The sequence below is a fragment of the Papio anubis genome, chromosome 9 (genome assembly GCF_008728515.1).
Source record: "Papio anubis isolate 15944 chromosome 9, Panubis1.0, whole genome shotgun sequence".
Classification (NCBI taxonomy): Eukaryota; Metazoa; Chordata; class Mammalia; order Primates; family Cercopithecidae; genus Papio; species Papio anubis.
Window position 1 is genome coordinate 30,339,517 of NC_044984.1, and position 125,049 is coordinate 30,464,565.

At 42.3% G+C, this 125,049-nt stretch overlaps 2 protein-coding genes and 1 pseudogene across 9 annotated transcripts; 1 reads left to right on the plus strand and 2 right to left on the minus strand.

Annotated features, from left to right (window-relative positions):
• The first annotated feature begins 25,542 nt into the window (after nt 1-25,542).
• On the plus strand, nt 25,543-40,237 carry ETFBKMT (electron transfer flavoprotein subunit beta lysine methyltransferase). Its single transcript, XM_009180480.3, has 4 exons — nt 25,543-25,733; nt 28,308-28,736; nt 33,384-33,514; nt 34,617-40,237. Exons 2-4 carry the CDS (start codon nt 28,423-28,425, stop codon nt 34,958-34,960), a joined length of 789 nt encoding a protein of 262 aa, XP_009178744.1. The 5' UTR covers nt 25,543-25,733; nt 28,308-28,422; the 3' UTR covers nt 34,961-40,237.
• Nucleotides 38,101-98,502, minus strand: AMN1 (antagonist of mitotic exit network 1 homolog). 8 transcript variants are annotated; one of them, XM_009180476.4, is made up of 8 exons: nt 97,036-97,287; nt 82,421-82,487; nt 77,228-77,360; nt 69,821-69,965; nt 65,430-65,647; nt 65,051-65,107; nt 56,051-56,162; nt 38,101-39,340 (listed from the first exon to the last, which is right to left on the minus strand). In XM_009180476.4, exons 3-8 carry the CDS (start codon nt 77,342-77,344, stop codon nt 39,267-39,269), a joined length of 723 nt encoding a protein of 240 aa, XP_009178740.1. In that variant the 5' UTR covers nt 77,345-77,360; nt 82,421-82,487; nt 97,036-97,287; the 3' UTR covers nt 38,101-39,266. The 8 variants fall into 8 exon arrangements, 7 of the variants coding, with proteins under 7 accessions (XP_009178740.1, XP_009178743.1, XP_031506273.1 ...); XM_009180479.4 differs by having other exon boundaries at nt 97,056-97,149; XM_031650413.1 differs by lacking the exon at nt 97,036-97,287 and adding an exon at nt 87,003-88,099.
• LOC103875702 lies at nt 82,494-84,741 on the minus strand (annotated as a pseudogene).
• Nucleotides 98,503-125,049: the final 26,547 nt, after the last annotated feature.

Genomic DNA, 125,049 nt, shown 5'->3' on the forward strand with positions numbered 1-125,049 from the left:
GGGGCTACAGGTATGTGCCACCACATCCAACCAACTATTTTTTTCTCTTTTTTTTTTTTTTTTTTTTTTTAGTAGAGTAGGTCTTGTGATGTTTGATGAACGGATGAGATAAGGTAAAGACAGACATTTTGGATGATCTCCTTTTACAGGCTTTCCCTATTCAGTGAGGCGGGGGCCATCCATGTCCCTAGTCTTAGTGCATTGGAGACTCCAAGTCAGACTTCCCGTCCTTCCGGTGTCCACACCAGTCATCCTCCCCCATATTCTTCCAGCCCTGTTTTATGCCCTTCTCTACCAGAAGAACCCAGCCCTGCCTGCACTACTCACAGTAGCACCTCATATCCACTGGGAAAGTCTAATCTTTGCCCTCTGCGGGAAGTGGCTGATGGGGACGGAAGGACTATTAGGGTGCATGTGCCTTTCTCTATGTCTGATTAGGCTTTATGCAAGGAAAAGTTTGGTCCATTTTCTGAAGATCCTAGTAAATTTCTTGATGAATTTGAGAAATTGGTTCAAACTTATGCTTTAACATGGCAGGATCTTCACGTTCTTTTGTCCACTTGCTGTACAATAGAAGAAAAACAACAAATTTCAGGAGTGGCTAGGATCCATGATCCACATAGACCATAGCCCAGATCATGATGTATATCGGGCTAAGAAAACAGCAGTACCCGAGCAGGATCCAGGAAGGAATTATCAGAGGGGATGTGAAGACTTAGCAAAGAAGGACTTATTACTTATTTGATAGAGGTGTGAGAAAATGTGTAAAAAAGTCTGTCAATTAGTTAGAGAGATCACACAAGGTAAAGACGAAAATCCAGCCCTATTTTAAGGATGCCTGGCAGAGGCTATAAGAAAGTATACTAGGCTGGGGGCGGTGGCTCATGCCTGTAAATCCCAGCACTTTGGGAGGTTGAGGTGGGTGGATCACTTGAGGTTGGGAGTTTGAGACCAGCCAGACCAACATGGAGAAACCTCGTCTCTACTGAAAATACAAAAAAGTAGCGGGGTGTGGTGGCGCATGCCTGTAATCCCAGCTACTTGTGAGACTGAGGCAGGAGAATCACTTGAATCCAGGAGGCGGAGGTTGTAGTGAGCCGATATCGTGCCATTGCACTCCAGCCTGGGCAACAAGAGCGAAACTCCACCTCAAAAAAAAAAAAAAAAAAAAGAAAGTATACTAATACTGGCTGGGTGCAGTGGCTCACACCGGTAATCCCAGCACTTTGGAAGGTTGAGGGGGGTGGATCACTTGAGGCCAGGAGTTTGAGACTAGCCTGAGCAACAGGGCAAAACTCTGTCTCTATAAAAAAAAGACAAAAATTAGCTGGGCGTGGTGGCGCATGCCTGTAGTCCTAGTTACTCAGGAGGCTGAGGTGGAAGGATCGCTTTTCCCCAAGTGCTTGAGGCTGCAGTGAGTCATGAACACGCCACGCACTCCAGCCTGGGTGACAGAGCAAGACCATGTCTCAAAAAAAAAAAAAAAAAAATTGCATGCTAATACTGAGCCAGGTTCAAGAGAGGGACACTCTATTGGGAGTTCATTTCATAACACAGGCTGCTCCTGATATTCGTAGGAAACTGCAGAAAGCTGCTTTGGAGCCTGAGATTCCTATGAGTCAGCTCTTCGATATGGCCTTTGCAATATTTAACAACAGAGACAAGGCAGAGGAAGCAGATAAGTTGAAATGCTCTTCCCAAAAAGCAGAGCTCTTGGCCGTCACACTGAGTGCACCACCTACTCAGGTTCACCTGCCTCATCAGTGGGCTTGGCAAAGGGTACCACCAGGCGAAGAACCCCCGGAGCACTTTCCGAACTACCGCACCCTGGACATAGATGAGTGTGCTAACTTGTCAGGAGCTGGGTCGTTGGAAGAGGAAGTGGCCCAGGTTCCATAGGGAGACTTTGGCCCCTAAACCCATCATGGTCCAGCAGACCTAGGTGTGACAGGGCCTGAGACCCCCTGCCTCAGCTCCAGTCGGACAATTAACCGTATTGCTGGAGGAATCTTAGGTGACTCTAGATAGGGTGGGTAAGATGATTGATTCTTATTGGATATGGGAACTGCTTACTCTGGTTTGACTCATTATAGCGGGCCCTTACCCCCGCAAGACTGCATTGTGAGAGGAGCTGATGGCTGACCCCAGACTTACCATTTTACCTATCCTTTGAGCTGTACAACTGGGACTCTAATCTTTATTCATGTCTTTTTACTAATGTCTGAATGCCCTACCTATAAGCACTGCTCTAGCCTTAGGGTCCCCTCATTTAAATTAATAAGTCATTCCTTTTTTTTTTTTTGGAAACTGATTCTCGCTCTGTTGCCCAGGCTGGAGTGCAGTGGCACAATCTCAGCTCACTGCAACCTCTGCCTCCCAGGTTCAAGAGATTCTCCTGCCTCAGCCTCCCAAGTAGCTGAGACTAGAGGCACTCGATACCACGCCTGGCTAATTTTGTATTTTTAGTAGAGACGGGGTTTCTCCACGTTGGTCAGGCTGGTCTTGAACTCCCAACCTCAGGTGATCTCCCTGCCTTGGCCTCCCAAAATGCTGGGATTACAGGCGTGAGCCACTGCATCCGGCCAGGTGGCTTATTTTTCTAAGCAATGGGGTCCTGTGGCCGTGGGATGGCCAGGATGTCTCACAGCCATTGCAGCTACTCCCTTCTCAGTAGATGAAACCACTAAACTCACACTGAGCCACCACCTGGAAGTGTTGACCCTGCATCACATTCAGGGGCTAAAGGACATCAGAGGATGACAGGAGTCTGCTTATTAAAATATGAAATGTTACTGTTGGACACTCCAAACATAACCCTTAAAATATGCCAGACTTTAAACCCTACAACTCCAATATTGCTTGAATATTGGAGTTGAAATAAAATAAAAATAAAAATAAATTTTTTTAAAAAGCCAAAACCAAAAAACCCCCTGCAACTTATTTGCCAGAATCCACAGACCCTTTAAATCCACTCCTGTGTATAAGTTATAGAACAAGCTTATTCTCGCAGACCAGATTTAAAAGATGAGCCTTTACACAACCCCAAGCAGAATGGTTTGCTGATGGGAGCAGCCTTATGCATCAAGGAAACAGAAAGGCTGGATATGCTACAATCAGTCAAAGTGAGATAATCGAGGCACGAGCCTTATTAACTTCTACTGTCTCAAAAGGCAGAACTAGTGACCCTCACCAGGACCCTGTAATTAGGGAAGGATTTAAAGCTGAAAATGTGCATTGACTCAAAATTTGCATTTTTAGTGCTCCATGCCCTGCTATCTGGAAGGAACAAGGGCTTCTGACTACCATGGGCTCTCCCATAAAGCATCATTTAGTCAAACCTAAGCCTGTTAGACACTTTTCTTCTACCAAGAGAAGTAGCTGTAATTCATTGCAGGGGGCATCAAAAGAGGGACTCTAATACAACAAAAGGAAATTCTTTTGCAGGTGCGGCAGCCAAGGCTGCTGCATTAAAGGAACCAGCAGAACCTATAGGCATGTTGGTGCCTACTGCCCCAGTAATAGCAGAACCAGAACATACTAAAGAAGAACAAGAATGGGCTGAAAGCCACGGTTTGGATCAAGATCCTTCCAGCCGGTGAGTTAATGATAATTATAGGTTGTTCATACCAGATGCAAATCAATGGAAAATAGTCAAACACTTGCACGATTCTACTCACTTGGGGAGAGACTCTTTGTGTCCATTGATGTCTTGCCTATTTATAGGTAAAAGTCTTAGTAAGACAATACAACAAGTGACTTGGGCTTATGAGATTTGTACCTGAAATAATCTGGGTAATCAATCCTTGCCCTCACCTCTGGTCAAAACTGTCCGATATAGAGGAACTTATCCTGGTGAAGACTGGCAACTAGATTTTTCTCAAATGCCTTCTTGTTGGGGATTCAAATATTTGTTAGTATTTGGTGATACTTTTACTGGTTGGGATTGAGGCTTTTCCAGGTGGGTCTGAAAAGGCCCTAGATGTCTCCAAATGCCTGTTAAAGAAATCGTCCCGGCCGGGTGTGGTGGCCCACGCCTGCAATCCTGGCACTTTGGGAGGCTGAGGGGGGCGGATCACTTGAGGTCAGGAGTTTGAGACCAACCTAGCTAATATGGTGAAATCCCGTCTCTACTAAAAATACAAAAATCAGCCAAGCTTCGTGGCACATGCCTGTAGTCCCAGCTACTTGGGAGGCTGAGGCAGGAGAATCGCTTGAACCTGGGAAGCAGAGGTTGCAGTGAGCTGAGACTGCACCATTGCACTCCAGCCTGGGTATTGCAGTGAGGCTCCATCTCAGAAAAAAAAAAAAGAAAAAAGAAAAAAAGAAAAAGAAAAGAAAAGAAAAGAAGTCATCCCTAGGTTCTGGTTGCCTGAGAGTCTCCAAAGTGATAACAGCCCCTCCTTTACTGCAAGCCATAACCCATTACACATCTTTAGCCCTGAGAATTCAATATTGTCTTCATTCTGCGTGGAGACCCCAATCCTCTGGCAAAGTAGAGAGAGCCAATCAAACTGTAAAAAGGACTTTAGCTAAACTATGTCAGGAAACGTCATAGTCACAGTCATGGCTTTCCCTGCTACCTGTAGCCTTATTGCTGGTTCGAGCCATCCCAAAGACAGATTTGACAGCTAAGTCCTTTCGAATTAATGTATGGTAGGCCCTTTCTTTCTTCTTGCCTTCTTTTCTTTTCTTTTCTTTTTTTTAGACAGAGTCTCACTCCGTCACCCAGGCTGGAGCGTAGTGGTGCAGTCTGGGCTCGCTGCAACCTCTGCCTCCCAGGTTCAAGTGATTCTCCTGCCTCAGCCTCCCGAGTACCTGGGACTACAGGCCTGTGCCACCAGGCCCAGCTAACTTTTGTATTTTTAGTAGAGACGGAGTTTCACTATGTTGGTCAGGCTGGTGTTGAACTTCCGACCTCAGGTCACCCACCTCAGCCTCCCAGAGTGCTAGGATTACAGGTGTGAGCCACTGTGCCAGGCAATAGGCCTTTCTTGACTGCAGATTTTCTAACAGAGGAAAACAGCCACCAATTGCAAAAATATATTAATTTTAGACAGGTACAAAAGGCACTTTGTGAATATGAATATGCAGTTGGGTATACTTATCCAGAATTAAACATGTGTCTCCTGGAACTACATGCCACAGGTATCTCACACAGGGACCGCTGTTCTGGAATACTCCTGTGAGCCAATAAAGGATCAACAGCTTCTTCTCAGGCCATGCGCGGTGGCTTACCCCTGTAATCCCAGCACTTTGGGAGGCTGAAGGGGGCGGATCACCTGAGGTTAGGAGTTAGAGACCAGCCTGGCCAACATAGTAAAATCCTGTCTCAACTAAAAATACAAAAATTAGCCAGGTGTGGTGGCAGACACCTATAATCCCAGCTACTCAGGAGGATGAGGCAGGAGAATGGCTTGAACCTGGGAGGCGGAGGTTGCAGTGAGCTGAGATTGCGCCAGGGCACTCCAGCCTGGGAAGCAGGAGCCAGACTCCATCTTAAAAACAAACAAACAAACAAAAACTTCTCTTTTACTACAGAGTTGAAACTAATTTGTTTGCAGATTGGGCACAAACTCTCTCCCCCTGCAAAACCAGACACATTGTTGGGTAAGCCATGAGTTACCTCTTTCATCAACCTCAGGCTTACTTTGGCGTATTCAATAGGCTGTTTTAAGCCTTTGGAGCCATTTCTATAAGTAGTCTGTAAGAAATAAGCACCTTAGGACAGGTGCAGTGGCTCAGGCCTGTAATCCCAGCACTTTTGAGGCTGAGGTGGGTGGATCATGAGGTCAGGCGTTTGAGACCAGCCTTACCAACATGGTGAAACCCCGTCTCCACTAAAAATACAAAAATTAGCCGAGCATGATGGCACGTTCCTGTAATTCCAGCTACTCGGGAGGCTGAGGCAGGAGAATCCCTTGAACCCAGGAGGTGGAATTTGCAGTGAGTCGAGATTGCGCACCACTGCAGTCTGGGGGACACAGCGAGACTCCGTCTCAAAAAAAAAAAATTTACGAATGAGTACCTTCCTTTTCCAATGTACCAAAGGGACACCAGTCATTATTCCTTTTCTTTCTACACTGAAACTAAGAAATGTCTTTGTCAGTTAATTCACAAACAAATGATTAACATCCCTACTTTTTTTTTTTTTTTTTGAGACGGAGCTTCGCTCTTGTTGCCCAAGTTGGAGTACAGTGGCATGATCTCAGTTCACCGCAACCTCCGCCTCCCCAGTTCAAGCGATTCTCCTGCCTCAGCCTCCCGAGTAGCTGGGATTACAGGCGTGTGCCACCACGCCTGGCTAATTTTGTATTTTTAGTAGAGACGGGATTTCTCCATCTTGGTCTGGCTGGTCTCAAACTCCCGACCTCAGGTAATGCGCCAGCCTTGGCCTCCCAATAACATCCCCACTTTAGGCTACACCATATATAATGAGTTCAGTTGGTTAACGGTTACCCAAATTCAAGTAGCAAGCAAAGTACCCTTTTGCCTTGAGAGGTATGAGAACAGCAGCCTCCAGGCTGACATACATAACATGGGTTGGCTGCCACCCAAACAATGCAATCAAACCCTCCCCTTAACTGATCAGATGTGGATAGGATAGCAAAATACATCTCTAAGATTGGGTGCCCATTCCTCCCCTTGGGGATGGTTATGGGCATGTGAGTCTCAAGGTTGACCGTATCCACCTTACAGTCAGACTGGACGATACACTTGGGGCTGTCTTTATCTCCCAGATGTCCTTACACATCTAGATTCCCTCCCCACCAATTGGGAAACAGTGATGGCTCATCATAGACAGAAAAAGTGGGCTTCTTAGTGATTTTATTCTATGGCTGCCTTCTCTCCTCAAGCAGTGGCTGTAGATGTTGAATTACAAGTAGAAGCCCTGGCAAAACACACAGCTGCAGCTTTTATTTATTTATTTTTGAGAGGGAGTCTCCCTCTGTCACCCAGGTTGAAAAGCAGTGGCGCCATCTCGGCTCACTGCAAACTCCACCTCCCAGGTTAGCCTTAGCCTCCCGAGTCACTGGGACAACAGGCGTGTGCCGCCACTCCTAGCCAATTTTTGGTTTTTTAGTAGAGACAGGTTTTCACCGTGTTGGCCAGGCTGGTCTCTAACTCCTGAACTCAAGCGATCCACCTGCCTCAATCTCCCAAAGTGCTGGGATTATAGGTGTGAGCCATCAGGCCCAGCCCACTGTAGCTTTTAATAATACTCATCAGGCTATCACCCTTCTGACAGAAGAGACTTACCAAAGAAGACAAATGGCTCTACAAAACTGTATGGCTTTAAACATTTTAACTGCAGCCCAAGGAGGAACTTCTGCCCTGATCAAAACTGAATGTTGTATTTATGTTCCCAAGTATTCCCATAATGTATCCCAGGCTATGAGCTCCTTGGAAACTCACATGACAGCACTGATTCTCTGTCTCAAGGCCCCATAATAGCCAGTTTTGTTAGCTATCCAGCACTTGGAAAGCGTTTCTTTTCAGCATGCTTGGTATTGTAATGTCAATATTGGTTATTGTAAGTTGCTGTGCTTTTTACTTCTGTTGTACTTGTGTGGGGTTGCAAGATAAAATAGCTCAGCAACTTCTTTACCCATCTATTTACTAATTTCATATTTTAACTTTATAGGAACTAATGGGACATTGGTCAAGCAAGGAACCAACTGCCTGGCTCCCTGAAGAGGCTCAGTGCATGCATTCATGAGAGGACCCTGTCCCGGCAATCGACGTCCACTATCAGCAGGAAGAAGTTACAGAAGAATGATCTTTGCCCTCCTCTCCTCTTAAAAGTAAAGGTTCTCTTAGCTGGGTGGCACACGCCTGTAAACTCAGATACTAGGGAGGCTGAGGCACGAGAATCACTTGAGCCTGGGAGGTGGAGGCTGCAGTGAGCTGAGATCGCACCACCGTACTCTAGCCTGGGTGGCAGAGCGAGACCCTGTCTCAAAAAAACAAAACAAAACAAAAAGATTAAGGGTTCCCTCATAAATAGTGGGGGTAATGTTAGGGAAGCAGGAGCCTAGGAGGGCCAGAGTGGCACCATTTTAAGTTCAGCTCTATCTTGAGAAATAGCAAAGCCCATTCTCTGTTGGTCACGACCCACACTCAAGGGCTGTTTACAGTGGAAGAAGCAGCCTAAAGATACCTACAAGGACACACTCCTATGACAGCTGAGAGTCCAGATGTCCAATACCCATAACAATCTCTGTTTTCAAGATAATAATAGTTATGCTTTGATATATCCACACACTAGAATGTCAAGGCCAGTTTTCTTTAAATCAGTAGAGTCATACATTCTGTCATGCTGTCTGCTCACCCACACATGGACACAGCTTAGCTTAGCCTTTATATAGACAAGATCTCTAGAGAAGAAAAACAAAAAACAAAGTCGAGGTGTTCCTGCTCTTGCTTTCTGAGGATGCCCTACTCTAACAGTGTAGTTTCTAATAATGTTGCTTCTTTCACTGCACTCTGTGACTCATTTTGAAGTCCCTCGTGCTTGAGATCCAAGAGCCCTCTCTTGGGGTCTGGATAGAGACCCCTTTTCCGGTAACACAATCATTGAAGGTATAGAGGTCCCGGGCTGCTGGGAATATTTTATATTTCCTTCTGAAGACTCTCCATCCTGCCCTTATTTCTTAAAGCTGAGTTAATACCACTGCAGATAATTTATTTCTCCCTCCTGTATACATATCTTCCTTTTGTCCTCTTTTGTCACTTTTAATACCGCGTGGAGGTGCAAAACCACTTCTAGTAATGGCTGGGGAAACAAGCCATGGAAGTCCCAGGGTGAAATAAGACTTTCTAAGAAACTACTTGAGTCTCAACCTCTAAAACCTTTCAAGTACCCAGATGTTTCTTTTCATCTTGTCACAAATTTGTATATTCCTCTTCATCCCGTTAAAATCTACCCTGTTTTTCTTAAATTACCAACTTTCAAGGTAAATAGAACGCTGCTGGTTCTCTTTTTATCAGTGTGCCATTTTATTTTCACAATAGAATGGTCTTAAATTCATCCTTAAACTGTGAAACATGCAAGTCTCAAGTGATAACATGGCTTAGATAACTTTCGTTTGAGAGCCTGGAAACTAAGTGTCATCCATTACAATGTTTCTGTGTAAGGATATATTCCAACTCCCGAAATAACCAAGAGATGAGGTCTCTTTGTGCCAAGTTTATAAAACTCTTGGTTGTTATGTCTCATGCAGAGACACGATATTTGTTGATAGTTTAAATAATGATTATTATCAATGTTAATAGAATGTTTTCTATGTTCCAGGCCTTGCTTTAAGAAGATTATAGGCATTGACTCATTTAATTCTCACCACAGCCTATGAAGTAGGTACTTCTTGTCCTCTCATTTTTCAATTTTATTTTGTTCTGTATTTTTAGTAGAGATGGGGTTTTGCCATGTTGCCCAGGCTGGTCTCGAACTCTTGAGCTCAAGCAATACACCCACCTTGGCCTCCCAAAGTGCTGGCATTACAGGTGTGAGCCACCATGCCCGGCCTTGTTCTCTCATCTTATAGACAAATTCACCAAAGCACAGAGAGGTTAAGGCACTTAATCAGGCTCACAGAGCTAGTAAGTGGTGGAACAGATTGACTTTAGAGCCACTATGCTCTGCCCTTTAACAGAATTCATTCTGTAATATAAGGCTTATTTGGAGTCTCATTAGGCATATTTTGAAACTACTCAGATTAATATTAAAACTCCATGAAGGTAGGAACCAAGTCTTATTCATTCCTGTTTCTCCCACAAATTTTTTTTTTTTTTGAGATGAAGTCTCACTCTGTTGCCCAGGCTGGAGTGGAGTGGCATGATAACGGCTCACTGCATCCTCATCTGCCCAAGCCCAGGTGAGCCTCACACCTCAGCCTCCTGAGTAGCTGGGATTACAGGTGCGCTCCACCACACCCGGCTAATTTTTGTATTTTTTTGTAGAGTTAGGGTTTCACTATGTTGCCCAGGCTAGCCTCAAACTCCTGGGCTCAAGCAATCCTCCCGCCTCAGCTTCCCAAAGTGCTGAGATTATAGGTGTGCACCACCACGCCAGGCCCAGAGCCATACATGTTGGTTTAACCAAAAGAGCTGAAGGATGGCTTGGAGCACTGGCATAAATGATGTCCCTTTAGTTGTCAGGGCTGACTGGGAGGGAAACCACCCTGCCACCAACAGTGGTGCTTGGCCTTGTCAAAGAGCACCTTGTACTTGAGGTGCCCTCTTTGTCCTGGTCCCATCCATTCACCAGCAGCCTTCACACATCTGTCCTAAAACCTTAGATTTTACCTATCTATTGCTGCACATACACCGGTGCCAGGGGACACTGTCCACCACACCTGGCTAATTTTTTGCATTTTTAGTAGAGATGGGGTTTCATCATGAAGGCCAGGCTGGTCTCAAACTCCTGACCTCCGGTGATCCACCTCCCTAGGCCTCCCAAAGTGTTGGGATTACAGGCGTGAGACACCACGCCCGGCCCCAAATGTTCCATCTTTTCTAGAAATACCCTCAGAGGAACACCCAGAGGACCGTTTGACTATCTGAGCGCATTGCAACCCAGTCAAGCTGACACACAGAATTAACTCTCACAGAGCCGATAAAGAAGAAGTGGATCAAGAAAGTGCTTCTTTTGCTGCAGGATGAGGTGGGAGCAGGGGTTGCATGACAGGCACACCACTCTGGCCTAATTTTCCGTCTTTCTAGTAGATATTGGGTTCAGCTTGTTTCCTCCCCAGCACTGCTACTCAAACTCCTGGGTTCAAGTGCATTATCTTGCCTTAGCAAGCCAAGGTGCTGGGTCTAAGCAGGGTGTTGAAGGAAAGCAATTTTCTTTCTTTCTTGTCTTTCTGTTCTTTCTTTCTTGGAGAGCAATTTTGGTAACTAGAGACTGCTGGGAAAGAGAATGTGGGCTATCAGAGAGTGCAGGGGACATAGAAGGAAGTCTTTAGAACTTGGATGGGAGTCCAAGTTCTGCCACTTCCAGGCCTTTGTGCATTTAGGCCAGTTACTTAAGCTGTTTGGCCTCAGTGTCCATATATTGCATTAACACTGGGAATAACAATGTTTACCTTACAAGATTGTTAAGGGAATTAAATGAGATCATGCAAATAAAGAGCCTGCCATAGAGTTGCACTCAATAAATACTATTTTACTTTCCCCCGAATTCCCTGCCTGTACTTTTGGCACCTGAAAAACTAATTAGGTAGAAATAGGCTGGAGAACAGCAGGGGAAAACAAGCTAAACTTTCTCGGACTACATTTTTACATGGATAAAAATTTTTACCACTGCAACTCTAAGCAGCACTCAGTATCTTTGAGTTATTAGTGACATTTTTCTCTGATGTTCTTTTAGCTCCTGGGGTCACTGGGCTAAGAGAGGTGGAGATAGGCTTTGCGCAATGCTGCCTTGTCCCCCTGCTCAGAGGCAGACGTGACTTAACAGGAAGAATCCTAGAGGCCTTCTGATGCTGTAGAGAAGATTCATGTTTGAAGAGAGTTAGCCTGGATGACATGAAAGTTGCTGTTGTTTTTTTCCAGAGAAAAGGAAAGAGACATAACATTCCCCCTTCCCGCCCAAGCATCAGTTTCCTCTTCTGAACAGGTTGCTGTGGAGATTAAAAACTTTGTACACAGCACACTGTACACAGGCGATATGAAGTTGTTAGAATCTCATTACCATTGACAATGGCTAATTATAGATGTGAACATCTAAATGTGTCTGAAGGGGACAGAGAAGTTTGGTGAGGATAACTTACAATCTTTTCATCTTTTGTTTTGTTTTGTTTTAGAGAGGGTCTCGCAATGTCGCCCAGGCTGGAGTGCAGTGGCACGATCTTGGCTCACTGCAGCCTCCACCTCCCGGGTTCAAATAATTCTCGAATCTCAACCTCCCAAGTAGCTGGGATTACAGGCATGTGACACCGCGCCCAGCTCATTTTTGTATTTTTGGTAGGGACAGGGTTTCACCATGTTGGCCAGGCTAGTCTCGAACTCCTGACATCACGTGGTCCGCCCACCCTGTCCTCCCAAAGTGCTGGGATTACAGGCGTGAGCCACCTTGCCCAGCCTTTTTTTGTTTTGTTTTGTTTTTTAGAGACAGCATCTTGCTCTGTTCTTTAAGCTAAAGTGCAGTGGCTTGAACATGGCTAACTGTACCCTCAACCTCCTGGGCTCAAGTGATCCTCCTGCCTCAGCCTCCTGAGTAGCTGGGATGACAGGTGTGCACCACCATCCTCAGCTAGTTCTTATCATTTTTGTGGAGACCAGGTTTCATTATGTTGCCCAGGCTGGAATTTTCGTATTTTTTGTCAGAAAGCCTCGCTATGTTGCCCAGGCTGGTTTCAAACTCCTGACCTCAAGCAGTCCTCCCACCTTGGCCTCCCAAAGGATCTTGTGCTGAGATTACAGGCATGTTCCTCCACGCCCGGCCCCTTCATCTTTTTATATTGTGTAATTATAATACAGAGTAGTTTGAGCTTGGTGATGCGAAAGCTTTCCTTTCGCCTTCCTGCCACTCCTTGTTTGTGTACTTTATTTTCAAAGGCCATTAACATGTTGACAGCCACTGAGCTGCTGTTTTTGTTTTGTTGTTCCCTTGACCACACTCCAACCATGACTCCCAATTAACATTCCTAATGGAATCCAAGTCTCTAGGCCTGACAGTCCAGGCCCTCCACCAGCCTGCCTCGCCCTATCCTCATTTTGCCTCCTGCAACCTGGCTCTGACGAGTGCTCTTCCCTAGTCAGACTGGGCAGTTTATTTTTTATGCATTGAACTTGCAAATCCCTGCCTTTGGCTCTGTGCTTGAAATAGCTTCCTCTTTCTCATTACCGAGTCTACGTCCTGTGTTTAAGTGTAGCTCTGGAACCAGACGACCTGAGTGTGTCATCCCAACTCTACTGCCAGCTATTTATGAGCCCTCAGGCAAGTTACTGAACCTTCCTGTGACTTCACTTTTTTACCTCTAAAACAGAGGTCATAATAGTATACCTACATTCTAGACTTACATTGATGCTTAAAGAGGTAATTTAGGGGCCGGGCGCGGTGGCTCATACCTGTAATCCCAGCACTTTGTGGGACTGAGGCGGGTGGATCACCTGAGGTCAGGAATTCGAGACCAGCCTGGTCAACATGGCAAAACCCCGTCTCTACTAAAAATACAAAAATTAGCCAGGTGTGGTGGCAGGTGCCTGTAATCCCAGCTACTCGGGAGCCTGGGACAGGAGAATCACTTGAACCTGGGAGGCAGAGGTTGCAGTCAGCCGAGATCGCGCCATTGCACTCCAGCCTTGGTGACAGAGCGAGACTCCATCTCAAAAGAAAAGAAAAGAAAAGAAAAAACAAGTGTTGACAAGAATGTGGAGAAATTGGAAGTTTCATAAATTGCTGGTGAGAATGTAAAATTGGGCAGTCACTTTGCAGAACAGTCTGGCAATTCCTAAATAATTTGAGCGTAGAGTTACTATGTGACCCAGCACTTCCATTCCTAGGTATATATCCAAGTGAATTGAAAGCATATGTCACCACATAAATGTGTACATTAGTGTTCATAGTGGCATTATTCATAATAGCCAAAAAGTGTAAACCACTTTAATGTTTATCAACTGGTGAATGGAGAAACACAATGTAGTACTGAATATTCACATAATGGAATGTTATTTAGCCACAAAAGGAATGTTGTACAATTGTCCCTCAGTATCCACAGGGGATTGGTTTCAGGACCCCTGAGGATACCAAAATTCATGGATGCTTAGGTTCCTTATATAAAATGATGTAGTATTTGCATATTACTTTAAATCATCTCTAGATTATCTATAATGTTGAATATGATGTAAATAGTGTTTTGTTTTGTTTTGTTTTGAGATGGAGTCTCACTCTTTTGCCCAGGCTGGAGTGTAGTGGCACGATCTCAGCTGACTGCAACCCCCGCCTCCCGGGTTCAAGTGATTTTCCTGTCTCAGCCTCCTGAGTAACTGGGATTACAGGCGTGCACCACCATGCCCAACTAATTTTTGTATTTTTCGTAGAGACAGGTTTCACCATGTTGGTCAGGCTGGTCCTGAACTCCTGACCTCGTGATCCACCTGTCTCAGTCTCCCAAAGTGCTGGGATTACAGGCGTGAGTCACCGTGCCCGGCCAATAGTTGTGGTTTTTTTGGAGACAGAGTCTCGCTTTGTCACCCAGGCTGGAATGCAATGGTGTGAAATTGGCTCACTGCAACCTCTGCCTCTCGGGTTCAAGCAATTATTCTGCCTTAGCCTCCCAAGTAGCGGGGATTACAGGTGCCCACCACCACGCCCTGCTAATTTTTTGTATTTTAGTAGAGACGGGGTTTCACTGTGTTGCCCAGGCTGGAGATAGTTGTTGTATTATATTGTTAAGGAAATAATGACAAGAAAAAAAGTCTATACATGCTGTTCAGTACAGACACAAAAGTTTTTTCCCAATTTTTTCAACGTGTGGTTTGGTTGAATCTATGGATGTGGAACCTACGGATACAGAGGCCTGACTGTACTTATTCATTCTACAACATGAATGAAGAAAACATTATACTCCATGAAAGAGTTAGCCACAAAGGACTACATATGGTATGATCCCACTCACAGGCACCCCTCCTTTCACTGTGCTTGGCTTTACTGTGCCTCACGGATACTGTGACTTTTACAAATTGAATGTTTTTGGTACCCCTGTGTCGGGCTAGTCTATTGGTGCCATTTTTTTTTTCAAACAGAGTGTGCTTACTTCGTGTTTCTGTGTCACATTTTGGTAATCCTCACAGTATTCAAATATTTTCATTATTATTAAAAGTAATGGTCAAAACCACAATTACTTTTGCACCAACCTAATATTACATATGTTCTGGTGATCTGTGATCAGAGATCTTTGGTGTTTCTATTGTAATTGTTTTGGGGCACCCATGAAAGACGGAGAACTTAATGGATAAATGTGTATGTTCTTTTTCTTTTCTTTACTTTTCTTTTTTTGGAGACAGAATCTCTCTCCGTAGCGAAGTACAATGGCACGATCTCGGCTTACTGCAACCTCCACCTCCCAAGTTCAAGCGATTCTGCTGCCTCAGCCCCCCGAGTAGCTGGGATTACAGGCACATACCACCACGCCCAGCTGATTTATGTATTTTTAGTATAGGTGGGGTTTTACCATGTTGGCCAGTTTGGTCTCGAACTCCTGGCCTCAAGTGATCCACCCGCCTCCCAAAGTGCTGGGATTACAGGCATGATCCATCACGCCGGTCCCCACCCCCCGACTTTTTTTTTTTTTTTTTTTTGAGACAGGGTCTCGCTTTATTGCCAGGCTGGAATGCAGTGGTGAAATCTCAGCTCACTGCAGCTTCAAACTCCTGGGCTCAAACAATCCTCCCACCTCAGCACCCCATGTAGCTGGGATTACAGGTGTGTGTCACCATGCTCAGCTAATTTTTGTATTTTTACTAGAGACGAGGACTCTCCATGTTGGCCAGGCTGGTCTTGAACTCCTGAGCTCAAGCAATCCGCCCACCCTGGCCTCCCAAAGTTCTGGGATTCCAGGCGTAAGCCACTGCACTCAGCCCTGCTGTCAGAGGCCTTTGAACCACAGCAACTCCATCTCGAACAGGGGCTGGTTAACCTGAGGCTGTAACCTGCTGGGCTACATTTCCAGTAAGTTAAGGTATTCTTAGTCACCGAATGAGATAGGAGGTCATTATAAAGACCTTGCTGATCAAACAGGTTGCAGTAAGGAAGCCAACCAAAACCCACCAAAACCAACATGGCAACGAGAGTGATCTCCAGTTGTCCTCACTGCTACACTCCCATCAGCGCCATGACAGTTTACAAATGCCATGGCAACATCAGGAAGTTCCCCTATATAGTCTCAAAGGAGAGGCATAAATAATCCACACCTTGTTTAGCATGTATCATCAATAAATAACCATAAGGCCTGGCGCGGTGGCTCAAACCTGTAATCCCAGCACTTTGGGAGGCCGAGACGGGCGGATCACGAGGTCAGGAGATCGAGACCATCCTGGCTAACACGGTGAAACTCCGTCTCTACTAAAAAATACAAAAAACTAGCCAGGCAAGGTGGCGGGCGCCTGTAGTCCCAGCTACTGGGGAGGCTGAGGCAGGAGAATGGCGTAGACCTGGGAGGTGGAGCTTGCAGTGAGCTGAGATCCGGCCACTGCATTCCAGCCTGGGCGACAGAGTGAGACTCCATCTCAAAAAAAAAAAATATATATAAAAATATTTGAGGAAAAAGAAAAAAAGGCCAGTTGCGGTGGCTCAAACCTGTAATCCCAGCACTTTGGAAGGCCAAGATAGGAGAACCACTTGAGCCCAGGAATTTAAGACCAGCCTGGGCAACACAGTAAGACGTCATCTCTACAAGTAACTAAAAGAAATATATATATATGGCCGGGCGCGGTGGCTCAAGCCTGTAATCCCAGCACTTTGGGAGGCCGAGATGGGCGGATCACGAGGTCAGGAGATCGAGACTAGCCTGGCTAACACGGTGAAACCCCGTCTCTACTAAAAAAATACAAAAAACTAGCCGGGCAAGGTGGCGGGCGCCTGTAGTCCCAGCTACTCTGGAGGCTGAGGCAGGAGAATGGCGGGAACCCGGGAGGCAGAGCTTGTAGTGAGCTGAGATCAGGCCACTGCACTCCAGCCTGGGTGACAGAGCGAGACTCCGTCTCAAAAAAAATTAAAAAAAAAAATAAATAAATAAATAAATAACCATAAAAAAATGGGCAACCAGCAGCCCTTGGGGCTGCTCTGTCTTTGGAGTAGCCATTACTTTCTTAAACCTGCTTTCATTTTACGGACTTGCCCTGATTTCTTTCTTGCATGAGATCCAAGAACACTCTCTTGGGATCTGAAATGATCCCTTTCCAGTAACACTACTAGAGGGTTTTGAATGCAAGATTGAAATGATCTGACCTTTTTTTTTTTTTTTTTTAAAGAATCACTCTGGCTTTTTTGTTGAGAATTGACTAAAGGAAGCAAGGGGGGATAAGAAGGTTAGTTCAAAGACCTTTGCAACGAAAGAGTTAAGGACACGCCACCCCCAAATATGCCAGTTTGGCATACTGATTATTTCAAGGTGAAGGTACTTGAGAGACTGTCATCGCAGGAAGAGCTAGCAGACTTTCACAGTGGGCAGGATCTATGCAAACCTGCAGCCGAGGAAGCTGAGAGGCGGAAGAAAGAGGCTGACACATACAGTTTCCTAGGAAGAAACGTTTACTAGGGACTTAGAACAGAAGCCATGTCTGTATCTCAGGAAGCGGTGAGACAAGATGGTGGATCCCTGCACCATTACCCCTCAAACCCGGGGCTCATATACCCCAGGAGAGGAGTGATTCAGGAGGGACGTGGAGAACAACTGAAGTAGGATAACATCAAGGCCGCTTGACCTAAGGGCAGGGTTTACAGTCAGTATGTGCTCTTACACGAAGAACAACAGATAAACTGGAAGTCTTAGAAGACTTCCTGGAACTGGGGTTAATCAGAAACCAACATGGATTAGCATCCAGGATGGAGTTGCTTTGCCCTCCCCACTGACATGTCCATTCCTACCTTGAGGAAGCCATAAAAATTCCTTTGAGAAAGATGCCTTCCTTTTTTTTTTTCCTTTTCTCTTTTTTGAGATGGAGCCTTGCTCTGTCCCCCAGGCTGGAGTGCAACGGCACAATCACGGCTCACTGCAACCTCCACCTCCCGGGTTGCAGTGAGGCAACCCGGGTTCAAGCAATTCTTTAGCCTCAGCCTCCGGAACAGCGGGGATTACAGGTGCGTGCCACCACGCCTGGCTAATTTTTGTATTTTTAGTAGAGATGGGGTTTTACCATGTTGGCCAGGCTGGTCTCGAACTCCTGATCTCAGGTGTGATCTGATCTGCCTCTGCCTTCTAAAGTGCTGAGATTACAGGCATGAGCCACCGTGCCCATTTCCTTTAGTAGAAAGAGAAAATAACCCTTATCTCCAGAGACTGGGAATTGATGCTACAATGGACCTATACAGATAAACTTACTAAACCAACATTTATCTTTCACCAGCTTTGCACTTCACCCATACAGGAGTTTAGAAAAAATCACTTAGGCAGATAGTAGGAGTGTGGGAGTCCTCAGTAAGGCTTTTCTTTTTCATGAAAAGCAGCCCCAAATAATTTTCTAACAAAGAGCATCCTGTGAAGCTGAGCTGCAGACATAGACAAGCAAGCTGGGAGCTTGCACCAGTGAACGCCAGGAGGAACTTCGGGCTACACATGTTCAAGTTGGAGGCTCCATCCTCCTTTCTCTTTGTCAGCCACGTGTACTGTAAGGAGCAGACAAGATGGTGCTGACCAACTGGAAAGTTCATTTACATAATAAGATTAGAGTGGGGTAACCAGCCTTCCCCTGCCCACTATGTAAACATCATACCTGATCAAACCAATCTGTGAGCCCTATGTAAATCAGGCACCGCCTCCTCAGACCTCACTATAAAATTTGGCGCATCCACCACCGGCTGGGCCTTTCCGCTGGGAGATCCATTTCTCTGTAGAGAAAGCTGTTTCTCTTTCCCTTCTCTTCTGCCTATTAAACCTCTGCTCCTAAACTCCTCGTGTGTGTCCGTGTCCTAAATTTTCCTGGTGCCTGACGACAAACCCCAGGTTTATACCCCAGACAATGTAGCTGCTTCATCACCATGTATCTCCTAATGATTTCCCCACAATTTACTGCCCCGAGTTCAAATCCCTTTGTCTTCATAAATTTATCATTTCTTTGTCTAAAAGGTATAAAAGCTTTTTGTTCTGGCCATTTTCTTCAGGTTGTCACCCCTTTCATCTTGTGAGATTCTTCATGTACAAGTAAAAATTAATAACACTTGTATGCTTTTCTGTTAATCTGGTTTATGTCCATTTAGTTCTTAGACTCAGAAGCTCCCAAGGGAGTACAGGAGAATTTATCCTGCCATCAACAATAACCCAGGCTAGAGTTGATGGTGATTTGTATTAGAGGAAAGCAATGCAGGTGGTGAAAAGTGGTCAGATTCTGCATAGACAGTATTTTGGATTTGCTGGTGGGTTAGTTGTGTAGTGTGCACGTGCGTGCGAGAGAGAAAAAGATTGAGAGAGAATGTCTTATAGATTATACCAAATATGTTTTAAGCTTTAAGCCTGAACTATTTATTATCAGTGATAAATATTTCCATCATATCTTACAACTAAAGAAATGTGCCAGGCTAGACATGGTGGCTCACACCTGTAATCCCAGCACTTTGGGAAGCTGAGGCCGGCAGATTGCTTGAGCTCAGGAGTTCGAAACCAGCCTGGGCAACACGGTGACATCCGGTCTCTACTAAAATACAAAAAAATCAGCTGGGCGTGGCGGCGTGCGCCTGTAGTCCCAGCTGCTCAGGAGGCTGAGGCAGGAGAATCGCTTGAACCCAGGAGGCAGAGGTTGCAGTGAGCCGAGATCGTGCCACTGCGCTCCAGCCTGGACTACAGAGCGAGACTCCTTATCAAAAAAAAAAAAAAAAAAAGGTACCAGTGTGTAGTAACATTGTGGCTGAGAATCTTTGCTCTTTATACATGACTCTGTTTAAGTTTCAGTTTTGTTTTTGCTCTTACCATTTTAGCTGAAACACACTTGGCTAAATTGTTAAGCTAAATTATCAGTAGATGGCACCACAGCCTTAGTTAGCTGAAGATTTCTGGGTTTTGCAGGGAGAAAGGATTCCCTTTTGTAGTCAACTGGTCTTATATAGTGTCAGTTGTCAGATATTTAGGTGTGACTCAGTGACCTGTGCTTAAAAGTTTGCCTGGTTACTAACTGAGGGAGCAACAAGTGCAAACTGCAGATAAGGAACTGAAAAAAGGAAACACACAAATTTACACAGACACGGTGCCATAGATTTGTTGCAAGGGCAGTTTGGTAGAGAGAAGGGCAGTTTGGTAGAGAGAAGCTGGAAGGAAGCTGAAGCTCCAGAAAACCCAAAACTACAAACTTCCTTCAAAAGTCTGGAGAGAGGCCGGGTGCGGTGGTTCATGCCTGTAATCCTAGCACTTTGAGAGGCCGAAGTGGGTGGATCACTTGAGGCCAGGAGTTTGAGACCAGCCTGGCCAACATGGTGAAACCCCGTCTCTACTAAAAATACAAAAAATTAGCTGGGTGTGGTGGCGGGCGCCTGTAATCCTAGCTATTTGGGAGGCTGAGGTGGGAGAATCACTTGAACCTGGGAGGCAGAAGTTGCAGTGAGCTGAGATAGTGCTACTACACTCCAGCCTGGGCGACAGAGTAAAATTCCGTCTCAAAAAAAAAAAAAAAAAAAAAAAAGAAGACAGATAATAGCAAGTGTTGGCTAGGATGTGGAGCAATTGGAAATCTCATGTAATGATGGTGGAAATGTAAAATAACGCAACTATTTTATTTTATTTTATGTTGTTTCTGAGACAGAGTCTCGCTCGGTCATCCAGGCTGGAGTGCAGTTGCACGATCTTGGCTCACTGCAACCTCTGCCTCCTGGGTTCAAGTGATTCTCCTGTCTCAGCCTCCTGAGTAACTGGGATTACAGGCACACACCACAATGTCCGACTAATTTTTGTATTTTTAGTAGAGACGGGGTTTCACCATGTTGGCCAGGCTGTTCTCGAACTCCTGACCTCCAGTGGTCCTCCCACCTTGGCCTTCCAATGTCCTGGGATTACAGGCATGAGCCACGGTGCCCAGCAGGCACAACCATTTTAGAAAAAGTTTGCAGTTAATCATACACCTACCATATGATCTAGCCATTGCACTCCTAGGTATTTATGCAAAGGAAAGAAAGCATAAGGCTATACAAAGACTTGTACACAAATGTTCAAAACAACTTTATTTGTAATAGTAAAAGAAAGAAAACTCAAATGTCCATCAACAGGTAAATGGATAAACACGGGAGCTTATCTATACATACAATGAAACACTACTTAGTAATATAAAGGAGTGAATTATTGATGCAGGAAACATGGATGAATAAAAATAATTACTAGTGAAAGAAATAAGACAAAAACAGAATAAACTCTATACAATTGCATGCATATGAAAATCTAGAAAAAACAAAGCAATCTATAGTGACAGAAAGCCAAGAATGGTTGTAAAGGACTGAAGAAGGGAGAAGGACTGGATGGGTGCCGTGGCTCACACCTGTAAACCCAGCACTTTGGGAGGCCGAGGCAGGCAGATCACTTGAGGTCAGGAGTTCGAGACCAGCCTGGCTAACGTGGTGAAATGCTGTCTCTACTAAAAATACAAAAATTAGCCAGGTGTGGTGGTGCGCGCCTGTAATCCCAGCTAGTCGGGAGGCTGAGGCATGAGAATTGCTTGAACCCGGGAGGAGAAGGTTACAGTGAGCCAGGATCATGCCACTGCACTCCAGCCTGGGCAACAGAGTGAGACTCTGTCTCATGAAAAAAACAAAGAAAAAACAGAACAAAAAGGTTTAAAAAAAAGTGGGGGAAGAATTGGAGGGAACAATTACACAGGAGCACTGAATATGTTCACTATCTTGATTTTGGTGATGGTTTCATGAGTATATACTGTAAAGGAACATAAAAAGTCTCAAAACCCCCAAACTTATTATGCCAAAGGGAAAGTTAAGCCTGCTTACTTCGCAGCCTTGTGTCAAAGTGCTATACATTAGCCAGATCCCTACAAAAGGAAAAGGTCTCGGGTATTTCCAGATGACTGCCTTCACAAATTGCTCATAAGAAAATTCTTTCCTGGCTCCTAAACTTTTCAAGGTGTATAATAAATCCTCCCATAAATAAGGACATGTCTACTGTCACTTTAAGTCTGCAACTTAAGTCTAACTCTTTGTCCAGGAACCTAAAGTCTGGTCAATTTCACACTGATCGTGTCAATTATAAGCCTTATCTTCCCAAGTGCAAAAACAAAGATGAGATCCATTATTCTTCTACCTATCCTGAGAAGTCTGAATAATGAATTCCTCCTTTACTCCCTATTTTTGAATGTTTGCCTTTATCTCATGTATAGCATAGATTTACTGGGCACTAATTAAAATCTCACAAGAATGTCGTCATTTGCCTCACTGCCTATCTCCCTTTTCCTGCGTGTCTTTTCTCTTAAAGAAATGTGTAAATACCGAATCTCCTGAAACCTTTCCCAAGGAGCATAGGCCACAGACTCATGTTTCTGTGACTCGGGGTTTTCCTGGGCACACTTTTAAGCTCTGTCTCAATAAACCTGGATTGATTGAGATTCTTGCCTCAGTCTCTCCTTTGGGTTGACAATACATATGTCAGGACATTGGATTGTACTCTGTAAACATGCAAAGTTGCCAGTGTGAAACTATGTCAAATATACCTCAAAAAAGCTGTTAAAAGTAAATTTGTAAAATGAGATACTGATATGTAATGTTGGTTATTTTACTCACGTATTTGCCTTTTCTTTCATTTAACAGAGTTTACTGAGTGTCTAACTGTGCTAGAGGCTAAAAGAAGAATGAGATGGTCTGCTTTCAAGTCTAGACAGTGACAGTTCTGCTTGATATTCTTGTTGAACATGCCCATAGGAAGCTAAGAAAATAGGAAGATTAGTGTGTTGGCTGACGTGTTGGGGAAGGCTTTTCAGAGGACCTTAACCTTGAGCTGAGTTCTGAAGGACGAGTAGGTGGTTTGGACAGTGAGGAGCAGTTGGGGGTGGGAGGCAGTGGCAGCTTTCTGTCTTCAACAAGGCCTAGGGATGAGAGAACAAGGTGCTGTGGGAGGAAAACCAACTGCAGCAGAGAGGGGAGAAGAGCGTATTGAAAAGAGGCAGGATAGGTTAAGTTAGGACTGATTAGCATGGGCCTGGAAAGCTGTAGTCAGGATTCCAGCTGTACCAATGAAGGTCTGGGGAGCTAGAGCGGGTTTTAGGCAAGGGAGAACACAGCCTGCTGATGAACAGCACAGGCCAGTCGAGTGGAGCAAGAGAAACCATCTTGCCCTGAGGTTGGCTAGCATTATGGTTAAACGTGTTTATTTAATTAGTCTCCAAGTCCTGCTAATAGCTTATCCTTAATTATTTTCAGATGTCCCAATTCTTTCCATCCCTTTGTAGTTACCTTAGTTCTGCCTCTGTTATTGTTTGATTGGATTACCGTAATATCCTCCAGTGGCGGTTTCCTTGTCTTCAGTCTTGCCCCTACTCTAAACTCTTTGCTACCTGCAGCACAAAACATTTTTCTAAACTTCAAGTCTGATCCTCTCAGCCTTAACTGAAAACCCAATCTGCTGCTCATCAATCTCTGTGTTTCTAATAATGATCATCACTGTAATAGCACATTTAGCAAGCATTTACTACATGCCAGGAACTGGGCTAAACACGGTGTGCTTTTATCTTATTAAATCTTCCTCAAACATTATTATTATCATCACTGTTTTACAGATGAAGAAACTGATTATCAAGGTTTAGTAATGTGTCCAAGATCATACAGCTAATAAGTGTAATTGAATAACTTGTTGAAAAACCAAAAACCCCGTAAAGACAAAGTTGGGTAGGGAATAGAGTTTTTTACTTGCACCTGCAAGAGGGACTAATTATTAGAGAACTGGCTTTGTAAACAAAAATGTAGGGCGGGTAGTTAAAGTAAAAAAATCATGAGGATAGACAACAGCTCAAATTGTTATCAGTTCACAAGTTTGCTTGGATGTATGTGGGTCAATTTTGTTAAAATCTAGATGGTCCTTTCTATTACGAAATTACAGCGCATCAACACCAAACAACAGAAAAGAAAATCCATATGTCCCTGTTTTTCATGCTTTATCTGGGACTACAGGAAGGGTAGGCCTTTTCTAGACTATGGAATCTAAGCTTCAGAAAAAAAAAAAATCATTTAAGCTGCAATATAAAGAATAGTTTTGGCCAGTCATGGTGGTTCACACCTGTAATCCCAGGACTTTGGGAGGCAGAGGTGGGCGGATCACTAGGTCAAAAGTTCGACACCAGCCTGACCAACATGGTGAAACCCCCTCTCTACTAAAAATACAAAAAATAGCTGGGCGTGGTGGTGCACGCCTATAATCCCAGCTAGTGGGGAAGCTGAGGCAGGAGAATGGCTTGAACCCGGGAGGCGGAGGTTGCAGTGAGCTGAGATCACACCACTGCACTCCAGCCTGGGCGACAGAGCAAGACTCCATCTCAAAAAAAAAAAAAAAAAAAAAAAAGTCTCAAGAAAGGCAGAATTAGAGAAAGACAAGTTATAGGAACCCAGGCAAGCCATTATAATGCCAAACTAAGGCAATGGCAGGAGGGACAGAAAGAACTGGACCAGTTTTCAAACCCTTATAGAACAGGAAAGGCATGTTGCAGTCCCTTCAGCCAAGTTGCAAGTTTTGAATGAGTTATCCAAACATTATTAAATGCATCTTCAGTGATGGCTACCAAACTTTTTACCAGGAACTCTTTTTTGTAGAAATGTTAGGTCAGCCTGTTCATTCTGGTTTCTTGGGCAGTGACTGGGATGTTCAAACTACTAATTGGGATAGAGCACAGAAGCTGGTTAAAAACAATATTTCTTATACAAATTGATCTTGAACATGGATCAAGGTTCACTGTTCGCAGGAGAATCGGAGAGTGTGTGGTAATGAAAAGTTATTACAGTTGAGAAAACGAGTTTACATTAGCAACTAATTAAGAAAAAAGCAGCTCATAAATGGATGAATGCAGGTCATAAACACATTATATCAGTTATTACATAGGAAATCTATGGCAGAATACTGTGAAATGCAAGGTGTGTAGCTTATCAACAAGAATATAGCAAGTACGCCATTCAACTAAGAAGGAAATGATAAGGCTGCATCTGGGGCTGTTGACTGGAAGCACAAAGTTTCCTTTCCTTGTAGTAGTTCCGAAAGATTCCAGTTTACATGGAAAGACAGAAAGCTGTTACACCCATGGCAGGAGCAGAGAACCCCAGCGACAAATTCTAATTTTGAACAGGCAGGTGCCAGTGTATTTCTCAAACTGCAAACTAAGATGCAGAAACACAATTTTCCTGTTTCTTAGTTTTGGACCATTTCCCACCCCCCAGCACGCCAGAGCAGGTTTTAATTGTTGTCAGGTGAGATGGTGAGTTAACTTTGAGTGTTGAGTTGAGGGTCCAGTGGGATGTGGGTCCAGTTGAAAGGTGGATATATGTAGATCCAGACTCGACTGATATAGGCTGCAAATAAATTGATAGTGAATTTATGAATTATTAGAAAAGAAAGGACATTCATTATGATTTAATCGCAGTTGAATGTAGGCAGCACAAAGGGCTTATACTGTGTCTTTTTTTTTTTTAATATACTGGGTCTATTTTGCTCACCACTCTATGTCCCGTGCCTGGAAGTGCGACTAGTACATAGTAGGTGTTGCACACATAGTTTCAGAATGAAATTTTAGAAATCAAAATTCTACAAACATTGCACACAGATTTATCGTTCTCTTATTTTCCGGGCGAGGTCAGGGCGCCCTTTGGTTTCGCGCTTCTGGCCCTTTAAGAAAGTGGAGGAGAAAGAAAGCCCTGCTGGGAAAAAGGGCGGGGCCGCGAGAGTCCGCCGTCCGTCCCGCCCACGTCCCGGCCGCAGCCAGCAGCTCGCGCTAGGCTCGGTTTTGGTAGCGGGACCCAGAAAATGTAAAGCATGCGCAGGAAGAGTCGCCAGGGTGCGTGACAGGCGAGCCCTGTGCTTTACTTCCGAGGGCGGTGTCAGCAAAGCTAGGTAAGGAGAGCGGGAGGACGGTGCCTGCCCCTTTAAGATCGACTCCACCCCGCCTCTGGAGGAAAATGACGCAGTCGTCTACAGTTTCTGGAACGTAACCCTTTTGATCCCGTCAGCTCTCCTTCTCATTAAGAGAAATACCAAGTGGCCCCCACAGTCACATACGTCATAACCCAGGCCTCATCGGTGCTGGGACGGGAGAGGGAAGCGCCGGTCTAAAGGACATGGGGTCCAAATCCCAAATAGTCTCTATTTGCTCTGCGTTATAGGTTGCATTGTGTGATTCAAGTGACAGCCTAGTACTGCTTAACAAAATTAGTCTAATGGTAGACCAGGCCCTGAGAGACCCCTGCGATCCTGGGACACTGATGTGGGGTAACTAACACCCACTGGAAGTCTACGCTGAGTTCACAGGCTATGTATGACCTGACATGCATTTTGGGCTGCCCTGTGTTTTGATATTTGAACCAGTTGCTGGTGTTTAAAAGCGGGAGCTGGCCGGGCGTGGTGGCTCGCGCCTGTAGTCTCAGCACTTTGGGAGGCCGAGGCAGAAGGATCGCTTGAGGTCAGGAGTTCCAGAGCAGTCTGGCCAACATGGCGAAACCTGGTCTCTACACACGCACACAAAAATACAAAAATTAGCCGGGCGTGGTGGCACGCGCCCGTAATCCCAGGACTCGGGAGGCTGAGATAGGAGAATCGCTTGAACCTGGGAGTCGGAGGTTGCAGTGAGTCGAGATCGCACCACTGCACTCCCGCCTGGGCGACAGAGACTCTGTCTCAAAAAAAAAAAAAAAAAAAAAGAAAAAAAAGAAAAAAGTGGAAGCTAGTGTGTCAATATCTAGATTTTTTCGATGATTTTGAGAAATCGGAGGGATCTGGCAGCATGTTCCTGCCTGGCCCTTTTGAACTGTTTGAAAACAGTCTCTAGCTTGCCGCAGCCCCTGTGTTATTTTACAGCCAGCCTGCATCACTCATTTATGATGTCCAGCGCCTTGTAGGGATTTGGATTTTTGATCCCTAATCTAAATACTTTAGTGGATTTAAGACCATTTAAAACATTTATGCAGAAGAGATCCGAGGTCTCCAAACAACTGGGTGCATAAGTTGTGTTTAAGTTGTTGTTCCTCATTCTCATTTATTCTTACCAGCCTGGGTGTGTGTGTGTGTATGTGTATATATATATATATATAAAACGTCTTAGTGATCAGTTGCACAGGTGTTTTTCTATTGGAGCAAATCTTTTCAGTTTAGGCTTGGTAAAATCGAACCATCAGATGCTTTTACAGAAAGAGATCTAGGAGTTGGTGTTCTTTTATTACAATTAAATCCATACAGTATTTTTAAAGGAAAAAAACCTGAGTCTTGATTGCATTGTCTTCTGATATGACAATCTTTAGTGAAATAGAGTAGTCAATATAATTTGTATTAATATATCTCTGCCCACAGACAATTATAAATTCATTAACCCCCCAGCTCTTGGCTAGACTTCACGAAGGCAAAAACTGTGTTTGCCCTGTTAACTACTTTATCCCACCACTAGAATAATAAGCTTCCTGAAGACACAAGACTTCTGTTATTTTGTTCAGTTACCAAGCGTGCCTACTTTGTTAAATTTCTGAAAGAAGTTGTACAGTTGGCCCACAATATAACAATATAGCAATGTAAAATTACAGCAATAAAAATAACGCAAAAATACAGTGTAACAACTATTTTTTTTTTTTTTTTTTGAGACGGAGTCTCGCGCTGTCGCCCAGGCTGGAGTGCAGTGGCGCGATCTCTATTTACATAGCATTTACGTTGTATTAAGTATTATGAGTCATCCAGAGATGATTTAAAGTATACCACAGCATATGCCTAGTATACCACAGCATATGCTTAGTTTATATGCAAATATGCCGTTTTATATAAGGGACTTGAGTATCGTCTGTGGTACCCTGGAAGCAGGGGATACTGGAACCAATCCCTTGAGGATACTGAGGGATGACTGTATGCCTGATTTCCTGTAAGAGGCATTTTCTTGAGGATTCTTTCAAAATCAAATGCTTGTATATTTGTTGTGTTAAATTACTAAAAGGATTCTCTTGTGAAAAAGTATCATTTAAAAAGATTGGATTTTCCCAATTGATGCACCAAAGCTTTCATCTGAAATGAACTTGCACATGTGAGTCATCAGATACAGAGCTTACACTGTAATATTTTCTTTCTTTTTTTTTTTTTCTTTGAGACGGAGTTTTGCTCTTGTTGCCCAGGCTGAAGTATAATGGTACGATCTCAGCTCAGTGCAACCTCTGCCTCACGGGTTCAAGCAATTCTCAAGTAGTGGAATTACAGGCACCCGCCATCATGCCTGGCTAATTTTTTTGTATTTTTAGTAGAGACAGGGTTTCACCATGATGACCAGGCTGGTCTTGAACTCCTGACCTCAGGTGATCCTCCCACTTCGGCCTCCCAAAGTGCTGGGATTACAGGTGTGAGCCACCGCCCACGGCCAATATTTTCTTATTATGTAATGGGATCTGGAAATGTTGTTCTTCCTTGGAATTCTCAGTATTACTTTTTTTTTTTCCCCAGAGACTCAGAGATTCCAGTTGAGATCAAGTTGGGAGACACACCCTTGTTCATTCTCCTTGAGAAGCAGCCATTATCAACAGAACATTGATAGAACCTGTGTTTGGGGAAAGGCCTGATGGCTTTGAGTCTAGGTTGGAAAGCACCCAGGAATCGCTGTGGTCTCCTCTTGCAGGCTATGCGAAGCAGTGGTCTTCTCTTGTTTCCCTGTGGCCGGTGTCCCTGGAGGGGAGCTGGAAGCTTTTTGGATCCTGAGATAAAGGCTTTCCTGGAGGAGAACACTGAAGTCACCAGCAGTGGTAGCCTCACCCCTGAAATCCAGTTGCGGCTTTTGACCCCCAGATGCAAATTCTGGTGGGAGAGAGCTGACCTGTGGCCCCACAGTGATCCTTACTGGGCAATCTACTGGCCAGGAGGCCAAGCCCTGTCTAGGTATTACCCTATTGAAACCTTTAAGGCGGTACAGATCTTTGCTCTTTCAGTCTCCTCCAACTCCAGCCTCTACAAAAAACCACAGCAGGTCTGGGCGTGGTGGCTCATGCCTGTAGTTTCAGTACTTTGGGAGGCTGAGACTGTATAGTAAGCTGTGATCCTGCCACTGCACTCCCGCCTGGCCTGTCTTTAAAAACAAAACAAAACAGAAACCAGCAAAACTCAAAAGTCTTCTTGTTTTCTTTTTTCTTCTTTTTTTTTTTTTGGTAGAGATAGGATCTTGCTATGTTGTCCAGGCTAGTCTTAAACTCCTGGCCTCCTCAACCTCCCCAAGTCCTGGTATTACAGACGTGGGCCTCTGAGCCTGACCTTAGGTTAGCCATATCTTTTGGTTGCCTTGTTGCATAATTTTCCCTTGTAACCCAAGCTTATCAAGCCATTTTCCCAAGTAGCTGTCTCCCCAAGAGAAATCCTAGAGTCAGCTGTCAGGACCCTGGATAGCGATAAGTGATCCAGAAATCTCATCTGTTAGGAGGTTCATGGTTCATAGCGCATGACCATTGCAGAGTTTTTAGATGGAAGCTAAATACCCAGTCCTTCAGCTCTCCTTTAATTCAGTGAATGTTGCTCCATAAATCTCACATTCTTTCCAGAGTTGCTTCTTTTCCCATAAAACAGGAGCTGTGAGTGAGTGGGGTGCTCAAAGATTCCCTCTTTTATTGGGTGCAGTGCCTGTAATCCCAGTGCTTTAGGAAGCCAGTGCAGGAGGACAGCTTGAAGTCAAGAGTTCGAGACCAGCTAGGCAACATAGTGATACCCCTGTCTCTACCAAAAAAAAAGTTTTTTTTAATTAGCCAGGTGTGGTGTCTTGTGCCTGTAATCTTAGCAACTCAGGAGGCTGAGGTGGGAGGATCACATGAACCCAGGATTTCTAGGTTACACTGAGCTGTGATTGCACCATTGCACTTCAGCCTGGGTAATAGAGTGAGACCCTGTATCTATTTTTAAAAGAGAGAATAAAAGTCTCAGTGGCTCATGCCTGTAATCCCAGCACTTTGGGAGGCCGAGGCTGGCGGATCACTTGAGGTCAGGAGTTCAAGAGCAGCCTGGCCAATGTGGCGATAGAGTGAGGAAAAAATCCCTTTTCTCTAGAGGCTTGTTGAAAATTTAGGACTTGAATCTGCGTTTTAATCCCCCCTCCCCATCTTCTAACTCTCCATATTGCAGAGGTCTTAGGGCATTTTCTCACATAGCCACACTATACTTCTTATTGAAACACAGCTGATGAAATAAAGGCAAGAGCTTTTTGCATTTTGATCTAGTCTTTGTTGTAGGATTGGTAAATGATTTCGTCTGTTTATGCCCTGTGGTTCTAAAGCTGTGAAACAAAAAAGGTGATAAGGACTTCTGTTTCACAGGAATGGTATAGCCTACGTAATTAGTGTTATATGTAGTTTTAAGTAAAGTGTGTAAATGAAAACATAGAGCTTTTGGTTGGAAATTCCAAGGACTGGAAAGCTTTCCAGCTGGTACAAAATAATGCCAACTTTCTGATTGTTGTATTGCTAGATTTTCAAGCTTTATTTAGTTACATCATAGTTTTAGAATGCTGACATCTTAAGTGATATCTATTAAAGTGACTATCAACTTGAAATAAAATCAACTTCTTTAAGAGACTGAGTTAGATGTCATAAATTGGTGACCCATAGGTGTGTTTTGTTTGACCTGTACTTATAAACTTCAAAAAAATTATTTGCTGATATTTAAAACTGGCGAGATTTCATGTAAAAATTGACTTTGCTTTGAAAAACAGGGATACCTGGTAAACAGGGATTCTGTGTGGCAACAGTGAGCTGAAGATGGGTAGCAGCTATTTATTTACTTATTTAGAGATGGAGTTTTGTTCTCGTCATCCAGGCTGGAGTGCAATGGCGTGATCTCAGCTCACTGCAACCTCCACTTGAACCACTCCGGGTTCAAGCAATTCTTCTGCCTCAATCTCCCGAGTAGCTGGGATTACAGGTGCCCTCCACCGCACCTGGCTACTTTTAGTATTTTTAGTAGAGATGGGGTTTCACCATGTTGGCCAGGCTGATCTCAAATTCCTGACCTCATCTTCCCAAAGTGCTGGGATTACAGGTGTGAGCTACTGCACCCAGCCTATTTATTTATTTAGAGATGGAGTCTCACTCTGTTGTCCAGGTTGGAGTGCAGTGGTGCAATCTCAGCCTACTACAACCTACACCTGCCAGGTTCAAGTGATCCTCCTGCCTTGGCCTCTCAAGTAACTGGGATTATAGGCACCCGCTGGATAATTTTGTATTTTTTTTTTTTTTGAGACGGAGTCTCGCTCTGTCACCTAGGCTGGAGTGCAGTGGTGTGATCTTGGCTCATTGCAACCTCCGCCTCCCGAGTTGAAGTGATTCTCCTGCCTCAGCCTCTCAAGTAGCTGGGACTACAGGCTTGTGCCACCATGTCGGGCTAATTTTTGTATTTTTAGTAGAGACAGGATTTCACCATGTTGATCAGGCTGGTTTTGAACTCCTGACCTCGTGATCCACCCTCAGCCTCCCAAAGTGTTGGGATTACAGGCGTGAGCCAACGTGCCTGACCTAATTTTGTATTTTTATTAGAGACACGGTTTCACCATGTTGGCCAGGCTGGTCTCGAACTCCTGACCTCAAGTGATCTGCCGGCCTTGGCCTCCCAAAGTGCTGGGATTACAGGCATGAGCCACTGTGCCTGGCGGTAGCAGCTATTTAGACAGGGCATGTATACCTCTACTTTGCCATAGTTTTACTGGTAGATGTTGTCAAGTCCCAGGTTTTTGGTGCCATGAACAAAGAATTGGACATGACACACATACAAGTAGTAAAGCAGCAAACAGTTTGTTAAGCACAATGCGATCAGCAGTGGATCAGGCTGACCCGTGAGTGGTATCAGCCCTGGTTTGTTACATTTCATGGCCTTTTATATTCTTTTTCCTCACTTGCTTAACCTTACTTTATTTTTCAGAAGTGAATTGCTCATCCTTGCCTTTCCCTCATTGTGCCTAAACTGCACTTTATTTCTCATAAGCTAATTGTGCATCCTTTCTTAACAGTATTTTATCTTTCCCGACAAAATTGCTTATCTTTTATTTCTTGTAACCAAATTGCTACTGCAAGCCCTTTCAACTTATTTTCCTTATCTTGCATGTTCCAACTCATTGCTTACTCCCTTATCTATTAGTGCTTACTTTCTTATTTCATATGTCCTGTTTCTGCTATCTTGTATGTTTTGCTTTTGGTATTGCTTCAGCTAGCCTATGTCCAATGGGTCCCCTTCACCCCGACTTCCTCTGCCATTCTTCTGCCTCAGTAGTACCCACTGTTCCTTATTACTCCAATCCTAAGATCAAGAGTCAGCTGAAATTTGTTATTTCAGTGTTTCCCCATCCATCTTCACTTGTTTGGTAACTGTTTAGCCCCAGTCCAAATTCCTTGGCTGAACTGGACTTTGGGTTTTACCAGAGAGGTCATTATACTACAATTCAAGCAGCAGGAAAGTCACTCTATTATTTAGTCTAGAGGAGACAGTGACTCTTGGATTGAGTTTACTTAATTTTAGTCTTTGTTTTAGCACTATTTTGTCAGTCTTAATTCCTGGTGCTTGGTAGTTTCTGGAACGTACTAAGTATTCAATACTTTGTCAGCCCAAATGAGAGACTGAGGCATGAGTCTCAACCAGCCGAGGTTTGTTAAGCCCAAGAAAAATACAAGTCACAGAAAAGTTTGTGGCCTGTGCTCTTCTAAGAGGTTTTTAGGAGGCACAGCCTGCCTGCCTGCCTGCCTGCCTGCCTGCCTGCCTGCCCGGCTCCCTCCTTCTTCCTTCCTCTTCCTTCCTTCCTTCCTTCCTTCCTTCCTTCCTCCCTCCCTCCCCCCTCCCCTCCCTCCTGGCCTCCTCCGCAGCCACGCAAAATGGCGGCGAAAACAAAAGATTAAAAGATTTGAAATGATCGGATCGACCCGAGATCGATTGTTGATCCGCAGTCAACCTAAGGACATGTCTTTTCTTTCTTTTCCTTTTTTTTGGATACCTCTTATTTGCCGAGACCAGCTGGGTTGGGGAGACCCTAACCCAGAGGCACTAGAGGAATTAAAGACACACACACAGAAATATAGAGGTGTGGAGTGGGAAATCAGGGGTCTCACAGCCTTCAGAGCTGAGAGCCCCGAACAGAGATTTACCCACGTATTTATTAACAGCAAGCCAGTCATTAGCATTGTTTCTGTAGATATTAGATTAACTAAAAGTATCCCTTATGGGAAATGAAGGGATGGTCTGAAATAAAGGGATGGGTTGGGCTATCTGCAGCAGGAGCATGTCCTTAAGGCACAGATCACTCATGCTATTGTTTGTGCTTTAAGAAAGCTTTTAAGCGGTTTTCTGCCCTGGGTGGGCCAGGTGTTCCTTGCCCTCATTCCAGTAAACCCACAACCTTCCAGCGTGGGCGTTATGACCATCATGAACATGTCACAGTGCTGCAGAGATTTTGTTTATGGCCAGTTTTGGGGCCAGTTTATGGCCAGATTTTGGGGGGCCTGTTCCCAACACTTATTTTTCCTCATCTCTCTGAGACATGTTTCTCCTTTCTTTTTAATTTAGGTATCTTTTGGATAATCCTGATGTTGTCAGAGGAAAATCTGTATTAGATCTTGGGAGTGGTTGTGGAGCCACAGCTATTGCTGCTAAGATGAGCGGGGCATCAAGGATCTTGGCCAATGACATAGACCCTAGTAAGGATTCATATTTTAAAATATTTAAGGCTCATCTTTTTTTTCTTCTCCAGAATAAATACGTACACACGCTCAGTGTGGTAGCTTATCGTCGCACGTATTTTGTGATCAGACATTGTGAATCTGTGTGCACTGGGACATTATCTGTAGGAATCCGCTGAGGTCGGAGTAGATGGTACATTTTTCCCAAGAGGATTTGTGTCTGCCAGACATCCTGGAGGGAGCACTTCTGTTAATTTATGGGTTAGGAATTTCCTGAAATAAGTAAATAGTGTTTATTTGACCCCAAACCCAAGTGAGTGTTGGCCTGTCTTTGAGGGTGATTTTTATTCCATTAGAACCCAGGCTGAGACAGGTAAGTTTTTATTTGATCTGATTTTCTTCTGGTCTACCCTTTCACTGAGAATATAGTCCTTGAAAACCTTTATTTTATAAAGGAGTCTCAGTTCTTTTGTTTTTTTTTGGATACAGAGCCTCACTCTGTTGGCCAGGCTGGAGTGCAGTGGCATGGTCTCGGCTCACTGCGACCTCCACCTCCTGGGTTCAAGTGATTCTCCTGCCTCAGCCTCCCGAGTAGCTGGGGTTACAGTCATGCACCACCATGTCCAGCTAATTTTTGTATTTTTATTAGAGACAGGGTTTCACCATGTTGGCCAGGCTGGTTTCAAACTCCTGACCTCAGGTGATCCGCTTGCCTTGGCCTCTCAAAGTGCTGGGATTACAGGCGTGAGCCACTGCACCCAGCCAAGTGGTCTCAGTTCTAATTTATTGCCATGCTCAATCAAGTCCAAGGCTTGTTTCCCTGTTCACAGTAAAAACCACAATATTTTGGTTAATGAAATCAGCAAATATTCCTAAAATTCCCAGCATTTCTAGGTGTTTTGAATTGTTTGTTTTGTTTTCAGGATATCGAGTCATATATTTGGAAATTGTGGCATAGCTTATATTGAGATAACCTTTATACTTCTTTAAACAACAACTTTCAACAAAAAAGAAGAAAAATATATTGTTAGCAGATCTTTTAAATTATTTAATCAACAGGGAATTATAACAGCCTAGCATATACCAATTCATTTTGTGCTTTTTTTTCTTTTTTTTTAAGTTGCAGGAATGGCTATTACACTAAATTGTGAATTGAACCGACTGAATCCTTTTCCTATTTTAATCCAAAACATTTTGAATTTGGAACAAGATAAGTGGGACCTTGTTGTTCTTGGCGATATGTTTTATGATGAAAACCTTGCAGATAGTCTTCATCAGTGGTTGAAGAAGTGCTTCTGGACCTATAGAACTCGAGTACTGATTGGTGACCCTGGGCGGCCCCAGTTCAGTGGACACAGCATTCAGCATCACCTGCACAAAGTGGTAGAATATTCACTTTTGGAGCCTACTAGGCAGGAAAACAGTGGACTGACAACAAGCACAGTGTGGGATTTTCAGCCTTGAGTTGTCGAAGTGCTTCCAAGTATGAATATAGTAATGTTTGGATCTGACTCTGAAAGTTTTCTCTATAGGAGATACTCTCCAGTTTAATGAATGTAATTCTTGTTAAACGGCAAATCTTGTTTTTAAAATATGAAGGTTTAGAGTTTTGCTTACTTTTGTCATGTAACTGGTTCTGTATTTCTATGCATGCCAATTATACACATCTCTATCTGCATTTTTTTCTATTTTAACCACTGAAAAAATATGATTATACAATGCCATACTCAATGGTGGCAGCATTTAAGTAATGCAGAGGAATGAAACATTGTAGCCGGATCTGTTTCTGTAGTTGAGAACAACTGTGATGTAACTTTTAATTAAACAAAACATAGAAGAATATATATATTTTTTCTTTTTTTAGAGACAGAGTCTTTGCTCCCAGGCTGGAATGCAGTGGCTATTCAGAGGCTTAATCATTGAGCACTGCAACCTTGAACTCTGGGCTTTTTTTTTTTTTTTTTTTTGAGATGGAGTCTCGCTCGTTGCCCAGGCTGGAGTGCAGTGGCACATATCTCAGCTCACTGTAGCCTCCGCCTCCCACATTCAAGTGATTGTCCTGTCTCAGCCTCTGGAGTAGCTGGGATTCTAGGTGTGCACTACCATGCCTGGCTCATTTTTGTATTTTTAGTAGAGACTGGGTTTTGCCATGTCGGCCAGGCCAGTCTCAAACTCCTGACCTCAGGTGATCCACCCGCCTTGGCCTCCCAAAGTGCTAGGATTACAGGTGTGAGCCACCACACCAGCCTGACAATGTTTTTTATTTCGATCACTTCCTTTTGATTTTTTCTTATAGCTTCTATCTCTGCTTATGTCACCCATCATTCTTGCATGTTGTATGCTTTTCGCATTAGAGCCCTTTGCATGTTAATCAGTTATTTTAAATTTATGATCTGATAATTCTAAAATGTCTACCATATCTGAGTCTGGTTCTGATGCTTGTCTTTCCAGACTGTTTTTTTGTCTTTTAGCATGCCTTGTAATTTTTTGTTGATAGCTAGACATGATGTATTGGATAAATAAGCAGGTAAACTAAGGTAGCATGAGGTTTTAAAATCTGGGTGGGGCTATTATTTGCTGTAGTGTAGCTATCACAGGCTAAATTTTCCTCTAGTGTCCTTGCTATTGTCTCCCCTGTTATCTTTGAGTTTCCCTAGAGATTCCTTCTTATATAGAGTCTGAAGCTTGCAGTTTTTTTCACCTGTAATTCCTGTTATTATACAGTAGCCTAATTGATGTGATAAAGTATGGGAGAAGGTATGTTCTATAGTTCTGTGATTAAGTCTCAGTCAGTTAAGTCAGCCTGTGCTCCTGCTGTGACCTTCACAAGTGCTTTCAGCTTTTCTTTTGTCCCTTTGGTGAGACAGGAAGGCTAGAGGAGGCTAGAGCTGGGTACTTCCTTTCCCCCAGGTCAGCTAGGCTCTAGTAAAATAGTTTCCCTTGAGAGCTGGCTTTTGTTAAGGAGAATTGAATGCTTGGGCATATTTCAAAATGGTTACTTCCCCCATCCTCGTACCAGAAGAAGGGATTTTTCTCTGATCCTCACCCTGAGAACCTGGTAGGTATCCTGGAGGTAAAACTATGACAGTGTGGTGTCTCCCCTAGGAGTGGGCCCCCTTGAGTTGCTTTGTTTTAATTTAACAAAGTTTAATTGAGCAAAGAACAATCTGTGAATTAGGCAGCTCCCAGAAGCAGTGTAGGTTCAGAGTGACGACAGGGTTACCACACCTGGTGAGATAACAGTTATGGACAGATTCCTGGAGCTTTTGATTTTTTTTTTTTTTTTTTTTTTTTGAGACAGAGTCTCACTCTTCACCCAGGCCGGAGTGCAATGGCACGATCTTGGCTCACTGCAACCTCTGCCTCCTGGGTTAAAGTGATTCTCCTGACTCAGTCTCCCAAGTAGCTGGGATTAGAGGCGTGCATCACCATGCTCAGCTGGGATTACAGGCATGCACCACTATGCCCAGCTAATTTTTGTATTTTTAGTAAAGACAGGGCTTCACCATGTTGGCCAGGCTGGTCTCAAACTCCTGTCCTGAGGTGATCCATCCGCCTCAGCCTCCCAAATTGCTGGAATTACCATTGTGAGCCACTGCACCAGGCTGGAGCTGTTGATTCTTAAGTCCATCCACATGGAGCCTCCAGCAACTCAGGAATTATAGCATAAATGTTCCTACTGGTACTGGCTCCAGCAAAAGGCTTCTGCTCCCTGTAAGCTGTGGTTCTTTGTATTTGCATTTCTAATATGAGGCATTTGCTCTTTAACCTTAAATAAATTAGGATCTAAGTGTTGTTGATTTTTCAGTTTATTCAGCTTTATTCTTATTGTGAGGATGGGAATGATGACTTCCAATCTCTTTATATTAGAACATATAAATCAGACTAGAGACTGGAAATTTTTGTTGTTGTTGTTGTTGAGGTTTTTGTTTTGTTTTGTTTTTAGACAGGGTCTTGCTCTCTCATCCAGGCTGGAGTTCCGCGATGTGACCATCTCACTGCTGCCTCGACTTTCCAGGCTCGGGTAATCCTCCCACTTCAGCCTCCTTAGTAGCTAGGACTGCAGGCATGCACCACCATGATGCCTGGCTAGATTTTTTATTTTGTATTTTTTGTAGACATGGAGTCTTGCTACATTGGCCAGGCTGGGTATTACTGGGTGTTTTTTTCTTTCCTCCTTTATTTCTTTCCATATTTACTTATTCAATGAATATTTGAGTGCTTATTATATACCAGGCACTGTTCTAGGCACTGGGGATATAGGGATACAGCAATGAAAAAAAAAGATAAATATTTTGTCCTTACAAAATTTATATTCTAGAGTAGGGAGACATAATGAACAAATGAAAAGTAAAACAGGCATCAGATGGTGATAGGTAGTAAGGAGAAAAAGAGGTAAAGGTGATAGGGAATACTGGGTACTAGATGGGGTACAGATATTTTAAACAGAGTGGTGAGAAATAATTAATACAACTAGCAACATAAAAAAGGAGGAAAATAAAACTGCAAACTGTTTTAGGAAGATAAATCCTTCAAAGACCCAAAGAAGCTCACAACTTAAAAGTCAAAACTGGTTTCTGCAAAAAGGGGAAAATACGATTGACTTGGTTAAATATTCAGTATTAAATTTTATTGAATTCGTCTTTAGAAAAATTTCATAGATAGAACAGGCCTTACCCTTTTTGCACATATATACATATGTGCCACCTTTGCAGTGGCAACATATATAGCCACACTATAAACATACCACATTTATAAAGCAATAGTAAGGACAAGAAATGGAGTTGAATAAGTACCCCCCAACATACACAAGAAAGTTAGCATACTTACCCCGTTTTTCACTACATCAGAGGCAAAATAAGAAATCTTTTAAGAAAATCTCAACAAGACAGGCTCATGGCAAAATGAATATGAGAAATTTGGGGGTTGGTTTAAGCATGGTATGTGTCAGGTAATTTTGTGATTACCAAAAAGTTTTCACGTGAAAACTAAGACCTTTGCTGTTTATTTCACAACGTGAAATCAGTAGAACCTGAGGATACAAATCTCTGTAGTGATATTCTGTATTTACTCATTTTTACACATTTTTGAATGCAATTTTGCTAAGGAAGGAAAGCTTACAGATGAATAAAATGTAACTGGGAAGAGTAGCCATAAAATTCAATGAACTAAGAGGCTGGGCAAGAGCCTCTGTAATACTAATACGCTGAATGGCTAATAAGTCACTTCATTTCAGTGAAACAAATACCTAAATTCTTTTAAGAATTAACAGGCTTGATGTTCAGGTCTGCTTTTGGCAAATGGGTATTTAAATACTCCAGGAAGGTAAGAGCCAGAAAATAGGAAGGTAACTATGCTTTTAGAAATATGTTTACTTAGATTCTCCCAAGGTTTATACTTACAGGTAAGCTTACAACAATAACTCAAATACCTACATAGGAGAAGGAAATCTCAAGGGAAAACAGTTAATTTTAAAGTTATTTTAAAAACAAAATCCAACACCATAGATCAGAGTTCATGCTAGGATTATCATTTCAAAAATAATGACTCATCCAACAGATATAGAATAATAGCACTATTAAGATGTTTAAGAGTAAAGCACAAACATGTATATACCAAGACTCAGCTAATTCTCTGAGAGTTATAACTTAAGACAATAAAATAATTAAAAGTAGTGTTAACATTAAATAGAATGCAAATCTCTATAGATGGTTTCCTGGGAAAGTAGTTTTGATAAGCTTTCCTAGCATTGATCATCTTCAAAAAAGCATCAATAAACAGTCCATGTCACTTGCTTTAGTTTGTTTGGGCCTACTAATTGCTCCAACACTTCTCGTGAATGATCTATAAAAGAAAACAATGACAATATATTAATTGACAATAATAAATGTTTAATGTTTCCTCATGTCTAACTGGAGATGATGTTAATACACAGTTATTTAAAGGATTAAAGGAGGTGATCTATAAAGCACAGTATACAACTAACTCGCTAATAATTAACGGTAGCCCTTACTATTATTAGGTGTAGTGCACCTATCACAGTATTACTTGTTTTAAAAAAAAAAAAAAAAGGCATTTGTTGTTTTCTGTGTAATTTCATCATAATTCCACCAACCAGAGTAATGGTGCAATTTCACCATTAACCTGTGTTAATGGTTAATAACTTTTTTCAGGATCTTAGCTGGAAATAGATGATTCACTAAAGTGGAGTGACTGAACAGCATTTAATTAAGGGAATATTTACCAAAAAAGTAGGATTAAAGAAAGCCAATAAACCACCTTGGGAAGCTGCAACACACCCAAAGGGTTAGAGGAGGTAGTAGTCACCAGAATGTGACAAGTTGACCTGTAGTTGAACATTTTTCCATGTCTGTATAATACTATTATAAAACATGATTTTAAATAGATAACCATTATATAAATACACTGTAATTTAACCAGTCTATATTATTGGACATTTAGATGTTTTCAGTTTTTCACAATGTACAGTCGTGATTTTGATATGGTTTCCATCCTAGTTTTAGGATGTCTTTAAAAAATCTGAATTAAAGCAAAAATACTGATAAAATTTTGTTAGTTTAAATATTACTCATAAGTTTAACAGACTTGTTTCCATAGATACAACTTATGTTTTATATACAACCTAACCCAGTCTTGGAAATCCTGTAATTTGGTGGTTCCTAGACAGATTTCACAGACCAGTAGGAAAAAAAAAAAAAAAAAAAAGATGGGCCCAACATATACAGTGACAAAATTTTATTTTAAGTTAAACAAAATTAAGCAAAAATACCAAGGTTTATTGCCAGTAAGAGAACCAGAGAGTGTATAGAAATGAAAAGTTATTATCATTGGGAAAACAAAGGTTTACAATTCCATTTTTTAAAAAAGTAGCTAGTAAGATAAATGCAGTTTTATTGATGGTCATAAAAATATTATTGGTTATTGTAGAGGAAATCTAAATCAAAGATAGGTTCAAATTATGTTGAAAGTAAAAGAATGGAAAGACATACCATATAAATGGCAACCATGACAAAGCTGGGTGGCTATAGAAGAGGGGGGAAACATTTTCCAACTCTTTCTGTGAGGCCAGTGTTACCCTGATACCAAAGCCAGACAAAGATGTCACATGAAAACTGCAGACAAGGATCTTTTATTAATATAGACTAAAAAATGCTCAACAAAACGCCACACCAAATCCAGCCACTAGAAGAAAGGATTACATACCATGACCAACTGAGATTTATCATAGGAATGCAAGGTTAGTTTAACATCTGAAAATCAATGAGTATACTATGTTAATGTCCTATTGCTGCTGTAACAAATTACCACAAACCTAGTGGCTTGAAGCAACAAATTTGTTATCGTACAGTTTTGAAGGTCAGAATTCCAAAATGGGTCTCACTGGGCTAAAATCAGGTGTGGGCAGGTCTGCATTACTTTTTAGAGGCAAGTTTTATCTTTTTTTTTTTGGAGGCTGTACAGGAGAATCTACTTCCTTTACTTTTCTAGCTTCTAGAAACTACCACATTCCTTGCATTCCTTCCTGCTTAAAGTGAACAACATTGGGCTGGGTGCGGTGGCTCATGCCTGCAATCCCAGCACTTTGGGAGGCTGAGGCAGGCATATCATGAGGTCAGGAGTTCGAGACCAGCCTAGCCAACATAGTGAAACCCCATCTCTACTAAAAATAAAAAAAATAGCTAAGCATTGTGGCATGCGCCTGTAGTCCCAGCTACTCGGGAGGCTGAGGTGGGAGAATCACTTGAACTAGGGAGGCGGAGGTTGCAGTGAGCCGAGACCACGCCATTGTACTCCAGCCTGGGTGACAGAGTGAGACTCTGTCTCAAAAAAAAAAAAAAAGTGGGCATGATTGGGCATAGTCCTTCTCAAGCTGCCATCTCTATGGTCCTTCTCTGTCCTTCTACTTTTAAGGACCCTTATGATTATATTGGGCCTACATAGATAATCCAGGATGATCTCCCTACTTAAAAATCAACTGATTAGCAACTTTAATTCCATTGGCAACCTTATGTAACATAACATACTCACATTTTGGGCATTAGAACATGGATATCATTGGGTGGGTGAGAGCATTATTCAGCTTACCACCTACACCATTCTAATAGAACAAAGAACTAAAACCACATGATCATCTCAACAGACAAACACCATTTGGCTGGGTGCAGTGGCTCACGCCTGGAATCCCAGCACTTCGGGAGGCTGATCACCTGAGCCCAGGAGTTCAAGACCAGGCTGGCTAAGATGGGAAAACCCCGTCTCTACTAAAAATACAAAAAATAAATGAGCCAGGCATGGTGGTGGGTGTCTGTAATCCCAGCTACTCAGGAGGCCGACGCAGGGGAATTGCTTGAATCCAGGAGGCAGAGGTTGCAGTGAGCTGAGATGCTGCCACTGCACTCCAGCTTGGACAACAGAGCAAGACTCAGTCTCAAAAAACAAAACAAAACAAAACACCAGTTGACAAAAACCAATGCTCATTCAACCAACTAGGAATAGAAGATGACTTCCTCAACCTGATAAAGGGCATCTATGAAAAACCCATAGCTGGCAGGGTGCAGTGGCTTATGCCTGTAATCCCAGCATTTTGGGAGGCCAAGGCGGGAGGATCACTTGAGCCCAGGAGTTCAAGACCAGCCTGGGAAATATAGTGAGACCCTGTCTCTGCAAAAGAAATTTAAAAATTAGCTGAGTGTGGTGGCACATGCCTGTAGTCCCAATTACTCAGGAGGCTGAGGTAGGAGGATCTGCTTGAGCCTGGGAGACAGAGGTTGCAGTGAGTGTGTTCATGTCACTGCACTGCAGCCTGAGCAACAGAGCAAGACCCTGTCTCAAAAACAAACAAGAAAAACCTATAGCTAATAGTGAAAAATTAAATGTTTTCTGCCTAGGATCAAGACAAGGATATCCACTCTTTTGTTTTTGAGACAGTCTCACTCTTGTTGCCCGGGCTGGAGTTCAATGATGTGATCTCGGTTCACTGCAACCTCTGGCTCCCAGGTTCAAGTGATTCTCCTGCCTCAGCCTTCCGAGTAGCTGGGATTACAGGTGCCCTCAACCACGCCCAGTTAATTTTTTTGTACTTTTAGTGGAGATGGGGTTTCACCATGCTGGCCAGGCTGGTCTCAACTCCTGACCTCAGCAGTTTGAGACCTGATCCACCTGCCTTGGCCTCCCAAAGTGCTGGGATTACAGGCGTGAGCCACCGTGCCCCGCCAGGATGTCCACTCTTGCCATTTCTATCCAACGATGTATCAGAGGTTCTAGTCATGGAAATTAGGCAAGAAAAAGAAAAGGCATTCAGGTTGGAAGAACTAAAACTATTTGTAGATGATGTTATATTGTGTATACAATATCCCAAGGAATTCACTAAAAAAATAGAATAAATGAGTTCAGCAAGGTACAAGAACAATATATAAAAATCAAATGTATTTCTATATACCAACAATGAATAATCCAAAAATGAACTAGAAAATAATTCCATTTATGTTGCCATCAAAAATTAATAGAGTACTTAGGAATAAATCGAATGAAAGTGAAAAACTTACACTCTGAAAACTATAGGCCATTATTGAAAGAAATTAAAGATCTAAATAAAAAAATCCAGACCAAAAGACTTAATATTATTAAGATAGCAATATTTCCCAAATTACCTACAGATTCAGTGAAATTCATATCAAAATACAAGCTGGCTTTTTATTGTTTGCAGAAATCAATAAGATGGGGCCTGGCAGGGTGGCTAACACCTGTAATCTCAGCACTTTGGGAGGCCAAGGCAGGCGGATTGCTTGAGCTCAGGAGTTTAAGACCAGCCTGGGCAACATGGTGAAACCCCGTCTCTACTAAAAATACAAAAATTAGCCAGAAGTGGTAGTGCACACCTGTTGTCCCAGCTACTTGGAGGACTAAGGTGGGAGAATCGCTTGAACCCTGGTGGTCAAGGCTGCAATGAGCTGACATGGCGTCACTGCACTCCAGCCTGGGTGACAGAGACCCTGTCTCAACAACAACAACAACAACAACAACAAAAGAAATTGATGATTCTAATGTTTGTATGAGAATTGGGGGGATCCAGAACAGTCAACAGAATTTTGAAAAAGAACAAAATTAGAGACTTAACACTTCCCAATTTCTTTTTTTTTGAGATGGAGTCTCACTCTGTCGCCAGGCTGGAGTGCAGTGGGCATGTTCTCGGCTCACTGCAACCTCCGCCTCCCAGGTTCAAGCGATTCTCCTGCCTCAGTCTCCCAAGTAGCTAGGACTACAAGTGCGTGCCACCATGCCCAGCTAATTTTTGTATTTTTAGAGACAGAGTTTCACCATGTTGGCCAGGTTTCGATCTCTTGACCCCATGATCTGCCTGCCTTGGCCTCCCAAAGTGCTGAGATTACAGGTGTGAGCCACCGCACCCAGCCAACACTTCCCAATTTCATTTTAGCTGCTGTATCTACAATAATTTTGGCATTTTTCCAAGTTGTGAATGTTAGTTATCAAACGTTATATATAAATATTTGTCTTCTGTCTACATTTGTCACTCTTCTGTGGGAATTCACTATTGCACATTATAGGAAGATGCTTTTCCCTCCAATAATAAGCATGGAACATTTTTATGTAATTTAAAATTTTTGATGCTAGATGGCAGTATTATATTAGTCTCCTTAGGCAGCTTCTTCCTATGAAGATAGAGTATTTAGGACTGTGGGTTTAAATAAGAATATTCAATGCCTTTATTATGCTGCAGGGAAAAACTATGGGGTCGCTGAGTATTTCATAATCCCTTGGCAGAACATTTTATAGAAACACATACTCTCTTGGCCGGGCGCGGTGGCTCACACCTGTAATCCTAGCACTTTGGGAGGCCGAGACGGGCGGATCACGAGGTCAGGAGATCAAGACCATCCTGGCTAACACGGTGAAACCTGTCTTTACTAAACATACGAAAAAAATTAGCCGGACGTAGTGGTGGGTGCCTGTAGTCCCAGCTACTCGGGAGGCTGAGGCAGGAGAATGGCGTGAACCTGGGAGGCGGAGCTTGCAGTGAGCCGAGATTGTACCACTGCACTCCAGCCTAGGTGACTGAGACTCCGTCTCAAAAAAAAGAAAAAAAAAAAAAAAGAAACACGTACTCTCCAGACTGAAAAAGAGCTAACGGGTCATTTATGCGAATCACACGACTGATGCTTGATGTCACCTTCCTATTTGTTTCCCTATCCTAGTAACAGTTAAGCCAGTTTACACTAGAGGCTCAGGAAGGAATTATAGATTGTGGTTCAGATGACTTAGGTTTTACTTCCAGTTCTATCAACTATTTCTAAGATGTGGGGCAAGCCACTTAAATCAATTGTATCTCTGTTCCCTTATCTTTAAAATGAAGGAGTTGTATAGATGACCTTGTTGGGGCTCAGAAAAGGATTCCCCAAAGTATGGCACTTTGGCATGCTGAGTACTTTGAACTAAAGGACATTGGAAGGCCTCAGAATCCGCCTCAGAACCAAGGTCTCTGACCTTCTCCTGCCCTCCTATCTCCTACCCTTCATTCTCCCCAAGTGAGTCACAGAAACCAGGATTCCTCTTCCCCAAGGTGGGTCACAGAAACTAGCACTCTTTTCCCCAAAGGAAGACATAAAACCTACAAATATTACTCTAAACTTCCCCAGCCTTTCTGCCCAGGAGCTGGCCATAAAGAAATTCTCTGACATACCCTTGTCGGATAGGAGATCCTAAGGCCCTCATTCCAGAGTGGACCCCGCCCTATACCCTGGAAAAAGGAATGTCACACAGAAAGGCCAAGAAGAATCTGAACAAACAGGCCTTGCTGGGTTTCTCCACTCTGTTACTGTTAGCTCATTCTCTTCTCCAGTCACATCTCTACATGGCTGGCCATGCTTCGTAAGCATAAAAATAAGCAGTTTTCCTTGGGTGTTTGGCTCTTCATTTCTGAAGTCTCCTATAATCTTTGACCAAATAAACCTGTTACACCTTTCTCTTATTAACCTCACTTTTCTTATAGGACTGTCAGCCTTGATCCTTGTGATGGGTGAGGAAAGGTATAGCGTTCTGCCTCCCAACCTCTAAGGAACTGTTGACTACCTCTGTAAAAATCTATGACAATATAGATGGAGAGCATTTTTTGAAAGATTCATGGTAGGAGCACTTGGAACACCAAGAAGAAGAAGAAACTATGGGAAATACAAACTTTTTTGTTGTTGTTGTTGAGACAGAGTCTTGCTCTGTCACCCAGCCTGGGGTGCAATGGTGCCATCTCAGCTCACTGCAACTTCCATCTCCCAGATTCAAGTGATTCTTCTGCCTCAGCCTCCCAAGTAGCTGGGACTACAGGCGCCCGCCACCATGCCCGGCCAATTTTTGTATTTTTAGGAGAGACGGGGTTTCACTATATTGGCCAGGCTGGTCTCAAACTCCTGACCTTGTGATCTGCCTGCCCCGGCCTTCCAAAGTGCTGGGATTACAGGCGTGAGCCACCGTGCCCGGCCGAGAAATACAAACTTTTAACAAAGTATTTTTTTCAAATGTTCAAGGAAAATGTAATTTAGACATTTTTATAGAACACACAGTGAAAAAAGTACGGCTGAACACATTTTTACAAATAATGATCAAAGTCCTAGTGTTTCATTACAGTGATCTGGCAAAAATAAACATGTCATGCAGGATTAGTAATGAATGAAATGAATGAGTAACAAGGAAACAGAATAATATAGAATTAAGAAAAATATGAAATAAAAAAATGAGTTATCCTTTAAGCAAGGAATCAGCTTTAATTAAAGGGAAACCCTGACGCAAACCACTTGGGTCTTAAAATACTGTTTTGGCTGGGCATGGCAGCTCACGCCTGTAATCCCAGCACTTTGGGAGCCAAGGTGGGTGGATCGCTTGAGCCCAAGAATTCGAGACCAGTCTGACCAACATGGTGAAACGCTGTCTCTATTTATAAATAAATAAATAATAAAAATTTTAAATACTGTTTTGGCTCTTTGTGGCTAATCTTGACATCTATATTATCCAGAATCTACGTAAAGAACTTGCTGGCTGGGTGTGGTGGCTCACACCTGTAATCCCAGCACTTTGGGAGGCCGAGGCAGGTGGATAACCTGAGGTCAGGAGTTCAAGACCAGCCTGGCCAACATGGTGCAACCGTATCTCTACTAAAAAAATACAAAAAAAATTAGCCAGGCGTGGTGGTGCACACCTTTAATCCCAGCTATTCGGGAGGCTGAGGTTGCAGTAATCTGAGATGGTGCCACTGCACTCTAGCCTGGGCGACAGAGTGAGACTCAGTCTCAAAAAAAAAGAACTGTCCTTTAAATCAGGTTGGAACAAATCCTAAGATTAAAATTCAAGTCAACTAAATGGAAAGTGGCAGATTTCCTGTTGGATTCTCCTGCCTCTCAGGGTAAAACATAAGGACTGTCTAACTCCTTTATTGCTCTTCTAAAATCCTCCATGTCTTTGAATACTGTGAAACATGCTTAGATAATTATGAGAAAAAGCAATGCATGTCTGTTGCAGGAGATTAGCAAAGGTATGTAAGTTGAACTTACTGATAATCATTGAAGACCTAATGGAATTAAAATGCTTTGGTAAGTTTTAGGATGGGTGCAGTGGCTCACACCTGTAATCTCAGTACTTTGGGAGGCCGAGGTGGGCAGATCACCTGAGGTCAGGAGTTCAAGACTAGGCTGGCCAAAATGATAAAAGCCTGTCTCTACTAAAAATACAAAAAATTGGCCAGGCATGGTGGCACCTGCTTGTGATCCCAACTCGAGAGACTGAGATAGGAGAATTGCTTGAACCCGGGAGGCGGAGGTTGCAGTGAGCCAAGATCACGCCACTGCACTCCAGCCTGGGCAACAAAGAGCGAAACTCCTCTCAAAAAAAAAAAAAAAAGAGATTTAGTATTAAAAATTATTTTCATGCTGTTATAACAACTATAAAACTATATTTTTCTTTTTTTTTTTTTGAGATGGAGTTTTGCTCTTTGTTGCCCAGGCTGGAGTGTAGTGGCACGATCTTGGCTCACTGCAACCTCCACCTCCCGGGTTCAAGTGATTCTTCTGTCTCAGCCTCCCGAGTAGCTGGGATTACAGGCGTCTGTCACCACGCCCAGCTAATTTCTGTATTTTTAGTAGAGATGGGGTTTCACCATGTTGGCCAGGCTGGTCTCAAACTCCTGAACTCAGGTGATCCACCTGCCTCGGCCCCCCCACAGTGCTGGGATTACAGGCATGAGCCACTGCACCCAGCCAAAACCATAATTTTCATATTTCTAATAGCAGCTTAGTTTTTATCTCTTCAGCAGAAACCAACTCAGAGTACTTATAACAGTTTCAAGTCCTAATTCATAATGTGAAGTTATGTTTTAGTCTGACCAAGGTTAAGAAATTTTATAAATACTTAGAAACATAGTTGAGAAAACAGGTTAATTCAGGAGATCTGATGGGAAATTACAGTGAGCAGTGCTAATTTGGGAGTCACGTTGCTTTGAGGGTAACAAGATAATTGCACATGCGTATGCAAGTATAGTAAGTACTTTCTATAGAATATAAATTTTATTGTCTTAAATACTCATATGCATATATAAGAGGAATCATGTTATATAAGGTACCATGAAAGAAGAAAGGGCTTCCATGTATCAAACAAAAAACCCCCACAAACACAACCAGCATTTATCTTCCTTGGAAAAAGAAGAAATTAAAAATCAAATATAAGGTGAACATGTTAGCCCACTTTACTTCCATTCAATGATGTTAGCAAAAATATTTCATTATAGAAGATTTAGGGGTACTGATGGTTAAGTGGGAAGACTAGAAATGATCTGGGTAGTTAAAATTTCTTCAACTTTTTTCTCTTTAAAGAAAGTTTATTAATAAAAGCCATATGAACTATTAAAAAAAATTTTTTTTTGATGTGATGACTCAAGGTTGAATACATTGTATGAAGTCTTGCATTATTATTTTTATTTTATTTTATTTTATTTGAGACGGAGTTTTGCTCTTGTTGCTCAGGCTGCAGTATAGTGGCGTGATCTTGGCTTACTGCAACCTCTGCTTCCCGCATTCAGGCAATTCTCCTGCCTTACCCTCCCGAGTAGCTGGAATTACAGGCATACACCATCACGCCTGGCTAATTTTTGTATTTTCGGTGGAGACAGTGTTTCACCATGTTGGTCAGGCTGGTATCATAGTCCTGACCTCAGGTGATCCACCTGCCTCGGCCTCGCAAAGTTCTGGGATTACAGGCATGAGCCACTGCACCCGGCCTCTTGCATTATTACTAATATTAGATCTCTCAATGTTATGATAATTGGCTATTATGCACAAGGCAAAGTCGAGATCCATAAGAGTTAAGTGATTATTCCATGTTCTGGAGAGATGGTGGGGATGGGATCAGTGCTCGTTTTACTATATCTTAAGATTTTGGTTCTAGTCTTAGCACTATTATTATTTTATTAGACAGCGAGTCTCAGTTAATGTTGCGCAGGCTGGTTTCAAACTCCTAGGGCCTCAAGTGAGCCTCCCACCTCAGCCTCCCGAGTAGCTGGGATTATAGGCGTGCACCACCATGCCCAGCTAATTAAATAAAAATTTTTATAGAAGCAGGGTTTGGCTATGTTGCCCAGGCTGGTGTCAAACTCCTGCATTCAAGTGATCCACCCACCCTGGCCTCCCAAAGTGCTGGGATTACAGGCATGAGCCACCGCACCCTGCCACAAATAACATTTCAATATCTCACTTTCCTATTCTGTGAAATCAGGGATCAGAAAAATAACAATAGGTTGGCTAGGTTAATCAAAAAAGTGTTCTGTGCTAGAAATTTGGAAATGCTTGGACAAAGTTAAACAGTTTCTTAGGTATAGTATTTCTCAGAGTCTTTGACAAATTAACACTCATAATAGTGGCATGCTGCACTTCACAAACTTTTTGGACATATAAACACTTTTTGTTTTATGTTATGGCATACCATGTAACTGTAGTGAATCTGAAGGATTTCAGGGCAGAACAAGGAAAAAGATGTGACCACAAGGTGGCAGTGGGACACAACAAGCTCTTTTTGGACAGCGCTTTGACAGGTTTGTATGCCAGGAAGTCCCTCACAGCATGAGAGCTTCCAAAGGCAACAACAGTGTAGGGTGGCCACTACCCAGAAGGAGCAGGGTAAGAGCATGCCTGGAGGACTAGAGAGGGTGTATGTGTCATGATGTTGTTTAGCAGCAAGACTGGGGGTTCTCTAGGTTAGAGAGCTCCAAAGGGCAGCAGTGGGTTGGGGTCTTTTATAGCCCAGGGATTTTATCTATGGATAGTAGATGTTGAGTGTAGTTTGCAGGGTATGTAAAGCAGGTGGGCTCTAGATGGCTAATAATTTGGTTATGTAGGCTATACTTAAACAACTGGATGTGTAAAAATTTGATTTGGTGCTGATGGGCTTTTGAGCTAACAGTTCTGGTTGCTGTGAAGAAGTAAACAACATGGGGCCCCAAAGGTCATTTTTAGATCATTTATGTAACAGTATCACCTAGTCCAGCATTTGCCAACTGTGATCTTCCAGATCAAAAATATTTTTATTCTATTCCAAATATTTTGAACTCCTGCCATTTCAATGTCTACTTCTACCACTTCTGGCAACCACACAAAAATATAAGAAGTGATTTGAAAGGGGTATGCTATTCTTTTTTTTTTTTTTTGAGACAAAGTCTCACCCTGTCACTCAGGCTGGAGTGCAGTGGCACAATCTTGGCTAACTGCAACCTCTGCCTCCCAGGCTCAAGTGATCCTCCTGCCTTAGCCACCAGAGTAGCTAGGATTACAGGCATGCGCCACCATGCCCAGCTAATTTCTGTATTTTTAGTAGAGACAGGGTTTCACCATATTGGCCAGGCTGGTCTCAAATTCCTAATCTCAAGTGATCTGCCTGCCTTGGCCTCCCAAAGTGTGGGACTACAGGCATGAGCTACCGCACCTAGCCAGAAAATGATATGCTATTCTTGTTGCAAATGCTGAAGGTGACTGATAATTTTTCTTTACCATAAAGCAGTGGTTCCCAAAGTGTAGTCTGCATATTCTATAGTCTGAGGCCCTTTCAGGGTTGTGAACTGAACTAGTTACTTTTTTCATGGAACACCATTTTCACTTTTTAAAAGAATGACTGATATGGTTTGCTGTGTCACCACCCAAATCTCATCTTGAATTGTAGCTCCCACAATTCCCATGTGTCGTGAGAGGGACCCAGTGGGAGGTAATTGAATCATGGGGGCAAGTCTTTCCTGTGCTGTTCTTATGATAATAAGTCTCATGAGATCTGATGGTTTTAAAAGGGGAAACCCCTTTCTCTTGGCTTTCATTCTCTCTTGTCTGCCGCCACGTAAGATGTGCCTTTCACCTTCAGCCATGATTGTGAGGCTTCCCCAGCCACATGGAACTGTGAGACCATTCAACCTCTTTTTCTTTATAAGTTACCCAGCTTGGGTATGTCTGTATCAGCAGTGAGAAAATGGACTGATACAATGACTACAGTGTAAGGTTATTCTTATTTGAGTACTTGACAGACTATTTCATGAAAATAGAAGAAATGAGGCTGTCATTTCTTCTTTTTTTTGTTTTTTTTGAGATGGAGTCTCGCTCCGTTGCCCAGGCTGGAGTGCAGTGGCTCAATCTCGGCTCACTCCTAGCTCCGCCTCCTGGGTTCACACCATTCTCCTGCCTCAGCCTCCTGAGTAGCTGGGACTACAGGCGCCCACCACCACACCCAGCTAACTTTTTTATATTTTCAGTAGAGATGGGGTTTCACTGTGTTAGCCAGGATGGTCTTGATCTTGATCTTGATCTCCTGACCTCATGATCCACCCTCCTCGGCTTCCCAAAGTGCTGGGATTACAGGCGTGAGCCACCACGCCCGGCCAAGGCTGTCATTTCAAAGAAAACAAATGACAGAAATTGTTGTCAGTGATAAAGCTTTGGCTTTCAAGTGAATTTTGGAAGCCTCATAGCTGCCACTGTGATCTTGAAAGCTATCCAGGACCTCTCTAATTGAAAGGTTCTAATGACATCAGTCATGATATTAACAATTGATTTTTGTTTTGGATAATAAAATGTGTCAATATTTAAAAGATCTGTATAACTCGGAGAACCAATATCTTCCAGACTGCCAGTGCATGATGTTACAAAATCATGCATTGGTAAAGATCAACTTAAAATTCAAAACAGATTAGTGGATCATAAACACAAATGTATGAAAAGTTCATTGATATGTTTTCAACTTCCACATTGCAACAACCCATAAAAAATTACCACTTGCTGAGTTTTGGGGTATCAAAGAAGAGTATCCACAATGATTTGAAAAGTGATGATCTGAATGAAAATATATCTCTTTTCTAGGTAACAGATTTATGATTTTAAAAAAATGAATGTCTATTAAAAATTTATCTGTTTTAACACAAATTTTAATTGAACAAATATACATAAACAAAAACTCTTTGGGATCCTCAATGATTTTTTTTTTTTGAAACAGAGTCTCCCTCTGTCACCCAGGCTGGAGTGCAGTGGCGCGATCTCAGCTCAATGCAAGCTCCGCCTCCCAAGTTCACACCATTCTCCTGCTTCAGCCTCCCAAGTAGCTGGGACTACAGATGCCCGCTACCATGCCCGGCTAATTTTTTTGTATTTTTAGTAGAGACGGGGTTTCACCAGTTAGCCAGGATGGTCTCGATCTCCTGACCTCGTGATCCGCCCGCCTCGGCCTCCCAAAGTGCTGGGATTACAGGCGTGAGCCACTGCACCCCGCCTGGGACCCTCAATAAGTTTTAAGAACGTAAATGGGTCCTGGGGTATATTTGAAAAATACTACCAGAAAGTATTATTTCAATTACTGAAACCTACAAATGGTAAAGTGTTTTCTCATCACCAACATAAAAATGTGAAGGTAAAACCAATAGAATTGCTCTGAAATATACAGGGAATACAAAATCTAAGATGCTTCTTTAGTGAGTTACATTTATATCATATATCTTTTAGATTTTTATAAATTTTGTTTTCTCCCTCTATATATATTTTTGAGATGGAGTCCCACTCTGTTGCCAGGCTGGAGTGCAGTAAGATGATCTTGGCTCACTGCAACCTCTGCCTTCCAGGTTCAAGCAATTCTCCTGCCTCAGCCTCCCAAGTAGCTGGGATTACATGCACCCAGCATCACACCCAGCTAATTTTTGTATTTTTAGTAGACACGGAGTTTCACCATGTTGGCCAGGCTGGTCTTGAACTCCTGACCTCAAGTGATCCGCCCACCTCAGCCTCCCAAATGTTGGGATTACAGGGGTGAGCCACTGTGCCTGGCCTATAATGGTATTTTAATTTGTATGTTGAACAAGGATTGCTCTTAAGGTACAACATTAACAGCAACTCTACTTTTGTCTCCCTTGGTCCCTCCAAAGCTGTCCATTGAAGGATCATTCTTCCCCTGCTCTTTAATGAAAATTTAGTTAATACCATGACTTCAAATTATTTCCACTATAGCATGCTCAACCAGCTGGGCACGGTGACTTACGCTTGTAATCCCAGCACTTTGGGAGACCAAGGTGGGCGAATCACCTGAGGTCAGGAGTTCAAGAACAGCCTGGCCAACATGGTGAAACATGATTTCTACTAAAAATACAAAAATTAGCCGGACGTGATGGTGGGCATCTGTAATCCCAGCTACTTGGGGGGCTGAGGCAGAAGAATCACTTGAACCTGGGAGGCAGAGGTTGCAGTGAGTTGAGATTGCACCACTGCACTCCAGCCTGGGAGACAGAGCAAGACTCAGTCTCAAAAAAAAAAAAGAAAGAAACAAAAAAAAGGATGCTCAATCACATTTGTTTTCTGTTTTTTGTTTTTGGAAACGGAGTTTCACTCTTGTTGCCCATGCTGGAGTGCAATGACTCGATCTCAGCTCATTGCAATCATTTAGTGTGATTAAGCTCATTGCACTCATTAATCATTTAGTGTGATTAAGCTTTCCTGGTGTCTGTCCGGAATCAAACCAACTCGGCATTTATCTTAAATCCATGCTGTTAACATATCTTTGGTTACTAGTGATCTCTATAATGACATAATTTATCTCAAAAGACTCCTTGGTTTGAAAATCTGATTAACCACTCCAGTATGTTTTCCAGACTTGAAAACTGGTATTTAGGCCGAGGATGGTGATTCACGCCTGTAATCCCAGCACTTTGGGAGACTGAGGCAGGTGGATCACCTGAGGTCAGGAGTTCAAGACCAGCCTGGCCAACATGGTGAAACCCTGTCTCTATTAAAAATACAAAAATTAGCTGGGCAGGGTGGTGCAAGCCTGTAATCCCAGCTACTTGGGAGGCTGAGGCAGGAGAAGCACTTGAACCCAGGAGGTGGAGGTTGCAGTGAGCCAAGATCGTGCCACTGCACTCCAGCCTGGGTGACAGAGTGAGATTCTGCCTCAAAAAAAGAAAAAAGAAAATTGGTATTTGTTGCTTCTCTCTACAGATGCTTCTCAATTTATGATGGGGTTACACCCTGATAAACTCATTATAAGTCGAAAATACACAAAGTTGAAAATGCGTTCAATATACCTAACTTACTGAACAATATACCTTAGCCTAGCCTACATGCTCAGAACACTTAAATTAGCCTACAGGTGGGCACAATTATCTGACACAAAGCCTATTTTTTAATAAAGTGTTGACTATCTCATGTAATCATATTATACTGAAAGTGAAAAAAATGGTTGCCTAGGTTCTTGAAGTATGGCTTCTACTGAATGCATATGGCTTTTGCACCATTGTAAAGTCAAAAAACTGTAAATTGATCATTTTAAGTCAGGGATCATCTGTGTGGTGACCGCCACCATGCCCAACCAATTAATTTTTAATAGCTTAAAAATAATCCACATCAAAAGATATAAAAGGGTATACAATGACATTTTTTTCCTACTCTTGTTCCTTTATGACTTTCTGTGGAGCTAACCCCAGTTAACAGTTTCTTGTTTTCTTTTTTCTTTCTTTCTTTTTTTGACACAGGGTCTCACTCTGTTACCCAGACTGGAGTGCAGTGGGGGTGATCATGACTTACTGCAGCCTCGACGTCCCAGGCTCAAGTGATCCACCCGCCTTAGCCTCCCACAGTGCTGGGATTACAGTTATAAGCCACCGCACCCAGCCACCAGTGTCCTTGCTGGCTCCAGTTTCGTAAGAAATGTCTTTGCATAAAGTAAGATCTAATCTTCACTACAGATGTCACTGATACCCAGATACAATCTATGGTTACAGCCTTGGTTAAGGCTGGAAACCTAAAAATAAAAGTAAGAAGTTGTCAAAGGGACTTCCTAAAAATAAAAGAGAAGTTGTCAAAGGAACTTCCAGGATAACTTAACCTACAGAATAATTGTTTAGACTGGTGGCTCACGCCTGTGATCCCAGCACTTTGGGAGGCTGAAGTGGGTGGATCATGAGGTCAGGAGCCTGGCCTGGCCAATATGGTGAAACCCCATCTCTACTAAAAATACAAAAATTACTTAGATGTGGTGACATGCGCCTGTAGTCCTAGCTACTTGAGAGGCTGAGGCAGAAGAATCACTTGAACCTGGAAGGCAGAGGCTGCAGTGAGCCAAGATCGCACCACTGCACTCCAGCCTGGGCAACAGAGCAAGACTGTCTCAAACTTCATGTTGGTCAGGCTAGTCTCAAACTCCCGGCCTCAGGTGATCCACCCGCCTTGGCCTCCCAAAGTACTGGGGTTATAGGCATGAGCCACCGTGCCCGGCTATTCTGATCCTAATGTCTGCAGTTTGATAACAGTTAACGAGTCATTTAGCGTATTTGATAGATGTAATATAAACTTGAAATTTTCTTATTGTTTACATAAAGCATCATGTTCAATATCATGAACACAATCACTGCTGCCATCATAATCCTCTTCATAGCTAACATTTATTGAGCACTGGCCACCACCTTCATTTATCGTTATCATGACTAACATTTATTGAGCTCTTACTATGTGCAAGGCCATCATATAAAGAATTGTCAGAGGCTGGGCACAGCAGCTCACGTCTATAATCCTAGCACTCTGGGAGGCCGAGACAGGTGGATTGCCTGAGCTCAGGAGTTCGAGACCAGTGTGGGCAACACGGGGAAATCCCGTCTCTGCTAAAAACACAAAAAAAATTAGCCTGGCGTGGTGGCGTGTGCCTGTAGTCCCAGCTACTTAGGAGGCTGAGGCAGGAGAGTTGCTTGAACCCAGGAGGTGGAGGTTGCAGTGAGCTGAGATTGCGCCACTGCACTCCAGCTTGGATGACAGAGCGAGACTCTGTCTCCCAAAAAATAAAAAATAAAAAACAAACAAAAAAAAGAATTGTCAGATAATCATGACATAGTATTTATGAGGTAGGTACTCTCATTATGCCTATTTTACAGATGAGGAAACTGAATAATGAAATGGGTTAAGTAATGTACTCAAGGTCACACAGTTAGTAAAAGATGAAGCCAGGATTTGAACCCAAGCAATCTAATGCACTAACCTGTTATCAAGGGGCATCCATGGAAGAGTAATATACGTATCTGAGGACAGTAAGTAAGGACAGCTTCTACAGCCCCATCAGTCAGATTTACACAATGTCCCATATGAATCTCCTATGCAAAAATAAAATAAAGTCAAATGAAGACAAAGATCTATAATAACAGTACGAACAATTTTGAGAAACATTCTGATACAAAAAGAACCAGGTATCTACTTGCAAGAAAAAGTATATAGAAAAGACCAATGTAAGTCTGAAGTAATTTGGATGGAGCAGCTTAAAAAGTTAAATGCCCAACCATTTTATAAAGTAATGTGTAATATCTATTAAAGCTGAAGATGAGTATGCCCCAGAACCCAGCAATTCCAATTGTTGATATATATTATAGAGAATCTCTTCTACGTGTGCACAAGGAAACAATTTATAAATACGCCTTTTGTAGTATTACTTGTAATAGTAAAAAAAGTGGAGAATGGGAAAATCAATGCTTTATGAATAGAATAAGGGAAAACAGCTAAAATGAAAAATATCTACTTGTATTAATAGACATAAATCTCAAACATGTTAGTTCAGACCCTCTGGCAAACAGTATGGTAGTATCTTATAAAAATACTGTATTTAAAAAAACATGTATTTGCTATATGACCCAGCAATTTCACTCATAGGCATTTACCCAAGAAAAATGAAAACATATGTCTCCACAGAGGTTTGTATGCAAATGTCTGTAGCAGTATTCCTAACAGTCCAAAACTGGCAACAACCCAAATGTCCATCAAATGATAAAATTATTTTTTAATTTTTTAAAAATTTCCATAGGTTTTTGGGGGAACAGGTGGTATTTGGTTACGTAAGTTCTTTAATGGTCATTTGTGAGATTTTGGTGCACCCATCAACCAAACAGTATACACAGAACCCGATTTTTAGTCTTTTACCCCTCACCTCCTTCCCACCCTTTCCCCGAGTCCCCAAAGTCCATTGTGTCATTCTTATGCCTTTGCATCCTCACAGTTTGTCTCCTACTTATGAGTGAGAACATATGATGTTTGCTTTTCCATTCCTGAGTTAATTCACTTAGAAGAATAGTCTCCAATCCCATCCAGGTTGCTGTGAATGCCATTAATTCATTCGTTTTTATGGCTGAGTAGTATTCCATTGTATACATTTACCACCGTTTCTGTATCCACTCATTGATTGATGGGCATTTGGGTTGGTTGCACATTTTTGCAATTGCAAATTGTACTGCTATAAACATGTGTGTGCAAGTATCTTTTTCGTATAATGACTTCCGTTTCTCTGGGTAGAGACCCAGTAGTGGGATTGCTGGATCAAATGGTACTTCTACTTTGAGTTATTTAAGGAATCTCCACACTGTTTTCGATAGTGGTTGTGCTAGTTTACATTCCCACCAGCAGTGTAGAAGTGTTCCCTGTTCACTGCATCCACACCAACATCTATTATTTTTTGATTTTTTTGATTATGGCCATTCTTACAGGAGGTGGTATCGCATTGTGGTTTTGATTTGCATTTCCCCAATCATTAGTGATGTTGAGCATTTTTTTATGTTTGTTGGCCATTTGTATATCTTCTTTTGAGAACTGTCTATTCATGTTCTTAGCCCACTGTTTGATGGGACTGTTTGCTTTTTTTCTTGCTAATTTGAGTTTGTTCCAGATTCTGGATATTAGTCCTTTGTCAGATGTATAGATTGTGAAGATTTTTCTCCCACTCTGTGGGTTATCTGTTTACTCTGCTGACTGTTCCTTTTGCTGTGCAAAAGCTCTTTTAAGTTTAATTAAATCCCAGCTATTTATCTTTCCATCACATGGTAAAATTATAAATAAATTATGGCATATCCATACTATGGAATACTACTTAGCAATAAGAAGGGGCTGAGCGCAGTGGTGCACACCTGTACTCCTAGCACTTTGGGAGGCCGAGGTGGGTGGATCACGAGGTCAGGAGATCGAGACCATCCTGGCTAACATGGTGAAACCCCTCATCTCTACTAAAAATACAAAAAAAATAGCTGGGCGTGGTGGCACGTGCCTGTATTCCCAGCTACTCGGGAGGCTGAGGCAGGAGAATCATTTGAACCTGGGAGATGGAGGTTGCAGTGAGCTGAGATTGTGCCACTGCACTCCAGCCTGGGCAACAGAGTGAGACTCCATCTCGGGAAAAAAAAAAAAAAAAAAGAAATGAAATATTAACATATGCAACAACATGGATCAATCTCGCAAACACTATGCTAAGTGAAGGAAGTAAAATAAAGAAATAAAACCCAAAATACTGTATTATATTCTGCAGAATTCCATTTACATCAAATTATATTTATATAAAGTTGAATTTATATACAACTATAGAAAAGCCAAAACAATGACAAAGTAAATCAGTGGTTGCCTAAGAGAGGGTCACAGAAGGGGATCAACTACAAAGGACTAGAGACAAAAAAACAAAATAAAACCACAGAGAAAACAGACAACTTTTTAGGGTGACGAAAATGTTTATGTATCAATTGTGGTGGTGGTTATATGGCTGTATAACAATTACCAAAATTTGTCCAACTATGCACATAAAATGAATGAATTTTCTTGTATGTAAATTATACCTCAATTACACCTGAAAAATTTCAGAAAATAATTTTGAATAACACAAATTGTAAAGGGACATATATTATGAAGCTATTATGTAAAATTTGAAAACATATAAAACAAGGCTATGTCATATTTATGGATTTATACATAATAGAAAAAGTATCCATTTCTGTCTGAGCAGGGTCCACAGGAAGGAAAAAAAGAAAAGGTATCCAAACATGGAAGGAGAGATACATAATCATATTTAGGATAGTGGTTACCTCTGAAGGCAGAAAGGGAGAATAATTTTTTTTTTTTTTTTTTTTTTGAGACGGAGTCTCGCTCTGTCACCCAGGCTGGAGTTCAGTGGCCGGATCTCTGCTCACTGCAAGCTCCGCCTCCCGGGTTTACGCCATTCTCCTGGCTCAGCCTCCCGAGTAGCTGGGACTACAGGCGCTCGCCACCTCGCCCGGCTAGTTTTTTGTACTTTTTAGTAGAGACGGGGTTTCACCGTGTTCGCCAGGATGGTCTCGATCTCCTGACCTCGTGATCCGCCCGTCTCAGCCTCCCAAAGTGCTAGGATTACAGGCTTGAGCCACCGCGCCCGGCCTGGGAGAATAATTGAGTGTGGCTTTAGATGTAACATTATTTTATTTTATTTTACTTTATGTTTTTTTGAGACAGAGTTTCATTCTTGTTGCCCAGGCTGGAGTGCAATGGAGCAGTCTCGGCTCATTGCAACCTCCATTCCAGGGTTCAAGTGATTCTTCTGCCTCAGCCTCCCGAGTAGCTGGGATTACAGGCGTGTGCGACCACGCCTGGCTAATTTTTGTATTTGTAGTAGAGACAGGATTTCACCATGTTGGTCAGGCTGGCCTCAAACTCTGACCTCAAGTGATCTACTGGCCTCGCCTCTCAAAGTGTTGGGATTACAGGCGTGAGCTACTGCACCCAGCTGTAACATTATTTTAGAAAAAGAACAAATCCAGCACTTTGGGAGGCCAAGGCGGGCAGATCACCTGAGATCAGGAGTTCAAGACCAGCGTGGCCAACACAGTGAAACCCCATCTCTACTAAAAATACAAAAATTGGCTGGGTGTGGTGGTGTGCACCTGTAGTCCCAGCTACTTGGGAAGCTGAGGCAGAAGACTCACTTGAACCTGGGAGGTGGAGGTTGCAGTGAGCCGAGATCACTGCATACCAGCCTGAGTGACAAAGTGTAACTCTGTCTCAAAAACAACAACAACAACAACAAAAACCAAATTAAATGAAGGCATTAAAAAAAAGAAAATTCTGGCAGATTAGGGTCTTACTGAAATTGCATACTCATAGCATAACTTTTATGGAAAACAATTTAGGACTGTTAAAAAAGTATTCATACCTATTAATCCATTTGTTCCATTTTGGGGAGTTCATTATAGCAACGGAAGGAAAAGTGATTGTCCCAATATATAATTATTTCTAATAGTTAAAAACCAGAAACAATCTGAATTACCAAGAATAAAAAACAAGTAAAGTATGTTACATCATATGGACAGTCTGTTCTCTGATATGCCGGGATCTAGAACAGTAAATGCTTAATATTTATTAATAAATGAAATTTTATACTGCAAATTAAATTTTAATTATAAGGATTTTTGTAGAAACTTATGAAATGACTGTAATATAAGGCCAAGAATGTGATAACATTTATTGAGGTACTACCACGTATCTGGAATTGTATTAAAAGCTGAGGATAAAATGAACAAGATGATGAACACAATGATCAACAGAGATTTCAGAAACGATCATGATATTTGCTAAATGTTGTAACATAAGTTTGTACTGAGTGCTTGTCGATCTTTTTTTTCTTTAATTTTATAATTTTTTAATTTTTTTGAGACAACGTCTCACTCTGTTCCCCAAGCTGGAGTGCAGTGGTGCAAACACAGTTCACTGTAGCCTCAACCTCCCAAGTTCAATTGATCTCCCCACCCCAGCTTCCCGAGTGGCTGGGAGTACGGGCATGCACCACCACCTCTGGCTAATTTTTTTTTTTTTAGATGGAGTTTCGCTTTTGTTGTCCAGACTGAGTGCAATGGCATGATCTCGGCTCACTGCAACCTCCACCTCCCAGGTTCAAGCCTTAGCCTCCTGAGTAGCATGCACTGCCACACCCAGCTAATTTTGTATTTTCAGTAGAGACAGGGTTTCTCCATGTTGGTCAGGCTCGTCTCCGAACTTCTGACCTCACGTGATCCACCTGCCTCGGCCTCCCAAAGAGCTGGGATTACAGGCGTGAGCCACCATGTCTGGCCAATTTTTGTATTTTTCCTTTTTTTTTTTTAGATGGAGTTTTGCTCTTGTTGCCCAGGCTGAAGTGCAACGGTGTGATCTCAGCTCACCACAACCTCTGCCTCCTGGGTTCAAGCGATTCTCCTGCCTCAGCCTCCTGAGTAGTTGGGATTACAGGCATGAGCCACCACACCTGGCTAATTTTGTATTTTTAGTAGAGACAGGGTTTCTTCATGTTAGTCAGGCTGGTCTCAAACTCCCAACCTCAGGTGATCCACCCGCCTTGGCCTCCCAAAGTGCTGGGAATACAGGCATGAGCCACCGTGCCCAGCCTGTATTTTTCATAAGGACAAGGTTTCACTATGTTGCCCAGGCTGTTCTTGAACTCCTGGGCTCAAGGGATCCACTTGCCTTGGCCTCCCAAAGTGCTGAAATTACAGAAGTGAGCTACCGCATTTGGCTTCTTGTCAATCTTTAGTAAAGGTCCTTAGACCTTTAATCAAATTGATTTCCAAATTATAAATAATTTAGCAACATTAATAATTTAATTTCCCAGAATAGAACAAATTAAAAGCAACAGATTAAAATGTGATGAAAGCTGGGCCTCTGCATTACCTATGAGAGTAGTCAGTTAAAAAAAAAAAAAAGTTAGGGCTGGGTGCAATGGCTCACACCTGTAATCCCAGCACTTTGGGAGGCCAAGGAGGGTGGATCACCTGAAATCAGGTGTTTGAGACCAGCCTGGCCAACATGGTGAAACCCTGGCTCTACTAAAAATACAAAAATTAGCCGGACGTGGTGGCAGCTGCCTGTAATCCTAGCTACTTGGGAGGCTGAGGCAGGAGAATTGCTTGAACCCGGAAGGCGGAGGTTGCAGTGAGCTGAGATTGCACCATTGCACTCTAGCCTGGGCCACAAAAGCGAAACTCTGTCTCAAAAAAAAAAAAAAAGAAAAAAAAATTTAAGCCAGACATGGTGGCTTATACCTGTAATTCCAGCACTTTGGGAAGCCAAGGCAGAATTGCTTGAGTCCAGGAGTTCGAGATCATCCTGGGCAACATGGCAAGACCCGGCTCTACAAAAAATAAAAAGGTAGCCAGGAGTGGTGGCACATACATGTAGCCCCAGCTATTGAGGAAGCTGAGGTGGGAGGACTGCTTGAGCCAGGGCAGTCAAGGCTGCCGTAAGCCATGATCGGGCCCGTGTACTCCACCCTGGGTGACAGAACAAGACCCTGTCTCAAAAAACAAAATTTAAGTTTGTCCTTCAGTTTGAGTCAGAGGATGCTATAAACCAAAGGTTAAAGTATATTCACTCAGGCCAAGCATGTGGCTCACACCTGTAGTGATCCAGCACTTTAGGAGGTTAGGACAGGGGGATCACTGAGGCCAGGAGTTTGAGACCAGCATGGGCAACATAACAAGATGCTGTCTCAACAAAACAAAACAATTTTTTAAAAAATATATTCACTCTACTTTGTTTAAGGAAGGCATTAAGTTCTAATAAATTTCTAATAAATTTCCATTAAAATGTTTTGGCACTTTGGAATAATCTTTAGAAAACAAAAAATAAAAAATGTAATGATATGGCACTACAGTCACCAACACTTACTGGTTATTGCATTTTGTTCTCATTCTGCTTAGGTTGGGGCTCTTAATTTTATAATGCTGAGGTAAATATGTTAGTATGTTTACTATCATGCATAACAACTAATTTCTTGGTGGTTTTATTTGAAGGTGATTAAGTTAACTGAGAACTTTATTTAAAATTATAGTAATTACAGGATAATGTTGTAAGCATTACATAACCTACTGAATATAATGCAGTTAGTATACAGCCTGGCATAATGGTAAGTGCTCGACAAATGTTTGCACTTAAAATACCAAAAATTACTGCTCCTGCATTTAGGATGCAACTTGGAATTCAAAACTTGGTATAATAATAATATGGTAATTTCTTTCTTTCTTTTTTTTTTCAAGATGGAGTTTCATTCCTGTTGCCCAGGCTGGAGTGCAATGGTGCAATCTCGGCTCACTGAAACCTCCCACCTCCCAGGTTCAAGCGATTCTCCTGCCTCAGCCTCCCAAGTAGCTGGGATTACAGGTACTTGCCATCATGCCCAGCTAATTTTTGTATTTTTAGTAGAGATGGGGTTTTTCCATGTTGGCCAGGCTGGTCTTGAACGCCTGACTTCAGGTGATCCACCTGTCTCGGCCTCCCAAAGTGCTGGGATTATAGGCATAAGTCACCATGCCCAGCCTAACGTGGTTCTTAATAAAATATTTAAAATATATATATGCTACCAAGACCCAGATATATAAGATCACAAAAAAGAATCTCTTTGGGCAATAACTCAAGGATAAATATTTTGGCAAAAATATGCATTGTCATTCCATTACAATAGTTGGCTTTTTAAACAAATGTATTTATGGTCGGGCATGGTGGCTCACACCTATAATCCTAGCACTTTGGGAGGCCGAGGGGAGTGTATCACCTGAGGTCAGAAGTCTGAGACCAGCCTGGCCAACATGGCAAAACCCTGTCTCTAATAAAAAAATATAAAAATTAGCTGGATGTGGTTAGCACATGCCTGTAGTCCCAGCTACTTAGGAGACAGAGGCTGGAGAATCGCTTGAACTTGGGACATGGAGATTACAGTGAGCTGAGATCACACCACTGCACTCCAGCCTGGGCGACAGAGCAAGACTCCATCTCTAAATAAATAAATAAATATTAAAATGAAAAAAGTACTTAATTAATTTATTTAAGATACAAGGTCTCACTATGTTGCCAGGCTGGACTCCAACTCTTGGGTTCAAGAGATCCTCCTGCCTTAGCCTCCCTGAGTAGCTGGGACTACAGGCATGCACCACTGTACCCTATTAAAATAGTTATTTTTACTAACATTTTTATAATTCATTTACAGCTGCTTACTTCCAAAAAGGATTTGATGTAGCTTACTGTTAAACTGCATAGTTATATTATACCACTTGTCAACTGCGGAAGGCGAAAACCAAAATCCTGGAATAAAAGGCTTCTTAATATATTTAGAAATAGGTTACAAGTGTATTAGTGGGCCAGGCGCGGTGGCTCAAGCCTGTAATCCCAGCCCTTTGGGAGGCCAAGACGGGCGGATCACGAGGTCAGGAGATAGAGACCATCCTGGCTAACGTGGTGAAACCCCATCTCTACTAAAAAAAAAAATACAAGAAAACTAGCTGGGCGAGGTGGCAGGTGCCTATAGTCCCAGCTACTCGGTAGGCTAAGGCAGGAGAATGGCATAAACCCAGGAGGCAGAGCTTGCAGTGAGCTGAGATCCGGCCACTGCACTCCAGCCTGGGCGACAGAGCGAGACTCTGTCTCAAAAAAAAAAAAAAAAACAAGTGTATTAGTGATTCAATTCAAAGGATGAACACAAATTTAAGAGCTTTTTTAGGCCGGGTGCGGTGGCTCACTCCTGTAATCCCAGCACTTTGGGTGGCCAAGGCGGTCTGATCACCTGAGGTCTGGAGTTTGAGACCAGCCTGGCTAACATGGTAAAACCCCGTCTCTACTAAAAATACAAAAATTAGCTGGTGGCACACGTCTGTAATCCCAGCTGCTTGAGGGGCTGAGGCACAAGAACTGCTTGAACCTGGGAGATAGAGGTTGCAGTGAGCCGAGACCATGCCACTGCACTCCAGCCTGGGCAACAGTGCGAGACTCTATCTCAAAAAAAAAAAAAAAAAATTTTTTTAAATGATCATACAATGTGGCTATCAAGAAAAATAGGATGACAGGATGTCAAGAGAATTAGTACTCCTGGTAGAAATATCATTAAGACCTGAAATCCTATTATAAATAATATGACTTTACACTGATAAACATTCATAATCTTCATCCATAATAAGCTGATTCTTAAATCTGTTAGCAGCTAAAACTTCTGGGAAATAAAGCCTTTTATTGGAAGTAAAATGAGTTTTTATTTTAAAGCACCTTTATTTTATTTCCTAACTTAACAGTTTTTATTTACTCTGGCAATAAAGAGATACAAACCCCACCAACAAAGTCCCTTAAATATTTAATTGATAAAGCATTGGTTCTCTGCTAGGTTTTAAAAATAATTTCTGAGAATATAAACATTTAATCACCACCATCTTTATAATTATTTTTAAATTACCTCTAATTTCTTGGCACAAGGTCCACTAACAAGTGCAATCACACCACTGTCAGATACCTAAGCAAAGGGAAAAAGAAACACAGTCCATGAATCCAGACAATGGAAGTAGAATTTTCTAAAATGTATTCATTATTTAGATATAGTCTTATTGCCTCCCATTCATCAAACATGTGTTTTAGCCATATATAACTTCCACCCTTGTTACTTAATTGAGAGGAATATGCCAAAATATATCGCAATTACTTAACCACTAAAAGCATGAAGTGGTCAATAGTTTCAACAAAAACAAAATGAACTAATTGTTATATGTTCTCATTAGTCATGAAAACACATTTGGTAAACACATAGTCCATATGTTTGAAGCCTATATGTCATTTACCTGAGTAGCTGAAAAGTCAACACACTGCAAAAATGGGCAGTTTTTTCCTAATGCATGTAGGGACACATCAGTAATACTTAAGCAGCCACCTAAATCGATGATCTTTAGCAGCTGGCAATTGAGTGCAAGAGCAACGACTCCTTCATCAGTGAGATTGCAGCATCTTTTCAAAGAAGCTTCATGTAGGTATGAACAAGATGAAGCCACAGCTTTTATTCCTGGGAGAAAATATAATTATGTATCAATAAGCTATATGTATGTATATGTAGACATGAGAAATGTGACTGATTTTCATTTTAGCAATCACCAATTCAGTGTTAGCCCTTTTCAAAGTAGTCCACCTGTGAGGATATACTGATTTTCCAGTGATGCTGTCATTATTCAGAACTCTCTTGGAATGTTTCGGGAATTTTCTACACAGTCTGTAGTATCAGCAATTAATGGCAAGGCTTTATTGTCCACAGGTTGAATTGCTTTTAGGAAATAGCCAAAAGTCATTCAGAACCCAATTAGATAGTTAAATAGTAGGCGATTCTCCTTTTGGTTAAAACAAAAATTTTCAAGTAATCAAGTTAATTTTCTTGTGGACTTTGGAGGGAAACCAAAAGTTAAACTGCACAAATGGTTTCAGTCATGGTCTTCATGCTTACGGTTAGAAATTTATAGCTATGCCTATGTATTCTCTCTTCCTCCACTTTGACTGTTCTCAAAAGTGAATTTATTTTCTACCACCATGCTCCTTCTGTTAGCCTGGACCAATCTTACATTTTTCTGATGGTCAAAAAAGAGAAGTCTTTAAATCCAGTCAAACTGATATAAGTGTACACTGGAGATGGGTGCACATATATAAAAGAGTACTTTGGGGATCCTGGGCCCTTTGGTCATAAACAAACATAGTAGTACTGTCAAAAGATACCTTTATGGGGCCAAGCATGGTGGCTCATGCCTGTAATCCCAGCACTTTGGGAGGCTGAGGCGGGTGGATCACAAGGTCAGGAGATCGAGACCATCCTGGCTAACACGGTGAAACCCCGTCTCTACTGAAAATACAAAAAAATTAGCCGGATGACGTGGCGGGCACCTGTAATCCCAGCTACTTGGGAGGCTGAGGCAGGAGAATGGCGTCAACCCGGGAGGCGGTTGACCCGAGATCGGGCCACTGCACTCCAGCCTGGGCGACAGAGCAAGAGTCCGTCTCAAAAAAAAAAAAAAAAAAAGGGATACCTTTGTGGGCAAAACACACAGAAGGGAATATGGTAAATTCATGAGCAGGTCATTCCTACTGTTTTCCATATCTTAAGAACGAACTTTTTTTTTTTTCTTAAGACCAGTTATTTTATTTACCAGTGTCCAGCATGGAAGTTGTGATACAATAAGAACTATATTTGACCTTTGTTCTCAGTCCCTGACATAGAGCTCCAAAAAGCCTTGGAATTTCCTGAGTGATAGGAGTACCTTTTGTTAGTCATAATAAGCCCCTTTTGGTCACACCTAAGTTTAGGCTAATGAGGTGACAGCACAGGACCCTTAGACAGCCTAAGGTTGGGGCCTGTCTCCAGAAAAATCAAGTGATTAGAAGGTCAGAATATTCAGCTCAGTCCACAGACCTTTGGCGAGGTGGGGGTCAGGGACAGCAGGGAATAGGGGATGGGGATTAAGCTCTATAAAAACTCTTGGGATGGATGTGGTGGTTCACGCCTGTAATCCCAGCACTTTGGGAGGTTGAGGCAGGCAGATCACAACGTCAGGAGTTCAAGACCAGCCTGATCAACCTGGTGAAACCCCGTCCCTACTAAAAATACAAAAATTAGCTGGGCATGGTGGTACGTGCCTGTAATCCCAGCTACTCAGGAGGCTGAGACAGGAGAATCGCTTGAACCCGGGAGGTGGAGGTTGCAGTGAGCCGAGATTGCACCACTGCACTCCAGCCTGGGCAACAGAGCAAGACTCCCTCTCAAAAAAAAAAAAGAAAGAAAAGAAAAAAAAATTCTTGGCCAAGGGCAGTGGCTCATGCCTGTAATCCCAACACTTTGGGAGGCCGAGGCGGGCAGATTACTTGAGCTCAGGAGTTTGAGAGCAGCCTGGCCAACATGGTGAAACCCCGTCTCTACTAAAAATACAAAAATTAGCTGGGCGTGGTGTTACACGCCTGTAATCCCAGCTACTCCAGAGGCTGAGGCAGGAGAATCTCTTGAACCCAGAGGTGGAGGATGCAGTGAGCTGAGATGGCACCACTGCACTCCAGCCTGGGCGATAGAGTGAGACTCTGTCTCAAAAAAAAAAAGAAAGAAAAAGAAAAGAAAAGGAAAAAAAAGGAAGAAGAAAAAAAAAACCTCTTGAACAAGGAGACTTGATGAGCTTCTGTGTTGGTGAATGCATCCACATGCTGGGAGGGCAATGTATCCCAAGTCCACGGGGACAGAGGCTCCTGTGCTTCCAGACCTCACCTTATGTACTCTTCATCTTGCTGTTCATCAGTGTCCTTTATAATCTTTTAGAATAAACTGGTAAATGTAACAAAAGTGATTCCCTGAGTTTTGTGAGCCATTCTGACAAATTATCGAATGGAGGAGGTCATGGAAACCCTCCATTTATAGTTGGTCAGTCATGTGTACCAGAGGCCTGGTCTTGCAATTGGCATCTGAAGTGGGGATAGTCTTGTGGGACTGAGCCCTTAACTTGTGGGATCTGATGCTAACTCCAGGTAGTGTCAGAATTGAATTAAATTGTAGGGCACCCAGATGGTGTCCAGAGAGTTGGAGAATTGTTTGGTGTGAAAAAACCCCACACATTTGCTGTCAGAAGTGTGGTGTGAGTGTAGAGAAATGTGGTTTTATTGAAGAAGTTCTTTTTAGTGAGTTATTATTTATGTAAACATTTTAAAACTTATGCTTGTTTGCAATATTATGAATATCCTAACTTGCTAACCAAGATGACTGCAAAATATACTCAACTACCCACAGAATTTTCCAGAAACCTAAGTAGGCCAAAAAAGTCCTCCTTTCTTATATTGAAAAAAAAAAGAAAAGCCTGGGCAACATAGTGAGACCTCGACTCTACTAAAAATAAAAAATTAGCAGGGGATGGTGGTGCACACCTGCGGTCCCAGCTACTTGGGAGGCTGAGGTGGGAGGATCGCTTGAGCCTGGGAGGTTGAGGCTACAGTGAGCCAAGATTGTGCCACTGCATTCCAGCTTGGGTGACAGAGCAAGACACTGTCTTATATTAATAAAAAAATAAAAATATTAATGCAAACCAAATATTGAAAAAAAGAGATCTATGGGGGAAAAAGGTAAAGATTTACTAATTCATGTAATAGTGACACTGAACAATGCAGTTTGTCTAGCTATTAAAAACTATGCATTACACAAACTGATAGGAGAATACCTGGTAACTTTACTCTGATGATTAATTCTTTTGTAATATGGCATCAAAAAAGCCTTAACAAAATATGAACTGGTCATTTCTTGTTCCACTATACCAGGCAAAATATTTAAAATATAGACATACGTATCCATTTTTTTTTTTTAGTTTTAATTTTAATTTTATTTTTTTTGAGACGGAGTCTTGCTCTGTTGCCCAGGCTGGAGTGCAGTGGCACAATCTCGGCTCACTGCAACCTCCACCTCCCAGGTTCAAGCAATTCTCCTGCCTCAGCCTACCAAGTAGCTGGGACTACAGGCACATGTCACCATGCCTGGCTAATTTTTTGTATTTTTTAGTAGAGATGGGGTTTCACTGTGTTAGCCAGAATGGTCTCGACCTCCTCACCTCGTGATCTGCCCGCCTCAGCCTCCCAAATTGCTGTGATTACAGGCGTGAGCCAACACGCCCAGCCTATTTTTTATTTCTTTGAGACAGAGTCTCCGTGTCACCTAGGCTGGAGTAGTGATGCAATCTCGGCTCATTGCAACCTCTACCTCCCAGGCTCAAGGGATTCTCCTGCCTCAGCCTCCTAAGTAGCTGGGACTACAGGGTGCACCACCATGCCTGGCTAACTTTTGTATTTTTTGTAGAGACGGGGTGGGGGTGGGGGACAGTTCACCATGCTGGCCAGGCTGATATCGAACTCCTCGGCTCAAGAAGTCTGCCGGCCTCCCAGCTAAAAAAGTGCTGGGATTACTGGCATAAGCCACCTAGCCTGGCCCATGTTTATTTTAAATATGTTTAAAATACAAGGTAGTGACTTACCCACTGTCTTTCTTAACTTTGAGCACTGCTTATAAGCAAGAATTCTAACTTGGATTATTTTCTTAGTCTGAGTGTTTTTACTGATAAACATAATTTGTATTTCTTTGACTTCTTCATACTCTCTTTTGACGTATTTTCTCCCTTACTCCACCGTTTTACCAGAGAGTGAATAGTAATCTACACAGTGTTAATAAATGTACCTTCTGAAGTTACAGAAACTCGGTTCCCTTTTGAAGAATTTAAATTTAATTTCTTCAGTTTTCTACAGTTAGACAAGTGCAGGAGAGCAGCATCTGATATATCGCAGCTCCGCAGGTCTAGAGTTTGGACTTCAGGATGTAAAATCTGTAACAAATAAGTGATTTTGAAAAAATTATTTCTTTCTATAAATATAAATGTTCCATAGTCAGTGTTTTGGTGGTCATAACAGACAAGTGGCTGATGTAAAATACAGCAAAGAATACAGAAGTGTATCCATGTGGAGACAGACACATCAAGCAGGGGAAACCACATCTACTTCCAGCGGGAGGTGCAGCTTCCAGTGCCAGCAAAGTCCTTCTTGGGACACAAAGTACTGTTGAGATGGCTAATTCAGGGAAAGGATCCGTAGACCTGAGAAGCTTAACCAATGTGGCAGTGAGTAATAATCTTCTGGTAGTTGCTAGCATTAGAGACTCTCCCTATGTGCCTCTGTGCTTAGGAAGTATGAGTCTTTAATCACTTGTAAACCAAGTGCTTACAGAGCACTAGTATTGCTTATCTAGAATATTTACCTTCTGTATCATTATTTTTGGGAGCTAATACAATACCCCAGTATTACTGGGTGTTTTCTTGAGGTTGACAAATAATAGATTAATTCCTAAGCATTCTGAGCTCTTTCCTGGGAGTATTTTTCTGTTCTTTTTTTCCAAAATAGAAATGGCTTTACCTTTCTGAAAATAAAATAATGTATTATTATTGTAAAGCATTCAATTTAGAAAAATTATAATAAATTAGAAGAATAATGATTTCTATTTATTAGATGCTTACCAGGAAAGGTACTGTCATATACATTATGTTATTTTTTATTTTATTTTATTTATTTTTTGAGATGGAGTTTTACTCTTGTTGCCCAGGCTGGAGTGCAATGGCACGATCTCGGCTCACTGCAACCTCCGCCTCCCGGGTTCAAGCGATTCTCCTGCCTCAGCCTCCCAGTAGCTGGGATTACAGGCATGCACCACCACACCCGGCTAATTTTGTATTTTTTAGTAGAGATGGGGTTTCTCCATCTTGGTCAGGCTGGTCTCGAACTCCTGACTTCAGGTGATCCACCCACCTCGGCCTCCCAAAGTGCTGGGATTACAGGCGTGAGCCACAGTGCCTGGCCTACATTATGTTATTTAATATTCTCTCTCTCTCTCTCAACCCTCGCCCCCCGCCCCCGCAAGGGATTGGTCATTGCCATTTTACCAATGGGAATTAAGACCCTGAGAGCTTAAGCAGCCAACATAAAGAACATAGCCAAAGGAGCAGAGCTGGGATTGGAACCCAGGTCCTTTAAATTCCAAAGCCTAAACTTTTGACCTCTATAACTAAAATTACCCATAATACCAATACCCAGAGATAAAATTATATTAGTTTTTTAAAAATGTTAGATTGGGGGTACACATGCAGGTTTGTTACAGGGATATACTGTGTGATGCTGAAGTTTAGGCTTCAACTGAACCCATCACCCAAATAGTGAACACAGTACTTGACAGGTAGTTTTTCAACCCTTGCTTCCCTTCCTCCTTCCTCCCTTTTGAAGTCCCCAGTGTATATTTTTCCCATCTTTATGTCTGTGTGCACCCAATGATTAGCTCCCACTTATAAGTGAGAACATGTGGTATTTGGTTTTCTGTGGCTGCATTAATTCACTTAGGATAATGGCCTCCAGCTGCATCCATGCTGCTGTAAAGGACATGGTTTTATGGCTGTATATATTCATTTTGATGTTTTTTGAGTTTAAAAAAACCCTTTGAAGAACAACAGGATCAGATCACATATAAGATGAGCACTTTTTATAAAATCAATAGATTGTAGTTGTATATTATTCCATTTTCTGCAAGTACCATAACTTATTAAATGCATCCTACACTGGCAAACACCTGAGCTGAACATTTAGGTGGTTTTAGGTGGGCAATGTTGTGCCATGATTAAGAACATGTGCTTTGCAGGCAGACTGTCCAAGTTGGAACCCTATGATTGCGATCAAGCTCAGTTTTCTCTCTGTGCTTTACTAGCCTTATTATTATAACAGGAAATGTTGTGAGAAATAAAGGTGTCTTGCTTATAATATATGCTATACATAACTATGCTTATTATCATAAATTATATTATAATGAATATACCTGTGTACTTTTCTATTATCTCCCTGAGATTTCTACAGGAAGTAAATTGTTGAGTTAATAATAAGCAAATCTTTAGAATTTTTAATAGTTAATGCCAAACTGTCCTTCTAAAAGGTTTTTTAAAATCAATTTACACTCTCACTAACAGGAGATAAAAGTGACAGTTTCTCCACACTATTGCTAACATTGGGTTTGGGGATTTTTTTCAAGTCTCTGCCAAACTGAAAGGCAAACTGTCACTTTGATGACTAGTAAGGTTAAATATCCTTTGATATGTTATTGGAGATTTGTATTTTTTCCTCTGAGTAGTTCCTGATTCTTCTGGTTTTTTATTTGGTTGTTTTGGTTTTTTCTTATTGGTTTGGAGGGATTCTTTATATTGTCAAGATAAAAAAGCCCCTAGATTTTCATACATATTGTAAATATTTTTCCAAGTTTTTGACTTCGTTTCTTTTTTTTCCCTTCTTGCCATAAGGAAGTCTGTATTTTTAAGTAATCAAACCCATCCATCTTTTTTTTCTTGGTTTCCAACTTTGGTATCATGTTTAAAAAGGCCTTCTCCATCCAGAGAGTACAAAAAGATTTACAAAATACTTCAAAAACAGCCATCCAAAGATGTGTGTAACTTTGTAACAGATGCTGTATCTGGCTTTTTGAATAATGTCATAAGCAGGACTCTTGTTAAGAATGGAGTCTAGAGGGAGAGTACCCAGAAAAATCATGTCTTATTTTTCTATTTCATTCACCCTCTTCACCCCTCCTTTTTAATTCAGCTAAAATTAGGTTTAAAAAATAGTAAGGATTGCCATCAAACAAAAACCTAAGTCACTGATGTATAAGCTAAAGGGACACAAAGAAATGTGGATGGTGGAAAAGTGAAAAAACCACCATTTTTCCACAGTGTCATAACGGTTCATCTATGAGTCACATATAACATTACATACTTTAACAGAACCATCAACAATAAGAACCTGGAGATATTATTCTACTTCCACAGAGCCAAGCAAACTACACTACTAAGATATCTATGTTCAAATGCAAGCTAACATGAAGAAAATAAATCATTATAATAAAGGTATATCAGGTTAATGCAGAAGAAACGTTAAAGACACGTTGAAGTGCAATTCCAATGTGAAGTCACAGGGTTGGTCACATGCTCTAGCATGCAGGCTGGGCACAGTGGCTCACACTTATAATCCTAGATCTTTGGGAGGCCAAGGTGGGCGGATTGCTTGAGCCCAGAGGTTCAAGACCAGCCTAGGCAACATGGTAAAACCCTGTCTCTACAAAAAACACAAAAATTAGCTGGGTGTGGGAGCGGGTGCCTGTAGTCCTAGCTACTCAGGAGGCTGAGGTGGGAGGGTCACCTGAGCCCAGGAGGTTGAGGCTGTGGTGAGACATGATTATGCTACTGCACTCTACCCTGGGTGACAGAGTGAGACCCTGTCTCAAAAAACAAACAAACAAAAACCACAGAAAAATACATGCTGGAGTGCTATCATCACAGCTTGCTTCCTTTTGATTACAGGCTTTAGGCAGAAGGTGAAGTGAAGTCAGAGCTGTTATGGAGTCCTAATTAGGGAAAGGGAGTCAGGCTGGCAGGACCAGGGGAAAACAAATAAACTATAGGTCTGCCTTTCTTCATGGTCCAGAACATATAAACAAAAAGAGAGGCTGGGCGCGATGGTTCATGCCTGTAATCCCAACACTTTGGGAGGCCGAGGTGGGTGGATCACAAGGTCAGGAGATCGAGATCATCCTGGCTAACACAATGAAACCCCGTCTATACTGAAAATACAAAAAAAAAAAAAAAATTAGCCGGGCAGGGTGGCGGGCACCTGTAGTCCCAGCTACTCGGGAGGCTGAGGGAGGAAAATGGTGTGAACCTGGGAGGCGGAGCTTGCAGTGAGCAGAGATTGCGCCACTGCACTCCAACCTGGGCGACAGAGCGAGACTATGTCTTAAAAAAAAAAAAAAAAAAAAAAGGAAGCAGATAAGCTATGGGTCTGCCTTTCTTTATGGTCCAGAACATATAGCCTTCCTGCACAGACAACGTACATAACTCACAAACTTCCTGCTTACCACCAAACACTTCGATTTATCATCAAACACCTCGGCTGACAGAAGGATGCAAGTTAGCTCCCTGCTACCTTGGAATTGTCAATCAGCCCAAGTTCCATTCTATAAAATCTCCAACAAGCCTTTGTCTCCTGGCAGTTGGGTCCTCTCTTGCTGGTTCTGCCCGTTGCTCCCTTGCAATGTATTTTCATATATTATCTAATAAATCTGCCTTTCTTTACCAACAACTGTCTTGGTAAATTATTTTGCCACCATCCCACCAGCCCGGATAGTTACCGCTCACCCTCAACAGCAATTGGCAGTTCTAGTCTCTGCAGACTAGATGGTGATGGCTGCAGAGTGGTGATGGCTGCAAATCCAAAGACAATATTTAAATGTAAGTAGTGTAGAAACTACTATCATTTTCAATTTTTGAAACACAAATAGCAAAAATACAAAAGATAACACAGGAGTAGTATTGAAGGAAATTATCTACTCTGCTATTTAATAACCTTTAAAAATCAGGGGCTGAAGGTTAAGCCCTAATCTGAGGGGCTGTTTAGCAGAAGGAAGAGTGATTAACTATCTTTTTCTGGTGCTTGGGGCTCTCTGCCTTGCAGCTCATCACTCCAGACCCTCTCCAGGCCTCCACCTCCTATGTCAGCTCAATAGGGCTGAAACAGACTTGGGTCTTGCCTCCTTTACTCTTACCACTACCAGAGAGTATACAGAGATATGCTCACAGGCCAAAACAAGACACCTAGAGAGCACCACTATTTCAAAAGAAAAACAAAGATTACTGATTCCATCAGGAGCAGAGGAATTAAAATAGAGAGGCCAAAGATGTTAATAAGCATAATATTATGCTAAAAGAAATAACAAAAGATTAATAAGATAAAACAATAAGAAACCATAAAAAGGTGAATTGGAAATATTAAATATGAAAATATAGCAGTTGAAAAAAGAACAGTATAGATGAGAAGAGTGATTTTTAACTACTGGTCATTATCCATGAATGGATTACAAAATCAGTTTAGCAGACTGTGATCAATATTTTTTCAATAAAATAAGACTAAATAGAATACAATTAAATAAAAAAGACCAAAATGTACTACACATTATATTGTTACACCTAAGTGTGGTTTGTGTACTAGAGTCACAATGTAACATATATTTCTTATTGTGAGTCTTGACCAAAAAGTTTTAAACCTTTTGAAAACATGGAGGTCAAGGGTACAGGTACCATGAAGACAAGTGTGTATGGAAGGCTAATGGGAGCTGGCCAGAGCAACACCATTTTGTTCCTGAATGTCATTCTGCAACTGCTTGACTATAGAATGTACTTGCTGATGCTGCAGATGAAATTGCTGCCACTTGTGAAAAGACTATGCTATGCTGATGACTGAACTTTTTCCAAACCCCTGAATCAAGGATTTCTGCCTAGAAACCCTTATTCTAACTAATGAATTGTTTGATAACCCTCTCCCACCTTTCTCTTTAAAAGACCTCATATATCTCTTAAGACATATGAATTAAATAGTTAGGACATGATTTCAGATGCCTCTGGAATCTGTGTTCCTTGAATTCAATTCTATAACCACCAATAAACCTTTTTGCTTGGATTTTCAGTCTCCATGACTCTGGTTGACACAAGAGAAGTAACTGAGACAATGGTAGAAGATTTTTTAGGAACTATTACATGTTGCAGGAAGTCAGGGACCCCGAACAGTGGGACCAGCTGGAGCCACGGCAGAGGAACATAAATTATGAAGATTTCATGGACATTTATCACTTCCCAAATAATACTTTCATAATTTCTTCTACCTGTCTTTATTGTAATCTCTTAATCCTGTTATCTTCATAAGCTGAGGATGTACGTCACCTCAGGACCACTGAGATGATTGCATTAACTATACAAATTGATTGTAAAACATGTGTTTGAACAACATGAAGTCAGTGCATCTTGAAAAAGAACAGAATAACAGCGATTTTAGGGAACAGGGAGGACAACTATAAGGTCTGACTGCCTGTGGGGTCAGGCAAAAAGAGCCATAGTTTTCTTCTTGCAGAGAGCCCATAAACGGACGTGCAAGTAGGAAAGATATCGCTAAAATTCTTTTTCCTAGCAAGGAATATTAATATTAAGACCCTAGGAGAAGAATTGCATTCCTGGGGGGAGGTCTATAAATGGCTGCTCTGGGAGTGTCTGTCCTATGTGGTTGAGATAAGGGCTGAGCTATGCTCTGGTCTCCTGCAGTACCCTTAGGCTTACTAGGATTGGGAAACCCCAGCCCTGGTAAATTTGAGGTCAGACCGGTTCTCTGCTCTCAAATCCTGTTTTCTGTTAAGATGTTTATCAAGATAATATGTGTACTGCTGAACATAGACTCTTATCAGGAGTTCTGATTTTGTCCTTGCCCTGTTTCCTCAGAAGCATGTGATCTTTCCTCTGCTTTTTGCCCCTTAACATATGTGACCTACTCCCTGTTCGTACACCTCCTCCCCTTTTGAAATCCTTAATAAAAACTTGGTTTTGCGGCTCAGGTGGGTATCACGGTCCTACCAATATGTGATGTCGCCCCCAGTGGCTCAGCTGTAAAATTCCTCTCTTTGTACTCTTTCTCTTTATTTCTCAGACTGGCCGACACTTAGGGAAAATAGAAAGAACCTATGTTGAAATATTGGGGATGGGTTCCCCTGATAATTACATATGGACATTTTGGTTATCTGGAAGGAAAAAAAAAAACCCTTATACTTTATAATATTCTAAAGTGCAGGCCAGGCGTGGTGGCTTACACCTGTAATCCCAGCACTTTGGGAGGCTAAGGCGGATGGATCACTTGAGCTCAGGAGTTTGAGACCAGCCTGGGCAACATGGTGAAACCCTGTCTCTACAAAAAAATGCAAAAATTAGCCAGGCATGGTGGTGCACACCTATAGTCCCATCTACTCAGGAGGCTGAAGAGGGATCACCTAAGTCCAGGCAGCAGAGGTTGCAGTGAGCTGAGATTGCACCACTGTACTCCAGCCTGGGCAACGGAGCATGACCCTGTATCAAAAAAAAAAAAAAATTAAAAACGATGACCAGTCTTACCATATACCATTGTTCCAAAAATCTAAAACTATATCTAAACAGAAAATATAATATGCTTGCTTTACAGTTATTCATATTCTTACCTCACTTATATTTGAATCTGTTATCCGTCCCTGCATGCTCATTATTTTAATCAGTCTGTCTTTTATGTTGGGAGGCAAAGGCTTAATGTCTGTGAGATATCTGGAAATATTCTTCATGAAGCACCAAAGGCATCTGAAATACAAATACAATACAGTAAATCACACTGGGCCTGTACTGATTCCTAACACTTGTCTTAATGCTATTTGTTAGCACTTAGCCCTTTCATAAAAGTATGTACATTTTGGCTGGGTGTGGTGGCTCACTCCTGTAATCCCAACACCTTGGGAGGGCCAGGCAGGAGGATGGCTTGAGCTCAGGAGTTTGAGACCAGCCTGAACAACATGGTGAAACTGTCTCTACCAAAAAAAAAAAAAATTAGCTGAGCATGGTGGTGTAGGCCTGTAGTCCCAGCTACTTGGGAGGCTGAGGTGGGAGGGCTGCTTGGGCCCAGAAGGTCGAGACAGAAGGGAGTTGTGATTGTGCCACTGCACTCCAGCCTGGGCAACAGAACAAGATCCTGTCTCAAAAAAAAAAGTGTATACATTTTATATTAATACTATATTTACAACTTTAGCTCTGTAAGCTTCAAAAACCTAGTCTATGTTAAATTACGGACAAGATGCTCTTCCTCTACAATTTTTTTCTATGCATACCTCATTTACCAAAATGCATTTTAAATGACCAACAAGAGTGTTTTTCCTAAGTGTCTAATTTCTAAGACACATACTCCTAAATAAGCATTATACTGGGACCCACTAATTGAAGTTTTATCTGTCAATCCAGCAAACTTGTTTTCACTATTTTTCTTGAATAGTGGACAATGAAATCACTAGAGAAAGAACCATAATCACAAAGATTCAGCAAATACTACAAATCACAGAGATATCAAACTTAGTGCCAGGGTTGTACAGGCAGAAAGCAGAATTATCAGGCAACAACCAAGAATCTTATGACCAACATACCTTATCTGTGGACTGAAATTCCAACCATCTGAAAAACTCATACTTTAAACAAACAAATATAAATCTTATTAATTCACATATATAAAACTTTACATTCATGAGTGAATGTGATCATATAACCGTGATTAATTTTTTAGTGCAATTTTAATGTTTTCTTTTTCCTCTTTTGGTTGCCTACACAGTTTCCTCTCTTGTCCTTCCCCCTCCATTAGTTTAGCTCTCCACACCAATGTAGCATATACTCTTTCTTATTTTTCTCTGTTCTTGTACACACACACACACATACACACACACACACACACACACACATATTTAAAGGCTTGTGTGGGGGAGGGGTCATTGTCTCCTAAAATGGCACCACAGTGCACTTACTTTTCTACACTGTCTTTCATTCAGTATCTTATGAAATCCCTTCAAGGTATCAAACACAGTACTGATTCTCCTTTAATGGCCACATCATACTTCACGGTACAGATGATCTATTTAGTGACTTGCATGCTGACAAGCATTACCACTATTTCTAGGATATGTTGTCAGATTATTTTTCAGAAAGTCTGGAAAACATTTCATATTTCTATTAGTAGTGTCAGAAAGCTCCTTTCCCTTTACATCCTTCCAGCAGTAGATATTATGGCTAGTTTATTTACTTTTTGAGACAGAGTCTTGCTCTGTTGCCCATGCTGGAGTACAGTGGCATGATCTCGGCTCACTGCAACCTCTGCCTCCCGGGTTCAAGCAATTCTTCTGCCTTAGCCTCCCAAGCAGCTGGGACTATAGGGGTGTGCCACACCACACCTGGCTAATTTTTGTATTTTTAATAGAGACAGGGTTTCACCATATTGGCCAGGATGGTCTCAAACTCCTGACTTGGGATTAGAGGTGTAAGCCACTGCGCCTGGCCCTATTTATTTATTTTATATTTAATTTATTTTAATTTATTCTTTCCATTTCTTTGTTATCTCCATTTCCCACTCCCATTCCCCACCCACTTAGGAAACCATTCTCATGTTTAATGTGTATCCTTTCATTGTATATTTTCTTTTAATGTGTTTGTTGTATGCATGCATTTCTAATTTATAAACATGGGACTTGTCATAGATTTGTTTAGTTTTTCACTCAGCACTATGTTTTCAAGATCACCTACTCTTAAATGTTGGAAGGCCTAACAGGTGAAAATGATGTCTCACTATTACTTTAACTTGTATTTCTCTAATTACCAGTAAACTTAACATCCTTGCATGAGCTTGCTGGCTATCTGGATATGCTTTTCTATAAACAATCTATACATATCCTTTGCCTGGTTTGTTATTTTTAAAAATTGATACATAATAGATGTACATATTTTCAGGGTACATGTGATAATTTGATACGTTCATATAACGTGTAAAGATGAAATCAGGGTAATTGTGTTATCCATCATCTTAAATATTTATCTTTTGTTTATGCTAGGAACATTCAAATTATTCTCTTCTAACCATTTTGAAGTGTATAATAGATTATTGTTAACTATAGTCACCCTACTGATCTATCGAACACTACTATTTATTTTATCTGTGTATTTATACCCATTAATCAACCTCTCTCTATGCCCCCATCCCCTACCCTTCCCAACCTCTGTTAGCCACCCATCTACTCTCTATCTTCATGATCTCCACTTTTTTTAAGCTCCCATACATGAATGAGAACATGTGACATTTGTCTTTCTGTGTCTGGCTTACTTAACAAAATGACCTCCAGTTCCACCCATGTTGCTGCATATGACAGAATTCATTCATTTTCTCCCTCCCTCCTTCCCTCCCTCCCTCCCTTCCTTCCTCCCTCTCTCCTCCCTCCTTCCCTACCTCCCTCTCTCCTGAGACAGGGTCTTGCTCTGTTGCCTAGGTTGGGGTGCAATGGTGCAATCACAGCTCACTGCAGCCTTAACCTCCTGGGCTCAAGAGATCCTCCTGCCTCAGCTTCTAGAGGCATGCTTACCACATTTTACTAAGATTTAATTATTAATTTATTTTATTTTATTTTATTTTATTTTTCAAGACGGAGTCTTGCTCTGTTGCCAGGCTGGAGTACAGTGGTGCGATCTTGGCTCACTGCAACCTCTGCTACCCGGATTCAAGCAATTCTCCTGCCTCGGCCTCCCGAATAGCTGGGATTACAGGCACGTGCCACCATGCCTGGCTAATTTTTGTGTCCTTAGTAGAGACGGGGTTTCACCATGTTGGCCAGGATGGTCTTGAACTCCTGACCTCGTGATCCGCCTGCCTCAGCCTCCCAAAGTGCTGGGATTACAGGCGTGAGCCACCATGCCTGGCCAATATCTTGGTTATTACAAATAGTGCTGCAATAAACATGAGAATGCAGATATCTCCTTTATATATTTATTTATTTTATTTTGGATATTTACCTAGTGGTGAAATTGCTGAGTCATACAGTAGTTCCATTTTTAGTTTTTTGAGGACCATTTTCTTACTTTTTGACAAATTTGTAGGAGCTCTTTGTTGTGGCCAAATACATGCTCTACATATTCAGAGGATGTATATTATCTACATGAGAGATGTAATGTTCTCTCTGTCTGTTATATATATATGTGTGTGTATAAGTATCTCTTTCCATGTATGTATATATGTTTGCACATAAATATGTTTAATGTATATATGTTTATAGTATTATCTAATTCTACTATATTCTCATTTTTCTACTAAATATGTGGAATTTCCAGTTTATATTTGTAATTTAAAATCAAGTTTTCCTTTCACTTCTGCAAGTTTTTCCTTGTTGTTTTATAATAAAAAATTCCAAAAATACAGAAATATAAAACAGGATGATATACATCTATGTACCCCAAACCTAGAATTTTGTTACTTTTATCATATTTGTGTCAGATATCTCAAGACATAAAACATTTCTGATTAAGGTTGAGCATGGTGGCTTATGTCTATAATCCCAGCACTTTGGGAGAATGAGGCAGGAGGCTCACTTGAGCCCAGGAATTCAAGACCAACCTGGGCAACATGGCAAAACCCTGTCTCTACAAATAATACAAAAATTAGCTGGGTGTAGCGGCGTTCACTTGTAGTCCCAGCTACCTGGGGTCAGGGGGTGCTGAGGTGGGAGGATTGAGCCCAGGAGGTAAGGCTGCAGTAAGCTGTGATTCTGCCACTGCACTCCAGCCTGGGTGAGAGAGCTAGACCTTGTCTCAAGAAAAGAAAAAAAAAAATTCAGATAAAATTAAAGCCCCTTTTGCATACTTGCCTGGTTTACGCTATGTATCTCTCTTTGTAGAGACAATTACTACCATAAAGTTTTAAAAATAGTTCCTGTCCATTATTTAATTATACTTTTAATACTTATATATATCTATAAATAAATTATTGGTTTTTAAAATATAAATAAAGTTCCCTTAAATCATTTCACAGGAGTTGCTACAGCAGCACAGAAAGCTTTTTTAATATTATGATTCTCTCAAAGCTGTACTATGAGTCAGGGGTAAAGAAAAAAGGCCAAAAAAAATATCCAATTCTCAAATTATAGCTTCTATGGCAGGAAAGTATTAGAATACACCTCCACCTGTAACATAAAGCAAGCAAACCACCAGATATCTCCAACTAGGATCTTAAGATTCCCTCTAAACTGTTCTCTAGAAATACCATTTGTGCCTTTAATCTGCCTTTACAATTTTTATTTATGTATCTTGAGACAAGGTCTCACTCTGTTGCCCAGGCTGAAGCGCAGTGGCACGATCACAGCTCACTGCAGCCTCAACCCCCAAGGCTCAAGTGATCCTCTTACCTCAGCCTCCCAAGTAGTTGGGACTACAGGCATGCACTACCACAATCAGCTAATTTTCTGTATTTCTTGTAGAGATGGGGTCTCAATATATTGCCCAGGCTGGTCTTGAACTCCAGGGCTGAAGTGAGCCTCCTGCCTTGGCCTCCCAAACAGCTGGTATTACATGCATGAGCCCTGCGCTCAGTCTTAATCTGCTTTTTAAATAGGAACACAGAACAAAAAAGATTGTTTGCAAATAAACATTTGAAAGAATAGAGCAACAGCTGATCAGAGTCCAGGCATTGAAACAAAGCAATGATTGTAGAAGAAGACAATATAAACAACTCTGGAGCAAGAAACTCAAAAGCAGAGACTTTGCAGTAATGTGTGTGCTGGTTATTTCCATTGACCTAAAAGCTCTACCTGGAACACATATAAACTAGGAGGATCTTGTTAACTTATTACCTGAGTAGAAAGAAGTCACTGCCACCAACATTGTGCAACTTTATTAACCATTCAAGTCCAGTAGCATCTGGTAAAATTAGGACAGAATTGGGATTAAAAAATGAACAAATATTCAGTACCGAACATTCAAAGAAGCCACTACATACTCTTTTCACAAATATGTTTCACAAAGCCAGTACAGTACTAGCCATTAACCCAGTACACCAAGGGTACTGAAGTAGTAAAGATGCAACAAGAAAAATAGCTATGTTAGAAAGACCAACATTTCAGAAAAAGAGTAAAACTCTTCCAGTTTCTTCCCTTTAGGTCCTAAAACAACATCGCACAGTCTGGATCTACCTATCTAGCCCTATATCAGCTTCTAGAATATTTGTCAGGAGCAAAAAATAAAATGACCCTGGCCAGTGTAGTATGGATATTTAGGAAGACAAGCGGGGAGAAAGTCAGTTCTCAGAACAAATTACTCAGCTTCAGCCTCATCACCAGGATCTCTGGATTCTTTGCTCTTCCGCATTTCTTCAATGTGCTTATCTTTCTCTGCAAACACTCCAGTGTGTTAGTCATTTGCACCTTCCTGTTCTCTTTGTTAGCTTCCATTTTGTGGGTCAGTTTCTCTTCTGCTGTTTTAATGAAGCTGTTCTTCTACTGATTTCTGAAGCACTTCTTTCTCCTGCTCTCATTTTTCAGCAAGCTGCTTCAAGACCTCAGCTTCGCAAGGCTTGTGTCTTTCTTCTGAAGCTTCTGATTTATTCTGAATTTCCTCCAGGGAAAGATCTTTCTTCTTTGGAGGGGAAATGAGGAACTTTGGGATGGATTCTTTTGATGGGGTCTGAGAATCAGCTCAAAAGCCTGGCCTGAGGCATGCTTCTCTAGTGCTTTCACTTGGATATCAGAAGCCATGATGAATAAAAGACAAGAGATTGGCAGTGTATTCTACAAAATCCACTGGAATAAGGAAAACCCTGCTCGGTCCGAGCCACCTGACCACACTCTGAGCTGTTTTCTATATTTATAAAATGTAAGAGTAGTATATTAAGTTTGTTAAGTTTCCTAACGTGACTAAATTTGACTAAACTACACGACAGGTTTCCTTTGTGTAAGACTGGTGTTAGTTGCAAATTCATGATATTTTCTTGTGGAATATTCCTTTTATCATTAAGTAATGTCTCTCTTTATCTGTATTCATGTTTTTCACTTTAGAGACTATTCTGTTTGATTTCAGTACTGCTCCATCATGTTTCCTTGGTTTCTTTTGCTTAACATTATGTTTGCAAAATTTATCTGCATTGTTGCATGTAGCTATGGATTATTCATTTCCATTTTCACGTTGTTCATGTCCATTTTCACTAATGTATAATATTCTGTTGTTTGACCAATTTATTCTACAGTGAATATACAGTTGGGTTGTTTGTAACTCTTTACTATTATGAATATTCTTAGACATGTCTTTTGGTACACACATATCTGTGTTTCAACTGAGTATATATAGCTAGTAGTGGAACTGCTGGCTCATAGGGTAGTCATATGTTTAGCTTAATGCCAGTTTTTCAAAGTGGTTGTACCCAGTCACAATCCTACCATTGGTGAATGAGCATGCTTGTGGTCCATATCCTTGCCAACACTTGGCATTGTTAATCTTTTAAATTTTAGTCATTTTAGTGAGTATATAATAGCAATGCAATGTAGCTTTAAATTGCAATCTCTGATTAATATGGGAACACATTCATCTTTTTATTGTCTGGTTGGATATCCTCTTTTGTGGAGCATCTACTCAAGTATTTTGCCCTCTTTCATTTTGGGTTAACTATGTTTCTTACTGATATATAGGAATTCCTGTTATATGCTGGATATGAACCTTCTGTTTGTTATATATGTTGCAAATATGTTCCCCCATTCTGTGGACTGCCTTTCTACTTTCTTAATCATGTCTTTTGCTGAAGAGAAGTACATTTTATAGTCAAATTTATCAGTATTTTCCATTACAGCAGGTGATTTTTTTGTCCTGTTTATAAACTTTCCCTGTCCTAAGTTCATAAAGATATTCTCTGATGTTTTCTTCTAGAAGAATTCAGTAAGTTTATTGTCTCACTTTTACTTTTTGACTTACAAACCACCAGGAATTGATTTTTTTTTTTTTCTACATTTTTATTTTAAGTTCCGGGATATTCACCTAGGTATTAAAGCCCCACATGCGTTATCTATTTGTCCTGATGCGATCCCTCCCCTTGCTCCCCACCACTACAGGCCCTGGTGTGTGTTGTTCCCCTCCCTGTGTCCATGTGTTCTCATCATTCAGCTCCCACTTACGACATGTGGTGTTTGGTTTTCTGTTCCTGTGTTAGTTTGCTGAGGATGATGTCTTCCAGCTTCATCTATGTCCCTGCAAAGGATATGATTTCATTTATTTTTATGGCTGCATAGTATTCCATGGTGTATATGTACCACATTTTCTTTATCCAGTCTATCGTTGATGAGCATTTGAGTTGGTTCCATGTCTTTGCTATTGTGAACAGTGCTGCAATAAACATATGTATGCAATAAACAAACATTCATTGTAATAGAATCATTTATATTCCTTTGGGATATACCCAGTAATGGGATTGCTGGGTCAAATAGTATTCCTGGATGAACACATTCTTTATGAAGAAAGATTAAATAAATTCTTCTCTAGTGTCAAGCTACTTTAAACTTGTTTTAATTCAAGACTACTGTGGTACCTTCAATCTGTCTACAGACTGTCTAATTTAACTCACAAGAGGCAGTATCAGAAACTGGGATTTCCTGATAACTAAGATTTATAGTTAACTTTTTTTAAATTTTATTTTACTTTAAGTTCTGAGATACATGTACAGAATGTTCAGGTTTGTTACACAGGTATACATGTGCCATGGTGGCTTGCTGCCCCTATCAACCTGTCATCTAGGTTTTAAGCCCTGCATGTATTGGGTATTTGTCCTCATGCTCTCCCTCCCCTTGCCCCCAACCCCACGACAGGCTCCGGTGTGTGATGTTCCCTTCCCTGTGTGCATGTATTCTCATTGTTCAACCTGAATTCGAATGCTGGCCTGTCTTGCTAGGTTGGGGAAGTTCTCCTGGATCATATCCTGAAGTGTGTTTTCCAATGTGGCTCCATTCTCTTCATCACTTTCAGGTACACCAATCAATTGTAGGTTTGATCTTTTCATAGTCCCATATTTCTTGGAGGCTTTGTTCATTTCCATTATTTTTTCTCTAATCTTGTCTCCGCACTTTATTTCAGTAAGTTGATCTTCAATCTCTGCTATCCTTTCTTCTGCTTGATCAATTTGGCTATTGATATTGTATATGCTTCGTGAAGTTCTCATGCTGTGTTTTTCAGCTCCATCAGGTCATTTATGTTCTTCTCTAAACTGGTTATTCTAGTTAGCAGTTCCTGTAACCTTTTATCAAGGTTCTTAGCTTCCTTGCACTGGGTTAGAACATGCTTCTTTAGCTCGGAGAAGTTTGTTATTACTGACCTTCTGAAGTCTACTTCTGTCAACTCGTCAAACTCATTCTCCATCCAGTTTTGTTCCCTTGCTGGCAGGGAGTTGTGTTCCTTTGGAGAAGAGGCGTCCTGATTTTTGGAATTTTCAGGCTTTCTGCTCTGGTTTCTCCCCATCTTTGTGGTTTTATCTACCTTTGGTCTTTGATGTTGGTGACCTACGGATGGGGGTTTTGGTGTGGATGTCCTTTTTGCTGATGTTGATGCTATTCCTTTCTGTTTGTTAGTTTTCCTTCTAACAGACAGGACCCTCAGTTGCAGGTCTGTTGGAGTTTGCTGGAGGTCCACTGCAGACCCTGTTTGCCTGGGTATCACCAGCGGAGGCTGCAGAACAGCAAATATTGCTGCCGGGTCCTTCCTCTGGAAGCTTCATCCCAGAGGGGCACCCGCCTGTATGAGCTGTCTGTCGGCCCCTACTGGGAGGTGTCTCCCAGTCAGGCTACATGGGGGTCAGGGACCTACTTGAGGAGGCAGTCTGTCCGTTATCGGAGCTCAAACGCTGTGCTGGGAGAACCACTGCTCTCTTTAGAGCTGTCAGGCAGGGACGTTTCAGTCTATAGAAGCTGTCTGCTGCCTTTTGTTCAGATATGCCCTGCCCCCAGAGGTGGAATCTAGAGAGGCAGTAGGCCTTGCTGAGTTGTGGTGGGCTCCGCCCAGTTTGAGCTTCCCTGCCACTTTGTTTACACTGTGAGCACAGAACGGCCTATACAAGCCTCAGCAATGGCAGACACCCCTCCTTGCACCAATCTCCCATATCCCAGGTTGATCTCAAACTGCTGCGCTAGCAGTGAGCAAGGCTCCGTGGGCATGGGACCTGCTGAGTCAGGCACAGGAGACACTCTCCTGGTCTGCTGATTGGGAAGAACATGGGAAAAGCGCAGTATTTGGGCAGCAGTGTACCGTTCCTCCAGGTACAGTCACTCACAGCTTCCCTTGGCTAGGAAAGGGAAATCCCCTGACCTCTTGCACCCAGGTGAGGCGATGCCCCACCCTGCTTCAACTTGCCCTCCGTGGGCTGCACCCACTATTCAACCAGTCCCAATGAGATGAACCAGATACCTCAGTTGGAAATGCAGAAATTGCCCATCTTCTGCATCGATCCTGCTGGGAGCTGTAGACTGGAGCTGTTCCTATTTAGCCATCTTGGAAGTGACCTCCCAATTTCTTTTTAATGATATAAAATCTTTCCTAAGCATCAGTAGGATCAGAAAAGCAAATTTTTCAGAAATTTCAAAAATGTAGAGAAAAGGTTGGACATTTGTTAGGTAAGTAAAAATATATACAATTATATACATATAAAATTATTATATTTGTTGTGTAACATAAAATGTTATTTGTATTGCTCACTGTAGATCTAGTGATTGTAAGAACTTATGTAGCATTTTATCAAGCCTCCTTATCTCTTTAGAGACTTCAAAGACTTCAGAAAGGTATGGAGAACATCAAATGTTGGTCAAGACGGTAGTCAACAGGAACTCTCAAACATTGAGAGTAGGCATGTAATTTGGTACAAGCATCTTGGAAAACTGTTTGGCCTTATCTAGTAAAGCTAAAGATGTATAGATCCTAAGATCTAGCAATTCTGGTTGTAGGTATCAACCCTAGAAAACCTTGCACTTTTGAGTCAGAAGATGTAGACAACAAAACTCACAGCAGCACTGTTTGTAACACAGAAAACTAAAAACAACTCAAATTACCATCCACAGTAAATAGAATGAATTACAATATAGTTATACAATGGAACCTTATGTTTGTGCAATTTATTCAAGTGGTTGCATGTGGCCACGGTTCATTTGGTTCTCAATATGTGCTATAATATATAGATGATACATGTATGTGTATATACATGTATTTCATTGTGTGAATATACTATATTTAATTTTTCCAGTCTGTTGTCATTTGACATTGTCAACATACATTGCTTTACTTCTTTCTTTTAAAAAGTTGAGATGAAGGTCAGATAATATGAAATTAATCATTTTATAGTGTACACTTCAGTGGCATTCTGTACATTTACAATGTTGTGCAACTACCACCTGTATCTAGTTCTAAAACATTTTCACCAGCCCAAAAGAAAACTTATCTCTATTAAGAAGTCAGTCCCAGCCGGGTGTGGTGGCTCCCACCTGTAATCCCAGTACTTTGGGAGGCTGAGGAGGGTGGATCATCTGAGGTCAGGAGTTCGAGACCAGCCTGACCAACATGGTGTAACCCCATCTCTACTAAAAATACAAAATTAGCCAGGTGCAGTGGCGGGCATCTGTAATCCCAGCTACTTGGGAGGCTGAGGCAGGAAAATCACTTGAACTATGGAGGAGGAGGTTTCAGTAAGCTGAGATTGTGCCACTGCACACCAGCCTGGACAACAAGAGTGAAACTCTGTCTCAAAAAAAAAAAAAAAAAAAAGTCAATCCCCAATCTTCCTTTTTGTAATACCTCAGAACTACCAATTTGCTTCCTGTCACTATTGATTTATCTGGATTTATACAGTATGTGGCCTCTGTGTCTGGCTTCCTCCAGTTAACATCATGTTTTCAAGGTTCATCCACACTGTAGTATGTATCAGTATTTCATTCCTTTTTACAGCTGAATAACATTCAACTATGCAAATATACCACATTTTGTTTATTGATTCATCAACTGATGGACATCTGTCTGGGTTTTCCCACCTTTTGGCTAATGTGAATAATGCTGCTATGAACATTTATGTACAAGTATTTGAGTACCCAGTTTCAATTCAATTGAGTATATACTTAGAAGTCAAATTGTAGCAGAATTGTAGGCCAAGTGTAATGGCTCACATCTATAATCCCAGCACTTTGTAAGCCAAAGTGGGAATATCTCTTGAGTCCAGGAGTTTGAGACCAGCCTTGTTTATTTGGTTGAGCCACAGGTGAGCGGTCTCTCAAAACAAAAGTGAATGCAGAGCCTTGCCTAACAGTGCAAAGCCAGCTGCTTATATATCTGGCTCCTGTCACAGTCTGATTTGATTGATGAGGTTGATGGGGTGCTGGGCATATGGGTGGCCAAAATTATCAAGGACTGTGGAGTAAAATGTAGTGGTTTCCACTGGGGCAGAAAGAGAAGGACTTCTGGGCTTGGATGCTCAGTGGGAGGTACCCAGGGGAGGAAGCTGGGTATCTGATGCTCAGGCATCAATAGTGGGGTGACATCAATACAAGAGTGGACAGCAAGAGGGAAATATCATCCTCACCGCCCTCAGCATTCCCTGTGAGCCAGCCTCCCCGCCATTCTGCATTCCCCACACTTTCAGCTGGTGAACAGCAGTCTCCTGTTGGCTGTTGCTATAATTCGTAACTTGGGCACACAGTAAGTTCCTTGGTCTCTGATCCCTTAGGGGAAAAAGGCAACCAAATGCAACTGATGGGGTCTGAGTAAAGTCCTCAGTGGGGAAGAGAAGCTAAAGTGACACTGTAGGTGGAGCCTACGATGTTCGCCAATATCTGTCTTAGTCAACAAACAACACCCCCTTGGTCAAGGCAGATTATATTTTTACTGACTCTTGGGCTGTTGACAATGTTACCTGGTCTGCCACTTGGAAGAAAACAAACAAGCTGATTACAGACACTCCTCTTTAGGACTGTGAACTGTGAAAACAAATCACAGCTAAGAATCAGACAGATGTCTGTGGCAGTGGCTCACTCTCCAATGGAATGGACTGCAATGACACTGCTAATCAAGTATATACCATCCGGACTGCTGCCACTGCTGTCAGGATCAGCAGTCTGCACACCGCAACAACACACTGCACATAGCAACATCTGCCATCATGGCCTGGGAACAAAGTAAAGATTACATGTGTCTGACACTACTATTGCATGCTGGTCTTGTGCTTCCTTTCAAAAGTCAGCCTGTTTTGTCTCAGTAAAGTAAGCCATATTGCATGGGGTGTGGTCCCTCTTACTTCTGGCAAGTTGACTATATCAGGCCTTTGACACACACACACACACACACGCATGCACACACACACACACACACACACACACACACGGGGCTAATGTTAATGTGTTACAGTTGTTGACATTTTTTCGAGTTATGGTTTCATTGTTCCAGTCTGTTCAACCAACTCCAGTCACACTGATCAAAATGTGTTACGCTTTTGGTTTTCCAGACCACTTCCACTCTGACAATGATACGTCTTTTACTGCGCAGAGGTTGCTCAAAAATGAGCCAATAGTCAAGGTATTCAACGGATATTTCACGCCCCTTATCATCCTCAGGCTATTGGCTCCAACAAGAAGTAAAACGGACTTTTAAAAAATCCACTGAAAGAAATTTCTGACTCTACCTTCTTCACACTCTCCTGGTCCATGCATCTTAGTAAGGTAGTTTGGTCACAAAAAATGTACCCCAAAAGGGTTCATAGTCTCCTAGCCACCTCCTATATAATGATCAGGATGAAAAGGGGAAGGTTTGCTAGACTTAGTCTAAAATTCTGGGATTCCACTCTGACAATTGCTGGGCATGATATGCAGCTTTCTTTCTCCGAACAACGACTCCAAGCCAGCCTGGTTGGTATACTCTCTGGGTGGCAGTCTGGCAAAAGGGAACTTAGGAAATTCAAACTTAATTCTGGTTCAGCCACCTGGATTCTCTTGTTGTACTGAAACCTGGATAAGGGGTCAGCAAACTATGACCTGTGGGACAAACCTGGCTAGTTGCTGATTTTTAGAAATCAAGTTTTATGCCTGGCATGGTGGCTCATGCCTGTAATCCCAGCACTTTGGGAGGCTGAGGCGGGCAGATCACCGGAATTCAGGAGCTCGAGACCAGGCTGGCCAAGCTGGTGAGAGCCTGTCTCTACTAAAAATACAAAAAGTTAGCCAGGCATGGTGGTGCATGCCTGTAATCCCAGCTACTTGGGAGGTTGAGGCAGGAGAATCACTTGAACCTGGGAGGCGGAAGTTGCAGTGAGCTGAGATCGAGCCACTGCACTCCAGCCTGGGCAACAAAGTGAGACCCCATCTCAAAAAAAAAAAAAAAAGAAATCAACTTTTACTGGAACACAGCCTTTCTCACACACACACACACACACACACACACACCCCACCTCTGGGGCTATTGTTAATGTGTTACAGTTGTTGACATTTTTTTCAGGTTATGGTTTCATTGTTTCAGTCCGATCAACCAACTCCAGGCACACTGATCAAAGTGTGTTATGTTTTTGGTTTTCCAGATCACTGTGATCTCAGCTCACTGAAAGCTCTGCCTCCTGGGTTCACGCCATTCTCCTGCCTCAGCCTCCCAAGGAGCTGGGACTACAGGCGCCCGCCACTACGCCTGGCTAATTTTTTGTATTTTTAGTAGAAACGGGGTTTCACCATGTTAGCCAGGATGGTCTCGATCTCCTGACCTCGTGATCCACCCGCCTCAGCCTCCCAAAGAAGACCACTTTCACTCTGACAATGATAGGTCTTTTACTGCAAAGGTTGCTCGACAATGAGCCGATAGCCAAGGTATTCAACAGATATTTCACACCACTTATCATCCTCAGGCTGCTGCCATTTCTTTATGTGTTGTCTGTGGCTGCTTGTGTTCTACAATGGCAGAGCTGAATAACTGTGTCAGAGGATGTGTAGCCCACAAAGCTAAAAATATTACGATCTGGCTCTTCACAGAAAGTTTACCAACTCCTGCCCTAGGTAATAAAGATAACTACCACTTGGTTGAGGACACTGCTCACCAAGTACCCCTACAGTGACCCACGCCAGTCAAGGGGGGAAATAAGGTAAGTCCGTATAAACTTGGTAAAAATGCTCTTGTTCCTCTTGCATGTGACCTCTCTGAGTAGAGGATTAGAGAAAAGCAAAGCATTTGAAGTGACTGACAATCACTCCTGTTATATAGCAGATCCCCCTTATCCATGGGAAATATATTCTAAGACTCCCAGTGGACACCTGAAATCATGGATAGTACTGAATCCTAAATCCTATACACACCCTGCATTTACTACGCATACATACCTATGGTAAAGTTTAATATATAAATTAGGCACAGTAAGAGATGAACAACAACAATAATAAAATAGAAGAGTTATAACAGTATCTATAGGGATTGGGTGGAAAAATAAAAAAATACATGTACATCAGTACTCTTGTGCTCTGGTGCAATTATTAAGTAATATCAGGGTTATGTGAATGCAATAGCCCTGCGACAATAGCTCTGATAACCAAGAAGGCTACTAAATGAACAGCATGGACAGCATGGATATACTGAACAAAGGCAGAATTCACATCCTCGCAGACAGGGCAGGATGGTGTGAGATTTCATCTTGCTATTCAGAATGGTGCACAATTTTAAATTTATGAATTGTTTCTTTCCAGAATTTTCCATTTAACATATATTTTTTTTTACCATGGTTGGCAGTTTCATGGTACCTGAAACTGCTGAAACAAAACAGCAGATAAGGAGAGACTACTATATTTTGCTTTATGCAGATTTCAGGTATATTTCAATATATTACCTTTTTCCCACAACATAGCTCTCTGCCCTCCACCACCACCTTTTTCCTCTCAGTCTTTTTCATCTTAGCCCTTTAGTATGCTCTTCTTGGAGCTCAGCAGTGCAGAGGCTGTACCATGTGTTTCCCAAAGTAAATGGTTTCCTCTTTCTGCTCCAGTTCCCTCCAGCTGCAATAGCAGGGAGTTGGGACAGAAACAAATCAAATAGATTTTAAAATTCTGGGAGGACTATTAAATGGCCATAAAGCCCATCCAGAAATCCTGCTGGTCAAACAGATTTATTAAATTCGTCAAATCATATACCAAATTTACTACAGCAATGGAGATCACCTTGACAGGGTTTGGGTAGCATTTCAACAGGGGAAAGTTAGGCAGGAGTATACATAGGGTTCTGGGATACAAACTCCACCAGTTTAAGTGGGTGTTTCTCCCCCGAATGGGTAAGGATTAGGCAAAGTTTGTGACTTAGTAGTTTAAAACTGATGGACACAAGAAGCCAGCCTTGAGCAATCTGTACAGATAAACATACTGTTTGTCCTAAAAATCAAAATGTCTGTCCTGATAGCTGTTTATTTAGATAAACTGATTTGAAAAATTTCCTAGAGCAGAAAGTTATGTTGACATAAGTGGTGTTGATTCTCAGGCCCAACAGTTGGCACAGGCAGTCTCATTTCTCAAGACAAAATGAAAAGAAGTCAGCTAAAACTTAAAATCTTTAAAAGCTGTAAAACAGTTAGGGAGACGGGCGGATATCCCATACAATATTAGTTGCTCTACATTTTATACTTAAAAGAAACAACCTATTACTATTTGGTCAATTCATCATATGGCGACTTGATCTAACAAATAAAAGAGTTTTGGCAACATGGGCTGGTTCTAATGTTAAGTGTTACATAAAATTTTGTCCTTGACTTTCTTTTTTTCTCTCTATAGCCCCTCTCTTAAACTTAACCATGGCTTCCTATCATCTACAAAGTTTTATCCCCAATCTTAGTTACAATCCTTGACCTCTCTTCATTTTATTTATTTATTTAGAGACAGTCTCACTCTGTTGCCCAGGCTGGAGTGCAGTAGCACCATCTTGGCTCACTGCAGCCTCTGCCTCCCGGTTTCAAGCAAGTCTCCTGCCTCAGCCTCCCAAGTAACTGGGAATACAGGTGTGCACTGCCATGCCTGGTTAATTTTTTTTTGCATTTTTGGTAGAGACAGGGTTTCACCATGTTGGCCAGGCTGGTCTCAAACTCCTGAGCTCAAGTGATTTGCCTGCCTTGGCCTCCCAAAGTGCTGGGATTACAGGCATGAGCCACTGCGCCCAGCCTAATCCTTGATCTCTCTTTCAGATTCAAAATTATATTCTAACTGCCTGCTTGATATTTCTACTGGATATTCTGATTCATTTTCGCCATAAGACACTTCTTTCTCCGTAATAGTCTAATCACCATTCTACCTGTCAATGAAGCTAAAAACTAACAGAGTAATTTCTTTTTTTTTTTTTTTTTTTGAGACAGAGTTTGGCTCTTGTTGCCCAAACTGGAGTGCAATGGCGCAATCTCGGCTCACCACAACCTCTGCCTCCGGGGTTCAAGTGATTCTCCCGCCTCAGCCTCCCGAGGAGCTGGGATTACAGGCATGCGCCACCACGCCCAGCTAATTTTGTATTTTTAGTAGAGACAGGGTTTCTCCATGTTGGTCGGGCTGGTCTCGAACTCACGACCTCAGGTGATCCACCTGCCTTGGCCTCCCAAAGTGCTGGGATTACAGGCGTGAGCCACGGCGCCCAGCTAAGAGTTGAATAGTCCCTCTATTCAAAACTATTCATGTCTCAGATCCAAAGGATTCTCTAAGGCAGTGTTAAAGTGCTGGTCAGTGAGGAGACAAGGAGTTTATGTAAGAACATAAACCAAGCCCCGGCTCCTTCATGGAGAAAGCCTCATCAGCTGGACTAAATAGTGTGCTTAGTGACACAGTTAATTACTAGTCTGGCTCAAGCTTCTTTGTTACAAACCAGAAATAGCTTGCTGATCAACTGCCAGTCTCAGATTGTACCTTGTCCCAGAAGGGTACAAAATTAGGTTCTAAGGGCAAATATGGACCTTTACACAGGGACCACACTCTAACATGACAATGAAGATCACGTGCTCATCCCTTTGTCTTACCTCCAAGTTCCGAAGAATTTTTCTTAACATTGTTAGTCTGTTTCCTCTTTTTTCACTAAGCACTGTGTTTTAAAGTACCATCCATGTGAATCTACCCTTTGCTTTTCTTTCATTTTTTAAATTTAATTTTTATTTATTTATTTTGAGACCAGGTTATGAGATTGGCTTTTTACTTTTGGTAGAGACACAGTTTTGCCATGCTACCTAGGCTGGTCTCGATCTCCTGGTCTCAAGCAATCCACCCTCCTCAGCCTCCCAAAGTGTTGGGATTACAGGTGTGAGCCACCATGCCTGGCCTACCCTCTGCTTTTCTAACAGCTGCATAATATTCCGTGGTACCTCTCCCATTCCACCTCCATGCCACCAGAAACAATTCTGCAAAGAACATCTTCACGTCTCCTGGTTTGGGCTCTCCACTTCTTAAGATTTTGTAAGTCTCGGGCCGGGCGCGGTGGCTCAAGCCTGTAATCCCAGCACTTTGGGAGGCCGAGGCGGGTGGATCACGAGGTCAGGAGATCGAGACTATCCTGGCTAACATGGTGAAACCCCGTCTCTACTGAAAATACAAAAAACTAGCCGGGCGTGGTGGCGGGCGCCTGTAGTCTCAGCTACTTGGGAGGCTGAGGCGGGAGAATGGCGTGAACCCGGGAGGCGGAGTTTGCAGTGAGCCGAGATCAGGCCACTGCACTCCAGCCTGGGAGCACAGCGAGACTCCGTCTCAAAACAAACAAACAAACAAACAAACAAACAAAACAAAAACAAAACAAAAACAAAAACAAAAACAAAAACAAAAAAAAAAAGATTTTGTAAGTCTCCTAAGTGTCTCCCTGTTTCCAACTTCTGCCTAATTCAAATCTCTGCTCACAGCACAGTTCTAAAACCTTTGATAGCTCCCCATGACTAAAACAGGAAATGCTTTTATTTCATCCTGGTCCCTAAGATTCTATTCCCAATGACTTGGCTTTATGTCTCACTGCTATGCTATTCATATTGTATCTTCCATTCACATTGGAGCGCTACTTTCTGGTCTTCTCTCATATTTCTTCCTTTCCTGCCTGTCAAACCTTTACTCTTTATTTCACTCTCTTGGATGCACTTCCTCCTATTTGTTTTGCAACTGTCAGATCTTAAAAATAATAACCCCCTTTACAAAGCTTCCTTCTATTCTTTTCCTTATTAGAAATATCAAGTTTGTTACTCTCCCGCTTGTGATATTATTCTACATATATGATAGTTACTTATTTTATTTTTTTGAGACAGTCTTGCTCTGTCGCCCAGGCTGGAGTGCAATGGCGCGATCTCAGCTCACTGCAACCTCTGCCTCCCGGGTTCAGGCGATTCTCCTGCCTCAGCCTCCGGAATAGCTGGGACTACCGGTGCCACCACTACTCCTGGCTAATTTTTGTATTTTTAGTAGACGCCGCGGTTTTGCCATGTTGGCTAGGCTGGTCTCCAACTCTCCTGATCTCAAGTGCCTCGGCCTCCCAAAGTGCTGGGATTACAGGGGTGAACCACCGTGCCCAGATAGTTTTTTTATCTTCAGTAGAGGCGGGGTTTTGCCACATTGCCCAAGCTGGTCTCGAACTCCTGAGCTCGAGCAATTATCCTACCTCGGCCTCCTGAGTTTAATGTAAAATCTCAGATGCCATGGTTTTAGAAAGCCTTCAGTAGATTAAGGAGCTTGTTTTCCTTATCCTTAAGATGTCTATTTTTTACATGGCAATATTAACAGGACTGAAAGCTCCTGGAGAGCCGCAATTGCCCTTGTAATTTCAGTACAATTTCTGGCAGGAAATAATAATAACATTTAATGGTGTTTATTATTTGCTGGGCATCCTTATAAGGGTTTTACATGTGTTAAATTTATCCCTCAGAACAACTCCATGAGAAGGGTGCTATTATCACAAAAATTTTATAGATAAAGAACTTAGGCACAGGCAGAGGTTACGTTACCCGTCCATGGTCACGTGGCTGGTGAATGGCAGAGCCGGGGGCTGAACCCAGCAATCTCAGCCAGGGATCTGTGCTCTTAATCACTGTGCTACGTTTATCCCAGGGTGTGTCAATGTTTATTCCAGTTACAGGGGTGGAATTCTGCTAGAAGCTTTTGAGAACCTCATCTAGTGTTGTGTTTTTTTCTACCAAGGTTTTTAGCTGCTAAGAGAGGCCACTGCCAGGAAGAGCCGGGGCGCCCAGCTGTCAAGGCTGACTGAGGAATGGACACCGAACGCGCAGCGGAGTCTCGGAGGGGCAAACCCGCCAAGAGACCCACTTTGCACAACTGTCCTCAGCCAGGAAACGATAGATCAGGAACCCAGGGACAGAAACACACGCGGGGCCTCTTCAGAGGTCGGGGGGGTGGGAAAGGGGCGGGGAGGAAGAGCAGCGCAGGGCCTGGCCGTTTGGAGGAGGTGCTGGGGCGGCGCGAAGGGAGGCGGAACAGGGTAGACTCACAGATCCAGGAGCTGACTGACCCGCCGTGGGCGAGGCATCGCTGCAGCGTCTGAAGCCTCTTCCGCTGTCCCAGGGCCTCCAGAACGCAACCAGGGACCGTCCGCCAACTCCCGCCCACCGCGCGACGCGTAGGTTTTTGTGACGTCACACGGATTTTTCCGGTGACCGGGGCGTGGCCACGCTTCGGACTCCACAAGGAAAGAAGAGATCCCCCCTTGGGGCGGAGCCACTGAGGGCTGCGCGGAGGAGGCTGGGTGTGATAAAATATAAAGAGGCCCTAAGTTCAGGTGCAATCTGACGGGAGTTGTAGTTCTTTCACCTGTCCGGCGTCTGCTCCGGTGCCGCTGCAGGAGGTTTCTCGGGAGTTCAGCCCAGCGCTCAACCCCGCTGCGACGCCGCGAGCCGAGAACTCTCCTGTGGCGAAGGGAGAGCTGAGAAGTCGCTGCTCTTACTAAAAGGATACGTTGCATGCTGGGCCATAGCCTTGGCGATGTACACTGGAGACCCGCTCGGATACGGACTCCATTAACATCAAACGGAGCGTTTTAGAGGATCGGAGTTTACTGAGCACTTTCTAGGAAGCGTGCACTGAGCTACGTGCTTTCTATGCCTTAGTTCAATACTTAACTGTACTCATTATAATCCGGTGAAATCGTCATTAGTCTTATTTTACAGATGAGGACACTGCGTACCAACAAGTAACCGCACTAAGAATTTCGTCATGGAGGAGAAGGGAACCTGTATTCACATTAGGAAGGTTCCTGAAGAAAGGGCACCTGTAGGTGGAATTTTCTCTTTGGTTCTGCTGCAGAGTATTTGCTGCTTTTTAGTGCTTCCCGCACCCGCCCTGCCATTCTTCCTTGTAGATTAATCTGTTGTTTATATGCCGGGTTCCTTTTTTAAGCTCCTTGAAAGTTGGAACCCACTGCTGTTCGCCTGTTCAGGATGCTGCACATTCTATCAACATGCATTTATTAAGCGCTGAACGAGGGCCAGGGATCGTGCTGGGTGCTAAGGATTGAGTGGTGAACACTTGGGTCAGACAAGTAAAATGGTAATTAGAATAACTGTTAAATGCTTAGATGGGGTTAGTTCTATGGAAGCACCCATGGTTGGGGGGGTGGGATACAGATCAGAGAGAAAAGGGTGGTCTGCAAATAGTTTGGGATGGCTACACTGGAGAGTGATCAAGAGTGAGTGTAGGGCAGGGGTTGGCCGACTTTTTCCATAAAGTGCTCTGAAAGTTGCAGATTCCAGGAGAAGTAACTACTGTCAGACCCAGACAAATTGGAGTCCAGAGACCATAAAGGAAGGGAACTCATGCTCGTATGTCTCAGATAAGAACTGTCTCAAGGCCGGACGCGGTGGCTCACACCTGTAATCCCAGTACTTTCGGAGGCCGAGGTGAGCAGATCACGAGGTCGGAAGTTTTGAGACCAGCCTGGCCAATGTGGTGAAAACCCCGCCTCTACTAAAAATACAGAAAAACAAAAAAGCCGGATGTGGTGGCAGGCGCCTGTAATCCCAGCTACTGAGGAGGCTGAGGCAGGAGAATCGCTTGAACCCGGGGGGCGGAGGTTGTAGTGAACTGAGATTGCGCCACTGCACTCCAGCCTGGGCGACAGCAAGACTCCGTCTCAAAAAAAAAAAAAAAAAAAAAAAAGAGGAAGAACTGCAAGGACTTTAAAAAATAAACGAAAAAACCCACAATTTCTTCACATCTTTCATGCATTTAATGTTTTGCACAACTTGCTCGTTTTGCAAATATGCACACATTTCTATGACAAGATTTATTGCTAAACATTTTTTAAAACTGCAGCAGTTCAGATAAGATACTGTCAAAAGGATGTTTGGCCCAGCAGCAGCACCTCCAACAATGAACGAACTACACTTCTTGATTTGAGTCTCAGGAACCAATCAACTTTGTTTCCAAGACGTTTATGTGAACTTCTCTACTTTACCAGTAAAATCTTCCCCCTGGTCTTCCCTTCTCCAGACCTGTGGCTTGCCATAGCTGTACATCTTGGATTATAATTGTTTTTGCTCATTCCCAGAGACACTCAGTATCTTTGGAGAAATCTTTCTCTGTTGTCTTTTAGCTTCCCAGAGCCAAACAAGAACTATTTAGGTTTTGTGGGCCATGCTGGCTTGGTCACAGCTATTCAACTTGTAGCTTAAAATTAGCTATAGACAGTATGAATGGGTGGGGCTGTGTTCCAATAAAACCTTATCCTAAACACTGAAGTTTGAATTTTATGTAATTTTCAACTGTCATGAAATACTCATGTTTTGATCTTTTTCAGCCATTAAAAAATGTAAAAGCCATCCTTAAGTTGCAAGCTGTTCAGAAACAAGCATTGGACTGGATTTGACCCTTGAGCCATTTGCCCGTGTGTCCTCACCTGATCTAGAAAGCTAAAATGCACATGTCTCACGCCTGTAATCCCAGCACTCTGGGAGGCCGAGGTGGGCGGATTACCTGAGGTTAGGAGTTCAAGACCAGCCTGGGCAACATGGCGGAACTCCGTCTCTACTAAAAGTACAAACAAATTAGCTGGGTGTGGTGGCAGGTGCCTGTAATCCCAGCTACTCAGGAGGCTGAGGCAGGAGAATTGCTTGAACCCAGGAGGCGGAGGTTGCAGTGAACCGAGATCGCACCACTGTACTCAAGCCTGGGCGACAAGAGTGAGACTCTGCCTCAAAAAAAAAAAAAAAAAAAAAAAAAAAAAATACGAATTTTAAGATGGTGATAGCAGAGCACTAAACCCAGGGTGGGGCCCGTGTGACTGCACATTTTACCCACCCATGAAGCCAGCACTGGGTGCATCCAACTTTAGGACTCCCCGGCAAAAATCAGTTCAGGAACCCTTTGTCAAAATAAAATTCAAAGATAAATATGAGCACAGAGAGACATTTTTACTTGCAGTTCAAGAAAATCAGACCTTTAGAGAGTGGCTCGCTAAATAGAATGAGAGGAATTTATAGCTCAGATGAAATTGCAGATATTTATAGCTCAGATATGGCAGTTCATTCCGATTGGATAAGAACAAGATGTTCCTGTTTTTTTGGTAAGGAAAACAGGATGTTCTTGTTTTTGTGGCTTATCTCTGGAGGCAAAGCTTTCAGGATTTCCCGTTAGTCAAGGCTTTTAGGAGGTTCCCGCTATTCATGGTTTATCTTTGAATGCAAGGTTATTGGGAATGAAAGTCTTTTTTAAGTGATTTGTAGGCAGGGCTAGGCTAAGGGCAAGATATTTTTCCCTCTCTCCTCTCTGTTTGCTGTGCCCACTTTAATATAGCCTAGTTTCCTCTAGCTCAGAATCTCCTCCACTTCCTACCATAGCTACCATACAAAGTAAAAGTTATAGATTGTTGCTCTGGGTTGGTTTTATAAAAATAATTAACAAAATTACTTTTCTTAAATCATGCTGTTAATTCATAATGTAACATATGAGCTTTATGTAGACCCATGTTTTAAAATATAATAAATATATATAAAACAAGTATATCTTATTTATATGAATGTGTGGCTTTCGCAGGAACAGAACGGAGCTAAGCCAGGTGAGCCCCTACTTTATTATCCTATCATGTGTAGGTTATTTTCAAATAGGATTGCTCTTAACTCTCAACGTGTTCTTTGAGAAAATAACACGTGCTCTTTTTATTTAGTTTCTTTTCATAGCTTGTTTTATAATATCACACTCCAAATTGGAAATAACAGTGCCCATACTCATGGATTGTTACACATTGTTAAAATTTCCCATTGGCTAGAAACACTTGCTTTAATTTGTTTCTAGGTTATAGACCTGTGACTTTCAAATTCTCAGGAGTCTGAGGCATACAATGCATGACTCAGGATCCAAGCAGGTTAAGAGTTGGGCAAGTTCAAACAGGAGAAGCAAGGAGAAGTTAATAAAGGAGCTGTTCCCAAAGATGTGGACAGAGTTAGGGCACAGCAAGGGTAAGGGCAGTTCAACACTGTAGCGCTACAATAGCAGGAAGCCCTTACCTCTTCTAGTCCTGGAGGGCAAAACCAAAACCTTGCGAGAGTGACCACAGGTGAAGCCACCTGAAAGGAACTGTGGCCTTTGAATTTGTAACCGCCCAAGGGGTTCACCTTGCCCCCTGCCTAGAAAGAACTGATTCATCAACACAGGGGAATTGCAATAGAGAAAGAGTAATTCACACAGGGCCAGCTGTGTGGGAGACAGTTTTATTATCACTCACACCAGTCTCCCCAACCATTTGGGGAGCAGAGATTTTTTTGTTTGTGTTTTTTTTCAGTCTTGCTCTGTCACCCAGGCTGGAGTGCAGTTATGCTATCTTGGCTCACTGCAACCTCTGCCCCCTGGGTTCAAGTGATTCTCCTGCCTCAGCCTCCTAAGTAGCTGAGATTACGGGCATGTGCCACCATGCCTGGCTAATTTTGTATTTTTAATAGAGACAGGGTTTCACTATGTTGGTCAGGCTGGTCTTAAACTCCTGACCTCGGGTGATCCACGTCAGCCTCCCAAAGTGCTGGGATTATAGGCGTGAGCCACTGCACCCGGCCAGGAGCAGAATTTTTAAGGACAAATTAGTGGGTTAGGGGAAGCCAGTGACCCGGGAGTGCTGATTGGTCAGGTCAGAAATGAAATCATAGGGAGTTGAAGCTGTCTTCTTGTGCTGAGTCAGCTTCCTGGGTGGAAGCCACAAGATCATATTAGCCAGTTAATCGATCTGAGTGCCAGCTGATCCGGCAAGTGCAGGGTCTGCAAAATATCTCGAGCACTGAGATATCTGAAGAAAATCTTGAAGCCTCCAGTTGCATGACTCTTAAACCATAATTTCTAATCTTCTAGCTAATGTTAGTCCTACAAAGAGAATCTAGTTCCCAGGCAAGAAGGAGGTCTGCTTTGGGAAAGGGCTGTTATCATCTTTGTTTTAAACTGTAAGTTTCTCCCAAAGTTAGTTCAGCCTATGCCCAGGAATGAACAAGGAGGTTAGAAGCAAGATGGAGTCGGTTAAGTTAAATCTCTTTCACTGTCTCAGTGATAATTTTGCAAAGGCGGTTTCAGTTTGATAAGGCAACCTAGCCAGCCTGTTGTGATCCAGCCAGGGAGGGGCTACAGGAATACTCTTCAAGCTCCATTCTTCATCCCCTTTTTGATGTCTTGCTGTTGGCTGTCATTGCTTCAGCCAACCAGAAGTTAGAGCTCAAGCATCCCTGTTTATATGGTTGATAAAAGTCAGCTTCTCAGAGCCCAGTGTAGAGAAGAAGAGAAATTGGAAAATATGTAACTCATCAACAGATTACTGATTTTTTTGATAAAGCAATTAAATATCAAAAACATTTTGAAAATTAATAAGAATAGCTTCATCTGAGCCAAAATAGGAATTATTATAGTTTCTTTTCTTTTTTTGAGACAGAGTCTCACACTGTTGCCCAGGCTGGAGTGCAGTGGTGCAATCTTGGCTTACTGCAATCTCCGCCTCCTGGGTTCAAGTGATTCTCCTGCCTCAACCTCCTAAGTAGCTGGGATTACAGGAGCCCACCACCATACCCAGTTAATTTTTTTTGTATTTTTAGTAGAGATGGGGTTTCACCACGTTGGCCAGGCTGGTCTCAAACTCCTGATCTCAGGTGATTCTCCTGTCTCAGCCTCCCAAAGTGCTGGGATTACAGGCGTGAGCCACCGTGCCTAGCCTATTACAGTTTTGTAACAGTGAGAGGGATAACAATTGTGGTCTTTCACTCAGATCTCAGATGCTGGGAGCCAGTGCAATGACAGCTTAAACCACTGTCTTTTTTTGATTAACTTCACTCGATATTTTTATTTTTAGAAAGTTATATAATTTCTAACTCACAATTACTGGTCATTGCAAAGGAATCAAATGCCTGGTATTTCTGTCAGATAATCAGACTTTCAAACCCCATTACTTACATTCATTCAAACAAATATTTAATACCTGTTATGTACCAGGTGGAATGTATCAGTACATGAATATGTCCTCTAGGAGCTTACATTCTAGTGCGAGAGAGAGAAAAGCACACAAACAAAACAGTATACGGAGATATGAACTATAAAGAACAAGATAGGAAGGATGGATTGAGAAAGAGAGAGAGAGAGATTTACTTTTGCTCAGGGGGTCAGGGAAGGCTTCTCTGAGGCTGTGACACTTTTGCTGAGATCTGAGGATTAAAAAAGGAGGCAGTTATGCAGAGATTTAGAGACAGAGAGAAAAGAAAGACACTGAAGTAAAAATGTGCTTGATATCATTTGAAGGACAGAAGGAGGTCAGTGTGGCTGAATGGAGCAGGGAGTAGGAGGAAATGGGATTGGCTGAGCCTGGGGCCAAATCAGGTAAAATCTTGAAGATCAAAAAACTGTCTTTGGGCCAGGCCTGGTGGCTCATGCCTGTAATCCTAGCACTTTGGGAGGCCGAGGCAGACAGATCACTTGAGGTCAGGAGTTCGAGACCAGCCTGACCAACAGGGTGAAACCCCATCTCTACTAAAAATACAAAACTTAGCCGGGTGTAGGGGGGCGTGCCTGTAGTCCCTGCTACTTGGGAGGCTGAGGCAGGAGAATTGCTTGAACCTGGGATGCGGAGGTTACAGTGAGCCAAGATCATGCCACTGTACTCTAGCCTGGACAACAGAGTGAGACTTCGTCTCAAAAATAAATAAATAAATAAATAAATAAATAAAACCCGAACAAACTGTGTTTGATTCAGGCATGGTGGCTCATGCTTGTAGTTATAGCTGAGGTGGGAGGATCCCTGGAGCCCAGGAGTTTGAGGCTGCTGTGAACTATGATCATGCCACTGCACTGTAGCCTAGGCAAGAGAGTGAGTGAGACCCTCTTTTTCTTTTTATCTTCCTGAAGGCTTTGGCAGAGCAGAGAAAGACCTTATCTCTAAAAAAATTAACATCAACAAAAAACCAAACTGACTTTGATGCGTGAGGGCTGTAAAGAAGCAACACACACACATACACACACATAGACACACACACATACACCTGACTTTGAATCTTATTCAAAATGAAATGACAGCATTGAAGGTTTAAAAAAGGGGAATGATACCTGTGCAGGACAGGTGAGCCCCAAAATTGGGGCATAGCCTGGGGAAGTCCTTAGCTTTGCCCAGGAAAGAATTCAAGGGTGAGCTGATAGTAGAAAACAGGTTTTTTTTTTTTTTTTTTGAGACATGGTCTCGCTCTGTCACCGAGGCTGGAGTACAGTAGCGCAATCTCAGCTCAGTGCAGCCTCCACCTCCCGGGTTCAAGAAATTCTTGGGCCTCAGCCTCCCAGGTAGCTGGGATTACAGGCACCCACCACCACGCCCATCTATCTTTTGTATTTTTAGTAGAGACTGGGTTTCACCATGTTGTCCAGGCTGTTCTCGAACTCCTGACCTCAGGTGATCTGCCCATCTTGGCCTCCCAAAGTGCTGGGATTACAGGTGTGAGCCACCGTGCCCAGCCAGAAAACAGCTTTTCTGATGTGGCAGTGTGACAGCTCTGTGGCTGCTCCTGCAGAGCGGAGCTACTCATAGGCAGTGTATTGAGAGCAGCAACTCAGAGGCAGTTTTCTAATCATATTTATACCCACTCCTAATTACATGCAAATCAAGGGGCAGGTAATTCAGAAATTTCTAGAAAAGGGGTGGTAATTTCCAGGTCACTGCCATGGAAAGTGGTGCTAACTTCTAGGCGTTGCCACAGCAATGGTAAACTGTTGTGTCACTGGTAGGAATGTCTTATGAAGAAGTGCTTTCCATGCTTCTCTGTTTCAGCCAGTCTTTCAGTCTGGTTCAGAGTTGAGTCCTGCTTCCTACCTCAATACCATTTGGGCTGCAGTGTGAAGAATGGAGGGGGCTTTGGGGAGCGAATCACAGCATGTTTTGAACAGGTTAGAGCCTGTTGGTGGCTTCCCCGAAGGCTATGCCTCTCCTTAGCCCCCTCTAGAATCTTTAGCTTCCTCACAAGGTGGGAAGCCCTTCAGGGACCGAGAAGGAGGTGATGGTGGTGGCAAACAGCATTGCATCTGCAGGACCTTTGGGCCTGGTCCTGTTGCCTTCAATCTTGCGTTGCTGTGATGACAGTGATAGCACTTGATGTCTTAGTATCACAGGCTCTTGAACCATGGAGCCTGCATGTCACTAAGAGCTTGGTCTCTGACTACAGCTTCTGAATCCTTATTTTGGCCTAAAATGAGTCACTTGACTCCTTAGTAATTGTATTTTTTCACCTGTAATATGGGGATAGTAATACAATGCCTTATCCAAAGCACATGAGGACAGGCAATTCTCAGAATTAAAAATGTTCAAGATTTTAGAAAGTTATCATGGTACATATGACCAGATATTATGAGACACCCCATTTTGAATTGGGTTTTCAGTCACATGTATTCTATCTAAAACTCTATTACATAACCCTCTTTTACCTTTCTCTTAGCAGGTAACACTCATTAATATCTTGTTTGTTTGTTGCTTGTCTCCATCAATTAGAATGTAAGTTCCTTGAAATCAGGGACCTTTCTTTTGCTTGCTACTGTGCCTGAAACACTTTAAACAGTACCTGATACCTAGTCAGTAACCAATAATTACTAATTGAGAATGAATGAATGAACAAAGCTCTGATTTGTCTCTTTCCAATCTCTACCTCCTTGCTTCTAATCTTTCAATGAGTTTCTGGTCTCAGTCTTCAAAATGTACTCAAATTTGACCACTGCTGAACATGTCTGGGGCTATCAACTGAGAGCATGCCCAGGCTGAAAGTGTTGTCTAACCCTCCTGTTCACCTGGGTAAACTCCTCACTCCTCTTCCCATTTGTGCATTGATTCCACATTTAAAGAGGTGCACGCAGGGTACTAGGAGTGAACTCACAGTCTGGTGGGGGAGGTGGGACAGGAACACTGATAGAGATCATTACTGCATAAGATATGGGGAAGCAGTGACTCACGCCTGTAATCCCAGCACTTTGGGAGGCCGAGGGGGAGCAAATCATTTGAGGTCAGAAGTTCCAGACCAGCCTGGCCAACATGGAGAAACCCCATCTCTACTAAAAATACAAAAATTAGCCGGGTACGGTGGTGTGCACCTGTAATCCCAGCTACTTGGGAGGCTGAGGCAGGAGAATTGCTGGAATCCTGGAGGTGGAGGTTGCAGTGAGCCGAGATCATGCCATTGCACTCCAGCCTGGGAGATAGAATGAGACCGTGTCTCAAAAATAAATAAATAAATAAAAAGGAAAAAAAAAGAAATGGGGAATGCAGAGGTGGGTGTGGTGGTCTGGACAGGTGAAGACCTGCAGCCCTCACTTCAATTGCACAGAAGACTAGGCTGGAGACAAGGAGTCACTCCCCTCAAATGATTTTTTAAAAAACAAACAAGCCCATTCCAGAGTGAGTGCACCTTGTCCTTCCTCTTTTCTCATGTGTTTAGGTGGGAGTGACCTTCTGGCCCCATTTGACAGTGGAGAACCTGAGATTAGGCAAGGAGAAGCCATTTCCCCAGGGTTGCACACCTCTTCAGGACTAAGGCCGCAAACAGACGGTGCCCCATTCACTCAGGAGCAATTCGTATTGTAGCTTACTGAGCACCCAGTCCAGAGCCACCTCTGGAACAGGAGCTCAACCCTCTTTTTGAGAACTTCTCTGAGGGGCCCTCCTATTAAAAATGGGGAAACTGAGGCCCAGAGAAAGGAAGTGACTTGCAAGGAATAACAGAGTAGTCAGAGAGACCTGCCCCAGGAGTTCTAATTCTAATAACCATAACAGCTATTATTTATTGAGCCCTTCCTGTGTGCTGAATCTTGTTCCAAGCCTTTACAGATAGTGTCTTGTTCCATCCTCCAGCGACTCTCTATGGCTGAATACTGAAAGCCCACAATCCCTTATCTGCAATTTGAAGCCCAAAAAACTCTTGAAGCCAAAAGACTTTTCCTGTTATTTGCTGCCCAGACTCTTCTCTGTGAAGAGTGGATAAATGTGGAATCAATTAATGAATTGGAAGAGGAGTGAGGAGTTTAACAGGTGAACAGGAGAGTGAAGCTATTTAAATTATATATTTTTTGGTTGGTTTGTTGGTTTTTCTTTTGAGATGGAGTCTTGTTCTGTCACCCAGGTGGTAGTGCAATGGTGCAATCTTGGCTCACTGCAACCTCCACCTCCCGGGTTCCGGTGATTCTCCTGCCTCAGCCTCCTCATTAGCTGGGATTACAGGCACCCACCCCATGCCCAGGTAATTTCTGTATTTTTAGTAGAGACGGGGTTTCACCATGTTGGCCAGGCTGGTCTCGAATTCGTGATCTCAGGTGATCCTCCGGCCCTGGCCTCCCAAAGTGCAGGGATTACAGGTGTGAGCCACCACACCCAGCCTATTTACATTTTTTAATAATAATTTTTTATTGATAAGTTTTAAAAATTAGGGGGAAAAGATGTGAATAGCCATACCTTTATTAGCATTTCATCGTTTTGTGACAATACACATTTACCATGGGGCAGGAGTCTGAGTCAAGTCTAGCTTGACTGAGTCCTCTGCTAACAGTCTCATGAGGCTACAATCAAGCTGTCACCAAGGACTGCAGTGTCACCTGAGTTCAGATGGGGAAGGGCTCACTTCCAAGTTCACTCATGTTAATGGCAGAATTCAGTTCCTTGAGGTTGTAGGACTAAGAGCTTCAGGTTTTATTGGCTGTTGGCTGGAGGCTGTCCTCAGCTCTGAGAGGTTGCCCATATTTCTTGCCATGCAGTGTCCTCTAACATGGCCATCTGCACCCTCAAAGCTAAACTGGGGGAGGGGGACAAAGACGGGTGCTACCATCTTATGTAACATGACCCCAATCATGTACACAAAATCACATACATCCCATCGTCTTTACTGTTTTTTTCAGTTAGAAGCAAGCCACAGATCCTGCCCACACTAAGGGGAAAGGATCACATAAGGGGAGGAGGGGAGGCAACTGAGAGTCTTTCCACCACAAGCCACAAAGCCTTCCACTGCAGAAATATTGTGTTTGATTATGTCTTAGAAAAAAAATAACGTTTTTATCTCACATGAAAACTCAGAATGCCAGCCTGGGCAATATGGGAAAACCTCATCTCTCCCCCCCCCAAAAAAATTATCCAGCTGTGGTGGTACATGCCTGTGGTTCCAGCTACTTAGGAGGCTGAGGTGAGAGTGTGTCCGGAATTGGTTCCTTCCAGTGGGTTCTTGGTCTCACTGACTTGAAGAACGATGCCGTGAACCCTCACAATGAGTGTTAAAGTTCTTAAAGATGGCGTGTCCGGAGTTTGTTCCTTCAGATGTTTGGATGTGTCCGGAGTTTCTTCCTTCTGGTGGGTTCGTGGTCTTGTTGACTTCAGGAGGGAAGCCACAGACCTTCGCAGCGAGTGTTACAGTTTTAAGGGCGGCGCATCCGGAGTTGTTCATTCCTCCCGGTGGGTTCCTGGTCTCGCTGACTTCAGGAGTGAAGCTGCAGACCTTCACAGTGAGTGTCACAGTTCCTAAAAGCAGCGCGTCCAGAATTGTTCATTGCTCCCGGTGGATTTGTGGTCTCGCTGACTTCAGGAGCGAAGCTGCAGACCTTCATGGTGAGCATTACCGTTCTTAAAGGCAGCGCGCCCAGAGTTGTTTGTTCCTCCCAGTAGGTTCGTGGTCTTGCTGACTTCAGAAGTGAAGCCGCAGATTTCGCAGTGAGTGTTACAGCTCATAAAGGCCGTACAGATGCAAAGAGACAGCAGCACCAAGATTTATTGGAAGAGAGAAAGAACAAGACTACCACTGTGGGACAAGAGACCCCACCGGGTTGCCGCTAGGGGCGCAGGAGGCCTGCTTTTATTCCCTTATTTGGCCCCACCCACATCCTGCTGATTGGTCCATTTTACAGAGAGCTGATTGGTCCGCTTTACAGAGTGCTGATTGGTCTGTTTTTACAGAGTGCTGATTGGTGCATTTAGCTAAACCCAAAGCGCTGATTGGTGCATTTAAATCCTTTTGCTAAACAGAAAAGTTCTCCTTGTCCCCTACCCCATTAGCTAGACACAGAGAGCTGATTGGTGCATTTACAATCCTTTAGCTAGACAGAAAAGTTCTCCAAGTCTCCACCGGACCCAGGAGGCCAGCCAGCTTCACCTCTCAAGAGGATCACTTGAGCCTGGTGGGGGTCAAAGCTCCAGTGAGCCAAGATTGTGCCACTGCACTCCAGTGGACAACAGAGTGAGACACTGTCTTAAAAAAAGAGAGAGAGAGAGAAGGAAGGAAAGAAGGAGAAGGGAGGGAGGGAGGGAGGGAGGGAGGTCAGAATAGGCTAGTTCCAGGGTTGGTTGTTCAGTGGCTTAATGACATTATAATTCCCGCTCAGAACCTCTGTGATTCCCTTGAGTTTTTCTCTCATGCTTTCAAGATGACTCTACAGGTCCAAGCAATACATCCTTGCACTAAGGATGCAAGTTAGGAAAATTCAAGTTTGTTGCTTCACTTTGAGCCTCTTATTTGACTTACTCCATTTTACGTGTGAGATACGCATGTGACAGCTGGAACTGGCATTAGATATGTTAGACAGAAAGTAAAATTGAGTATATTTCTGATTCTCAAGCATTTGTTGTTGCCACTGTTTAAAAAATAAACAATGCATTGTCACATACTAAGCACTCAGTTATTTGTTGAATGAAATGTAACACTGTAGAGTAGGGTGGGATAACACTAAAGTTTCTGGAGGCAGGTAACATGTACTTGTATTTTTCTCACATCTCTCTTGGTAAGAACACAAAATCTTTGCCTAGAAGAACTCACAGCAGCATCCTCAGTATTATGGCACTTGCTAATTAAATCAATCATTACCAAGGGAAATGAGATATGACTTAGATAAATCATAATTAATCCCTCAGGATGGGCATGGGCCTGAATACCTCTATAGCACATGACCATCTGATACCCGAACAAAATCATGATTCTGTTAAAAAAGAAGAGGAAAGGAAAAGGAATAACTGTAAACAACAAGCACCGTCCTCCACAGAGTCAGGGAAGAATTTAAAAGGGGTAGTAAGATGGCCTTTCTAGAGAGGCAATGTTTTACTTGAGATTTGCCTAGAAGTTGTCAGACTTGTGAAATCTGCGGACTAGCATTCCGGGGGGTTAAAGAAGAGCAAATGTGCTGCTTAGGGATACAAAGTTTCTTTTTGGGGTGATAGAAGTGTTCTAAAATTGATCGTAGTGATAATTGCAGAATTCTGTGAATATACTAAAAATATATACTTTAAATGGGTGAATTGTATGGTATATGAATCATATCTCAATAAAGCTGCTATTTAAAAAAAGAATAGTAATGCAATACCTTGAGACAAGACAAGCTTGATATGAATTATAAGAATGGTTTGGGCCGGGCACAGTGGCTCACGCCTGTAATCCCAGCACTTTGGGAGGCCGAGGTGGGCAGATCACGAGGTCAGGAGATCGAGACCATCCTGGCTAACAAAGTGAAACTCCATCTCTACTAAAAATATAAAAAATTAGTCAGGCGTGGTGGCGGGCGCCTGTAGTCCCAGCTACTCAGTAGGCTGAGGCAGGAGAATGGCCTGAACCTGGGAGGCGGAGCTTGCACATTGCGCCACTGCACTCTAGCCTGGGCGACAGAGCAAGACTCTGACTCAAAAACAAAAACAAAAACAAAAAGAATGGTTTCTCTAGGTCAGATTCAGTGAAAATTTTTCATAGTAGACTTTTAATTATTGTTAATCTGTTAACAAAGGGTATGGAATTTAAGTACCGAACTTCTAATGGGAGATAGAGAAATACCCTATATTTTCAGATGGGATATTTCCTATTGGTGTTTCTTTCCACGGAATGCAGTTTTCCTAGGCTTCAAGCTGCTCAGAATATGTGGCCTTCAATAGACCTGCAGCCAGGATTAGATGGGACTTTGCCTCATCTGAAGGGCTTCTTCTTATTTTATTTGTTGTAATTTTTTGTAGAGATAGGATCTCACTATATTGCCCTGGTTGGTCTTGAAATCCTGGCTTCAAGTGATTCTCCTGCCTCAGCCTCCCAAAGTGTTGGGATTGCAAGTGTGAGCCACCACATCCACCTTATAGAGCTTCTTCTATACTTAATAATTCTTCTAATGTGTGATATCTGGTCTACTACTTAAACTGGTGATTTTCCATTGGATATAAGCCTTAGTGATAGGTATTACCTAATTTTCTCTTCCCCTTTAATGGGTGAGGTTATTTTTGTTGTGGTTTTTTTCTTTTTCCTGGTTTTGCACAACTGCAAGAAAACATTTTATCAGAGCTAGGTTATGCACATTGCAGGTGGGCCTTTCAACTTCCTGCAGAAGTGCAGAGGTGCAACTGAGCGTTCACTAAGAACTGACACTTGTCCAAAGCTGTGCGAAACAGGGAGTGCAAGTCTGTCTCACACACATAATTGAGGAAGGAAAAGAAGGCCAGTGTTGCTGAAGCTTAGGGAAGGAGATAAAGACAGAGAGGTAGGCAGGGAGTAGATCACATAGGGCCTTGAGAATCATAGAGATTTAGTTACAGCTAAGTGCAGTTGGGAGGATGTCGGAGGGTTGCTCTGAACAAGGACATGACAGGATCTGATATGCATTTTTAATAGATTAATTTTGGGGAAAATATATGTAACACAAGTAACTGAAGAGGATGTATATCTAGATTTTAAAAGGTACTAGAAATCAATATGATAAAACACACACACACAGACACACAACATAATTGGAAAATCAGCAAAATACTTAAGCAGGCACATCCCCACAGAGGAAATCTAAATGGTCATTAGACATATGAAAAATGTTCTGTCTTGTTAATCAACCAGGGAAATATATGTTTGAACTTCCACATGTTGGCCAGGTGCAGTGGCTCATGCCTGTAATCCCAGCACTTTGGGAGGCCCAGGTGAGAGGGTCATGAGGTTGAGATTGAGACCATCTTGGCCAACATGGTGAAACCCGTCTCTACTAAAAGTACAAAAATTAGCCAGGCATGGTGACACGTGCCTGTAGTCCCAGCCACTTGGGAGGCTGAGGCAGGAGAATCACTTTAACTTGGGAGGTGGAGGTTGCAGTGAGCCCAGATCGCGCCACTGCACTCCAGCCTGGCAACAGAGCGTGACTGCCTCAAAAAAAAAACGAAACAAAAAACGAACTTCCACATGTTAAAACTTGTACAAGGCCGGGCGCAGTGGCTCATGCCAGTAATCCCAGCACTTTGGAAGGCCTAGAATGACACATCACGAGGTCAGAAGATTGAGACCATCCTGGCCAACATGGTGAAATCCCATCTCTACTAAAATACAAAATATTAGCTAGGAGTGGTGGCGCGCACCTGCAATACCGGCTACTCAGGAGGCTGAGGCAGGGGAATTGCTTGAACCTGGGAGGCGGAGCTTGCAGTGAGCCAAGATTGCGCCACTGTAGTCCAGCCTGGTGACAGAGCAAGACTCTGTCTAAAACAAACAAACAACAACAGCAACAAAAACTTGTACAAAAACCAGGGGCAGTAACAGGCGCCTGTAGTCCCAACTACCTAGAGGCTGAGGCAGGAGGATCTCTTAAGCCCAGAAGTTTGAGGCTGTTATATATAAAGTTTCCGTGCCACAAAAGAAATAGCACTCTGATATAAAATTTTCTTTTTAATTCTCAGCAAGGCAAGGTACTTCAATAGAAGGGTGCACCCTTACAGATGGAGCAATGGCAAGTGCACCCTTGGACAAGGAAGGGGAAGGGGTTCTTATCGGTGGCGCACGTGGCCCCTGCTGCTGTGTTGTTCCCCTGTTGGCTAGGGTTAGACCGCACGGGCTAAACTAATTCCGACTGGCTAATTTAAAGAGAATGACAGAGTGAGTGCTTTGGCGGGAGTCAGGGCAGAGCAGGTAGCAGGTAATCGGAATTAGTTAGGGTATAGCAGGTGATCAGAATGAGTCAGGGTGGAGCAGGCAATCGAAAAAGGTTGCTTTATGAGGAAGTTAAGTTTAAAAGTAGAAGGCAAATAATTGAACATAGTGACATATTAATTCTTTGAAAAGGTATTTAGAACTCATATCTAACAAGGCTGTGGTGCAATATGATTGTGCCTGTGAATAGCCACTGCACTGCAGCTTGGGGAACATAGCAAGACTCCATCTCCAAAAAACTCCCCCCAAAAAACTGTACAAGCCACTAGTTATGGTAAAAGTAGGAAAAACAATCTGACACTCTCAAGGAACTTTGACAATACGAATGGAAACTCACCCTTTGGTAGAGTGTTAAACTGGTTATCACCATTTTGGAAAAGAAAGGATGTGCATCTTCAAGTTTATTCAACAGTCTGATATCTACATTGTCCTAGATATATATCTTAGAGAAACTCTTGCATGTAAGTGCCTGGAAGCATGTATCAAAGTATTTATTGTAGCACTAATAATAACTGAAAACACCCAAAAGTCCATTAAAGAGTATAATAAATTATGATATTAATTACGATATATGAAATTCTACACAGAGCTACAGCCATATGCATAAGGACAGATGAAGCTCACAAACATTATATTGAGCCAAAAAGAAGCAAGTCACAGAAAAAAAAAATACAGTGAGATTCCATTTATATAACTTAAAGATGGGTAAAACATAAACTATATTGTTTAGGTTGTGATATTGCTTATGGATGTAAGTACGAGATAAAACTAAAGCAAGAGAATGATCATCACACACACACAAATACATACACACAAATAACTGCATCTATCTTTGCAGAAAGGGAGGAAATGTAAGCAGGAAGAGGTCTTATGATGTCCTGAAAGTGTTCTGTTTCTATGAAGCATGAAAATTTTTAATTTTGTTGAAGTCCAACCTATTTTTTTTCTTTGATTGCTTGTGCTTTGGATGTCATATTTAAGAAATCCTTGCTAAATCCATGGACACAAAGATTTATACCTATGATTTCTTTGAAGTGTTTCATAGTTTCAGCTCTTACATTTATATCTTTGGTATATTTTGAGTTAACTTTTGTATATGGCATGAGGTAGGGGTCCAACATTATTCTTTTGCATATTGTGTTCCAGTTCTAAACGTGTGTGTTTGGATACATGGATATTTACAATATATTTTATATACTCTTATGTACGTATATTTTATAGATTGAAAAGTATAAGAGACGATGGCTTTGGGTACTGTTTGGATTATCCTGTCTGTGGAGAATAAGTTGTGAAACAAAGAGAAAATCGGAAAGACCAATTGGGATGTTCCAAAGGTTTCTGTCTAAAGTAACAGTATGGATGGTGGTGCCATTAACTAAGACAGCAATGAATGCAAAAAGAGCAAGTTTTGTGGGGAGACACAAATTATCTTTAGGATATGTTAAATTTGAGAAGCATTTTAAACATCCAAGTGGAGAAGTCAAAATGCAATTGGAGCCTAGTGTGGTGGAACATGACGTAGTCCCAGTTACTCAGGCTGAGGTAGGAGGATTGCTTGAGCTCAGGAGTTCGAGACCGTCTAAGTAAATAGTGAGACCCCCATCTCAACAAAAATTTAAAAGTTAGCCAGATGTGGTGGCATGCACCTGTAGTCACAGCTATTCTTAGGAGGCTGAGGCAGGAGGATCACTGGAGTCCAGGAGTTCCAGGGCTGCAGTGTAGCACAATCACACCTGTAGTCACAGCTATTCTTAGGAGGCTGAGGCAGGAGGATCACTGGAGTCCAGGAGTTCCAGGCTGCAGTGTGCTACAATCACACCTGTAGTCACAGCTATTCTTAGGAGGCTGAGGCAGGAAGATCACTGGAGTCCAGGAGTTCCAGGCTGCAGTGTGCTACAATCACACCTGTGAATAGCCACTGCACTCCAACCTGGACAATGTAGTGAGACCTTATCTATAATAGTAATAATAATAATAATAATGAAGCAAATGATATATGAATTCGGAGTTCAGGGAAGAAAACAGGACTCTAGGTATTCATTTGGGAATCCGTAACATGCCTGTCATAAAGCTATGGGACTGAGATTAAATAGGGAAAGAATGTACACAAAAAACAGAAGAGCATCAAGAACCCAGCTCTAGAGAGTCCCAATATTTAGAAGATGAGTAGAAAAAAGAGTCAGGTACTAGCAAGGAGATTGAGCAGGAGCAGCCAGTGATAAAGAGGGGAAACAGTGTGGCTTCAGGAAAACTTCAAGAAGAAAGTGTTCAGAAAGAAAATAATGGTCAACTACTACTGAGAAATTAACTGTGATTTGGACAGAGAACAAATCATTAGATTTGGCAAGATAAAGATGGTTGGCAAGCTTGATAGGGGATGTTTTGTGGCAGATGGCAAGTGCGGGTGCCTTCATCCAATTCCGAACAGGATACTTGCTAGCATGCACACAAGACAGTCATTCCTCTTTCATAATGAATGCTATTAATGTTACACAATGTCAGATGAGTCACTGGACAATGTAATTTGCCAGTAGCAGTGTGTTTTGCTTTCTCTCTGAGCACATTCTCAATAATTTCACATCAGGTTTTTACAAACCTTTTGACAGCAGTGAGAACTGTCTGTTTTAGGATATAGGAAGTGCAAATCTGAATGGGTATCTGTAGTTTTGGCCTCTTTCTGACTTTAGCAAGAGAATTATTTAATTTTTTACTAAGCTGTTTTGTTTTAGAAATGAAAAATATAATTGGTTTACCAGAGCTCAGTGTTTTGTTAGAAATCAAAACGAAAGCATCATTAACTTCATGCCAAAACTTGACAGACTTACTTAAAAGATAAACATGGTGTGAAAAAAAGAGTAGCTGGATTGCTCATTTTCAGATATCCACTTTCATGCTGTTATTCATATTTTTCTTTTCTTGTTTCTATAAAATTATCACATTCACCTATTTCCTCAACTAAAATGGGGCTCTTGTTAATTTTTGGTATCTGTGACATTCTGAACTTTATAATATTCACATTACTATTTTCATCACTATGTTTTGGTTTAGTGAAACACTTTCTAAGTCCTTGATAACATTTTTTTAAACATTGGAGATATAAGGCCACACTGGTAATAACATGAAAAATTAAATGTTGCGAAAATATTTTAAACCAAGATGACTTTTAACTGGTAATTTTTTTTTTTTTTTTTTGAGACTGAGTCTTGCTCGGTCACCCAGGCTGGAGTGCAGTGGCACCATCTCAGCTCACTGCAACCTCCCCCTTCCAGGTTCAAGCGATTCTTCTGCCTCAGCCTCCCGAGTAGCTGGGACTACAGGCGTGAACCACCATGCCCAGCTAATTTTTGTATTTTTAGTAGAGACAGGGTATCACCATATTGGCCAGGCTGGTTTCTAACTCCTAGACCTTGTGATCCGCCCTCCTGAGCCTCCCAAAGTACTAGGATTACAGGCATGAACCACCATGCCTGGCCTTACCTGGTAAATTAATGTTAGTGGAAACACATTGCCAAACTCAATTTTTCAAGTACATGTATCTTCAAAATACAAATACACTTCAAAGCTACTGTACTTTGAAATATGTTATCTTCAAAAACGACATTATCACTAAGAATATTGAAGGCCTTAAGAGTTGAATATGGTAGTTCAAAGTTAGTATTTTTCTTTTTTGTAGCGGAAATCACCCAAAAGTAACAAGCAGAATTGTTACCACCTGACTGGTTCTTGCCCACTGCACAGAAAAAACCAAAACACTGAGCCAGCAGGAGTTGCAACAGAGAAAGAGTTTAATTATTGCAAGGCAATAGAGTGAGGAGGACGGGATATACTTCCCAGATCCACCTCACCGAGAATTCAGAGGCTAAGGTTTTTAAGGATGATTTGGCAGGCTGGGCATTAGGAAACGGATGTTGTGGATTGGTTGGGGGATGAAATCATAGGAGTCTTGAAACTGTCTTCATGTGCTGAGTCATTTCCTGCAGGGGAGTGGTCAGAGGACCAGTCGAGTCAGTTCCTTTGTTGCAGTCACGGGTCACTGTTCAAGCTGCTGTCAGTTGATTCACGTGAAGGCAAAGTCTGAAAAATATCTCAGAGATCAGTCTCAGGTTTCACAATAGTGTTTGTAACTGCCTATTACATAACTCCTGAACAATAAGCAATCATAGAAAAGCAAACTAGAGAACAATGATGGGCTATCATTCAACTATACCTACAGCTTAACAGAAAAGAATGTGAGAGGTGAGCTCCCCAGCGATTGAAACTGCTTGCACCCCTCACTTGATCCAACTTCTGGAAAATACAAAGGTGGTCTGCATGACTTAAGGATCATTGTTTATTTTTCTTTTTTTTTTTTGAGATGGAGTCTCGCTCTGTCGCCCAGGCTGGAGTGCAATGGCACGATCTCAGCTCACTGCAACCTCTGCCTCCCGGGTTCAAGTGATTCTCCTGCCTCAGCCTCCCAAGTAGGTGGGATTACAGGCGTGTGCCACCACACCTGGCTAAGTTTTGTATTTTTAGTAGAGGTGGGGTTTCACTGTGTTGGCCAGGTGGTGGCTCGCACCTGTAATCCCAGCACTTTGGGAGGCCGACGCTGGCAGATCACCTGAGGTCAGGAGTTCGAGACCAGCCTGGCCAACACGGTGAAACCGCGCCTCTACTATACAAAAAATTGGCCAGGCATGGTGGCATATGCCTGCAATCCCAGCTACTTGGGAGGCTGAAGCAGAAGAATTGCTTGAACCCGGGAGGCAGAGGCTGCAGCAAGCCGAGATTGCGCCACTGTACTCCAGCCTGGCGACAGAGCAAGACTTCATCGCAAAAAAAAAAAAAAAAAGGCTACGTGCAAGTCATCATGCCTGGTAGATGAAAATGTCAAAGGGAAAGAAAGTAACTGTAACGAACATCTTATGATTAGCTGTGCCTCTATTTTAACAAAATTAGGCCTCTCTAAATTACAAAGTAAGTGGAATGGTTGAGTGTGGGAGGGCATTGGGGTGCAGATTTTAGAAATATTTTATTAGATTTAGGGTTTGGGATTAGATTAGATGAGGGGGCAATAAATGATTACTAGGGAGAATGACTGGATCAGGGAACAGAAATTAACCTGTAGGAATTACAAAGAGTTGTAGAAACTCTTTGGAATTTAAATGGAATTTAAATTCAAATGGAATTTAAATTTAAATGGAATTTAAATTCAAATGGAATTTAAATTTAAATGGAATTTAAATTTAAATGGAATTTAAATTCCAAAGAGTTTAAATTCCAAAGAATTAAATTATTTTAATTCCAAAGAGTTGGAATTTAACTTGTAGGAATTAAAAGAGTTGTAGAAACTCTTTGGAATTTAAATGATCCTCGGAGAGAGTCAGTCATTATCTTGAAAAAGGGTCTGTTCAGGTGTGGTTACATTTTTGATCTTACAGATGTTACCAAAACACTCAGGATTCAATCTAGGTCCTGTTGCTCCCCTCACAGAAAGCCAATCATTAAGACAACGAGTATCGCCAGGGAAGAAGGCTTTAATCCAGGGCTGCAGCAGAGGAGATGGGAGATCAGTCCCAAATCCATCTCCCTGAGTGACTAAATTTTGGGATTTATATAGCAGGGAAGAAATGTAACTATGTGTGAAAAAACGGGAATTTTAGGGAGAGGTAAGGAAGAGAAAGTGGTCAACAGGAAGCAGGCAATCACGATTGGTGAGGAGTCTGGCTCTCCTTGTCCAGATGTGATGATCTGGTAAGTTTCAGCTCCTTGATAGTGTCTGGAAGCACTGATGGTTTCTTTCCTGAGAAAGCAACTCAGATAAGACATGTAATTTTCTCAAGTTTTAAGACCAGGAGGATAAATTTCTATGTTTATTCAAAGGAACCCTAAATATCAGTTCTACAGGACAATTGGGCAGGTTGCCCAGGGAAGGGAAGAAAACAACTGTTCTTCTTGGTGGGTCTGGATCTTAGGCAGGTAAAGGAACTTGAGCTTCTTTGGGAGAGCTGGTGAGGGGTGGGTAGATCAGAGAGACCTTGAGGCTTCTTAGTTCAGGATGTAAAAATGCCATATTTTGGGGTATTGGTTTCTGAGCCTCAATATTACAGACAGGAATGAAAGTCAACTTTGTCTGGAAGAGAACTTTCCAAGTTTGGTATAGAGGACTCCCACAGATTATGATGAAGCCATCAACTCACAAACAGGATTAACAAACACACAAGAAGGCAATCGCTGTAAAAGTCAGCAGAAACATCTGATTTAGATTTCTCAAATATTTCAAGTATTAGAATTATAATTACATATATAAGACATAAAACGGCTATGTATGAAGTGTTTAAAGAAGTATATAATTTAAAAAGTGAGCCTTCAACTAGAAACAGGAATGAACAGAAACATTTTGGAAGCAATCCAAAAAGAACCAGGAATTGAAAGTATAATGGGGTGACTCACACCTGTAATCCCAGCAGTTTGGGAGGCCAAGGCGTGTGGATCCTTTGAGGTCAGGAGTTTGAGACCAGCCCAGTCAACATGGCGAAACCCCGTCTCTACTAAAAATATAAAAATTAGCCAGGCATGATGGCACATGCCTGTAATCCCACCACTTCGGGAGGCCGAAGGGTGGATCATTTGAGGTCTGGAGTTCAAGACCAGCCTCGCCAACATGGTGAAACCCCATCTCTACCAAAAAGACAAAAATTAGTCAGGTATGGCAGTGTGCACCTTATAATCCCAGCCACTCGGGAGGCTGAGGCAGGAGAATCACTTGAACCCAAAAGGCGGAGGTTGCAGTAAGCTGAGATCACACCACTGCACTCCAGCCTGGGCCACAGAGCAAAGACTTCGTCTCGAAAAAAAAAAATGAGGTTGGGGAGGACGGGAAAGTAGTGGTAAGAACTCAGTGAAGGGATGAACTAGCAGATTAGATAACCCAAGTGAGAATTTGTGAACCAGAAAATATATCTAAATAACTGATCCAGAATGCACAAGGAGAAACAAGGAAATGGAAAATATGAAAAAAAGGTTAAAAGATATGTAAGATAAGATGAGAATGAAACAGGATAGTTCCCTTGACCTTGACCCCCTTCATGGGCAGGAACTGGAGTAGCTCGTTTCACTCAGCCTGCAGTTCGTGGATGGCTAAGTGTTAAGAGCCCAGGCTAACAGCCTTCTGCACCTGCCCTTCTTGACACCTGAATTCTTGTTCAGTGTCTGGGAAGAATCAGTTCACATGAACTTTTTGAAGGGTAGTATATATGGAGGATTTGATTGGGTGATAAAAATGGCTCTCAGCAGGATGGGGAATGGGAAAGCGGATGGCATGGGAGGAAAGTGATCTTTCTCTGAAGCTGCACCACTGTGTCTAGCTGTAGTTTCCGATGCTCAGCTGCATATATTCCTGATGCTCAGCAGCTTATATCTCCGACCACTTGCATCAGCTGCTGAGGTTGCTCTATTTCTTCCTTTTTTTCTGCTAGCTGGTCTGGTATTTATAGGCATAGAACAGGGGGATGGGGCAGGCGGGCCAAAAAAGCAATTATTTGGGTGGAAAAATGGGGTCAGCTGCTTTCACTTAGGACTGAGGTTCCAGGTTTAAGGGTGAAGTTTAGCCTGGAGCCCAGCAGTTCTGCATCAGGAAGATTTAACATACACTTAGTTTCACTTAGAAAGATACTGAGAAAAGAGGAGAGGCAATGTATAAAGAGATAATGGCTGTGAATTTCCCAGAACTGGTGAAAAGCATATACCCACAGATCTTGAAGGCAAAGAAGAAAAAAAATAAGGAAACAGGGAAACAAATTTAAAATATAATTTTTTAAAAATTGCAGAGAAAAAGGAAACTTGAGTCTAAAAATGTAAAATGGCATATTACTGAAAAAGATTCCAAGTAGTCAAGAACAATCTATGTCCTGGTAAAATTATTAGATTTCAAAAATAAAGAATTATTTAAAAGCCAGAGAATAAATCACTTATAGTGAGAAAAACAGGCCAATTTCAGATTTCTCCACAGCATTTGTTCTTAGAAGACATATATACATACCAATAAAATCCTCCAGCAAAGAGCTATGACCCAGGAATTTTGTATGCAGTCAAACTGTTGCTTAAATATAAAGGTAGGTGGTCTGGTGACTCACGTCTGTAATTCTAGCACTTTGGGAGGCTAAGGCAGGAGGATTCCTTGATCCCAGGAGTTCAAGACCATCCTGGGCAACATGGTGAGACCTTGTCCCTACTAAAAATAAAATTAAAAAAAATTTAGCCAGGCATGATGACGCATGCCTATAGTTTCAACTACCTGGGAGGCTGAGGCGGGAGGATCACTTGAGTGCAGGAGATTGAGGCTGTAGTGAGCTGTGGTTGCACCACTGCACTCCAGCCTGGGTGAGAGTGAGACCCTGTCTCCAAACAAAATAAAGCGCACACACACACGTATTTGTGTGTATGTATGTATATAAAACCAAAGAGTTTTGAAAACACAACATGTTAAGGGTATTGTTTCTATTAACTCACATGAAGAATCCACCAATGGACAAATGTTAAACCAGAGATAACTAGAAAGCACTGAGTAGATAGCATAAACACTGCTGGTAAGTTGGCTTAAAACTAAAACAAATGTGGGATTGTTGTTATTAAACAGAACAAATATAAACATTAAGAAACATAATATAATTAACAAAAATTGAGAAGTTGTAGAGAGAAAAAGGAGGTACAAGAGGTAAAAGTCCTTCCCGAGTAACTGGGACTACTTATTTAATTATTAGCAATTATCAGAATAGGGCATTGATAATAGTGGTTAAAGAAAGAAGATCAGGGCCAGGCACAGTGGCTCACGCCTGTAATCCCAGCACTTTGGGATGCTGAGGCGGGCAGATCACAAGGTTAGGAGATGGAGACCATTCTGGCCAACATGGTGAAACCCCATCTCTATTAAAAATACAAAAATTAGCTGGGCGTGGTGGCGGGCGCCTGTAATCCCAGCTACTCAGGAGCGTGAGGCAGGAGAATCGCTTGAACCCGGGAGGCGGAGCTTGCAGTGAGCCAAGTGCACTGCACTCCAGCCTGGGTGACAGAGCGAGATTCCATCTCAAAAGAAAAAAACAAAAAAAAGAAAGAAGATCAGACATTTGATAAAATACAAACATTCATAATTATCAGAAGAAATGGACATACAACAAAAACATCTCACATACAAAAATGTGTTTTTTTTTTCTGTTTTGTTTTGTTTTTTGAGACAGAGTCTTGCTCTGTCACCCAGGCTGGAGTGCAGTGGCATGATCTCGGCTCACTGCAAGCTCCGCTTCCCAGGTTCAGGCCATTCTCCTGCCTCAGCTCCTGAGTAACTGGGACTACAGGCGCCCGCCACCACGCCTGGCTAATTTTTTTGTATTTTTAGTAGAGACGAGGTTTCACCCTGTTAGTATGGTCTCGATCTCCTGACCTCGTGATCCACCCGCCTCGGCCTCCCAAAGTGCTGGGATTACAACGAAAATATTTTTAACCTTGAAACTATGAATCATAACATGAAATAACGTGATATAATCATGCCCAAACATATCTTTCATATCAAAAATTTTTAAAAATTGTAATAATTGTAAATGAGTTTAATTCATCTAGTAAAAGGGGAGAAAGTCAGATAGAACCACAAATCAAAAATAATTCAATAACGGCAGGGCACGGTGGCTCACGCCTGTAATCCCAGCACTTTGGGAGGCCGAGGTGGGTGGATCACGAGGTCAGGAGATCGAGACCATCCTGGATAACATGGTGAAACCCTGTCTCTACTAAAAATACAAAAAAATTAGCCAGGCGTGGTGGCGGGTGCCTGTAGTCCCAGCTACTCGGGAGGCTGAGGAGGAGAATGGCGTGAACCTGGGAGGCGGAGCTTGCAGTGAGCCTGGATTACCACTGCACTCTAGCCTGGGCAACAGAGCAAGACTCAGTCTCAAAAAAAAAAAAAAAAAAAAAAAAATTCAATATCGTAAAAACAAAGACAAATCTAAAACTAATGGTTTCAGAAGGATAGGAACTGAAGAGAAAAAAAGATAAATGGGCAAACCTGTATTAGGCTAATGCAAACAAAAGTAATTGTTATCTTAATTTCAAATATGACTGAGTTTGGGGGTAAAAAAGCGCTAAATGAAAAAAGGACACTTTATACGCTAAAGGTTGAAATTCACAAAAATAGCAGTTATGAATGTCTATTTACAAATAACATGGCATTGATATAAACATAGCCCTTAAAGCAAAAGTTAAGGTGGTGGAGGCCATGGGCTGTTGACCCCCTAAAGGTTTGCTAAAAAATCACCGACATGAAGCAGATTGATGAGTAGAAGAAAAAGCGTACAAATTTATTTAACATGTATACACTGGAGCCTTCAGAATGTGGACCCAGTTTCCCAATAAGTAACAGAAGTTTATATACCATATTGAAATTTCTGAAACAATGCGGACTCAGAGTATGTTCAAAAACAGGTTTTAGTGGCAAGGCAGGTTATGGGAGTAAGAAAGGAAGAGGCTTTGCTAGCAAAGGTGGCCTTGTTTTATAGAGAGGGCTCCCTCAGAGGGAATACGTGGTAAATGTTTATTTCCACAATTTTAAAGGTACCAGACTCTCAATCTCTCCTGGATCTATAGAAAAGGAAGGCATGGCTGCATTAGTGGAGATTCTCTACAGATGCAAATTTTCCCCATAAAGGACAGCTTTGCTAGGCCACTTCTGTTTTCTGACCAAGGGGCAGCCATTTCAAAATATGTCAAAGAAATATATTTGGGGATAAAATAGTTTAATTTCCTTCAAGGTCTACAACGGAAAAGTACAGAGAAATATATTAGTGGTGGGATACTTTAACTCTTCTCAAACGTATGTAAAATGCCAAACAAGAGTGTAGTGAACTTATTATTAATAAAGCAGATGTATGTCAAATTCTGTGCTTCTGAAAATGGAAAATACACATTTTTATATTTCCAAGAAAAAAAGAAATGTCAGTAAATTTCAAAAAGATAAAACAGTACAGCTGGGCACAGTGGCTCAAGCCTGTAATCCCAGCACTTTTGGAGGCCAAGGCAGGTGGATCACCTGAGGTCAGCAATTCAAGACCAGCCTGGCCAACATGGTGAAAACCTGTCTCTACTAAGAATACAAAAATTAGCCAGGCAAGGTGGTAGGTGCCTGTAATCCCAGCTACTCAGGAGGCTAAGGCAGGAGAATCGTTTGAACCTGGGAGGTGGAGGTTGCAGGGAGCCGAGATAGCGCCACTGCACTCCAGTCTGGGTGACAGAGACAGACTCCATCTCAAAAAGAGAGAGAAAAAAAAAGATAAAACAGTACAGACAACCTGATCCAGTACCAAGGCAATAAAATTAGAAGACAATAATATAAAGAGGAAACCAAAGCCCCTACATATTTGGAAATAAAATAGCTTGGTTTAAATAGCTCTCAGACCCAAGAGGAAAATCCAAATGAAATTGCAGACTATCAAAAAAGTATTGATAATAAAAGTATTGCATATTAGACTCCGTATAATACTGCTGAAGCAGTATTCAGAGAAAACATTGTATTTTAAATAACTTTATTACAAATTATGAACAATGAAATAAATTTCTGAAATTCTTTTCTAAACTTATCTTAAAGAATATTATATCAAATTACTGTAATCACCTGTCGGTTTCTTCCAGCCCATTGCACAGACAAAAATCAATGTCCTGAGACCTCAGCATTGCAGTAGAGAAAAAGTTTGACACAAGGCCAGGCATACAGAAAATGGCATTACTCCTCAAGTCAGTTTCCTTGAAGGCTCGGAGGTTAGGGTTTTTAATGGACAATTTGGTGGGCAGGGAGCTAGGGAATACGTGCTGTTGAGTGGTCAGGGATGAAATCACAGGGGTGTGGGAAACAGTCCTTGTGTGCTTAGTCCACTTCTGGTGGAGCCACAGGACCAGCTGAGTCATGAGTCATGAGTCCAGGTGGAGTCAGTCTGAAAAAATCTCAAAAAAATAAAATCTCAGGTTCTACAATAGTGGTGTTATCTATAGGAGCAATTGGGGAAGTCACAAATCTTGTAACCTCTGACCACAGGACTCCTGAGCAATAAGGGATTGTACAAACTGTGCCTACATTTTAGCAGAACTCAGGCCCCT

Coding starts and splice junctions, on each gene's coding strand:
- ETFBKMT (XM_009180480.3), top strand. CDS start 28,423: ATGGCTTTGAGTCTAGGTTGGAAAGCACCCAGGAATCGCTGTGGTCTC. Junction 28,737..33,383: donor GGAGGCCAAGCCCTGTCTAG/GTATTACCCTAT, acceptor TTTTTAATTTAG/GTATCTTTTGGATAATCCTG. Junction 33,515..34,616: donor GGCCAATGACATAGACCCTA/GTAAGGATTCAT, acceptor TTTTTTTTTAAG/TTGCAGGAATGGCTATTACA.
- AMN1 (XM_003906177.5), bottom strand. CDS start 97,505: ATGCAACGTATCCTTTTAGTAAGAGCAGCGACTTCTCAGCTCTCCCTT. Junction 77,361..97,035: donor GTCAGTCAGCTCCTGGATCT/GTGAGTCTACCC, acceptor TTTGTATTTCAG/ATGCCTTTGGTGCTTCATGA. Junction 65,108..65,429: donor TTGACTTTTCAGCTACTCAG/GTAAATGACATA, acceptor CCCTTTGCTTAG/GTATCTGACAGTGGTGTGAT.